Source organism: Hemiscyllium ocellatum, chromosome 1, assembly GCF_020745735.1.
Source record: "Hemiscyllium ocellatum isolate sHemOce1 chromosome 1, sHemOce1.pat.X.cur, whole genome shotgun sequence".
Lineage (NCBI taxonomy): Eukaryota > Metazoa > Chordata > Chondrichthyes > Orectolobiformes > Hemiscylliidae > Hemiscyllium > Hemiscyllium ocellatum.
The window spans coordinates 78,452,344-78,596,522 of NC_083401.1; the positions used below are offsets into that span (position 1 = coordinate 78,452,344).

The 144,179-nt window shown below is 42.6% G+C and overlaps 1 protein-coding gene across 4 annotated transcripts; it reads left to right on the top strand.

The window, feature by feature from the left end:
- Nucleotides 1-1,240: 1,240 nt before the first annotated feature.
- LOC132818988 (uncharacterized) lies at nucleotides 1,241-117,363 on the top strand. Of its 4 annotated transcripts, none has more exons than XM_060830214.1 (7): nucleotides 1,241-1,371; nucleotides 35,879-36,032; nucleotides 68,416-68,528; nucleotides 70,365-70,467; nucleotides 87,330-87,443; nucleotides 96,604-96,704; nucleotides 117,343-117,363. In XM_060830214.1, the coding sequence occupies exons 1-6, from the start codon at nucleotides 1,317-1,319 to the stop codon at nucleotides 96,668-96,670; spliced, it is 606 nt and encodes a 201-aa protein (XP_060686197.1). In that variant the 5' UTR covers nucleotides 1,241-1,316; the 3' UTR covers nucleotides 96,671-96,704; nucleotides 117,343-117,363. The 4 variants fall into 4 exon arrangements, with proteins under 4 accessions (XP_060686197.1, XP_060686188.1, XP_060686178.1 ...); XM_060830205.1 differs by lacking the exon at nucleotides 117,343-117,363 and adding an exon at nucleotides 107,654-108,107; XM_060830195.1 differs by lacking the exon at nucleotides 117,343-117,363 and having other exon boundaries at nucleotides 96,604-99,845.
- The last annotated feature ends 26,816 nt before the right edge of the window (nucleotides 117,364-144,179 follow it).

Genomic DNA, 144,179 nt, shown 5'->3' on the forward strand with positions numbered 1-144,179 from the left:
AGACAAGATCTGAATCAGTAGTGCCCTTTATTTCACACTTGCAAGTGGGTGTGATGTCCACAAGCCAGGGACAAAACACAATGAATTTAACAAATACTTGATATTTATATAATTTGGTTGCTACATGTTTTTTTTCTTATTTCATTGTTTCCCCCCATGTTTACATCCTCCACTTCCCTAAGACCGTACCCATTACTCCTGTTTATCTCGTGTCTTATCTGGTCTTGTCTGTGGAAAAAAATGCTCAATTCCTATTCTCAAGGCCATTTGACCTCATCCTGCTATGGGTACATCCTTGCCTTTTCACAGCATCTTATCACTAAGCCCTTTTAATTGGGGTTTGTTCCTGTGTTTCTGTAAAAGTGGGAAACAGATGTTTATACCTATTGTTTATACAGGCGTATTGAGTTTAACTGTCTGTCTTACAGTCCCATTTCTTTCTTGCATACGCTTTTAGCTAATAATTGAGAATTGCAGAAGTAACGTTAATTTACCATATCCCACAGTAAACAATGAAATATTAGAGTTAATTATAATTATTGTTCAATTACGAGCATGTTAAAGCTGGAAACCAAAGACAGTTAGTGAGGGAGAGCTAAAGGTTGGGGCCCACCTGAAGTACAGAATGTGTGGGGTGCAGATTGTCCTCTTGTTATACTGGAGATTATTCTGTGCAAAGATAAGAAAACAAATATGGGAGTGTAGGTAGACTATGCTCAAGAGGTGGAAATAGGTAGTATGGGTGCTGAAGAAGACACCTCTTCGAGAAGAAAATGTGTTGCTGGAGAAGCGCAGCAGGTCAGGCAGCATCCAAGGAGCAGGAGAATCGACATTTCACCTCAGAGAAGTCGACCTTGTTAAATTTTACACCAAAACACTGCAATAAATACATTTAATATATGTGTGTTAAAACATGCGTTAAAAAAAAAATCAGAAAGCGATTTGAGGGTTACGGGGAGTGCCGTCTTTCGCCATCAAGCGGAATTACAAGTTTTCACACACAATCTCGTAAAAGGTAGGTCACACAGAAATTGTAGGAACGCAGGGATTGCGAGACTAAAAACAAAATCTTCAGTCTTGCTTCATGATGTGGGAATGGTGCAGGAACGTTTGGACACGCTGCCTGTCCTGATAGTTAATACCAAGGAGCTGTAGTGGCAGCTCCATCCAGCTGCAGCTCCGCCTTGTATGATGACAGTAAGCGGTGAGCGCTGCACGTCGCTGGCAAACTGCCCAGAACAGGGCCAACAGTGACTGCACGGAATGGAAGACCAGATCTCAGGAGCAGCAATACTCTGCACCGAGTGCCACACAACATGAGCCTGTGCTTCTTGATCCTGCTCTCCTTAGTAACTATCGCACACGATGAAGGTAAGAGTAGGGCAAATAGGTTCCAGTATCCAATTCACCACGGTATTCATTTCTGTTTCCCCTGAGCACAAAGACGAAGTTTCCATCTAGCGTCAAGTGATTGATGTTTTCAGTGTCTAATTAAATTACTGACTACAATACTATTCCTGACACTGGACGAATGAGAGTCGAAGAGGCGGGTCTTCCTGTAATCAGCAACATCGCTAAACAATTGATAGAAAGTGCCTACTCTTACAGTTACAAGTGACAGATTTTAAATTCTGGTTGTGAACGCAGACGCTTATTTACAGAATATACAGAAAATTACAATTAATTTCGTTCCAAAACTGGAATGGAAGCCCATGACCTCTGTTCATTAGCTGGTACAATACCCAAAGCTCAGTTAGAGCAGTGATTTATATTCACTTCAAATCCACCTCTGATTTTTTTTGGTGCCCTGTTTAAAAACAAATGCAATTCTTGACAGTAATACCGCATAGAACTGGCGAGAGCCTCCCGAACAGTTGTACTACGATTAATATTTATAAACAAAGCTCAATTTTAAACTGTAATCACTTCCAGTTCTATGTCTGATCTACATTGGCTCCAGGTCAGTCAATGGCTCAGTTTTTAACTCCTGGTTCCCTGTCAAAACTATTGGATGAAGATGCTACTAACACTTTACTGCTTATTGGGAGGAGACTGGTAATTGGGTTGAGTTTGTTCTGGCGGGTAAGACATAATTGTAAATGTTTTCCCAGGCTGGAACAACTTGGCCAGAGGTGCAGCTAGTTTGAAAGCACTGTTGTTACCCATAACTCCCTAATTTTTACTGTGTCAATGCACTCAGCCATTTCCTCACATCAGTGGACAGAATCAAACTGATTGGAGACGGGCATCAGTGATGGTGGGGTCCCTGGAGGGCACAGAGAAAGAGCATCTGCTCTGGTCTGATTAAAGATGGATGCAAATTCATATAATCCTATACAATAGGTTCACTAGGTTGGCCAGTCATTTCCAAGTAGGCCTAGAAATGCTGGAAGCAAACTGTCCTTATTACATCAGGTTTGGATTTGCACAGGAGGCCAAAGTTGAAAGAATGTAGAAGTCTCAGAGGGCTTGCAAATGGAGGAAGTTACAGAAATAGTGAGGGGTGAACCATGGATAGATTTAAACACAGAGGATGAGAATCTTAAAGTCTATGTGGTACTGAGTGGCAGCAAATAGATCTTACGATGTGGAGGAAATTAGAATCCTCCAGATGTACAGCACGGAAACAGACCCTTCAGTCCAACTTGTCCATGCCGACCAGATATCCCAACCTAATCTAGTCCCATTTACTAGCACTTAGCCAATATCCCTCCATCCCCTTCCTATTCATATATCCATCCAGATTCCTCTGGCAGCTCATTCCATACACGCACCATCCTCTGTGTCAAAATATTGCCCCTTAGGTCCCTTTCATATCTTCCCCTCCCACTCTAAACCTATGCCATCTAGTTCTGAACTCCCCCACTGCCATTTTTCCTAAATCCCTTCCCTGGCGTATCTTCTAACCTACAGAGCAAGCATCCTCGGTACAGCATACTGTGATCTCTTCACTGAAAGTAAACCTGATTAAAGTTCCATCAACAGTCACTTAAAAGAATGTTATATTTCTTACTGAAAGTTTGACTGCTGTCACACTCATCTCTACTGGCAGAACTCCTCAGCTCTCTTTTGCCTGCCTTTCACTCCAGTAGTCATGTGGCTATTTCCCAAGACTGTCAGGAAGCCTTTCCTGCCTCCTTCGTTTCTCATCTCTCCTCATGCCCGCTCTTCCTCTGAACACTTTCTGTCCTCCCCTCTTCATCATTCTTTCCTCCCTTATCCTACTCTTCTCACATTAGTGCACCACATGCTGTGCAAGTCATTGACTTGGATTGAATGCTTGTCTATGCAATGCACTTGCTAATATGATTTTTAAGGGTGTGATCGATTTCTTATAAATATGTGAAATTAAAGAAAGTTACTTATGTGCATTTGTGTAGCTTAGAGGGAATGTTTAACACATGCCTGCCTGATACTCAGCTACATTGATTTCAATATGATTTAGTATCAAACAAAGCATATAACAGGCAATACGGTTCACTTAATATAGTATTTCTACCTGGCCTTATAATCATATAACTTGGGAAATTCCATTCACCTTTTTTTGATCTTTATTCTAAAGTGAGTAATCTGTTCATGCTGTTGTAATGCAAATTTGATTGGCATAATGTCCGGAGCAATCTTGCTTCCAGATATCTGCACAATTCCATCAATGCCAGTGCTATTCCTAGCTTCTCCAAATCTGCTAGAAACATTTTTGTTGATGAAAAACATTCCATTAATAGCTGTAAACAGGATTTGAAAGCGAGAGGGTACTTGGCGAAATTACAATCACCAGCGAAGTGGTGCTGAGCAAACTGATGGAGCTGTAGGCTGACAGGTCCCAAACTCCTGATTGGCTTCATTCTCGAGTATTGAAAGAAGTGAGGAAATAAATTCCCACACTGGTACTGAAAATGTGTGCTCCAGAATCAGCTATGGCCCTAGCCAATCTGTTTCACTACAGCTGCAACACTGGCACTTACTCTCCTCAGCATAGTGACCGAAGGTGCCATTGTCAGTGCTGTCAAGAAGCACCTGCAAAGAGAGAACCTGCTCACTGATGCACAGTTTGGGTTTTGACAGAACCATTCAAATTCAGTTTAACCTTGGGCTATTTCACAAAATACGGAGGCATGGGATTGAGGGTGATTTACCGGTTTGGGTAAGAAATTGGCTAGCTGGAAGAAGACGGAGGGTAGTGGTTGATGGGAAATTTTCATCCTAGAGTTCAGTTACTAGTTGTGTACTGCAGGGATCTGTTTTGGGGCCATTGCTGTTGTCATTTTTATAAATAACCTGGACAAGGGTGTGGAAGGATAGGTTAGTAAATTTGCAAATGACACGAAGCTCGGTAGAGTTGTGGATAGTGCCGAAGGATGTTTTAGGTTCCAGAGAGACATAGATAAATGCAGAGCTGGGCTGAGAGGTGGAAAATGGAGTTTAATGCAGAAAAGTGTGAGATGGTTCACTTTGGAAGGAGTAACAAGAATGCAGAGCACTAGGCTAATGGTATGATTCTTGGTAGTATGGATGAACAGAGTGATCTGTGTCCAAGTACATGGATCCCTGAAAGTTGCCACCCAGGTTGATAGGGTTGTTAAGAAGGCATACGGTGTGTTAGCTTTTATTAGTAGAGGGATTCAGTTTCGGAGCCATGAGGTCATGCTGCAGCTGGACAAACCTCTGGTGTGCCCGCATCTGGAGTATTGCGTACAGTTCTAGAGTTAAAAATCACACAACCCCAGGTTATAGTCCAATAGGTTTAATTGGAAGCACTAGCTTTCGGAGCGCTGCTCCTTCATCAGGTGGTTGTGGAGGACACAATTGTAAGACACAGAATTTATAGCAAAAGTTTACAGTGTGATGTAACTGAAATTATACATTGAAAACTACCTTGATTGTTTGTTGAGTCTTTCATCTGTTTGAATACCAAGTTAGTTTCACTTCTTTCATATGTAAATCACAAAACTTTTTTTAAAAGTTACTTTCTCAAGTTAACTGTAACAATTGGTGTCAGCCAGATAATATGTTGAAGGTGTTAGCCCCCTGTGTTCCCTGTCTGTGCCATAATGTTTAGACTGAATCTAATGTAAAAAGTGAGTTAACAGAATCTTACATGGATTCATGCAGTTTTTGAGCAATGTACAATGTAACTCAGTAAGTACAAATTCACCCCACAAACGTATATGTGCAAGTGGGTTTTTGTGTGTGCATGTGTGTGTCTATCTGTCTGTCTGGGGTGGGGGGTTGTGAGTGTGTGAGAAAGTTTATATGTGAGTGTATGTGAGTGTGAAGTGTCTAAGTCTGCGGGAGGGTGCATGTGTGAGTGTGGGAGTGTGTGTCTGTAGGAGTGTGTGTGTATACATTTCTATGTATATGTGTGCCTGTGTGTGTGTGTGTGTGTGTGTGTGTGTGTGTGTGTGTGTGTGTGTGTATTGCAATGGTGGTCACCTATAATGTGATATGAACCCAAGGTCCCGGTTGAGGCCCTCCCTACGGGTACAAAACTTAGCTATCAGGCTCTACTTGGCAACTTTTCGCTGCTGCCTGTCCCAAAGTCCGCCTTGGAGGATGGTCACTCGAAGGTCCGAGGTCAAATGTCCTGGACCACTGAAGTGTTCCCCAACTGGGAGGGAACACTCCTGTCTGTTGATTGTTGTGCAGTGCCCATTCATTCGTTGCATAGCCTTTGCTCAGTTTCCCCAATGTACCATGCCTCAGGGCATCTTTGCCTGCAATGTGTAAGATAGACAACGTTGGCTGAATCACATGAGTACCTGCCACGTACAGGGACCACAGGGGGCTAACACCTTCAACATGTTATCTGACTGACACCAATTGTTACAGTTACCCTGAGAATGTTAATGTTTAAAAAAAGTTTTGTGATTTACTTATGAAAGAAGTGAAACTAACATGGTCATTCTAACCGATGAAAGACTCAACAAATAATCAAGATATTTTTCAATGTATAATTTCAGTTACATCACATTGTAAACTTTTGCTATAAATTCTGTGTCTTACAATTGTGTCCTCCACAATCACCTGATGAAGGAGCGTCGCTCCGAAAGCTAGTGCTTCCAATTAAACCTGTTGGACTATAACCTGGTGTTGTGTTATTTTTAACTTTGTACACCCCAGTCCGACACAGGCATCTCCAAACCATGACTACAGTTCTGGATGCTGCATTATAGGAAGGATGTGGAAGCTTTGGAAAGGGTTCAGAGGAGATCTACTAAGATGTTGCCTGGTGTGGAGTGAAGGCCTTACAAGGAAAGGCTGAGGGATCTGAGGTTATTTTCGGTAGAGAGAAGAATTGAGACATATAAAATAATCAGAAGGTTAGCTAGTGTCGACAGTGAGAGCCTTTTTCTTCGGCTAATGATGGCTAGAATGAGGGGACATAGATTTAAATTGAGGTGTGATAGATATAGGACAGATATCAGAGGTAGTTTCTTTACTCAGAGTAGTAGGAACATGGTATGGCCTGCCTGCAACAGTAGTAGACTCGCCAACTTTAAGGGCATTTAAATGGTCATTGGATAGAATATGGATGATAATGGTCGGCACAACATCGAGAGCCAAAAGGCCTGTACTGCACTGTAATGTTCTATGTTCTCTGTTCAAACTAGGGCAAAAGAGCTAATCTCCAGAGGTGGGATGTCGGGGTGACTGGCTGGCAATATTCAATACTGCCTTTGATGCCAAGATAGCATTTGACTGAGTAAAGAATCAGGAGACTTGACTGAAACTGGAGTCAGTGGGAATTAGAGGAAGCAATCTCCACTGGTTGGAGTCATACCTGGCACCTAGGACGATGGTAGTGGTTGTTGGAGTTCAGTCATCTCAGCTCCAGGACATCTCTGCAAGAGTTCCTCGGAGAGTGTCCTAGGCCCAATCATCTTCAGCTGTTTCACTGAGGAAACACTCAGAAATATAGATTTTCACTGAATATTGCGCAATGCTCAACAACATTCATTACTCCTCAAATACTGAGGCAATCCTAATCCATTTGCAGTCACATCCAGTCTGGGGCTGAGAAGTGGCAAGTAACATGAACGTCAGGTTGTGGCCATCTCCAAATTGAGAGAATCTAGCCATTATTCCATGACTTTTAATGGCATTATCATTGCAGAATCTCATGCTATCAACATCGTCAGGTTACCATTGACTAGAAACTGAACCAGATGAGTCATGTAACTTCTGTGGCTACAAGACCAAGTCAGAGGTGAGGAATTTTGAAGTGAATAACTCACCTCTAGTCTTCTTAATGGTGAAAGTGAGAAGTGCAGATGCTGGAAACCGGAGTCTAGATTAGAGTGGTGTTGGAAAAGCACAGCATGTCAGGCAGCACAGCAAGGAGCAGGAACATCGACATATCGGGCAAAAGTCCTTCATCAGGAATGAGAAATGAAGGACTTTTGTCTAAAATGTCGATTTTCCTACTCCTTGGATGCTGCCTAACCTGCTGTGCTATTCCAACACCACTCTAATATAATCTCCTTTAATGTCTGCTTACCATCTACAAGGTACAAGTCAGGAGTGTGGTGGAATACTCCTCATTTGCTTGGATGGATGCAGTTCCTACAATACCATGAAGGGCAAAGCAGTCTGCTTGATTGGTAAGGCATCTACCACTTTTAATATTGCCTCCCTCCAAGACCCTTGCACAATGACACTGTTGTGTACCATCAGCAAAATGCATTACAGTGAGTTCAGGTTTCTTTGATAGCACCTTCCAAACCTGCCACCTTATCAACTAGAAGGACTAGGGCAATAGGCACATGGGAATGCCACAATCTTGATTTTGAAATATATTGCCATTTATCAGAGTGACTCAATCAAAGTATACTGAGGGTGCCCCTATATCCAAGGAGTGCAGCAGTTTAAAAAAAAGCAGCTCACTATTGCCCTCTCCAGGACAGTTAGGTATGGGCAATAAATGCCTAGCCAGTGATGCCCACATCCCAAGTATAAATAAAAGTTAGGTCGGATAAATTTTCCAAAATTCTCTAGATTATGGAATGGTTCCATGTGACTGGAAAATAGCAAGGATTCAAAAAGGGAGGGAAGCAGAAAACTTAAAAGTGTAGGTCATCACTTGGATTCTGTCATGGAACGTTATTAGAAACAATCATGAAGATGACCAAAGCAGGAAAACTCAAGCAAGTCAGAAAGAGTCATCATGAATTTGTAAGGAAAATCATGTTTAATCAATTTATTGAATTTCTTTGAAGGAGTAACTTGTACTGTTGGTAAGGGAAGGCTTGTAGACATACTGTACTTAGCTTTCTAGAAGGTATTTAGCCAGGTGTCACATCAAAGGTTATTGTTCAAAGTAGGTTCTCATGGTTTAAAAGGCAGTATTGATAGAAGATGGGCTGGCTGACAGAAAACAGACAACATACTCAAATGGCTCTTTGATTGGCAGGATGTGATGAGTGGAGTCATGCAGGGACCTGTGCTGGAGCTTAACCTTTTTACAATTTATATCAATGGCATAGATAACAGGAGCCAAGGCATGATAGCTACATTTATAAATAACACACAGGTACATGAGAAAGAATGTTTGAAGAAGACATAGAGGATGTGGATGGATAGATATAGATAGCTTTAATGAGAGTGCAAAAACTCTCAGTTGCAGTATAATGGGGAAAATGTAAACTTGTTTACTTTGACAAGAAGATGAAAGAAAGAGTGTTATTTAAATGGAGAACAACTGCAGAAATCCAATGTGGAGAGGGATCCAGTTGTTCTAGTTTTTTAAATTATTCACTCCTGGGACGTGGATGTCGCTGACTGGCCAGGGTTTATTGCCTGTCCCTAATTGTCCTTGGGAAAGTGGCAGTGAGCTGCCTTCTTAAGCTGCTGCAGTCCATGTGCTGTAGATAGACTAATGAGGCTGTTGTGGAGGGAATTTCAGGATTTTGATCTAATGACACTGAAGGTATGCTGATATATTTCCAAATCAGGATGTTGAGTGACTTGGAGGGGAACTGGCAGATAGTGGTGTTCCTATGCATCTTCTGTCCTTGTCCTTCCAGATGGTAGTGGTTGTGAGTTTGGAAGGTGCTACCGAAGGATCTTTGGCGAATTTCTGCGGTGCATCCTATAGATAGTACACATTGCTGCTACTAAGTCACTGGTAGAGGAAGGATATTTTGGAGGATGTGGTGTCTATCAAGCGGGCATCTTTGTCCTGGATGGTTTCAAGCTTCTTGAGTGTAATTGGAGGTATACCCATCCAGGCAAGTGGGGAGTATTACATCCTGACTTGTGCCTTGTAAATGGTGGACAGACCTTGGGGAGTGAGTTACACACCGCAGTACTCCTAGCCTGTGACCTGCTCTTATTGCCACTGTACTTATATGGCAATTCCAATTCAGTTTCTGCTCCAGGTGTTGGTAGTGGGAGAGACAACTACAGTAACAACATTGAACGGCAAGGGTTGGTAGTTAGATTGTCTTTCATTGGATCTTATTGCTTGGCATTCATGTGGCACAAATATTACCCACCACTTTTCAGCCCAAGCCAGGATATTGTCCAGGTCTTCAGTATTTGGACATAGACTGCTTCAGTACCTGAGGAGGTGCTGAACATTGCACAATCATTGGCAAGCGTCCGAGTTCTAACCTTAGGTTTTAGGGAAGGTCATTGATGAAGCAGCTGAAGATGGTTGGACCTACGACACAGCCCTGAGGAACCCTTACAGAACTGTCTTGGAGCTGAGATAACTGATCTCCAACAACCATAACCATCTTCCTTTGTGCCAGGATGACTCCAACCAGTGGTTTTTTTCTCTCCAGTTGACTCTGGTTTGGTGTATGAATCGCAAAAGGTGAGTATGCAGGTACAGCAAGTAACGAAGAAGGTTACTGGAATGCTGTGTTTTATTGTGAGAGCTGCAAATGTGTTGCTGGTCAAAGCACAGCAGGTTAGGCAGCATCTCAGGAATAGAGAATTCGACGTTTCGAGCATAAGCCCTTCATCAGGAATAAGAGAGAGAGAGCCAAGCCGGCTGAGATAAAAGGTAGGGAGGAGGGACTAGGGGGAGGGGCGATGGAGGTGGGATAGGTGGAAGGAGGTCAAGGTGAGGGTGTTAGGCCGGAGTGGGGTGGGGGCGGAGAGGTCAGGAAGAGGATTGCAGGTTAGGAGGGCGGTGCTGAGTTGAGGGAACCGACTGAGACAAGGTGGGGGGAGGGGAAATGAGGAAGCTGGAGAAATCTGAATTCATACCTTGTGGTTGGAGGGTTCCCAGGCGGAAGATGAGGCGCTCCTCCTCCAGCCGTCGTGTAGTTGTGTTCTGCCGGTGGAGGAGTCCAAGGACCTGCATGTCCTCGGTGGAGTGGGAGGGGGAGTTAAAGTGTTGAGCCACGGGGTGATTGGGTTGGTTGGTTCGGGCGGCCCAGAGGTGTTCTCTGAAGCGTTCCGCAAGTAAGCGGCCTGTCTCACCAATATAGAGGAGGCCACATCGGGTGCAGCGGATGCAATAGATGATGTGTGTGGAGGTACAGGTGAACTTGTGGCGGATATGGAAGGATCCCTTGGGGCCTTGGAGGGAAGTGAGTGTGGAGGTGTGGGCGCAAGTTTTACATTTCCTGCGGTTGCAGGGGAAGGTGCCGGGGGTGGAGGTTGGGTTGGTGGGGGGTGTGGATCTGACAAGGGAGTCACGAAGGGAGTGGTCCTTGCGGAACGCTGATAGGGGAGGGGAGGGAAATATATCCTTGGTGGTGGGGTCCGTTTGGAGGTGGCGGAAATGGCGGCGGATAATACGTTGTATGCGCAGGTTGGTGGGGTGGTAGGTGAGAACCAGTGGGGTTCTGTCTTGGTGGCGGTTGGAGGAGCGGGGCTCAAGGGCGGAGGAGCGGGAAGTGGAGGAGATGCGGTGGAGGGCATCGTCGATCACGTCTGGGGGGAATCTGCGGTCCTTGAAGAAGGAGGCCATCTGGGTTGTGCGGTGTTGGAATTGGTCCTCCTGGGAGCAGATGCGGCGGAGACGAAGGAATTGGGAATATGGGATGGCGTTTTTACAGGGGGCAGGGTGGGAGGAGGTGTAGTCCAGGTAGCTGTGGGAGTCAGTCGGTTTATAATAGATGTCTGTGTTGAGTCGGTCGCCCGAGATAGAAATGGAAAGGTCTAGGAAGGGGAGGGAGGAGTCTGAGACAGTCCAGGTGAATTTCAGGTCGGGATGGAAGGTGTTAGTAAAGTTGATGAACTGTTCAACCTCCTCGTGGGAGCACGAGGCAGCGCCGATACAGTCATCGATGTAGCGGAGGAAAAGGTGGGGGGTGGTGCCAGTGTAGTTGCGGAAGATGGACTGTTCCACATATCCTACGAAGAGGCAGGCATAGCTGGGGCCCATGCGGGTGCCCATGGCAACTCCTTTAGTTTGGAGGAAGTGGGAGGATTGAAAAGAGAAGTTATTCAGGGTGAGGACCAGTTCAGTCAGTCGAAGGAGGGTGTCAGTGGAAGGGTACTGGTTAGTGCGGCGGGAAAGGAAGAAGCGGAGGGCTTTGAGTCCTTCGTGATGGGGGATGGAGGTGTACAGGGACTGGATGTCCATAGTGAAAATAAGGCGTTGGGGACCGGGGAAGCGAAAATCCTGGAGGAGGTGGAGGGCGTGGGTGGTGTCCCGAACGTAGGTGGGGAGTTCTTGGACTAAAGGGGACAGGACCGTGTCGAGGTATTGGGAGATGAGTTCGGTGGGGCAGGAGCAGGCTGAGACAATGGGTCGGCCGGGGCAGGCAGGTTTGTGGATTTTGGGCAGGAGGTAGAAACGGGCGGTGCGGGGTTGTGGGACTATGAGGTTGGAGGCGGTGGATGGGAGATCCCCTGAGGTGATGAGGTCCTGGATGGTCTGGGAGATGATGGTTTGGTGGTGGGAGGTGGGGTCGTGGTCAAGGGGGCGATAAGAGGAGGCGTCCGCGAGCTGGCGTTTGGCTTCAGCGGTGTACAGGTCAGTGCGCCAAACTACCACCGCGCCTCCCTTGTCTGCGGGTTTGATGGTGAGGTTGGGATTGGAGCGGAGGGAGTGGAGGGCTGCACGTTCTGAGGGTGAGAGGTTGGAGTGGGTGAGAGGGGTGGACAGGTTGAGTCGGTTGATGTCACGGCGGCAGTTGGCTATAAAGAGGTCGAGGGCGGGTAGGAGGCCTGCACGGGGTGTCCAGGTGGATGGGGTGTGTTGGAGGCGGGAGAAGGGGTCGTCAGAGGGTGGGCGGGAGTCTTGGTTGTGAAAGTAGGCACGGAGGCGAAGGCGGCGGAAGAATTGTTCAATATCTCGCCGCGTGTTGAACTCATTAATCCGAGGGCGTAGGGGAACGAAGGTGAGGCCCCTGCTGAGGACTGATCTCTCATCCTCAGAGAGGGGGAGATCTGGAGGGATGGTGAAAATCCGGCAGGGCTGGGAGCTAGGACCTGGTGTGGGACTGGAGCTGGAGCTGGAGCTGGGGGCGGGGTTAGGGGCGGGGACAGAGATCGAAGTAGGGGCGGAGTTAGACGTGGTGACGTTGCTCGACGTGGGGGCGGGGTCATGCGTCGTGACGGAAATAAGCGTGGGGGCGGGGTTACGTGAAGCGACGGGAGATGGCGTGGGGGCGGGGTTATGGGCGGGGTTATGCGTAGTGACGAAAGAGAGAACATGATCCTAAAAATAAGTATATTATGCTTCAATTATGCTGGGCATTGGTGAGACCACATCTCAAATACATTTTGCAGTTTTGGTCTCCTAGTTTAAGGAAGGATGCATATCGGTTGGAGTTGGTTCAGGGAGGTCTATTAGATTGGATCATTTGTGTTCTCATATGCTCAAATATTAGACCGATCGGTTTGTTTCTGGTGGAGTTTTTAAGGGCAAGGGGTGACTTGATTGACGTGTGTATAAATCCCTTTGATGGTCTTGATATGGGGGGATTGAAGACATAATCATAAAGTGGGATAGCATTTAAAAACAGTGATCATAATTCCTTAAAATTAGATAGCTATGAATAAGGACAATTCAGGATCTTGTGGGAAGGTACTAAATTGGGTGAGAGCAAAATACAGCAGTATTTGGCAGCAGCTAGAGATTGTTAATTGAGAGAAACTGTTATCAGTTAAGTACACATTTGACATGGAGTCATAGAGATGTACAGCATGGAAACAAACTCTTCGGTCTACAACTTGTCCATGCTGATCAGATATCCTAAATTAATCTAGTCCCATTTGCCAGCACTTATCCGCTATCCCTCTAAATCCTTCCTATTCATATTCCTGTCCAGCTGCCTTTTAAATGCTGTAATTGTACCAGCCTGCCACTTCCTCTGCCAGCTCATTCCATGCCTGCACTACCCTCTGTGTGAAAAAGCTGTCTCTTAGGTCTCTTTTATATCTGTTCTACTCTCACCTAAACCCGTGGGAATTGTTTAAAGGCCCACTAGTAAGAGTTCAGGACTGGCAAGTTCCAGTAAGGAGGAAGGACAAGGATGGCAAGGAAAGTAACCCTTGGATAACAAGGGAGATTGGGAATTTAGTCAGAAGGAAAAAGATGCATATGTAAGGTTTAGGAAACTAAAATCGGACAGGACCCATGAAGAATATTAAGAAAGCAGGAAAGAACTCAAGCAGGGAATTAGGAGAGCGAGAAGGGAATATGAAATGACCTTGGCAAGTAGGATTAAAGAGAATCCCAAGGCAATCAATACATACATTAAATACAAGAGGATAACTAGGGAGAAGGGAGGACCATTCAAGGATAAAGGAGGGGGAGCTTGTGCTTGGAGGAAGAGAATGTGGGTGAGATCCTAAGTGAGTACTTAGTGTTTGTGTTTCCCCAGGAGAAGGATACAGAGGATTGTGAGATTAGTGTGGAACATGCTGATATGCTATGGCATTTTGCAAATAAGAAAGAAGTGATGTTGGTTCTCTTGAAAAGTACCAAGGTAGATGCATCCCCAGGGCCCCATGGTATCTACCCCAGGTTATTGAGAGAGGCAAGAGAGGAGATTGCAGGGCCTTGAGAAGATCTTTGCATCCTTGCTACCCACTGGAGAGATCCCGGGGGACTGGCGAGTAGCTAATGTTGTTCCTGTGTTCAAGAAGGGAAATAGGGATAATCCAGGAAACTATAGACCGGTGAGTCTCACATTGGTGGTTGGGAAGCCATTGGAAAGAAATCTTAGGGGTGGGATTTACATACATTTGGAAATACGTAGCCTAATTAGAACAGTCAGCATGGCTTTCTGCAGGTCGGGTCATGTCTTAATAACTTGATTGAATTTTTCGAGGAGGTGACAAAGATGATCAATGAGGATAGAACAGCAGATGTTGACTACATAGAATTTAGCAAGGCTTTTGGCAAGCTCCCTCATGGTAGGCTCATCAAGAAGGTTAAGATGAATGGGATCCACAGTGACCTGGCTGCTAGGGTTCAGAATTGGTGAGCCCATAAAAGGATAAATGATAGAATGGTGTTTTTCTGGCTGTGGGTTCGTGACCAGTGATGTTCCGCAGGGATCTGTACTGGAAACCATGGTCATTCCTGAAGAAGGGCTTACGCCCAAAACGTCGATTTTCCTGCTCCTCAGATGCCGCCTGGCCTGCTGTGTTTTTCCAGCACCATACTTTTCAACTCTGGAAACCACTGTTATTTGTGATGTACATAAGTGACTTGGATGAAAATGTAGATGGGTGGGTTGGTAAGTTTGTAGATGATAGTTAAGGGTACAGCAGGATATAGATCAGTTGCAGATATGAGTAGAGAAATGGCAGAAGGTTAATTGGATAAGTGTGAGGTGTTGCAACTTGGGAAATCAAATGTTAAGGAAAAGTTTACACTTAATGGCATTGATGTACAGAGGGTTCTTGGGGTTCAAGTCCATATCTCCCTGAAAGTGGTCGCAAAAATAGGGTGGTAAAGAAGGTGTGTTGCATGCTTGCCTTTATTGATTGGGTCAAGAGGTCATGTTGCAGCTTTATAAGACTTTGGTTAGACCATGCTTACAGTATTGTGGTCAATTCTGGTCGCTACATTACAGGAAGGATGTAGAGACTTTGGAGAGGGTGCAGAATAGGTTTACCAGGATGCTGCCTAGATTAGAGGGTATGAGCTATAAAGAGAAGCTAGAAAAACTCGGGTTGTTTTCTCTGGAGTGGCAGAGGCTGAGGGGAGAATTGATCGAAGTATGTAAAATTATGTGCTGCATAGATAGGGTTGACGGTCAGAATCCTTTTCCCAGAGTTGAAATATTTAATACTAAGGGACTTGCACTTAAGGTGAGAGGGAGAAAATTCAAAGGAGATGTGAGTGATGAGTTTTTTAGACAGAGAATGGTTGAAGTCTGGAACATGCTGCCAGGGATGGTGGTGGAGACAGATATGACAAAGGCATTTTAAGGGACTTTTCATAGCACATGAATATGCAAGGAATGGAGGGGTATGGACCAAGGTCAGGCAGAAGGGATTGGTTTAATTTGGCGTCATGTTCGACACAGCATCATGGGCTAAAGGGCCTGTTCCTGTGCTGTACAGTTCTATGTTCTACCTTCTAAGGAATCAGTGGTAATGGAGGTAAAGCTTGAAAGTGGAGTTGTGGATTATCAGACCAATCACAATGTCACTGAATGGTGGAATGGACATGGTGGACCGACTTCTGTTCCTGAGTCGTATGGTCTAATGATCTTGTGAAATCTCCTCTTGTGGTTCAGTCCAGAATATGGGCGCACTGTTTTTAAATGAGGCATCATTCATTCACAACAGAGACAAAGGAAAATATTTTCTCTCAGGATTTTGGCACTAGCATGAGAAGGTGGTGGAGATAAGGTCTTGAATACTTTTTAAACTGGAGGCAGATGGAGGTTTATAAGGTGAGGGAATGAAAGGTTATTGGGGCTAGATGGGAATGTGGCGTTCAAAAGAAACATATCAATGGAGCAGACTTATGAGGTGGAATGGTCCATTCCCCTCATATTTCGTATGTTCATATGGTAGTTTGAGTTTTACCACTGCAATTATAATAGGTTTGAGAGTCTGCAGTAACTATATCTTTTGAGAATAATGCTCAGATATAAAATATGGTACCACAGTCATGTTAAAAGTAGTTCAATCATTGTGTGATTGTTCATTGTATTTTGTATAAATACAGCTCACAGGAAAACGTCACTTGACAGCCCCACCCAACCAAAACATGTACTGATCCAACATTCAAGTTGAACAAATTGTCCCTTTGGATGTTTTTACTATTAGTGTTGGCTTTTAACTTGCTTTTCTGTGACTTTTTGTCAAGAGGATGAGTGATGATTGCAGGATGGATCGTGTGACAGTTTCTTTTCTTCCGTCTCCTAAAATTATAGATTGTTTACAAAGAAATAATGTGCAGAAATGTTCTCGTAAAACATTGTGGCTGATGAGATGTTCTTTGAAGAAAAGGAAATAAATAATCAAACAGGCACAAATTTTTCAAAAGGTTAAAACATTAACATTTTGTTCGCCAGAATTTTGTGAGGTTTTCCTGAACTCCTACCATTTAATTTGTATTTAATTGAAGTTTCTGTTGACGTACTTCTTGAGTAATTGGGGATTTTCTCCAGTCAGTAACACTGTGGTTTATGTTGTTACTTGCATTTTTCTTGATCAGATGGACATTCACAGGGATAACAACGAAATATTCCGTGCAGAGATTCTGACTAATAGAGTTAATCTGCTCAGTGAAATTCTATAAGTGACTTTCAATGTACACCCTGTAAAACAATACAGATGGTAAGAGTTTGAGAAAACTCCTTGGAAACTTTAATTCCAGGGGTTTTGTCTTCTTTTAAATTTTTTAGAGTTCTTACTGGGTGAGAACAACCGACATGGAATTTCACAATCATCCAGTTTTCCTGTCAGTTCAGAATATGATGTGAGGTTTCAGTAAGAACTCACTCCGATGGAAACTTACTGGAGCTGGAGTAACATGGGTTGTACAGGAATTGTGACAATGGAATCCAACTTGACATCAGGAGCAACTCACTGCATCTTTTATGTATTTGCCAAGCAGTGAGGCAAGTTTCTCACTAGGCTGTAATGAGTTGCCAATGAAGAGGGTTGCAGCTTGTTCAGTGTCAGCATCCACCTTACCAATTATGCTGATCAAATTAGATGTTGACAATTCTCCATGAGATTGTAGGACATGGGAACAGAATTAGGCCATTGGCCCGTCTGTCATTCGATCATGGCTGAAATGTTTCTCAACCCCCATTCCCCCGCCTTCTCTCCATAACCCTCGATCCCCTTACTGATAATGAACCTATCTATCTTTGTCTTAGATACACTCAATGACTTGGCCACCACAGCCTTCTGTGGCAACGAGTTCCATGAAGTCACTGTGCTCTAGTTAAAGTTATTCCTCCTCATCTCAGTTCTAAAGAGTTTTGTGTTTTCACTCTGAGGCTGTGCCCTCAGGTCCTCGTCTCTCCTACTGGTAGAAACATTTTCTCCACATCCACTCTCTCCAGGCATCTCATTATTCTGTACGTTTCAATGATATCCTTCCTCATTCTGCTAAATTCCATTCAATTCCAGAGTTCTCAACCACTCCTTCATCCTGGGGATCATTCTTGTAAACCTTCTGTGGGCTCCCCTCCAACACCAGCACATCGTTCCTTTGATACAGAGCCCAAAACTGCTCATAACAATACAAATGTAGTCTTACATAGTTTATCGACAGTGACCACCATTGTGGTCTCCACAGAAAACATAAAGAACCAGAGGGGGCTTTATTAAGGTGTAATATTGGGACTTAGGGGGCAGGGATGATAGTTGAAGAGGAAGTTCATTTGTGGGAATAAGATGTTGAGATAGAGCGAGATAAAAAGGGTCATCTAGGCTCCGGGGATACCTGAATGATCAGGTGGAGCCAGGTGTCGATAGTATCCACTGTGAGCTGTGTTCCCTGCTATCACTTGCTGTTAACTAGATGTAAAATACAACTGAAGAATAGCTGGGACAATGGTCAGGGTGGGCAGAGTCAGTGTCAGGGACCCAGGTTTGATTCCAGCCTCGATTGACTGTGTGGATATTCTCCCTATTTCTGCATGGGTTTCTTCCGGGTACTCCGGTTTCCCCACGCAGTCCAATGATGTGCAGCATAGGTGGACCAGCCATGCCAATAGAGTCCAGGGATGTAAGGTGAGGTGGATTAGTCATGGGAAATGCAGGGTTGCAGGGATAGTATAGGGACTGGATCTTTAGAGGATCAGTGCAGACCTGATGGGCTGATTGGCCTCTTTCCATACTGTAGAGATTCTATAATTGTAATTTAAAAACTCCAGATTAGATTACTTACAGTGTGGAAACAGGCCCTTCGGCCCAACAAGTCCACACCGACCCGCCGAAGCGCAACCCACCCATACCCCTACATTTACCCCTTACCTAACGCTACGGGTAATTTAGCATGGCCAATTCACCTGACCCGCACATCTTTGGATTGTGGGAGGAAACCGGAGCACCCGGAGGAAACCCACGCAGACACGGGGAGAACGTGCAAACTCCACACAGTCAGTCGTTTGAGTCGGGAATTGAACCCGGGTCTCAGGCGCTGTGAGGCAGCAGTGCTAACCACTGTGCCACCGTGCCGCCCACTAATTCCAGTTTGGAATTGTCTGATTGTTTGTCTGTATGGGATTTTCTCCCATTGGATGCAGGTCTGGAGTACGCTTTGGGACACAGTGGGGATCTTGAGAGGGTGTTTAGGTCAGTTGTACCAAAAGACAGATAAAGTGGTGGACATATCCTTGACCAAAGTAAAACAATGGTTGCAGAACACATGGGACCGTACCTTTTGTTGTTTTTGGTAAAGGATGTCAGTGTTTTCTGCAGATATCCACAATGTGGCAAGTTGTTCCAGGAATGGCAAATGTTAAGATGTGATTAGAATCAACATTGAGGGATGCCGTGAGTTGGGGTGGGTAGTTAATGAGGCAGGTTTGGTAAGATATGGTGTGAAATCTCATTTGGCCTTGTGTATAAATATGGCTTTAAGAGGGGATGAGCCAATTAGCAACCAAATGATGTACACATGAAAGCAAAAGGCATTGCTGAGGTAGTAGATAGGTGCTTTGCATCTTGGGAAAATGTCATGGTTGCAGAGGGGTGATGTTGGAAATACTGGAGTTAAAAATGACTAAAATGTAGCTGTTAGAAAGGGGGCGTGTACTTAAAGGTGAAAGGTTGCTAGGACTGGATAGGATGTTTTTATAAGGATACTGGTAGAAAACCAGCAGAGATTTGCAAAAGGTTGCTCAAGTTGAAAACACATAAATTAGATGGTTTGATGCGATAAATAAATTTGTGATACAAGGATTTATGTGAATTTCCAAAAGAGATTTAAGAAGCTTCCACAAGAGATACTGTTTACTGTAGTGATTCACCTAAAAAAAAACCCTTGTCCAGTGTGATGTAATGGTACATGTGGCAAACTTCCAAAGGTACCAGCATGTCATCTGGGAAAATGCCACATGCTTGCAGCAGTTCACGTCTGACCTCTACAAAGAGGAGAAGAAAGCAGAAGATCCAGAAAAAAAGAAAAGAAATTAAACATGTGAGCTTAGCATTTTAAGAGCATGACTGATTTAAGAAGACACAGGATCATTTTTCCAACCATTGTGAATGATGGTGCATATATTTGAATTGTTTTAACTAACACAAGGACTACAAGGTTGATATTGAAAGGAAGACAAAGCTGAAGAATCCCACAAATGTTTGCATTGAACTTCTACTTTTACACCCTCTTTTCATCTATGAATAACTCTCCGTAATTGTAAGTTCCTGTCTACACTATTACTCAGCAACTAATCTTTGTGTCATTGACAAATTTGGATATCTGGCTTACTGTTGTGCTATCAAAGTACAGTTGAGGACCGAGTAAAGATCTTTGTGCAACTCAAATGGTCTCTTCTTTTCATTTCAAGGACATGTCCAATCTCCACATGGCTATTCGACCATCTAAGCATTCTCCGAACTAGGTCAATCACATGCTGTCTATTCCATGAGCTTCCATTCTAGTCAACAATACCATATATGGAAGCTTACTGGATGTTTTTGAGAATCCCACAGAAAATCCCATATTGCAATTTTATTTACTTCCTCAAACCATTTAATTAGGTTCTTTTGACATGAGAAACATTTTACAAATCCATGTTAGTTCCCTGTAATTTGTTTGTGTGCTGAGTCATTCCCAGTTTAATTATAGATTCCAATAACTCTCTACAATAGATGTTTGATTCATAGGTCTTTATGTTCTTGGTTTCTCTTTCTATTCAAGGTCAGTAATAAAGGAGGAGGAAGTGGCTTCAGCAAAACTACTGAGTAAAAGGGTATAATCAGCTCAGAGGAGGAGGAGACATTTCATCACTTTTTGAGAAAAAATAGTAAGGGTCTTTACTGAGAGAACAAATGGGTACAGGGTCTTTACTGAGGACGGACAGGGGAACACAGGCTACGTTGAGCATTTAGTGGGGTACAGGGTCTGTACTGAGCACTGAGTAGGGTTCAGGGCCTATACTGAGCACTGAGTTGGGTACAGGGTCTAAACTGAGCACGGAGTGGGGTACGGGGTCTGTACTGAGATGGAGTGGGGTACAGGGTCTGTACTAGCACTGAGTGGGGTACAGGGTCTGTGCTGGGCACTGATTAGGGTTCAGGGTGTGTACTGAGCACTGAGTGGGGTGCAGGGTCTGTACTGAGCACTGAGTGGGGTACAGGGTCTGTACTGTGCACTGAGTGGGGTACAGAGTCTGTACTGTGCACTGAGTGGGGTACAGGATCTCTATTGATTCACCGAGTGGGGTGCAGGATCTCTACTGATCACTGATTGGGGTACAGGATCAATACTGAGCACCGAGTGGTGTACAGGATATGTTCTGAACACTGAGTGGGGTGTAGGGTCTGTACTGGGCACTGATTAGGGTTCAGGGTGTGTACTGAGCACTGAGTGGGGTACAGGGTCTGTACTGAGCACTGAGTGGGGTACAGGGTCTGTACTGAGCACTGAGTGAGGTACAGGGTCTGTACTGAGCACCGAATGGGGTACAGGGTCTGTACTGAGCACTGAGTGAGGTACAGGGTCTGTACTGAGCACCGAATGGGGTACAGGGTCTGTACTGAGCACTGAGTAGGGTTCAGGGTCTGTACTGAGCACTGAGTGAGGTACAGGGTCTGTACTGAGCACCGAATGGGGTACGAGGTCTGTACTGAGCACTGAGTAGGGTTCAGGGTCTGTACTGAGCACTGAGTGGGGTACAGGGTCTGTGCTGAGCACTGAATGGGGTACAGGGTCTGTACTGAGCACTGAGTGGGGTACAGGGTCTGTGCTGAGCACTGAATGGGGTACAGGGTCTGTAATGAGCACTGAGTGGGGTACAGGGTCTGTACTGAGCACTGAGTGGGGTACAGGATCTGTACTGAGCACCTAGTCAGGTACAAGGTTTGTAATGTGCACTGAGTGAGGTACTGGATCTGTACTGTGCAGTGAGTGGGCTATGGGGTCTGTACTGAACACCGAGTTGGGTGTTCGGTCTGCAATGAGCACTGAGTGGGGTACTGGATCTGTACTGAGCACTGAATGGGGTATGGGGCCTGTACTGAGCACTGAATGGGGTACAGCATCTGTACTGAGCACTGAGTAGGGTTCAGGGTCTATACTGAGCACTGACTGGGGTACAGGGTCTGTGCTGAGCACTGAGTGGGGTATAGGGTTTGTACTGAGCACTGAGTGGGGTATAGGGTTTGTACTGTGCACTGAGTGGGGTACAGGATTAGTACTGAGTACTGAGTTGGGTACGGGATCTGTACTGTGCACTGAGTGGGGTATAGGGTCTGTACTGATTACTGAGTGGTGTTGAGGATCTGTACTGAGCACTGAGTGGGGTGCAGGGTCTGTACTGAGCACTGAGTGGGGTACAGGGTCTGTATTGAGCACTGAGCCAGGGACAGGGTCTGTACTGCGCACTGAGTGGGGTATAGGGTCTGTACTGATTACTGAGTGGTGTTGAGGATCTGTACTGAGCACTGAGTGGGGTGCAGGGTCTGTACTGAGCACTGAGTGGGGTACAGGGTCTGTATTGAGCACTGAGCCAGGGACAGGGTCTGTACTGCGCACTGAGTGGGGTACAGGATCTCTACTGATTCACCGAGTGGGGTACAGGATCTCTACTGATCACTGATTGGGGTACAGGATCAATACTGAGCACCGAGTGGTGTACAGGATCTGTTCTGAACACTGAGTGGGGTGTAGGGTCTGTACTGAGCACTGAGTGGGGTATTCGGTCTGCAATGAGCACTGAGTGGGGTACAGGGTCTGTACTGAGCACTGAGTGGGGTTCAGGGTCTGTACTGAGCACTGAGTGGGGTACAGGATCTGTACTGAGCACTGAGTGGTATTCAGGATCTGTGCTGAGCACTAAGTGGGGTACAGGGTCTGTACTGAGCACCGAGTGAGGTACAGGGTCTGTACTGAGCACTGAGTGGGGTATAGGGTTTGTACTGAGCACTGAGTGAGGTACAGGCTCTGTACTGAGCACCGAATGGGGTACGAGGTCTGTAATGTGCACTGAGTGAGGTACTGGATCTGTACTGTGCAGTGAGTGGGCTATGGGGTCTGTACTGAACACCGAGTTGGGTGTTCGGTCTGCAATGAGCACTGAGTGAGATACAGGGTCTGGACTGAGCATTGAGTGGGGTTGAGGATCTGTACTGAGCACTGAGTGAGGTACAGGATCTGTACTGAGCACCTAGTCAGGTACAAGGTCTGTAATGTGCACTGAGTGGGGTACTAGATCTGTACTGAGCACTGAATGGGGTATGGGGCCTGTACTGAGCACTGAGTGGGGTACAGCGTCTGTACTGAGCACTGAGTAGGGTATAGGGTTTGTACTGAGCACTGAGTGGGGTATAGGGTTTGTACTGAGCACTGAGTGGGGTATAGGGTCTGTACTGAGCACTGAGTGGGGTACGAGGTTTGTACTGAGCACTGAGTCAGGGACATGATCTGTGCTGTGCACTGAGTGGGGTACAGGATTAGTACTGAGTTGGGTACGGGATCTGTACTGTGCACTGAGTGGGGTATAGGGTCTGTACTGATTACTGAGTGGTGTTGAGGATCGGTACTGAGCACTGAGTGTGGTGCAGGGTCTGTACTGAGCACAGAGGGCAGTGCAAGGTCTCTACTGAGCACTGAGTGGGGTACAGGGTCTGTATTGAGCACTGAGCCAGGGACAGGGTCTGTTCTGAGCACAGAGGGCAGTGCAAGGTCTCTACTGAGCACTGAGTGGGGTACAGGGTCTGTATTGAGCACTGAGCCAGGGACAGGGACTGTACTGAGCACTGAGTGGGGTACAGGATCTCTACTGATTCACCGAGTGGGGTGCATGATCTCTACTGATCACTGATTGGGGTACAGGATCAATACTGAGCACTGAGTGGTGTACAGGATCTGTTCTGAACACTGAGTGGGGTGTAGGGTCTGTACTGGGCACTGATTAGGGTTCAGGGTGTGTACTGAGCACCGAATGGGGTACGAGGTCTGTACTGAGCACTGAGTAGGGTTCAGGGTCTGTACTGAGCACTGAGTGGGGTACACGGTCTGTGCTGAGCACTGAATGGGGTACACGGTCTGTGCTGAGCACTGAATGGGGTACAGGGTCTGTGCTGAGCACTGAATGGGGTACAGGGTCTGTACTGAGCACTGAGTGGGGTACAGGATCTGTACTGAGCACCTAGTCAGGTACAAGGTTTGTAATGTGCACTGAGTGAGGTACTGGATCTGTACTGTGCAGTGAGTGGGCTATGGGGTCTGTACTGAGCACTGAGTGGGGTACAGCATCTGTACTGAGCACTGAGTAGGGTTCAGGGTCTATACTGAGCACTGACTGGGGTACAGGGTCTGTGCTGAGCACTGAGTGGGGTATAGGGTTTGTACTGAGCACTGAGTGGGGTACAGGATTAGTACTGAGTACTGAGTTGGGTACGGGATCTGTACTGTGCACTGAGTGGGGTATAGGGTCTGTACTGATTACTGAGTGGTGTTGAGGATCTGTACTGAGCACTGAGTGGGGTGCAGGGTCTGTACTGAGCACTGAGTGGGATACAGGGTCTGTACTGAGCACTGAGTGGGGTACGGGGTCTGTATTGAGCACTGAGCCAGGGACAGGGTCTGTACTGCGCACTGAGTGGGGTACAGGATCTCTACTGATTCACCGAGTGGGGTACAGGATCTCTACTGATCACTGATTGGGGTACAGGATCAATACTGAGCACCGAGTGGTGTACAGGATCTGTTCTGAACACTGAGTGGGGTACAGGGTCTGTACTGAGCACTGAGTGGGGTTCAGGGTCTGTACTGAGCACTGAGTGGGGTACAGGATCTGTACTGAGCACTGAGTGGTATTCAGGATCTGTGCTGAGCACTAAGTGGGGTACAGGGTCTGTACTGAGCACTGAGTGAGGTACAGGGTCTGTACTGAGCAATGAGTGGGATACAGGGTCTGTACTGAGCACAGAGTGCAGTGCAAGGTCTCTACTGAGCACTGAGTGGGGTAAAGAGTCTGTACTGATCACTGAGTGGGGTACAGGATCTGTACTGAGCACCTAGTCAGGTACAAGGTCTGTACTGAGCACTGAGTGAGGTACAGGGTCTGTACTGAGCACCGAATGGGGTACGAGGTTTGTAATGTGCACTGAGTGAGGTACTGGATCTGTACTGTGCAGTGAGTGGGCTATGGGGTCTGTACTGAACACCGAGTTGGGTGTTCGGTCTGCAATGAGCACTGAGTGGGGTACAGGATCTGTACTGAGCACCTAGTCAGGTACAAGGTCTGTACTGAGCACTGAGTGAGGTACAGGGTCTATACTGAGCACTGAATGGGGTATGGGGCCTGTACTGAGCACTGAGTGGGGTACAGCGTCTGTACTGAGCACTGAGTAGGGTACAGAGTCTGTACTGAGCACTGAGTGAGATACAGGGTCTGTACTGAGCACTGAGTGGGGTACAGGGTCTGTGCTGAGCACTGAATGGGGGACAGGGTCTGTACTGAGCACTGAGTGGGGTATAGGGTTTGTACTGAGCACTGAGTGGGGTATAGGGTTTGTACTGAGCACTGAGTGGGATATAGGGTCTGTACTGAGCACTGAGTGGGGTACGAGGTTTGTACTGAGCACTGAGTAAGGGACATGATCTGTGCTGTGCACTGAGTGGGGTACAGGATTAGTACTGAGTACTGAGTTGGGTACGGGATCTGTACTGTGCACTGAGTGGGGTATAGGGTCTGTACTGATTACTGAGTGGTGTTGAGGATCGGTACTGAGCACTGAGTGGGGTGCAGGGTCTGTACTGAGCACTGAGTGTGGTGCAGGGTCTGTACTGAGCACAGAGGGCAGTGCAAGGTCTCTACTGAGCACTGAGTGGGGTACAGGGTCTGTATTGAGCACTGAGCCAGGGACAGGGTCTGTACTGAGCACTGAGTGGGGTACAGGATCTCTACTGATTCACCGAGTGGGGTGCATGATCTCTACTGATCACTGATTGGGGTACAGGATCAATACTGAGCACTGAGTGGTGTACAGGATCTGTTCTGAACACTGAGTGGGGTGTAGGGTCTGTACTGGGCACTGATTAGGGTTCAGGGTGTGTACTGAGCACTGAGTGGGGTACAGGGTCTGGACTGAGCACTGAGTGGGGTACAGGGTCTGTACTGAGCACTGAGTAGGGTTCAGGGTCTGTACTGAGCACTGAGTGGGGTACACGGTCTGTGCTGAGCACTGAATGGGGTACAGGGTCTGTACTGAGCACTGAGTGAGGTACAGGCTCTGTACTGATCACTGAGTGGGGTACAGGGTCTGTGCTGAGCACTGAATGGGGTACAGGGTCTGTACTGAGCACTGAGTGATGTACAGGGTCTGTACTGAGCACTGAGTGGGGGACAGGGTCTGTACTGAGCACTGAGTGGGGTTCAGGGTCTATACTGAGCACTGAGTGGGGTACTGAGTCTGTACTGATCACTGAGTGGGGTACAGGATCTGTACTGAGCACCTAGACAGGTACAAGGTCTGTAATGTGCACTGAGTGGGGTACTGGATCTGTACTGAGCACTGAATGGGGTATGGGGCCTGTACTGAGCACTGAGTGGGGTACAGCGTCTGTACTGAGCACTGAGTAGGGTATAGGGTCTGTACTGAGCACTGAGTGAGGTACAGGGTCTGTACTGAGCACTGAGTGGGGTACAGGGTCTGTGCTGAGCACTGAATGGGGTACAGGGTCTGTCCTGAGCACTGAGTGGGGGACAGGGTCTGTGCTGAGCACTGAATGGGGTACAGGGTCTGTACTGAGCACTGAGTGGGGGACAGGGTCTGTACTGAGCACTGAGTGGGGTTCAGGGTCTGTACTGAGCACTGAGTGGGATACAGAGTCTGTACTGAGCACTGAGTGAGGTACAGAGTCTGTACTGAGCACTGAGTGGGGTACAGAGTCTGTACTGAGCACTGAGTGGGGTACAGGATCTGTACTGAGCACCTAGTCAGGTACAAGGTCTGTAATGTGCACTGAGTGAGGTACTGGATTTGTACTGAGCACTGAATGGGGTATGGGGCCTGTACTGAGCACTGAGTGGGGTACAGCGTCTGTACTGAGCACTGAGTAGGGTCAGGGTCTATACTGAGCACTGAGTGGGATACAGGGTCTGTACTGAGCATTGAGTGGGGTTGAGGATCTGTACTGAGCACTGAGTGGGATATAGGGTCTGTACTGAGCACTGAGTGGGGTACGAGGTTTGTACTGAGCACTGAGTCAGGGACATGATCTGTGCTGTGCACTGAGTGGGGTACAGGATTAGTACTGAGTACTGAGTTGGGTACGGGATCTGTACTGTGCACTGAGTGGGGTATAGGATCTGTACTGATTACTGAGTGGTGTTGAGGATCTGTACTGAGCACTGAGTGGGGTACAGGGTCTGTATTGAGCACTGAGCCAGTGACAGGGTCTGTTCTGAGCACAGAGGGCAGTGCAAGGTCTCTACTGAGCACTGAGTGGGGTACAGGGTCTGTATTGAGCACTGAGCCAGGGACAGGTTCTGTACTGAGCACTCAGTAGGGTACAGAGTCTGTACTGTGCACTGAGTGGGGTACAGGATCTCTACTGATTCACCGAGTGGGGTGCAGGATCTCTACTGATCACTGATTGGGGTACAGGATCAATACTGAGCACCGAGTGGTGTACAGGATCTGTTCTGAACACTGAGTGGGGTGTAGGGTCTGTACTGGGCACTGATTAGGGTTCAGGGTGTGTACTGAGCACTGAGTGGGGTACAGGGTCTGTACTGAGCACTGAGTGAGGTACAGGGGCTGTACTGAGCACCGAATGGGGTACGAGGTCTGTACTGAGCACTGAGTAGAGTTCAGGGTCTGTACTGAGCACTGAGTGGGGTACACGGTCTGTGCTGAGCACTGAATGGGGTACAGGGTCTGTACTGAGCACTGAGTGGGGTACAGGGTCTGTTCTGAGCACTGAATGGGGTACAGGGTCTGTACTGAGCACTGAGTGAGGTACAGGGTCTGTACTGAGCACTGAGTGTGGTACAGGGTCTGTACTGAGCACTGAGTGAGGTACAGGGTCTGTACTGAGCACTGAGTGGGGTACAGGGTCTGTACTGAGCACTGAGTGGGGTTCAGGGTCTGTACTGAGCACTGAGTGGGGTACAGGGTCTGTGCTGAGCACTGAGTGGTGTACAGGGTCTGTGCTGAGCACTGAATGGGGTTCAGGGTCTGTGCTGAGCACTGAATGGGGTTCAGGGTCTGTACTGAGCACTGAGTGGGGTACAGGGTCTGTACTGAGCACTGAGTGGGGTACAGGGTCTGTGCTGAGCACTGAATGGGGTACAGGGTCTGTACTGAGCACTGAGTGGTGGACAGGGTCTGTACTGATCACTGAGTGAGGTACTGGATCTGTACTGTGCAGTGAGTGGGCTATGGGGTCTGTACTGAACACCGAGTTGGGTGTTCGGTCTGCAATGAGCACTGAGTGGGGTACTGGATCTGTACTGAGCACTGAATGGGGTATGGGGCCTGTACTGAGCACTGAGTGGGGTACAGGGTCTGTACTGAGCACTGAGTACGGTACAGGGTCTGTTCTGAGCGCTGAGTAGGGTTCAGGGTCTATACTGAGCACTGAGTGGGGTACAGGGTCTGTACTGAGCACTGAGTGGGTTATAGGGTTTGTACTGAGCACTGAGTCAGGGACATGATCTGTGCTGTGCACTGAGTGGGGTACAGGGTCTGTACTGATTACTGAGTGGTGTTGAGGATCGGTACTGAGCACTGAGTGCAGTGCAGGGTCTGTACTGAGGACTGAGTGGGATACAGGGTCTGTACTGAGCACTGAGTGGGGTGCAGGGTCTGTACTGAGCACTGAGTGGGGTGCAGGGTCTGTACTGAGCACTGAGTGGGGTACAGGGTCTGTATTGAGCACTGATCCAGGGACAGGGTCTGTACTGAGCACTCAGTGGGGTACAGAGTCTGTACTGTGCACTGAGTGGGGTACAGGATCTCTACTGATTCACCGAGTGGTGTACAGGATCTCTACTGATCACTGATTGGTGTATAGGATCAATACTGAGCACCGAGTGGTGTACAGGATCTGTTCTGAACACTGAATGGGGTGTAGGGTCTGTACTGGGCACTGATTAGGGTTCAGGGTGTGTACTGAGCACTGAGTGGGGTACAGGGTCTGTGCTGAGCACTGAATGGTGTACAGGGTCTGTACTGAGCACTGAGTGGGGGACAGGGTCTGTACTGAGCACTGAGTGGGGGACAGGGTCTGTACTGAGCACTGAGTGGGGTTCAGGGTCTGTACTGAGCACTGAGTGGGGTACAGAGTCTGTACTGAGCACTGAGTGGGGTACAGAGTGTGTACTGAAGGCTGAGTGGGGCACAGGGTCTGTACCGAGCACTGAGTGGGGCACAGGGTCTGTGCTGAGCACTGAGTGGGGCACAGGGTCTGTGCTGAGCACTGAGTGGGGCACAGGGTCTGTGCTGAGCACTGAGTGGGGCACAGGGTCTGTACTGAGCACTGAGTGGGGTACAGGGTCTGTGCTGAGCACTGAATGGGGTACAGGGTCTGTACTGAGCACTGAGTGGGTTTCAGGGTCTGTACTGAGCACTGAGTGGGGTACAGAGTCTGTACTGAAGGCTGAGTGGGGCACAGGGTCTGTACTGAGCACTGAGTGGGGTACAGGGTCTGTACTGAGCACAGAGGGCAGTGCAAGGTCTCTACTGAGCACTGAGTGGGGTACAGGGTCTGGACTGAGCACTGAGCCAGGGCCAGGGTCTGTACTGAGCACTGATGCGGTATAGGATCTGTACTGAGGGCTGAGTGGGGTGCAGGGTCTGTACTGAGCACAGAGTGCAGTGCAAGGTCTCTACTGAGCACTGAGTGGGGTACAGAGTCTGTACTGATCACTGAGTGGGGTTGAGGATCTGTACTGAGCACCTAGTCAGGTACAAGGTCTGTAATGTGCACTGAGTGGGGTACTGGATCTGTACTGAGCACTGAGTGGGGTATGGGGCCTGTACTGAGCACTGAGTGGGGTACAGCGTCTGTACTGAGCACTGAGTAGGGTTCAGGGTCTATACTGAGCACTGAGTGGGATACAGGGTTTGTACTGAGCCCTGAGTGTGGTACAGGGTCTGTACTGAGCACTGATGCGGTATAGGATCTGTACTGAGGGCTGAGTGGGGTGCAGGGTCTGTACTGAGCACAGAGGGCAGTGCAAGGTCACTACTGAGCACTGAGTGGGGTACAGAGTCTGTTCTGAACACTGAGTGGGGTGTAGGGTCTGTACTGAGCACTGAGTGGGGTATTCGGTCTGCAATGAGCACTGAGTTGGGTACAGGGTCTGTACTGAGCACTGAGTAGGGTTCAGGGTCTGTACTGAGCACTGAGTGGTATTCAGGCTCTGTGCTGAGCACTGAATGGGGTACAGGGTCTGTACTGAGCACTGAGTGAGGTACAGGGTCTGTACTGAGCACTGAGTGGGGTACAGGGTCTGGACTGAGCACTGAGCCAGGGACAGGTTCTGTACTGATCACTGATGGGGTTTGGGATCTGTACTGAGGGCTGAGTGGGGTGCAGGGTCTGTACTGAGCACAGAGTGCAATGCAAGGTCTCTACTGAGCACTGAGTGGGGTACAGAGTCTGTACTGAGCACCTAGTCAGGTACAAGGTCTGTAATGTGCACTGAGTGAGGTACTGGATCTGTACTGTGCAGTGAGTGGGCTATGGGGTCTGTACTGAACACCGAGTTGGGTGTTCGGTCTGCAATGAGCACTGAGTGGGGTACTGGATCTGTACTGAGCACTGAATGGGGTATGGGGCCTGTACTGAGCACTGAGTGGGGTACAGGATCAATACTGAGCACCGAGTGGTGTACAGGATCTGTTCTGAACACTGAGTGGGGTGTAGGGTCTGTACTGGGCACTGATTAGGGTTCAGGGTGTGTACTGAGCACTGAGTGGGGTACAGGGTCTGTACTGAGCACTGAGTGGTATTCAGGGTTTGTGCTGAGCACCGAGTGGGGTACAGCATCTGTACTGAGCACTGAGTAGGGTTCAGGGTCTGTACTGAGCATTGAGGGGGGTTGAGGATCTGTACTGAGCACTGAATGGGGTATGGGGCCTGTACTGAGCACTGAGTGGGGTACAGCGTCTGTACTGAGCACTGAGTGGTATTCAGGGTCTGTGCTGAGCACCGAGTGGGGTACAGCATCTTTACTGAGCACTGAGTGGGGTTGAGGATCTGTACTGAGCACTGAGTGCAGTGCTGGGTCTGTACTGAGAACTGAGTGGGATACAGGATCTGTACTGAGCCCTGAGTGGGGTGCAGGGTCTGAACTGAGCACTGAGTGGGGTGCATGGTCTGTACTGAGCACTGAGTGGGGTGCAGGGTCTGTACTGAGCACAGAGGGCAGTGCAAGGTCTCTACTGAGCACTGAGTGGGGTACAGGGTCTGTATTGAGCACTGAGCCAGGGACAGGGTCTGTACTGAGCACTGATGGGGTTTGGGATCTGTACTGAGGGCTGAGTGGGGTGCAGGGTCTGTACTGAGCACAGAGTGGGGTACGAGGTTTGTACTGAGCACTGAGTCAGGGACATGATCTGTGCTGTGCACTGAGTTGGGTACAGGATTAGTACTGAGTACTGAGTTGGGTATGGGATCTGTACTGTGCACTGAGTGGGGTATAGGGTCTGTACTGATTACTGAGTGGTGTTGACGATCTTTACTGAGCACTGAGTGCAGTGCAGGGTCTGTACTGAGCCCTGAGTGGGGTGCAGGGTCTGTACTGAGCACTGAGTGCAGTGCATGGTCTGTACTGAGCACTGAGTGTGGTATAGGGTCTGTACTGAGCACAGAGGGCAGTGCAAGGTCTCTACTGAGCACTGAGTGGGGCACAGGGTCTGTATTGAGCACTGAGCCAGGGACAGGGTCTGTACTGAGCACTCAGTGGGGTACAGAGTCTGTACTGTGCACTGAGTGGGGTACAGGATCTCTACTGATTCACCGAGTGGGGTACAGGATCTCTACTGATCACTGATTGGTGTACAGGATCAATACTGAGCACCGAGTGGTGTACAGGATCTGTTCTGAACACTGAATGGGGTGTAGGGTCTGTACTGGGCACTGATTAGGGTTCAGGGTGTGTACTGAGCACTGAGTGGGGTACAGGGTCTGTGCTGAGCACTGAATGGTGTACAGGGTCTGTACTGAGCACTGAGTGGGGGACAGGGTCTGTACTGAGCACTGAGTGGGGTTCAGGGTCTGTACTGAGCACTGAGTGGGGTACAGAGTCTGTACTGAGCACTGAGTGGGGTACAGAGTGTGTACTGAAGGCTGAGTGGGGCACAGGGTCTGTACCGAGCACTGAGTGGGGTACAGGGTCTGTGCTGAGCACTGAGTGGGGTACAGGGTCTGTACTGAGCACTGAATGGGGTACAGGGTCTGTGCTGAGCACTGAATGGGGTACAGGGTCTGTACTGAGCACTGAGTGGGGTTCAGGGTCTGTACTGAGCACTGAGTGGGGTACAGAGTCTGTACTGAAGGCTGAGTGGGGCACAGGGTCTGTACTGAGCACTGAGTGGGGTACAGGGCCTGTACTGAGCACAGAGGGCAGTGCAAGGTCTCTACCGAGCACTGAGTGGGGCACAGGGTCTGTATTGAGCACTGAGCCAGGGACAGGGTCTGTACTGAGCACTCAGTGGGGTACAGAGTCTGTACTGTGCACTGAGTGGGGTACAGGATCTCTACTGATTCACCGAGTGGGGTACAGGATCTCTACTGATCACTGATTGGGGTACAGGATCAATACTGAGCACCGAGTGGTGTACAGGATCTGTTCTGAACACTGAGTGGGGTGTAGCGTCTGTACTGAGCACTGAGTGGGGTATTCGGTCTGCAATGAGCACTGAGTGGGGTTCAGGGTCTGTACTGAGCACTGAGTGGGGTACAGGATCTGTACTGAGCACTGAGTAGAGTACGGTGTCTGCACTGACCACTGAGTGGGGTTCAGGGTCTGTACTGAGCACTGAGTGGGGTACAGGATCTGTACTGAGCACTGAGTAGAGTACGGTGTCTGCACTGACCACTGAGTGGGATTTGGGGTCTGTACTGAGCACTGAGTGTGGCATAGGATCTCTACTGATCACTGAGTGGGGTTGAGGATCTATACTGTGCACTGAGCGGGGTACAGGGTCTGAACCGAGCACTGAGTGGGGTACAGGGTCTGTACTGAGCACTGAGTGGGGTTCAGAGTCTGTGCTGAGCACTGAGTAGGGTTCAGAGTCTGCACTGAGCACTGAGTGGGGTACATGGTCTGTGCTGAGCACTGACTGGGGTTCAGAGTCTGTACTGAGCACTGAGTGGGGTTCAGAATCTGTACTGAGCACTGAGTGAGGTACAGGGTCTATACTGAGCACTGAGTGGGGTGCGGGGTCTGTGCTGCGCACTGAGTGGTGTTCAGGGTCTGTACTGAGCACTGAGTGGGGTACTGGATCTGTACTGAATACTGAACATGGTATAGGTTCTGTACTGAGTCAGGGGTCTGTGAGAGGAAGCACAAAAGGCCAACATTTTGGATGCAAAGTTGTTTCAGAAAAATGTTTCTGAAAAAGTTCACATTAGTGGGAAAGCGAGTTTGTACATGTCAGAGTCGACTAAAAATGTTTTAAGACTCCCTTTAAACATTTGTTTTTAAACTGAATGTGGTCGTCATTCCTAGTAATATACTTGCACTTATTGTTGCACTTATTGCTATCATGCACTCAGCCTTCTTGTGAGGTAAGAGCAGTGCCTGTTCAGTAGATGTGCTTTGGGACTGTTTTCTCAGCCAGTAATCAGTTGACTAGTCCAATAAAGGTCACCAGACTCATAACGGGAACTGATTTTTCTTTCTCTGCAGATGCTGCCAGACCTGCTGAGTCTCTCCTGCACTTTCTGTTTTTGTCAAAGACAAAAGAGGATCCATAAAAGCAAACTATCATTCATATAGCACAGAGACAGGCCCTTTAACTTGGCCATGCTGACCAAGTTTCTGAAACTAAACTAGTCCCATTTGCCTGTGTCTGGCCCATATCTCTCCTATCCATGCACCTGCCCAAATGTTTTTTGAATGCTATAATTATATCCACTCCACCACTTCCTCTAGCAGCTTGTTCTATATATGCACTGCCCACTGTGTGAAAAAGTTGCCCCTCAGCTCCCTTTTAAATCTTTCCCCTCTCTTCATAAAATTAAGACCTTATAGAGGTTTACAAAATTATGAGGGGCAAGGATAGGATAAATAGGCAAAGTCTTTTCCCTGGGGTCGGGGAATCCAGAACTAGAGGGCATAGGTTTAAGGTGAGAGGGGAAAGATATAAAAGAGACCTAAGGGGCAACATTTTCACACAGAGGGTGGTACGTGTATGGAATGAGCTGCCAGAGGATGTGGTGGAGGCTGGTACAATTGCAACATTTTAAGAGGCATTTGGATGGGTATATGAATAGGAAGGGTTTGGAGGGATATGGGCCGGGTGCTGGTAGGTGGGACTAGATTGGGTTGGGATATCTGGTCGGCATGGACTGAAGGGTCTTTTTCCATGCTGTACATCCCGATGACTCTATGACTCTAGTCCCCCAACCTCGGGAAAAGACTTTTGTTATTCACCTTGTTTATGTTCCTCACAATTTCTTAAACCTCTACAAGGTCACCTCTCAGCATCCAATGCTCCAGGCTCTATCCAGCCTCTCCTTGTTAGGTGAATTGTCCATGCTAAATTGTCTGTAGTGTTAGGTGAAGGGGTAAATGTAGGGGAATGGGTTTGGGTGGGTTGCTCTTTGGAGGGTCAGTGTGCACTTGTTGGGCCGAAGGGCCTGTTTCCACACTGTAAGTAATCTCATCTAATCTAATCAGAACCTTCTAATCTCAGTAATACCTTTGTCAGTCATTTTTGCACCCTTTCTAGTTTAACAGCATTCCTTTGGAACGATGACCAGAATGGTATACAGTACACTAAATGTCCTGTACATGAAGTCCAAACTCGTGAACTCAGTGCTTTGACTGATAAAGGCAAGTGTGCCAAGCTCCTTCTTCACCACTCCATCTCCCTGTGATACCACTTTCACGGCACTGTGAACCCTCACTCTGTTCGACAACACCCCACAGGCCCCAGCCTTTAACGGTGTAAGGCCTACTCCAGTTTGCTTTACCAAAATGCAACAACCTTGTATTTATCTAAATTAAATTCTATCTACCATTCCTCAGCCAAAGGCCCAGTTGACCAGAACCTATTGTACTCTTAGATAACTTTCATCACTGTCTGCTATGCCACTAATTTTGGTGTCATTCACAAACTTACGAACCATGCCTCCTATATTCTCATCCAAATGATGAACAAAAGTGGACCCAGCACTGTTCTCTTCAGAACACCACTGGTCACAGGCCTCCAGTCCGAAAAACAACCCTCTCCTGTTTCAGTCCCATTCCACTACCAGACTAGTTTAAACCCTCCTGAGTAGATCTAACAAATCTCCCCCTTCATGACATTGGTTCCCCTCCAGTTCAGGTGCAACCTGTCCCTCTTTTACAGGTCACCTCTGCCCCAGAGGAAACTGCTCAAATCAAACTGCTGTCATGGCAGGTGCTGCCTGGCCTGTTGGGTATTTGCAGAATTTTAAAGATTTTGTTTGGGTTTCGTTCTTGTTGACTTTATAATTCTGGTGGTTTATAGCACCGCCTAGTGGCCAGTATCAGATTTAACCGAAGGAGTATGAAATGATAGGAAGATTGCAAGGCATTTTTATCATATTATCTGCTAAGTGCTGCTTGTTTGACACCAGGGATTTATCACACCGAAGCCATGTAATCAATCATGATGTCAGATAAATATTGGTTGTGATTACACCGGTATATTTTTCATGGACAAATAGTTGCCCAGCAATATGAATGCCACAAAAAAAACAAAAGAACTGCGATTGCTGGAAATTGTGGAACCTTGCTAGTCATTTAAACAGAACGGTACAACACACAAAATGAAGCCATTCTACTCATCTAGATTTCACTATTTTAGGGCATATTTTGGATGTTCTGAGAACATTATCTTGCAAGTCAATTGGAGCAGGGATTAATTGGTACTGTTTGTTGGAGAGGTAAAACAGTTTTCAGACTGTAGGAAGAATTACCTTCGGAGCTCTGGCAAGGTCTTTAAACCTTTTCTTACACTGTCAGGTTCTAGGGGATCTGGAGAGCTGATCACTTATTTAAAATCGGCTGAATATCAAAATTAGGCCCACTACATAAGCCTAATAGATTCTGCATTGAACTTAATTTAAAACATTTAATCTAAGTTCAGTTTTTAATGTGTGTTTCAGATGTCATGGAGCCCCATATTGATGTGCAGGTGGAAGTGGAAAACTCTACTACTATCCATGTTAAGTGGGACTCACATCTTCATTCCGTAATGCAATGTGTTCTGGTCATCTTCGTGAAAGGAAGCAAGGAAGATGAGATATTTTTACTGCCCAGGTAAAACAATGTACAGGGGATCTGAGGAGAAAAAGGAACATTCAAATATTTGCATTGCATACAGATCTTTCCTAAATATTATTCTTTACTGAGGTTTGATTAAGTAAGTCACTCCAAACCTGGCACAGATTACCTAATTATTTTAGACCATTTTAGACATATAAGTTAATTCTGAGATCAAGCGACTTTGGAATATTTTGTCAGGGCATATTCTATAAGATGTACCACAATGAATGCAGTTTGTGATTATACTGATTGCCCTGTGCAATTTAGAATCAGGGTTTCCATCTCACTACAGAGATGGAACCAGAGTAGCTCTGTTAGTGTTCCTGTCTATAAAAACACACAGAGATCAGAGCACAGGCACAAGTAACATGTAGTACCAGTACACTCATGCATTTAGCCTCCAAGTAAGCAAAATCTAAATCACTTTTAATAACCTTATTCCCATATCCCTTCATCACCTTTTCCTCTTCTATCTTCTATCTAATTTAACATAGTTTTTACTCGAAAACATAACTTGGGAAGTGAATTCTGAAGCCTTACATCGCTGTGTTGAAGCATCTTAGTCTCTTTTGTTGTATCATTTTGTACCTTTGATTTCTGCTCCTTGTCCTTCAACCATTGAAGACAGTTTGCTTCTATCTACTGTGTATAATCCTTTGCATCTTTCTGTTGTTCTAAGACGATTAGATGTAGGAGCAGAAGTTGGCCATTCAGCCCATCGAGACTTCTGTAAGATCATGGTTGATCTGATAACCTTCAAGTCCATCTTCCTACCTTTAAGCCATACCCTTGATTCCCTTAGCGATTCAATATATTAAATATTCTAAACTACCCAAGCCTTTAACAAATTCCACTGATTAATCACCCTCTGAGGGAAGCATTTCCAGTAAAGTGTAATGTTGCTGGTGCTGTATTTTGAAAAATACACATAAAATGCTGGAGAAATGCATAATGTAGGATAAAATATTCAGCAAAAAATATTGCGGTGCTTGTGTTAAACAGGTGGCAATAATTGTCATGATTTGGAGATGCCGGTGTTGGACTGGGGTGTACAAAGTTAAAAATCACACAACACCAGGTTATAGTCCAACAGGTTTAATTGGAAGCACACTAGCTTTCGGAGCGCCGCTCCTTCATCCACAACCATCTGATGAAGGAGCAGTGCTCTAAAAGCTAGTGTGCTTACACAAAGTTTGTGAAGGTTTGTAGCTCAGGTTGAGGTTTAGGGTGTAGGTTTGCTCGCTGAGCTGTAGGTTTGATATCCAGACATTTCATTACCTGGCTAGGTACCATCATCAGTGGCGACCTCCAAGTGAAACGAAGCTGTTGTCTCCTGCTTTCTATTTATATCTTTTTCCTGGATGGGGTTCCTGGGGTTTGTGGTGATGTAATTTCCTGTTTGTTTTCTGAGGGGTTGATAGATGGCATCTAGATCTATGCATTTGTTTATGGCGTTGTGGTTGGAGTGCCAGGCCTCTAATTACAATTAAACCTGTTGGACTATAACCTGGTGTTGGGCAATAATTGTGGATGACTTTTAAACTACATGTCAACTGGATAAGTCAAATTGGTTAATGAGGTGTTTACTGAATGCTTTTGAGGTAGTTACTTAGAGCAGCATGTTCTGGAACTGACAGAAAGCAGGCTATATTTGACTTGGTACTGTGTAATGTACCAGGTTTCATTAATGACATCAGGATTAAGGCACTCGTAGGAAGCAGCAACCATAATATAATTGAATTTTACATTGTGTTTGAAAGGGAGAAGAGAGTAGTATTTTAAACTTTATGAAAGGGCAACCTTTTGAGCTAGCTGAAGTGAACTGGGACGTTAAACTAGGAAATAGATCAGTAGTTATTGTCCTATGTTCTATGTTCTATGTAAGGGTACATTTAAGAATATTCACTATAAGTACATTCCTACTATAAGGAAAATTTACAAGAGCAGGACCCACTATCCATAATCAACTAAAGAAGTTAGAGAAAAATCCAGTGGTTATCCTTTGAATGTTGAGATTTTTCTCTTACGATTCCTTTCTAGGATTGCTGTGATGAGACTTTTGGATTTACCATGGCTTCAACTTTTCAGTTGTAGCAACTTGAAGACTTACATTTACATGCTCCAGGCTTCGAAGCTCCGTACTTTGAAACCTTGTTAGGCTGATTTGATTCTTCTGCTAAACTGGACTGTTTTTTCTGACTAAACTTTTAATCTTCCGTTCTGAAGTAAAAACACAACTCATTACCTTTAATGAGTTTACTCTGACTTAAATCTAAACATATAATCACCTTAATTATTAACACCGCAAAGAGTTCTCCCAGGTAGACAGATATTTTCTTGGAATTAATGTATTTAGGTCATAGTCATACAACATGGAAGTAAACATTTCAGTCCAACTTGTCCAGGCCAACCAACTTTACAAGCTAAACTAGTTTCACTTGCCTGCCCATATCCCTCTAAACCGTTCCTATTCATGGACCTATCCAAATGTCTTTTAAATGTTATAACTGTACCTGCATCGGCCACTCCCCCCGGCAGCTCATTTCACAAAGGAACCCCCACTCTGAGTGTGTGAAGGTTGCCCCTCAGGTCCCTCTTAAATCTTTCTCCTCTCACCTTAAAAATATGCCCCTTGATTTGGAACTCCCCAATCTTAAGGAAAAGACCTTTGCTATTTACCCTATCTATGCCCCTCATGATTTTATAAACTTTAATAAAGTCACCCCTCAACCTCCCATGTTTCAGGGGAAAAAGTCCCAACCTTTCCAACCTCACCTTTATAACCCAGACCTTCGAATCCCAGCAACATCCTGGTAAATCTTTTCTTAACCCTCTCCAATTTAGTAACATCCTTCCTACAGCAGGGTGACCAGAACTATACGCAGTACTCCAAACGTGGTCTCACCAGTATCATGTACAACCTCAACATGACCTCCCAACTCCTATACTCAGTGGTCTGAGCAATGAAAGCAAGCATGCTAAACACATTCTTAACCTCTTACAACACAATACCTCTACACAACCGATCCCCATCCATTTGCCTATATTTAAATCCAAATCCAAACATTATAATACACCTTTCATCATAGCACAGGTTAGCTGAATGAATGTGATTTGATTATATAGAGATTTGGCTGCAGGGTGAGATTGGGAACTGAATATCCAAGGGTATTCTGTATTTGGGAAATAGATAAAAAGAAAAGGAAGAGATTTGGTAGCATTCACAGTCAGGAATTACATTAGTAAGTTAGTAAGAAAGAATAATCAATCCAAGGATTAAGATGTAGAATCAGTTTGGGTGGAGTAAGAAGCAGCAAAGGGAAGGAAACATTGATGGATATTGTCCATAGAACATCAAACTGTAAACCTAATAATGGGCATACTACAGGTTAGAAAATTGAAGCTGCATGCAATCTGGGATACAGTAATCATGGTGAGTTTAGTTGCATTTAGATTGGTTTAGCACTATTACTGTGAAGTTTGAATTGTTGATATCTGTGCACGATAAGACTCAGGAACAGGATGTTGAGGAGTTAGGAATCAGGCATTATTAGGTTTGGTTTAATGAGAAAGGATTAACTAAAAAGATGTGCCCTTGGTGTAAAAGACTCTTTAGGAAATAGTGACCATAATAAAACATAGGAAAAAACAACCTGCTTGATTAGTGCCCCATCCATCTCCTTCATTGTTCACATCAAAACTTAGGTGGCAGTGTGTACCATCTATGTAACCAAGATGTAACCCACCATAGCTCCTCCAATATCACCATTGCAATCCCTTGACCCCTATCATGTGCAGCAGATGAATGGAAGCACCACCACTAGCAAGTTCCTCAGTGTTGAATGATATCAGCTTTTATTGAATCACTTACCAGCAGTAAGAAGTGTTTTTTTTTAAATTCATTCATGGGATGTGGGTATTGCTGGCTAGGCTACCTTTTTGTTCCCCACCCCTTAATGCCCAGATAATGGTTAAGAGTCAGCCACATTGCTGTTGGTCTGGAGTCACATGAAGGCCAGACCAGGTTAAGGGCCTTAATGACCCTGATGGATCTTTTCCCACAACAATTGCCAATAGCTTCATGGCCATCAAAGGAATATTGTGTGCAATTCTGGTCTCCCTGCTATAGCAAGGATGTTGTGAAACTTGAAAGGGTTTGGAAAATATTTACAAGGATTTTGCAAGGGTTGGAGGGTTTGAGCTATATAATATATCATGTATAATATATAAAGACTGGGGCTATTTTTACTGGAGTATCAGAGGCTGAGGGATGACTTTATAGAGGTTTATAAAATCATGAGGGACATTCTCCCCAGGGTGGAGAAGTCCAAAACTAGAAGGCATAGGTTTAGGTTAGAGGGGAAAGATTTAAAAGGAACCTAAGGTGCAACCTTTTCAAGCAGAGCATAGTACGTGTATGGAATGAGTTGCCAGAGGAAGTGGTGGAGGCTGGTGCAATTGCAGCATTTAAAAGGCATTTGGATGGGTATATCAACAGGAAGGGTTTAGAGGTATATAGTGGCAAATGGAACTAGATTTATTTAGAATGTGTAGTCAATACGGACGAGCTGGACTGAAGGGCCTGTTTCCATGCTGTATATCTCTATGACTCTTTGAGAAAGAACAAAGAACAAATAACAAAGAAAATTACAGCACAGGAACAGGCTCTTTGGCCCTCCAAGCCTGCACCGATCCAGATCCTCTATCTAAACCTGCCACCTATTTTCCAAGAATCTGTGTCCGTCTGCTCCCTGTCCATTCATGTATCTGTCTAGATGTATCTTAAATGATGCTACCAAGCCCGCCTCTACCACCTTTGCTGACAACATGTTCCATGCACCCACCACCCTCTGTGTAAAGAACTTTCCACACATATCTCCCTTCAACTTTTCACCTCTCATCGTGAGCTTGTGACCCCCAGTAATTGAGACCCCACTTTGGGGAAAAAGCTACTTGCTATCCATTCTATTTGTACCTCTCATGGTTTTGTAGACCTCAATCAGGCCCCCTCTCAGCCTGCGTCTTTCTAATGAAAATAATCCTAATCAACTCAACTCTCTCTCCATAGCTAGCACCCTCCATACTAGGCAACATCCTGCTGAACCTCCTCTGCACCCTCTCCAAACACATATTCCGGACTGTTAATGTCAGATTTGTATTGAATGCAAATTCCACCATCTGTCATGGCAGGATTTGAACCCAGGTCCCCGGAACATGATTTGGGTCATTAGATTAATAGTATTAGTGATAATACCAGTAGGGCAACACCTCCCATGTGGTCTTTCAAACGAGTGTATTCTGGGTCTTCAGGAGAGAAAAATGGAAACAGAAGAGATTGATTAAATTTTATTGCTCTCTTTGCAACCTAGATTTTGAACAGTTAGTTTTTTTTTGCTAGAATCTTTCAGTTAGAGTTAATGGCAATTGTCTTTTCCCGAGGATGGTGGATTTCAAATTTAGGGGGCACATTTTTAAGGTGAGAGGAGAGAGAGGACATGAGGGGCAATTCTTTTACACAGAGGATGTTTCATGTGTGGAATGGACGTCCAGAGGAAGTGATGGATGGGGTTAAAATTACTTTTGGATAAGTGCATGAATAGAAAAGGTTTGGAGAGAAATGAGCCAGGAGCAGACAGATAGGACTAGTTTAGTTTGGGATTATGGACAACCTTGGACTGGTTGGATAGAAGGGGCTGTTTCCATGCTGTATGACCCTATGACTCGAAAGCATCAGTTTTAAGAAAATGTCTATATAATTGTCAGATGTAAAAAATGGCACATAATGTCTAAAAAGTTAATCATAAAAGTAATTAGACTGAGAGGAAGCTAACTAAAAGTGGAAAAACAGGTTGCAAGAGTTTCTATAGATATTTGAAAAAGGGAAGAGTAAAAGAAAGTGAGAGTTGGTCTTCTAGAGAGTGAGAATGAGGAGTTCATTGTAGATAATCACATGATGGCAGAAGTAATGAGTAAATGCTTCTATTTTCAGCATGGTGGAGACTTAAAAACATTCCACTACATCAGGAGGTTTTTTAGATTAGACTTAGTGTGGAAACAGGCCCTTCGGCCCAACAAGTCCACACCGACCCGCCGAAGCGAAACCCACCCATACCCCTACATTACCCCTTACCTAACACTACGGGCAATTTAGCATGGCCAATTCACCTGACCCGCACATCTTTGGACTGTGGGAGGAAACCGGAGCACCCGGAGGAAACCCACGCAGACACGGGGAGAACGTGCAAACTCCACACAGTCAGTCGCCTGAGTCGGGAATTGAACCCGGGTCTTCAGGCGCTGTGAGGCAGCAGTGCTAACCACTGTGCCACCGTGCCGCCCACTAAGTTGAAGGAAGAGAGGCACTTGATGAAATTATAATCACTAGAGACGCAGGCCTGAGCAGTTTAAATTGTAAAGTGGGTTGATAAAGCTCTGGATTCTAATGGACTTCATACTAAAGACAGCTAATGAGGTATTAGATGTGTTGGTGTTAATTTCCCAAAATTTGTTCAATGCTGGGAAGGTTCCATTAATTTGAATAATAGCAAATATAAACCCGCTATTCAAGAAAGGTGCCAGGCAGAAGATAGGCAACGATAAGACAGCTTGATGATTGTCATAGGGAAGCTTTAAGAATCAGTTATTAAGGAAGTTATAACTGGGTACTTGGAAAACTGAAGGCAATTAGTAAGAATCAGCATTGTTTTGTGAAAGGCAATTCAGTTTAACCAATATTTTGGAATCCTTTGAAAGGGTAACATGTGCTGTAGATAAAGGGTAGCTGCTGATATGGTGTATTTGGATTTCCAAAAGGCATTTAACAAGCCTGTACATAAAGGTTATTGTACAAACTATGACCTCATGGTATAGGGATCCATGGCATGGATGGAAGACTGGCTGGCTAACAGAAAACTGAGAATATGCATAAATGAGTCCCTTTCAGATTGGAAGGAGATGATGAGTACTATACCACAGAGATCTGTGCTGGCCTTTGACTTTTTATAATTTATAACCTTTAGATAAGGGGAAAAATGGAGTGGGCCTAAATTTGCAGATGCTGTAAAGATATGCAGGAAAGTATGTTGTGAAGATGACATAATAAAGATGCAGAATGATACAGGCAGGTTAAGTGGATGGGCAAAGATATGGCAAATGAAATATAAAATGGTAAAATCTGAAGTTGTCTATTTTGGCAGCATTAATAAAGATGCAAAGTATTATTTAAACAATGAACGCCGTATTCTGAGGTGCAGGGTGCCTGATATTCCAGTGCGTGACTCTCAAAAGGTTAGGATGCAAACATTTATTATGAGAGGAATTGAACATGAAGGCAACGCTATTATTCTTCAATTATGCAGAGCAATGGTGCACAATTTGATTATTGTGTGGTTTTGGTCACCTTATTTAATGGCAGATGTGAATTCACTGGAGGTGGTTCAGTGGAGATTGTCTAGATTTATAAATCGAATGAGTGTTTTATCTTTTGAAAAAATATTGGACAGGTTTGGGCTTGTTTTCACTAGAGATCAGAAAAGTGATGCTCTGTTTGAAGTTTGTAGGACCCTTGACAGGGTGAACAAGGAAAGGATGTGTCTACTTGTGAATCAGTCCAGAACTAGGGGACACTGTTTTAAAATTAGGGGTTCACCTTTTGGACAGAGAAGACAGAAACTGTTTTCTCACAGTGAATTGTGTAAGTTTGGAACTTTCTGCTTTAGAATTTGATGGAGAGGAGTTATTGAATATTTATAATAAGGAGGTGGATACAAAGGAGTCAGCATTTGATGGGGAACAGACTCAATTATCTTGACTCTCTCCTTCCACTTTAGCTCATCAATCCTTTATCCATACTCATATGTCATCCTATAAGCCATGTGCTCTTTACCTTGTATAGTAACCCTTGATGTAGCACCTTATCAGATACCCTTCTAGAAATAAAGTATAACTGCATCTTCCAGTTTCCCTCTAAGTACAGTAAACCTTGTTTTAACTGGAATTCTCGATAAACTGGCAAAATTTATTGAGCTGAAATATCAGAAGTTTACTGTATTATCACAATGTCTGAGTAGTCAGTTGTGGGTGTGAGTCAGAAGACTCTCTACCAGTAAGTTTTATTTAGGGCAAAGTTGCATTATTATTTATGCAGTAAGTAAAGTTTAACAGTGATGTGTATAGGCCCTGCATTATGTTTCTATTACTTAGTGTGTGTTTTTACATTGATTATGTGGACCTCTTGACCAACTGGAATATTTAATCTAGTCCCACAGGTGCCGGCTAATAAAAAGTTTGTTGTTCTACGAATATTACTTTGTCAAAAAGCTTGAATAGAACAGTTGCACATGATTTTCCTTTCCCCAAATCTTGTTGGCCTTACCTATCATAATGTGATTTTTTGAACATCCTGTTGTAATAATGGATTCTAGCAGCTTCCTACGATAGATGTTAGGCTAACTGGTCCAAGATTTCTTACTTATCTACCTTTATTCTTCCTTGAACAAAGGGATTGCTTTGCTGTTTTCTACATCTGGGTCCACTCCAGAATTGAAGGAATTGTGGAAGATTCTGCCAATGCATCTACAATCTATGCCACCATTTATTTAAAACCCGTTGATGTGGGCCATCTGGTCCTGTAGGTCCAATCATTATCTTAGCATCTTTTTTCTGGTGATGGAGATTGCTTTAAATTCTTCCCTCCCTGATACCTCATGATTACCATTGGGCAGTTCTCTAAGTCTTCTACTGTGAAGGCAGATTTAAAATAGCAGTTGACCTTCTGCACCATGTGATTGTTTTCCATTATCAATTCACCAGACTCACTGTCTGGAGGACCAACACCAATTTCAGTTACTCTTCTGCTATTCAAGTACTTGAAGTAAGGTGCTTGCTAACTGGGTTTTTGAAATCACTTGCTAGCTTACTCTCATAATCTGCTTTCTGTCCCTTTATTACGTTTTTAGTCGTTCTTTGTTCATTCTTAAATTCTACCCAGACCTAACCTTAAAGACCAAGGACATATCAGGTAAGCGTCTCTTCTTTTTTACTTTGTGATAAGGGGACGAGCGGTGATGGCAGTGCAGGGAGAGCAATTTTCCTCCTGCATGATGTTTGAGGTGAGGGACGTCATTAGTATCCCATCCAAGTACATCTACAGGAAGTGCACCCAACTCTCGCTCCTCCAAGACCGTGTTAGGGAACTGGAGCGGGAGCTGGATGAACTTCGGATCATTCAGGAGACAGAGGCTGTGATAGATAAGAGTTACAGGGAAGTAGTTACTCCTAGACACTGAGAAAGCTGGTTGCCTGTTTGACGGGGGAGAAAACAGTCAGTGGAGGGATCCCCAGTGGTCGTTCCCCTGAAAAACATGTATACCATTTTGGATACTGTTGAGGGGGACGACTTACCAGGGATATGCAGTGGGGCCTAGGTCTCTGGCACAGAGTCTGTCCCTGTTGCACAGAAAGGAAGGAGGGAAAGGAGGAGAGTGTTAGTCATTGGGGACTCGATAGAGGCTCAGATAGAAGGCTTGTAGGGAATGAACGAGACTCACGGTTGGTGTGTTGCCTCCCAGGTGCCAGGATCCGTGATGTCTCGGATCATATCTTTGGGGTCCTGAAGGGAGAGGGTGACCAGCCTCTTGTCATTGTCCATATAGGTACCAATGACATAGGTAGAAAGAGGGATAGGGATGTAAGGCAGGATTTCAGGGAGCTAGGGTGGAAGCTGAGAGCTAGAACAAACAGAGTTGTTATCTCTAGTTTGTTACCCATGCCATGTGATAGCGAGGCAAGGAATAGGGAGAGATTTCAGCTGAACACTTGGCTGCAAGGATGGTGCATGTGGGAGGGTTTCAGGTTCTTCGATAATTGGGTCTCATTCTGGGGAAGGTGGGACCTGAACAAACAGGATGATCTTCACTTGAACCAGAGGGGTACTAATATCCTGGGTGGGAAAGTTGCTGGTGCTATTCGGGTGGGTTTAAACTAGCTCAGCAAGGGGATGGGAATCTGAGGTACAGCTGCAGTGCACAGGAGGATGTGTGTAGGAAGGACAGGGACAGGATTTCAGGGTAACAGGAATGTGCTGGCAGACAGCAAAGTGGTTTGAATGTGTCTACTTCAACGCCAGAAGTATCCGAAATAAGGTAGGTGAGCTTGCAGCATGGATAGGTACCTGGGACTTCAATGTTGTGGCCATTTCGGAGACATGGATAGAGCTGGGTGAGGAATGGATGTTGCAGGTTCCAAGGTTTAGATCTTTCATTAAGAATAGGCAAGGTGGTAAAAGAGGGGGAGGTGTGGCCTTGTTAGTCAAGGTGGCTGAGAACTTTTGATGAGGACTCGTCAACTGAGGTAGTGTGGGCTGAGGTTAGAAACAGGAGAGGAGAGGTCACACTGCTTGGAGGTTTTTCTAGGCCTCTGCAAAGTTCCAGAGAGGTGGAAGAGAGGATTGGCAAAATCATTCTGGGTAGGAGTGAAAGGAACAGGGTGGTCATTATAGGGGACTTTAACTTCCCCAACATTGACTAGAAATGCTATAACTCTAGTACATCGGATGGATCAGTTTTTGACCAATGTGTACGGGAGGGGTTTCCTGAGACAGCATGTTGAAGGGCCAACAAGAGTGGAGGCCACACTGGATCTGGTGCTTGGTAATGAACCAGGCCAGGTGTTTGATTTAGTTGTAGGTGAGCACTTTGGAGAGAGTGACTATAATTCAGTTACGTTTAGTTGAGCGATGGAAAGGGATAGGTACATGCCACAGGTCAAGAGATATCGATGGGGCAAGGGCAATTATAAAGCAATTAGGCAAGAATTGGGATGCATAGAATGAGGTAGAAAAATGCAGCGGATGCAGACAATGGAAATGTGGACTTGGTTTAAGGAACAGACATTGCATGTCCTTGATAGGTATGTCCCTGTCAGGGAACCGTGGTTTATAACAGAAATTGCATCTCTTGTTATGAAGAAGAAGGAGGCTTATGTGTTGATGAGGCAAGATGGTTCAGATGAGGTGATGGAAAGTTACAGATCAGCTAGAAAGGATTTAAAGAGAGAGTTAAGAAGAGCAAAGAGAGGACACAAGCAGTCTTTAGAAAATAGAATAAAGGAGAACCCTTAAGCTTTCTATAGGTATATGAGGAATAAAAGGATGATTAGGGTAGGAATAGGGCCAATCAAAGACAGAAGTGGAAAAGTTGAGTGTGGATCCTGTGGAGATCGGAGAGGTGCTACACAAACATTTCTCATTGGTTTTCACTCAGGAAAAGGAGAAAGAGGAGAAGAATAAGGTACGAGATTTTAGACTAGAAAGGATTGAGGTTAGTTACGAAGAGGTGTTATCAATTCTAGAAGGAGTGAAAGTAGACAAGTCCCCTGGGCCGGATGGGATTTATCCAAGGATTCTCTGGGAAGCTAGGGAGGAGATAGCAGAGCCTTTGGCTTTGACATTTAAGTCATCATTGTCTACAGGTTAAGTACCAGAGGACTGGAGAATTGCAAATGTTGTGCCCTTGTTAAAGAAGGGCAGCAGAGATGACGCAGGTAATTATAGACCAGTGAGCCTTACTTCTATTGTAGGAAATGTTTTGGAAAGGATTATATGAGATAAGATTTATAATCATCTAGCAAGCAGCAACTTGATTTCAGATAGTCAACACGGTTTTGTCAAGGGCAGGCCGTGTCTCCCAAACCTCATTGAGTTTTTTGAGGTGACCAAGCATGTGGATGAGGGTAGGACAGTTGATGTGGTATACATGGACTTCAGTTAAGCCTTTGATAAGGTTCCACATGGTAGGCTCTTGGAGAAAATGCAGAGGTATGGAATTGAGGGTGATTTAGTAGTTTGGATTAGAAACTGGCAGTGAGTGGTGGTTGATGGAAAATATTCAGCCTGGAGCCTGGTTACTAGTGGTGTGCCACAAGGATCTATTTTGGGACCACTGCTGTTGTCATTTTTATAAATGACTTAGATGCAGGCATAGGTGGATGGATTAGTAAATTTGCAGACGGCACTGAAGTCGGTGGAGTAGTGTACAGTTTGGAAGAATGTAACAGGTTGCAGGGGGACTTGGATAAACTGCAGAATTGGGCTGAGAGGTGGCAAATGGAGTTCAATGCAGCTAAATGTGAGGTGATACAATTTGGAAAGAATAACAGGAAGGCAGAGTACTGGGTCAATGGAAAGATTCTTGGTAGTGTGGATGTGCAGAGGGATCTTGGAGTCCATGTACATAGATCCCTGAAAGTTGCAACCCTGCTGTTAAGAAGGCATACAGTGTGTTAGGTTTCATTGGTAGAGGGATTGAGTTCCGGAACCGCAATGTCATGCTGCAACTATACAAAGCGCTGGTGCGGCCACACTTGGAATATTGTGTACAGTTCTTGTCCCCATATTTCGGGAAGGATGTGGAAGCATTGGAAAAGGTGCAGAAGAGATTTACCAGGATGTTGCCTGGTCTGGAGGGAAGGCTGAGAGACTTGAACCTGTTCTCATTGGCAAGAAGAAGACTAAGAGGGGATTTGATAGAGACATACAAGATGATGAGAGAGTTAGACAGTGAAAGTCTTTTTCCTAGGATGATGACGTCAGCTTATACGAGTGGGCATAACTACAAATTGAGGGGTGATAGATTTAAGACAGATGTCAGAGGCAGGTTTTTTACGCAGTGAGTGGTAATGACGTGGAATGTCCTACCTGCTAATGTAGTCAACTCAGCCGCATTAGGGAGATTTAAACAATCCTTAGATAAGCACATGGATGATTTTGGGATAGTGTAGGGGGGATGAGCTGAGAATAGTTCACAGGTCGGCGCAACATCAAGGGCCGAAGGGCCTGTTCTGCACTGTAATGTTCTATATTCTACGTTCTAAGTGTGACTATTCAGTTTTGGAAATGTGGTCAGCATGAATGTGTTGGGCCGAAGATCTGTTTCTGTGCTGTATGATTCTATGACTTTATGATTGTATGACACCACAGCTACCATGCTGCTTCCAGGGAGGGTCAGATTTGGTCCTATCCTCATCTCCTCATTATGAAAATTACTTACGGCAGGGTTGCTTATACCTCAGCAGGTTTGTCAAGTCAGGAACATTACTGACTCAAGCTTGAAGTCCAGTCCAATAACTGTGACCCTCCAGAGTATTTGTAGATTGGCAGCTACTATAAAATGGCATCAATAGATCTTCTAGAAATGCAGAAAAAAATAAAGTGTGGGCATATTGAGAAGCTTGTGGATCCTATGGATATGTAATGAATAAGTTGTAGATGGATTTTATCCAATTTGGATGAGATGAAACTGTGAAGAATGTATTATTTTATTTTACTTTATTTTTGATTGATTTCCTAATTCTGTCCACAATGTGTTCGAACAGGATTGAGGAAAGAATTGCCATACTTTAAAAAGTGAGGCATTGAAACTCATTGTGTGCCATGTTTATATTGCTGCTTTGCAAAAAGTGGGGAAAAGTGTAAGAGTAGATGACCTGGCTCTGGGGCTTTGTGTACAATGTGAGATTTGGCCAGCAGCAAGTTGCTGCTTGGTTTGTGGCATTGTGACCAGTTATTGATGCCAAAGGCTATCAGTCTGATGACAACTCTCTGGCTTCTGGGTAGCTGACCAGCTTGTGGGTGTGAATGATATTGGAAGAAGCCTTTGGCTTCCCGCAAGGGCAGAAGGTTTCTCTCTTTCTTTCCACAGTAGAATATGTAAAATCTGAAGAAAATCAGTTTATATTCTCATACTGGTTGCAAGTTGTTGCTTTTAAATCAGAGAAATATAATTTCTGAACCAGTTGCTCTGTGCCTCCTGTGAAAATCCTGTTGGAAAGGATCAGCAAATGGAAAAACTTGGGAAATAAAAGGAACGCTGCATCAAATCCTGAGGTCTAGTGGTGCCATTGATCTTTATGTTAACATTATTTAACATTTTCGAGTAAAAATTATGGCCTATTACCTGCCCTCGATCTATTTATGGCCTCTTACCTGCCCTCGATCTATTTATAGCCAACTGCCACCGCGACATTAACCGACTCGACCTGTCCTCCCCCTCACCCACTCCAACCTCTCACCCTCAGAACGTGCAGCCCTCCACTCCCTCCGCTCCAACCCCAACCTCACCATCAAACCGGCAGACAAGGGAGGCGCGGTAGTAGTTTGGCGCACCGACCTTTATACCAACACCTTCCATCCCGACCTCAAATTCACCTGGACTGTCTCAGACTCCTCCCTCCCCTTCCTAGACCTTTCCATTTCTATCTCGGGAGACCGACTCAACACAGACATCTACTATAAACCGACTGACTCCCACAGCTACCGCATCTGCTCCCAGGAGGACCAGTTCCAATACCGTACAGCCCAGATGGCCTCCTTCTTCAAGGACCGCAGATTCCCCCCAGATGTGATCGACGATACCCTCCACCGCATCTCCTCCACTTCCCGCTCCTCTGCCCTTGAGCCCCGCTCCTCCAACCGCCACCAAGACAGAACCCCACTGGTTCTCACCTACCACCCCACCAACCTCCGTATACAGCGTATCATCCGCCGTCATTTCCGCCAACTCCAAATGGACCCCACCACCAGGGATATATTTCCCTCCCCTCCCCTATCAGCGTTCCGCAAAGACCACTCCCTTTGTGACTCCCTCGTCAGGTCCACACCCCCCACCAACCCAACCTCCACTCCCGGCACCTTCCCCTGCAACCGTAGGAAATGCAAAACTTGCGCCCACACCTCCTCCCTTACTTCTCTCCAAGGCCCCAAGGGATCCTTCCATACCCGCCACAAATTCACCTGCACTTCCACTCACATCATCTATTGCATCCGCTGCACCTGATGTGGCCTCCTCTATATTGGGGAGACAGGCCGCCTACTTGCAGAACGCTTCAGGGAACACCTCTGGAACGCCTGAACCAACCAACCCAACCACCCCGTGGCTCAACACTTTAACTCTCCCTCCCACTCCACCGAAGACATGCAGGTCCTTGGACTCCTCCATTGCCAGAACATAACAACACGACGGTTGGAGGAAGAGCGCCTCATCTTCCGCCTGGGAACCCTCCAGCCACAAGGGATGAACTCGGATTTCTCCAGTTTCCTCATTCCCCCTCCCCCCACCTTGTCTCAGTCGATTCCCTTGAACTCAGCACCGCCCTCCTAACCTGCAATCCTCTTCCTGACCTCTCCGCCCCCACCCCACTCCGGCCTATCACCCTCACCTTGACCTCCTTCCACCTATCACATCTCCATCGCCCCTCCCCCAAGTCCCTCCCCCCTACCTTTTATCTTAGCCTGTCTGGCACCCTCTCCTCATTCCTGATGAAGGGCTCTGGCCCGAAACGTCGAATTTCCTGTTCCTTGGATGCTGCCTGACCTGCTGTGCTTTAACCAGCAACACATTTTCAGCATTATTTAACATTTCTCAACTTTTGTGATGACCCATGACAATAGAGACACATGACTTCCAGTAGTCGAGAGAGTGTGGTGCTGGAAAAGCACAGCAGGTTATGCAGCATCTGAGGAGCAGGAAGATCGAAGTTTCAGACAGGAGCCCTTCATCAGGAATGATTTCTAGCACCCTACCCTGCTGATGCATGAGAATGCATCCTAGGTTGCTGAGGGGAGTATGTGTACAAATTGTGGAGATGCTGGTGCAATCTTCTAAACTCCTTTGATACAGAATGATGGAAAATTGCAAAGTATTGCACCTTAGATCAATAAAGACAGGAGTGATAACTGTTGCAATCATAGGCCTGATACTTTAATATTGATAGGAAAACATTTTGGCAACAATAATCTGGGAAAACATTAGCCACCACTTAGTCAACTATGGACAAAAAGATAATGATTGAAGCAGCTCAGAGTTGATAAGGGCAAATTCTGTTTGAATAATTTGATGGAGGTTTTTGCAAAGAGCAAATTTAATCAGGGCATCATATGGAATTGAGGTTGAAGATCTTGTTGAATGCAGCTCCTACTCCCATTTCTTACATACTTTGATGGTGACTGAAGGTAAATTTTTGCAACTTCCAAAGGCCGTTGGATAAATGACCATATATTAGGCTTGCCAGTGAAATAAAAGCTTGTGAGATAAAAGGGTCTGGAGTAGAGTATATAATATTGGCTGAGAGATAGTAAAACAGATTAGAGGTGAACAGTTGTGAGGGCAGTTCATAGTGGAATTCCCGAAAGGTTCAGTATTTAGGACCACTGCTATTGTAATGCTATTTTAATGACTTGGACAAGGGTACAAGGCAAAATTTTGAAATTTTCAAACATCACAAAACGTGGAAGTAAACAGTAAGTAAAATTATTGTTGTCGCCAAGAGGACTTCAGGTCTGATGAAATGGCCAGATACATGACAAATACAATTTGAATACAGAGATATGTGAGGTTGAGGAAGAATGAAAACAGACTATGTAAACTACTTGGTACAATTTTAAAGGGCTATGAGAAGAAAGAGAGAGGTCTAGGAGTGTATTATTTTAATTAACTTGTTTGACATCTCATGATATGCCTCCATAACTATCACTACCTGAGATAGGACTTGAACCTCAACCTTTTGGCCCAGAGGTAGGAACACTACAATCTTCTCCCCATGGGTCTCGGAGTGTCTGTGCACCAATCTGTGAGTACTGCAGGACAGGATAACAAAGCAGTTAATGCAGCATTTGGGATACTGGTTTTTATAAACAGTGCTGTAGAATTCAAAACAGGGAAATTAATATCAAACCTATCGAAGCACATTTTCAGCCCCAGATGGACTATGATGTCCAATCCTGGGCACTAGATTTTAGCAAAGACAAGGATCAGGGATCACAGTTACATGAACATTCCAGAGAAACTGAGATTCTGCTCATCAGAGCAATAAAAGTGGTTCAATTGGAGCATTTAAAGTCATGTATAGTTTAGATAAAGGAAATAAATAAAACTGTTTCCAGTGGCTGAGAGTTGATAGCCAGAGAGTGCAGATTAAATGGGACTGTCAAAAGAACAGGGATATATGAGGAAAAACCTTATTATCAGATTACTTACAGTGTGGAAACAGGCCCTTCGGCCCAACAAGTCCACACTGACCTGCCGAAGCGCAACCCACCCATACCCCTACATTTACCCCTTACCTAACATTACGGGCAATTTAGCATGGCCAATTCACCTGACCCACACATCTTTGGACTGCGGGAGGAAACCGGAGCACCCGGAGGAAACCCACGCAGACACGGGGAGAACGTGCAAACTCCACACAGTCAGTCACCTGAGTCGGGAATTGAACCCGGGTCTCAGGTGCTGTGAGGCAGCAGTGCTAACCACTGTGCCACCGTTATTATGTGGGCGATGGTTAAGATTTGAGACGCATAATCTAATAGGGTGGTGGACACATTCAATGATAGTCTTCAAAGGGAATTGGATAAATACTTGCAGCTGAAAAACTTGCAGGGGTAATTTGGAAAATGCAGTTTCATAATATTATTTGGATTACTATTTTAAAGAGGTGTCACAGACTTGATGGGCCTTTTACTGAATGTACTGTTATATACTTAGAGAAATATATGGCTTTGTGAGGGACAAGTCATGCCTCACAAGCCTTATTGAATTCTTTGAGGATGTGACAAAATGCATTCGATTTTTATAAATGACTTAGATGAGGAAGTGGAAAGGTGGGTGAGTAAGTTTGCCAATCTCAGAAAGGTTGGTGGAGTTATGGATAGTGTGGAGGACTGTTGTAGGTTGCAACAGGACATTGACCGGATGCACACCTGGCCTGAGAAGCGGCAGATGGAGTTCAACCTGGAAGAGTGTGAACTGATCCATTTGGAAGGTCGAATTAATGCAGATTACAGGATTAAAGGCAGGATTCTTGGCAGTTGGAGGAACAGAGGGATCTTTGGGTCTACATCCACAGATTCCTCAAAGTTGATACCCAAGTTGATAGGATTGTTAAGAAGGTGTACGGTGTGTTGGCTTTCATTAGCAGCGAGATTGAGTTTTGGAGCCACAAGGTTATGCTGCAGCTCTATAAAGTCCTAATTCGACCACACTTGAAATATTGTGTTCAGTTCTGGTCACCTCATTATAGGAAGCTTTAGAGAGGGTGCAGAGGAGATTTACCAGAATGCTGCCTGGACTGGAGGGCATATCTAATGAAGGTTGAGGGAGCTAGAAATTTTCTCATTGGAGTGAAGAAGGACAACAGGTGTCTTGTTAGAGGTGTACAAGATGATGAGAGGCATAGATAGAGTGGACAGCCAGAGATTATTTCCCATGGCAGAAATGTGTATCACAAGGGGGCATAATTTTAAGGTGATTAAAGGGAAGTTTAGGGGAGATGTCAGAGGTAGGTTCTTTACATAGAGAGTGGTGGGTATGTGGAATGCACTGCCGGCAGTGATAATAGAGTCAGATTGATTAGGAACATTTAAGTAACTCTTGGATAGGCATATAGATGATTGTAAAATGTAGGATATGTAGATTAGTTTGATCTTACAGAAAGATAAAGGGTCAGCACAACATTGAAGGCCGAAGTACTGTATTGTACTATTCTTTGTTCTATGTTCTAAATACGTACTTCAAACCTTAGGTATTGCAGTTTATCCACACCCTTTGATTAGTTCTGTTCAATGTACACTATTGATCCTGGTTTTCTTTCACCTTAAATGTATTACACGTTTATCCATTTTTAAATAGTATTTTATCTGTCTATCCATTCTATTAACCTGTGTCTTCCTGTAGTATTTAATAGGCTGGCCAATATTTGCCAAACCATCTTCTCTTGCCAAACTACTTCCTCTTACCCAGTTAGCAGATATCATGATCATGTTCCCTGAATCCAAGCCCAAGTCATCCATATGCGAATAAAAGTGGCTCCTGCATTGACTGCTGGGTGTGTCAAACAGAATGCTTTCCTTCACAAAGCAGCACTCATTAACTGCAAATTAGTCTCCTTTCCATTAAACAACTTGTATCCATGCTAATGCGATTCATCTTTTATCCAGTTCCTGAATTTTTATAACAAGCCTCTTGTGAGCCACCGTATTTTGGAAAATCTGTATGTAGTACACATTCTGCATTCACCTTTATCCATCAAATTATTTATTTTATCAAAAAACTGCATTAAATCTATCAAACGTGGCTGTCTTTAACACATGATTGCTGCCTGACACTGAAGTAGTGTGTTTCTCAATATTTCATAATTCTATTTGCCTAAAACTGTTTTCGAATTGGTCTGTAGCTGTCCATGTGTCTTCAATGAGGCAAATGGCAATGATCTATATAAAGAATAACTTGAATAACCTTTAACGAGATAAAGGATTACTTCATATTTATTGAAATACGTATTTTGAGTTAGTATACTTTTGAGATTGGTTTGAAATCATTTTGAGATTTGGTTTTTCACTCTGACGTCTCTCCACCACTTGAGGTGCAATCAAATGAAACTGAAATTACAGAAGCACCTGAGGCAGGGTTTCCATTTTATATAGTTCATTCAAAGCATTGAGGCAATTGCTGCTCCTCTCTCGTCCTTGAACCTTCAAAAGTGAAATGATGCATTAGAATTTTCACAATCATTTCCATTTAGGTTTTAATCTTATGATAAATCCCTGTATTTCATTTAGGTTTGGAGAACATTATTTTCCTCATTCGATCTTTTAAGACCCAAATTAAAGAAATAAGTTTTCAATTTTGTGTTCAATTGAAAAAACAAACAAACTGCAATTTAATTTAACATCAGGAACAAATACTTTGTCTTGTAGCCTTGAGAATGTGCTTGCATCTATTTTCCATGGAAAATGGTTGGATGAAAGCTATTTCTTCAATCTCAGAGTTCAGATAAGATTTTAATTTTAAACCTGTAAATAATAAATCTATTTACTTTTAAACCTAATTTTGTAGTTCCGGACTTTCAGCTCAAGTCAGATAACTTCTTCGTATATAGATCATCTGTGCCTCTCAACATTCTGTTTTTGTCTTTCTGCAAATTTTGCCTGGGTACACTCTTTTGGAATTTTGTAACTCATACGAAAGCAAAATTCTGTGTATGCTAGAAATCTGAAACAAAGACAGAGAGTGCTGGATCTATGGTGAGGGAAACAGAGTTAACACTTTGAGTCTGATTCTATAGGATCACTCCCCCAGCCTCTGATGCTCCAAGGAAAAAAGTCTCAGCCTCTCCCCCCATATCTCAAACCCTCCAGTTGGGGCAACATCCTGGTAAATCTTTTCTGCACCTTTTCCAATTTAATGCTATCCTTTCAACAGCTGGGCAACCAGAACTGTACATTGTACTCCACAAGAGCCTCACCAACTTCCTGTACAACCAAAACATGATGACCCAGCTCCTATATTCAGTGTCAAGATAAGAGTGGTGCTGGAAAAGCACAGCAGGTCAGGCACCATCCGAGGAGCAGGGTCTGAACAATGGAGGCAAGCGTGCCAAATGCTGCCTTTAACACCCTATCTACCTGTGATGCCACTTTCTGTTTTCCATGGATGGCCCCACAGAATTGTGAGAATTCTTTGTCCCCTTATTAAGGACTGCTGGCCATGCTGCATCATGGCATGATCATTAGTTTGGGTTTATGTCAGAGCTGAAAATGTGTTGCTGGAAAAGCGCAGCAGGTCAGGCAGCATCCAAGGAGCTGGAGAATCGACGTTCGGGCATGAACCCTTCTTCAGGAATGAGGAGAGTGTGCCAAGTGGGCTAAGATAAAAGGTAGGGAGGAGGGACTTGGGGGAGGGGCGTTGGAAATGCGATAGGTGGAAGGAGGTTAAGGTGAAGGTGATAGGCCGGAGGGGGGTGGGGCGGAGAGGTCAGGAAGAAGATTGCAGGTTAGGAAGGTGGTGCTGAGTTCGAGGGTTGGGACTGAGACAAGGTGGGGGGAGGGGAAATGAGGAAACTAGAGAAATCTGAGTACACATTGATTATTTTTAACTAAATTTGCATTGGGGCATCTGATAATAAATGTTAGAACTTGATTTAAATATTTAAATAAGGCTCCTGTCTGTTTAAGATGCAAATCCTGGATGCTTATTGTGAGGCTTGTTAATTGCTTACACTAGGTAGGCCATTTGCAAGGTTTCATCGGATTTGGGTCCTGATAATCTTTGTACTATTGCTATCTGTTTCAATTTGGGTTAAGACTTAAGATACAAATCAGCCCCCATTTCTTCTCTCAATCTTCTGTTCTCCAATAAAAATAGGTTTGTCTCTCAGACTCTCTGTCATATTCTGAACACCCAATCCTGAAATCATTGCTCCGTGCTAAACTTCCCTAAACAAAGCAAGTATTATTGATAGCCTTTCTAAGGCAATCAGAGTTCATAAAATAATTCATGTATGGTCCAGTTATTATACCTTACAATGCGAATTCTTCCAAAATATTGTTTCTAAAATAATTTTTTTAAACTTAAGTTTAAATAACCATCCCTCAAAATGAGTATTTTCCTTTCTTGAATTTAATTTGAAGATCACTAGATGGCAGTGTTGCTCTTTCTACTGCTGCCGGCTGAAGGCCATGAGAAATTCATTGATTCATTTTCAGCTGGGGCAAGTCAGAGACAGTCAATTAAGGATTCTGCATCATGCTTTGACCCCACTGAGAGGGGCAAAGTTCCAGTCACAGGCTTGCAAGACAGAGAATAATTAGCGTTTATGGAAACCTGTTAAAATTTCTGTGGAAGTTAAATTAACCAGAACATCCTTACACAAAATAACTTTAAACTTAGAGACATTAAGATACAGAAAGAGACCATTTGGTCCATATGATAAAGAATCAACTACTAGGTCCAGAGGTGTGGATGCTCAGATTTTCAAAGCTCTTGTTCAGCATTTGGATTTGCTCTATGTCATCTGCTTTAGCCATTGCTATCAACTGGCACCACTCCATCAGAAAGAACAACCAAGACTGAGAGAAGAAGCAATGAACAAAATTGGAAATGTTCAAGCAGATTGCACTCAAAGTTGTTCATATGGACTTACAACACAGAAACCAAGATGAATACAAGGCAGGAATTGTGAGGGGTTCACAGAATGGAATAAACAAAGATTTAATATAGACAAGAATTAAAATGTTGAATCCCTTGAGTGTAAAAAGACTATTTCAGTGTGAAATATAACTGTGGACAGGGACACCATTAACTAGACTGATATGAAAGAATCTATGAAAGTGTAACAATCAAGTACATTATAGATGGGCATCTGAGTCATGGCATCCCTGTGCCATGGGTGAATGTCAGGACACTCTACATGGGCTTGGTGACTATCGCTAGCTGCTTCAACTCCAAGCTCAGGATCTTTGGATTTGAGGGGAAGCTGAAGCATCAGGGAGGATTGTTTCCTTGGTAATTTGTCACCCCATAGGCAGTGAGGGGTCCAGATATTAGTTGGGAGACAATACAGAAGGGTAGGGATGCAATTAGTTGAGGCATGTTTCATGTTGAAGCAGCCACTCAGTATTAGGATCTGCTTGCAGTGATTGTGCCTTGAAGGAGTGCAGCCCAAACCACTGGAACCAATGGACCATGGATTGTGCAAAAGGAAAACAGTAAAACATAAGAATGCAGTTATTATAGAAAGACAGATGGACATTTCTGCACTTGCAATTTTGAGCCCTGTATGATATGTGACCTTCCTGGTGTAAGGGTAATGGATATCAAAGAGAGGATGCAGAGTTTTCTTTGGGGAGGAGAGAGTTAGATACAAGTTGTCACAGAGTCATAGAGAGGCACAGCACGGAAACAGACCCTTCAGTCCAACACACCCATGCTGACCAGATATCCTCAGCTGATCTAATCCCATTTGCCAGCACTTAGCCCATATCCCTCTAATCTCTTCCAATTCACATACCCATCCAGATGCATTTTAAATGTTGTAACTGTACCAGCCTCCACCACTTCCTTTTGAGGCTCATTCCATACCCTCTGTGTGAAAAAGTTGCCCCTTAGGTCCCTTTTAAATGATGCACATATTGCCAATGACCAAGGGAGGTCATTGAGATTTTCAGGAGCTAGGGAGGAAGTTAAAAGGTAAGCCTTTGAGAGTAGTAATCTCTGCATTAGTCCCAGTGTCACATGCTGCCCAGAGGAGAAATAGGAAAATAAATAGGATCAATAGATGCCTTGAAACATGGTGCCACAGAGAGGCTTCAGATTCTCAGGTTGTTTAATCAAGGATACAAGAATGAGGAAGGGAAAAGAATACGGGAGGTGGGTTTGCTGTTAAGAACAGGGAAGGCATTTGAAGTCAACATACAGGAGAATTCCAAAGAATTGCCTAACACTAAAATCATAATGGTGTAGAAAATAGTGGAGTGGGTCCTACTGGTGACAAAAAGGATGATGTATGGTTAGAAATGCTGGGTAAGGCTAGAATAGATACTGAGTCAGTTGCACTAGTATTTACTTAGAAAGAGAAATCAAGTAAATTATCAGTAGAAGCAGAGATCATGGCGGCACTGTAGGTTGTGGTAATGTCATTGAACAAGTAATGAGGAGGGCCAGGTGAATGCTATGGAGACACAAGTTTGAATCCCACCAAGGCAACTAGTGAGATTTAAAAATGTAGTTAGTACAAATCTGCAACGTGAACTCGCCTCAGTAATGGGGACCATGAAGCTACTGTTGATTATCATAAAAATCCATTTGGTCTTTAATGCCCATTAGGGAAAGAAACTGCCATCATTACCTGCTCTGGTCTACATGTGATGCCAGATTCATAGCAATGTGGTTGACCCTTGACAGCCCTCCGAATTGGCCTAGCAAGCCATTTACTTCAAGAGCAGTAATGCCTGGGCAATACATGCCAGCCTTGCCAGTGATGCTCACATCTATTGAAAGAATATTTGAATGGGTGAAGGTACTGGAAAGACTAGCTATGCTTAGGGTAAATAAGTCACCTGGTTTGGAAGATTGCATCCCAGATTGGTAAAGGAAGTGGGAGTGGAGAAGGTGGAAGGACTGACCTTAATATTTCAGACTTCCCTAGATGTGGGGGATGTCCCAGAGAACTGAACAGCAAATGTGACACCATTAACCAAGAAAGAGTCCAAGGACGGTCCTAACAATACAGACCAGTTAGTTGAACATTGTTGGGGGGTATGTTTTTGGAATTAATCTGGGAAATCAAATCAAGAGATGATAGAGAATTGAGTTAATTGAAGACACCAGTATGGAGTGTTAAAGGGGAGATTGTCTTGATTAATTCAATTTTCTGATGAAGGAACAGTGACATTGATGAAGGTAATGCAGTGAATATAGTGTTCAATAAGGTACAACCTAAAAATCTGGTAAATAAAACTGAGGCTTATACAATAGGAAGGTCAGTGTATAATTGGACTAAAAAATTGGCTTAAGGATGAAAAACTGAGAGTCATGATAGATGTGTGGAGGATGATGGACGGTGGTGTTCCTCAAGGTCAGTGCTAGGATCCACAGTTTTGCTAAATGCAACCAATCGGGATCTTGAAATACAAAGTAAAATTTCAAATTTGCTGATGGGTCCCGACTTGGAGGAGGGGTAAACCGTGACGATGGTACAAATTGCCTTCAAATTAACGTAGAAGAATGTGAGGACTGCAGATGCTAGAGATCAGAGTCGAGAATGTGGTGCTGGAAAAGTGCAGCAGGTCAGGCAACATCCAAGGAGCAGGAGAATCGACAAAGGGCTTATGCCAGAGACGTCGATTCTCCTGCTCCTTGGATGCTGCCTGACCTGCTGCACTTTTCCAGCAACACATTTTTCAAATTAACGTAGTTAGGTAAGCAGAATGGGCAGGGAGAAAGTGAGGACTGCAGATGCTGTAGATCAGAGTGGAAGGTGTGGTGCTGGGAAAGCTTTACCAGCACCATACTCTCAAGCAGAATGGGCAGGCAAGTGGCAGGTAGCATTTCTTAGAGGGAAGGGAAAAAGAAAAAAAATCAGGGCCGGAATTATACACATAATGGCAGGGCCCTGGGGGACGTTGCTGAACAAAGAGACCTTGGAGTGCAGGTTCATAGTTCCTTGAAAGTGGAGTTGCAGGTAGACGGGTAGTGAAGAAGGTGTTTCGTATAGTTGCCTTTATTGGTCAGTGCATTGAGTACAGGAGTTGGGAGGTCATGTTGCAGCTGTTTATGACATCGGTTAGGCTACTTTTGGAATACTGCGTTCAATTCTGGTCTTCCTGCTACAGGAAAGGATGTTGTGAAACTTGAAAGGATTCAGATAAAGGAAATGGAGGCAGACCATGCAACTTTTTTGAATTAAACAAAAACTTAAGGGGACAATCATTTCCTGGTGCATTTCCCTTGGTCAAATGCCAGCCGATCAGAACGGACTTGCCAACCAATTAACATCCTTTTCTCCTGTTGCTTGCTTTGAAATGTGACATTCTTGTATCTGTGCTGATGTGTGTAAGGTGAAAAGCTCCAACAGCATGTTCCATTTTTCAGCAATTCTCAAATAACTGTTTCGGGTTTATGAGAGAGTCTCCAAAACAAACATTGCTTGTGGCTTTCACTCAGAGTTAGTAGACATCACTGTTTTCATGGGGAATATTTACTGCTGGATGCTAAAGAAATTGACAGACTCATTCCAAGATGTCAGCATGTTGCCACGACTCAATTAGGAACAATGTGCCAACAATTGAGACTCGTTGTTCCACAACCTTTACAGTTATGTAACGACTCACTTAAACCACCAAGATGAACAATTAACAAGACTGACAGCTATTCAAGCCAAAAGTAATTTATATCAGGTTTTGTCATTAACAAGAAAATAATTCATTATTCCAAATAAACTTAATCTTTAACAAATAGCCAAACAAAATTGAATTGCTCTTCACTGATATGCAACTAAAGGTGTACTCCTTTAAAACAAGAAGCATATACACTGTCATTTAGGAGTAAGACCGAGAACACACAGACAACATAATATAAATATTATGGTTGGAAAAGATAGCCAAGGAGAAAAGAATTCCCTGGTTCAAGAGTCAAGGTCACTGTTTCTCACAATTCTTTTGATATTCAGTGACCTTTTTGTTTCTTTTGAAAGAGAAAGTGGAAGATAAAAGTCACACTGCTGTTCTATACGAAAATGGAAAATATTCTACCTGGGTGCATCATCGTTTGCCTGGGAAACTGCTCTGCCTAGGTCTGTAAGAAATTACAGAGAGTTGTGAGCACAGCCCAGTCCAACGTGCAAGCCAACCTCCCATCCACTGACTCCATCTAAATGTTCCTGCGCAAAACCAGCCAACACGATCAAAGACCCCTCCTACCCCAGTTATAATCTCTTCCAACCTCTTCCATCAGGCAGAAGATACAAAAGCTTAAACACGGATACCAACACGTTCAAGAACAGCCTCTTCCCCACTGTCATTAGACTTCTGAATGGATCTCTCAAATTTAAAATGTAATGTTGATCTTGTTTTTTGTGCACCTTGTTTGCAGATGTAACTTTGTATTGCTTGATCTGTTTTATCACCTAATGATCTTTGTTTCATGTGATCTGCCTGTACTGCCCAAAAACACCACATTTCACTGTACCTTGGTACATGTGGCAATAATAAATCAAAATCTAATCAAATCAAAAATGTCAGATCACCCATGAGTTATCATAATCAAATCATGGAACTGCTGCTCATTGGTAGATGACTGGATGTGAGCCTTCTGCAGCATCACAAAGAGGATTTAATTGGCAGGAATAATGTTTTCTTACTTTTGAGTTGACATTCGGGCAAGGGTTGGGTGTGCTCGGTTAATTCAGGTGACTTTGTGGCTGGTTTGTGACACCGAGTGACACCGTACTGTACTGGCTAACGTCACCATGAGTATCCCACCTTCTCATCTTTACCCTTTACCTGAAGCCTAGTGAGCTTCAGGTTAAACTCAGTATATTTTGATTCTCTCCAAGGGACTATGATGACTTTTACATTTTCTTTTATCTAGAGATTTGCAATTCTCTGCATTTTTTTTCTCACCACCAAATCACCCCCATGTTTCTAATCACAATTGATATTAATTGACTGCTTTGATGTGCCTTAGATATTTCAGAGTCATGAGCAGTAGGCACCTGAAACCACTGGGCATGCTCTAGAGTCATAGAGTCACAGAGATGTACAGCATGGAAACAGACCCTTCAGTCCAACCCGTCCATGCCGATCAGATATCCCAACCCAATCTAGTCCCACCTGCCAGCACCCAGCCCATATCCCTCCAAACCCTTCCTATTCATATACCCATCCAAATGCCTCTTAAATGTTGCAATTGTACTAGCCTCCACCACATCCTCTGGCAGCTCATTCCATACATATACCACCCTCTGTGTGAAAAAGTTGCCCCATAGGTCTCTTTTATATCTTTCCCCTCTCACCCTAAACCTATGCCCTCTAGTTCTGGACTCCCTGACCCAGGGAAAAGATTTTGCCTATTTACCCTATCCATGCCCCTCATAATTTTGTAAACCTTTATAAGTTCACCCCTCAGCCTCTGACACTTTAGATCAAGTTGGACATGATGGAGAGAGAAATGCTATTTGGATACAGAACTAGCTCAAAAGTAGAAGGTGGTAGAGGGTTGCTTTTCAGACTGGAGGCCTATGACTCGTGGTATACCACAAGGATCGGTGCTGGGTCCACTGCTTTTCATCATTTATGCAAATGATTTGGATGTGAGCGTAAGAGGTACAGTCTGTAAGTTTACAGATGACACCAAAATTGGTGGTGCAGTAGACAGCAAAGTAGGTTACTTCAGAGTAAAACGGGATCATGATCAGATGGGCCAATGGGCTGAGATAAATGTAAGGTGCTGCATTTTGGAAAGGAAAGTCAGAGCAGGACTTATACACTTAATGATAAGGTCCTGGGGAGTGTTGCTGAACAAAGAGACCTTGCAGTGCAGGTTCATAATTCTTTGAAAGTGGAGTCACAGGTAGACCGGCTGGTGAAGTAGGTGTTTGGTATGCTTGCCTTTATTGTCAGTGCATTAAGTACAGGAGTTGGGAGGTCATGTTGTGGCTGTACTGGATATTGATTTGGCCACTATTGGAATACTGTGTGCAATTCTGGTCTCCCTGCTATAGGAAGGATGTTGTCAAAGTCGAAAGGGTTCAGAAAAGATTTACAAGGATGTTGCCAGGGTTGAAGGGTTTGAGCTATGAGGAGAGGCAGAATAGGCTGGGGCTGTTTTTCCTGGAGCATCGAAAGCTGAGGGGTGACCTTATAGAGGTTTTTAAAAACATGAGGGGCATGGATAAAATAAATAGGCAAAGTCTTTTCCCTAGGTAGGGGAGTCCAAAACCAAAGGATATTGGTTTAAGGTGAGAGGTGAAAGATTTAAAAGTGACCTAAAGGGTCACTAGAGGGTGGTGTGTGTATGAAATGAAGTGCCATTCCATACAATATTACCAGATTTAAAAGGCATCTGTATGAGTACATAAGTAAGAAGGGTCTAGAGGGATATGGGCCAAATGCTGGCAACTGGGAGTAGATTAACTTAGGATATCTGGTCGGCATGGACAAGTTGGACCAAAGGGTCTGTTTCGAAGCTGTACATGTCTCTGACTCTCTGTCTCTGTGACTCTCTGTCTCTGTGACTCTGTAACCCTATGACTCTCTGTCTCTGTGACTTCATCACTCTGTGACTCTATGACTCCGTGTCTCTGTGACTCTATGACTTTATAATTCTGTAACTGTATGACTCCGTGACTCTGTGACTCTGTCTCTGTGACTCTATGACGCTGTGACTCTGTGACTCTATGATTCTGAGACTCTGTGAATCTGTGACTCTGAGAATCTGTGATTCTATAACTCTGTGACTCTATAACTCTGTTTATGCGACTGTATGACTCTGAGACTCTGACTCTGTGACTTTATGAATCTGTGACTCCTCGACTCTGACTCTGGAACTCTGTGCCTCTGACTCTGACGGTGTGACACTGTGTGACTCCATGACTCTGTGACTCTCTGACTCTATGATTCTGAGACTTTGAGTCTATGAATATGTCACTCTATGAATCTGTCACTCTGAGAGTCTGTAACTCTGTGACTGTCTAACTCTGATTCTGTGGCTCTTTGAATCTATGACTCTATAACTCGATGACTCTGTAACCCAATTATTCTATTCTCTATTATTCTATGACTCTCTGACTGCGACTGTGACTATGACTCTGTGACTCTGTGACGCTATGACTTTGTGACTCTGTGACTGTATGACTCTATAACTGACTCTGTCACTCTGTGACTATAAATCTGTGACTCTGAGAATCTGTGACTATATGACTGTGACTCTGACTTGGTGACTCTGACTCCATGACTCTGTGACTGTAAGACTCTATGACTCTATGACAATGATTCTGTGAGTCTATGAGGTATTAAATTGAAACCCTGTCTGTAAGGCCTCAATGATCTCCTTACACCTTTTGAAGAAGAGCGGAAAGTTCTCTGCAAATTAAAACTCCTCTGTCAACAAATGCATACATAAATGGTGCTATCAACTATCGATATATCATTAAATGATATCTTTGACCCCTTGTTTAATTGACAATAGACAATAGACAATAGGTGCAGGAGTAGGCCATTCAGCCCTTCGAGCCTGCACCGCCATTCAATATGATCATGGCTGATCATTCCTAATTAGTATCCTCTTCCTACCTTATCTCCATAACCCTTGATTCCACTATCTTTGAGAGCTCTATCCAACTCTTTCTTAAATGAATCCAGAGATTGGGCCTCCACTGCCTTCTGGGGCAGAGCATTCCACACAGCCATCACTCTCTGGGTGAAGAGGTTTCTCCTCATCTCTGTCCTAAATGGTCTACCCCATATTTTTAAGCTGTGTCCTCTGGTCCGGCACTCACCCATCAGCCGAAACATGTTTCTGCCTCCAGAGTGTCCAACCCTTTAATAATCTTATATGTCTCAATCAGACCCCCTCTCAGTCTTCTAAACTCAAGGGTATACAAGCCCAGTCGCTCCAGTCTTTCAGTGTAAGGTAATCCCTCCATTCCAGGAATTGACCTCGTGAACCTACGTTGCACTCCCTCAATAGCCAGAATATCTTTACTCAAATTTGGAGACCAGAACTGCACACAGTACTCCAGGTGTGGTCTCACCAGGGCCCTGTACAGCTGCAGAAGCACCTCTTTGCTTCTATATTCAATTCCTCTTGTTATGAAGGCCAGCATGCTATTAGCCTTCTTTACTACCTGCTGTACCTGCATGCTTGCCTTCACTGACTGGTGTACAAGAACACCCAGATCTCTCTGTACTGCCCCTTTACCTAAATTGATTCCATTGAGGTAGTAATCTGCCTTCCTGTTCTTGCCACCAAAGAGGATAACCATACATTTATCCACATTAAACTGCATCTGCCATGCATCTGCCCACTCACCTAACTTGTCCAGGTCACCCTGTAATCTCCTAACATCCTCATCACATTTCACCCTGCCACCCAACTTTGTATCATCAGCAAATTTGCTCATGTTATTGCTGATACCATCTTCTATATCATTAACATATATTGTAAAAAGCTGCGGTTCCAGTACTGATTCCTGCGGTACCCCACTGGTCACTGCCTGCCATTCCAAAATGGAGCCGTTTATCACTACCCTTTGTTTCCTATCAGCCAACCAATTTTCAATCCAATCTAATACTTTGCCCCCAATACCATGCGCCCTAATTTAACTCACTAACCTCCTGTGTGGGACTTTATCAAAAGCTTTCTGAAAGTCCAGGTACACTACATCTACTGGATCTCCCTCGTCCATCTTCAGAGTTACATCCTCAAAAAATTCGAGAAGATTAGTCAAGCATGATTTCCCCTTCATAAATCCATGCTGCCTCTGTCCTATCCTGTTACTACTATCCAGATATGCCGTAATTTCATCCTTTATAATAGACTCCAGCATCTTTCCCACCATTGAGGTCAGACTAACTGGTCTATAATTTCCTGCTTTCTCTCTCCCATCTTTCTTAAAAAATGGTATAACATCAGCCACCCTCTAATCCTCAGGAACTGACCCCGAATCTATCGAACTCTGGAAAATAATCACCAACGCGTCCACGATTTACTGAGCCACCTCCTTCAGTACCCTGGGATGTAGACCATCAGGCTCCGGAGAGTTATCAACCTTCAGACCTAACAGTCTCTCCAACACCAAACCCTGGCAAATATAGATTCCCTTAAATTCAGGTCCTTCAGCCACTGCTACCTCAGGGAGATTGCTTGTGTCTTCCCCAGTGAACACAGATCTGAAGTACCCATTTACTTCTTCTGCCATTTCTTTGTTCCCCATAATATGTTCCCCTGTTTCTGTCTTCAAGGGCCCAGTTTTACTTCTAACCATTTTTTTGCCTTTCACATACTTAAAAAAGCTTTTACTATCCTCCTTTATATTATTGGCCAGTTTACCTTCGTACCTCATTTTTCCTCTGCGTATTTCCTTCTTAGTAATCCTCTGTTGCTCTTTAAAAGCTTCCCAGTCCTCAGTTTTCCCACTTATCTTTGCTATGTTATACATTTTCTCTTTTAACTTTATATGTTTCTTAACTTCCCTCGTCAGCCACGGCCACCCATGCCTCCTCCTTGGATCTTTCTTCCTTTTAGGAATGAACTGATCCTGCAACTTCTGCATTATACACAGAAATATCCGCCATTGTTCCTCCACGGTCATCCCTGCTAAGGTATTGCACCATTGAACTTTGGCCAGCTCCTCCCTCATAGCTCCATAGTTCCCTTTATTCAATAGAAGTATTGTCACTTCTAACTCCCTCTCAAATTGCAGATTGAAGCTTAATGTATTATGGTCACTACTTCCCAATGGCTCCTTCACTTCAAGGTCTCTGACCAATTCTGGTTCATTACACAATACCTGATCCAGAATTGCCTTCTCCCTGGTCGGCTCCAGCACCAGCTGCTCTAAGAATCCATCTCTGAGGCACTCCACAAAGTCTCTTTCTTGAGGTCCAATACCATCTTGATTCTTCCAGTCTACTTGCATGTTAAAATCCCCCATAACAACTGTAGTAACATCTTTGCGACAGGCCAATTTCAGCGCCTGATTCATCTTACATCCGACATCCAGACTACTGTTTGGGGGCCTGTAGATAACTCCCAAGAGGGTCTTTTTACCCTTAGTATTTTGCAGGAAATATTTGTTGGGATTTGTGGATGCTGGACACCAGTTCATGTTTCAGAGGGAAACAGGATTTATTAGCATTTCTGAATTGTAATAAATTATCTGTAATATAAATAAGTTGTTGAGGTATACTGATGCTTTTACCTTTACATGGGAAGTTGTAGAACACCATACTGTGGTCCTTCATGTTCCACCTTAACATCTATTGCTTATAGTGTTTTACAGATGCTCAAAATCATGTTGATATATTTAATGTCTATTATATGTTTAGAAATGGAAGTTTGAAGCTAACAGATCGCAAGACTGGAACTCTTTACACTATCAATGTCAACTGTTTCAATGGAGAAACGATCCTCAAGTCTTCAAATATCAGCATTGATACAGGTATGTTTGTGTCTTTTAATATTACTTCAGAAAGAAGGCATGATTAGAAAATGTTGGAAATAATTAGCAGGTCTGACAGCAAAGCTAACAGGCTGAATTTTCACCGCCCCATTGTGGAGGGTTTGGTGGTAAAGGTGGGGTGTCCAGGGTAACATGGGGGTGTTGTGTCGGGACAGCTTGTTGCTGCAGTCCTGGCATCAGGAACTTTCCCAGGGTTGTGTGGAAATAGGGCAGGCTCCCCACTGCACAGAACAGCAGCCAGTCTGCTGATTAGTTTTCAGATAGGAGTGATTTTATAGCGTCATCAGCATTTTGGCTGCAGTGTTGTGACAGAGTCACTGTTCAAGAAGATAGCTTACCACCCCCTTCTCAGGGGCAATTAAGAATGGGCAATAAATGCTGGCTCATTCCATGGGTGCTTATGCCCGAAACGTCGAATTTCCTGTTCCTTGGATGCTGCCTAACCTGCTGTGCTTTAACCAGCAACACATTTTCAGCTGGCTCATTCCATGAACAAATACAAATATAAATGCTTTTCAAGACCTCAAGCTTTATACATTGTGAAGTACTTTAAAACAGTTCCCACACCATTTGAGGTTACCATGATGGTCTCTCCCGTCACATGACTTTTTGTCACTACACTGCGCTTTTTGTGCAGAATCAATCAGCTCAGTATAACATTATGAGAATCGCTCGAGATTCTGTTGTAGGAGAGGAGAATGTCTGGATAACAAGGAGGAACGACCTTCAGAGAAGTTAGCTCAGACCTCTGTTATGGCAGTAAGGAGGAATCACCGCCCTCCTCTTGGTGAGTCACACCAAATGTACCTTTTTAATTTTATTATCTTTTTTAGCAGGTAGCTACCACATTTCAATTAAATTTAGATAACCAAATCAAAAATGAAGGAGAACCAATTCTAAGCTTTTTGAATGGGAGAGAGGGGAGCTTTATTACCAATGGCCCCAAAATGAAATAATAATATACAATAACCTGCTTGGTGTAGCTGCACCAGTGGACTGCAGTGGGTCAAGAAGGCAGCTCACCACCACCACCTTCTCAAGGACAATTAGTGATGGGCGCTGTGAAGTACACATCCTCTAAAGGAATTCAAAGCAGAGGGCAGATCATAGGTGGGAATTTTGCAGCAATTTTGCAACCCACTTCCTAACCGCTTCAAAGCCTATCACCTATCTACAAGGGTAAAATCAGGAGTGTGATGGAATATTCTCCACTTGCTCACATTAGTGTAGCTCCTGAAACACTTAAGAAGCTCAAAACCATCTAGGACAAAGCAGCCCACTTGCCACCCAACTCCATCTTAACCATCTATTCAGTCCAGCATTGACATATCGGCAGTGTGCACCCATCTGCACATGTGCTGCAACAACTCACAAGGTTCCTTCAACAGTACCTTCATATACACTGCAACTTCTATTACATGCAGCAGTTACCTAGGAACACCACAACCTTCAAATTTCCCTCACAGCTCTGTACCATTCTGACTTGAAAATATCTCACTGTTCCTTTAATGATGCTGGATTGATGGTGTATGCACATCACACAGACTGTAGCTGTTCAGGAAGGCAGCTCACTACCATTTTCTCAAGGTTAATTAGGAATGACTATTAAATGCTGGCCTAGATAGTGATTCCCACTCTTTCCTTTGAGTCAAGTCTTCCTGATTATGTATTTCACAATTTTGATAATGAATTTGAAGCTGTTCTGAGATGTGTTAATTAGAGTAGAATTGAACTCTCTGTTCCTCAAGTTGCAGCAAGTAATTTTCATCTCTTTTGTTTGTCTTGCATTGAAATATCTCTTGTTTTGCATTCCAGGTGTTGCACCAAGTACTCACCCTGCGACATCACTGTACACATCAGGACCACAAACCCAGTCGACTTCAGGCAACCACCTGAACCATGCCAAGTTACTCAGTTCGTACGTACATCTTACATACTAGTTCCAAAGTAGAGTTTATCTACAACAAAGTTAAAAATCACACAACATCAGGTTATAGTCCAACAGGTTTAATTGGAAGCACACTAGCTTTCGGAGCAACGCTCCTTCATCAGGTGATAGTGGAGGGCTCGATCATAACACAGAATGTGTAGCAAAAATTTGCAGTGTGATGTAACTGAAATTATACATTGAAAAATTGATTGTCTGTTAAGCCTTTCATCTGTTAGAATACAGTGATAGTTTCACTTCTTTCATGTGTAAATCACAAAACCTTTTTTAAAAAGTTGCATTCTTGGGTTAGCTGTTAACAATGATGATAGCTAGACAATATGTTGAAGGTGTTAGCCCCCTGTGTTCTCTGTCTATGACCTGATGTTTAGATTGATTCTAATCTAAAAAGTGAGCTAACAGAGTTTTACATAAATTCATGCAGTTTTTGAGCTCAGAGTTCTACATGAATATATGCAGTTTTTGAGCAAGTGCAATGTAACTCTGCAAGTACAAATTCACCCCACAAAATATACATGTGCATGTAGGTCTTTGTCTGTCTGTGTGTGTCTGTCTGTCTGGGGTGGGGGTTGTGAGTGTGAGAAAGTGTGTGTAGTGGGTGCAGAGTGTCTTAAGTCTGTGACGGGGTGTATGTGTGAGTGTGTGTGTCTATAATGGTGTGTGTGGGTGTCTGTGTGTGCGTCTGTATGTACCTTTGTCCGTGTGTATGTGAGTGTGTGTGTGTGTAGTGCAATGGTGATCATCTGTAATATGACATGAACCCAAGGTTATTTATCTACAACAGTTGTTTTCAGTCAATGCATGTTGAATTTTTTCCAAACTCACTCAAAACCCACATTGGTGTGAGCATTTTCCAGTAGCAGAGTCAAATTTAAAATCTGGAGCCGCAAGATGGGCACCACTGCAGGGTCCAAATTCCAGATCTGCCTTCTCCAAAGCCTGAGGGGTGTCTCTACTCCCCAAGGACTGCAGCTGTTCAAGAAGATAGCTCACCACCACCTTCTCAGGGGCAATTAAGAATGGGCAATAAATGCTAGCCTATTCCATGAACAAATACAAATATAAATGCTTTTCAAGACCTCAAGCTTTATACATTGTGAAGTACTTTAAAACAGTTCCCACACCATTTGTGGTTACCATGATGGTCTTTCCCGTCACATGACGCATGGTGACCCTCAGGTAAAATCACTACTAGTTGTCTTTGTGAAATGGCAAGGCAGCCCTATGGTCTGGAAAGACTATGGCAACTTTGCTTTAGAAGTACTGTTGAAACGATGCCAATGTGGCACATAGTCTACACACAGCAAGCTCCCATCAGCAATGTGATGATAATCTCACAAGCTCTTTTTTTAGTGAGTTCTGAGGAAGGGTCACTCGATCCGAAACGTTAACGCTGATTTCTCTCCATGGATGCTGCCAGACCTGCTGAGCTTTTCCAGCAATTTCTGTTTTTGTTTCTGATTCACAGCATCTGCCGCTTTTTGTTTTTTCTCCCCTTTCTTTAATGATCTTGATTGTGGGATAAGTTTAAAAGAATGCCATGGGATTTTTTTTACATCTACCAGAGAGGTCTTTAGTTAAGTGCCTCTTCTGAAAGATGATACTTCCAGCTGTGCAGCACTTCCTCAACACTACACCAATAAAAATACTGTGAACTTCTATCTTTTCGAAGAACCTTTTTATGTGGCACCTATCAAGTGCCTGAAGGAAATCCACATACACTGAATCTACCAGTTCCCCTCAATCACCTCTCCTTGTTATATCCTTAAAGAACTCGAGTAAATTTGTCAAAAATGTTGACTGTGTTTCATTGTGTTAAGTCTTTCCAAATATCCTGATATTCCTATTTTAATAAATTACTCTAGCATTTTCCCATGGTGTAAGTTGTGTTAACTGGCCCATGGTTTCCTGCTTTCTGTCTTTCTCCAACAACATTACCTCCAGAGCCCTGCTTCCACAGCATTGTCATGCCAGTTTTCATGCTGCATTTTCCCTGTGGTGAGACTGTCAATGACCTCACCTCCTCAGTAGCTCATATCCTCCAACTTTCATTTGCATCTCTTACATGTTTACCACCTTCACAATTATTGTCGCCTCTGCTTCGCAGCACACCACCACCCCTACAATTGTATTCCTTCACGTTCCTACCATAGCTGCCGGTCCTATTAAACCCCCTGTTGATTTTCATTGAGTTGAACTCCATGACTGATTGTGGACTATTCCCTGACCAACTTGGATGCACCCCCCAATTTGTGTGAGACTAGGCCCCTGCCTGATTGCGGTGTAGCTCCCCAACTACGTTCCCGTGCACCCGCGCCCCCAACCTAGTAGTAGCACTGGAGCTACAGGACTGACTATGACCAGTTCCTCAGACTTTGATGACATGAACTGCTTGATTGTGACTGCCCAAGCAGTTACTGAATGTGCCCAAGTCCCTGGACTGATATTGGACACTGCTGTAGATTTACAATCCCAGGTCACCTTGACTGAAAACCTTCTCCCTCCATCCATGGAGGTTGGTATGGACAAAGCACCAAACTCAACACTTCATCATGGCAAAACACAGATTAACTTATAACAAAGTTCAGTATTTCAATACTGTACTTTGTAGCTCACCGATAGGTTATATTGTGGTGTTGCTGTGAATGCTTTGCACACAGGAACAGACACCCACTTCAGTTATTGCGACTAGTTTGCTTTATTGATGCTTATTCTCTTTCCACTTACCTGGATACTCACACCATTTCTGTCTTGTCTTGTATTGCCTTTTACCACAGGCAGAAAACCAGCAGCTTATCAGCAATGAACAGGCAAGGAGTGACCATGTTGATGTACAGCACCATGCTACATAACTGTCTCATGTACAGCAGGCAGTAACAACTTATGTAGCAAACTCTCTGCATGTGCTTAACCAAATGGTCATGTCTAAATGTCATAAGGGAGTGGTCCTTTGTCCTGTTAAAGGGGACCATGGATCGTCAGTGGGCCGATCTGTCCTCAGTCAGAAAAATTGGTGAGGTATTTTGAGTGAATAATTGAAAGCACAGAAGAGAAGAAAGGTTGGCAGTTTGAGGGGGAATATGGTGGATGAGGGTCACTTAGAAAAGATGCCACAAATAACATAGAGATTAGTAGTACTTGAGTCTTGGAGGGAGGTAGGTGCAATGGCAGAGACCGTGTGAGGTAGCAGAGAGAAGATGTACTTGTCTTTGATGAATGCAGAAGGTAATTGCAGCATTTCAATGTGCTCCTCCAGACCATGATTACTGTGCTGAGCTGGGTGACCACTTCAGACCAGGCCTGACAGTGTTTAATAAGGTGAGCTGGGGTTTAAGTGATTGTTGTACGCTCCTGGCACCAGTGAGCATTTCTGCCACTGCTGGGTGCAAAATTCAATGAGAGTTGCCCCTTGGAGACAGAGTACATAATTTATGTAGAGAACAACATGTGAGAAAGGTTGTTAGGGTTCGCAGCAAGAAACCTTCCATAAAACCCCTTGAAATTAACAGTTTAGCCAAATTTCAAGAAAACTTAGCCCATTGTGATAGTTGCATTTCAGTCAAAGCTAAGAAGTAATTTCTGTTTGGAAGTAGTTATATATTGATGGCCTCATGTTCCTTTATGTTGTACCAATAGGGGTCAGCAAATCTTTAATTTTGAACTATGCCACCCACATGAAGACCACAAAGCAAAAGATGGCTTCTGTTTCTAGGCATTTTGTTGAACCAACGAATGGTACACCACAGAGGAGGCCATTTGACTCATCAGTAGTCACCTATTCCAACTTCTCTATCTTTTCCCCCATAGCCCTGCATAGACTTTTGTCCTCAGATAATTATTCTGAGGCATTGAATGAGTTTTGCATTTGTACTATTACCCACCAGTTCCAAGTCTAGCTGGAGTTAAAATTGGAGCTGACAAATGAAAGTTAAGTCAGGTAGAAAATTGCAAATCCGAGACCACTGTGGCCATATGAAATTATATGCTGAACGATAGTCTGGAAACCACCAAAAAATCACACACTTGGAAATGGAACAAAGTTAATTTTTCAAAGTTCATAGAAAATTTCATGTACTTTCTCTTTCAGCAACTGGTACTAATTGACCAAAACATGGAGAGAGACAGCAGAGCAAACACAGATACTGCCTGGGCCAGAATGCAAGCACAATGTACTCACAACCTAATTGGTTAGCTTAAGGCATGTGGGGGAGAGAATACACGAGTAGCATATACTGCCCACTGAGGTGGCTGGGCCCAGCCAACACCTTTGATGGAATTGCTAACAATTTGATATGGACTCAATACAAAGTGCTAATAGCCAGGGCTGCAGTAATCATCCTTCTCAGGAAGAGTGGTTAGCACCCATTAGTATAGTAATGGACTTCTGCGCAGATATTGAAATTGACAATGTCTGCACTGAAACTGACAATGACCGCGCTGAAATTAACAAAGACCGTGTTGGAACTGACAATGACTGCACCAAAACTATCAATGATTTTGCAATGTTTACAATAAACAAACTATATAACAGAGGCAATAACCTCATCACCGACCTATTATATTACAAAATGTATAAAAGTATCTTTACATGTACTCCGGATTGAGAGAAGACTCACAGCTGACCACTGTTTTGTTGGTGTATTTCTCTCTCCCTGGAGCTCCAGTATTTCCTTGTACAATAAACTCTGTCGTTGAACCCCAACTCTGACTCCAAGGCTTGCGATTTTCCCCACAACAGTGTCAAGCTTCTTGTATGTTGTTGGAGCTGCACTCATCCAGGCCAGTGGGGAGTATTCCATCGCACTCCTGACTTATGCCTTTATAAATGGTGGACTTCATTAGGGTGTTAGGAGTTGAGTTACTGGCTGCAGGATTCCTAACCTCTGACTTGCTCTTGTAGCCACTGTATTTATATGGCCGAATCCCGTTCAGTTTCTGATCAATGGTAACCCCCTCCGGAAGTTGATAGTGGGGATTCAGTGATAGTAATAACATGGAATGTCAAGGAGCAGTGGTTTGATTGTCTGTTATTGGAGAGAATCATTGCTTGGCATTTGTGTGGTACAAATGTTAGCTGCTAATTGTTAATTTGATATGGTCTGTGCCAGTCAAAGCAAGTTTGTAAACAACGTCACTGACCTGAAATCTTAACTCTGTTTCTCTTGCATAGATGCTGCCAAACTGACAGTATTTATACAAACTGCAGCATTTTCTGTTTTACTTAAGTTACATCTCCTGACTAAAAAAATCAAAGGTAAAAACAAATTCTCTTCTGTATTATTTTGAAACCTTAGGCGATTATTTGAATATTTCAAAATTTGGAAACTGAATGAATAATCAAACTTTGAATTGATATGGTATAGTTTTGATAATTATGAAAATTTAAGTTTATTAAAATCTGGAGATTGACAGACTCACTAATTGTTAAAGAGCATATAAAGCAGAAATGCAAAGATAGAACTCATCCAATGATGGAGAAATCATTAAAAGGTGGTGCCTGTCAACACAAGTCTGAACAGTTTGGGAGAGGTGGCTGACTTGTGGGAATATGTTGCAATTCAGTTCTAATCCATTAAAAGAACAAAGTGCAGTTTGGTTCTGATTGTTAAAGATTGAGGGCAAGCTGTCCCAATATGAATGGATTTCTGAATTTCCAAATGTGTTTTGGTGCACTTGGTGCATACTATCCCTTCCATGGATATAAATAATAACTTTATTATGTAAAATACCTATATACAGCTTTATATAAGTATATTTACTGTGCTATAGCCATGATCAAACTCTCTTAAGTCTTTTCAGTCATGTGTTCTCTTTCATTATTAATATGGTTCTAGTCACATCCTCAGATGTTAACCCTTTCAAAATTTCACTACAATTTTGATGGTCACAAGGGCTACTGTTCCCTCTGCAAGACGCTTTGTAATGCCCACATTCCCTGGACTACATTCTCAGTGCTCTCGGATCCCCAAAACATCTCCAATGTCCTGGGATACCCCAAAATTCTGTAACAGACCTTGGTAAATATTCAACACTCTCCCAGAATTTGCAACTGCTGATGCTGCAAAATGAATCGCTCACCATACAACAATAGCAGAATAACTCTTATCCAGGGAGAACTGAATGTAATGAAGGACCTTTTGTGACCATTAGTTTTGCTGGAAAATATTAATTTGGCCTGAACCCAAAGTGCTCCTGAAAACTGCCAATAGCCAATATCGGACCCAATTGATAACCATATGAAAGTCTGTTTAGCAGGATTCAATGTGAACAGCATCATGGGAGACCTGCTGATATATGAATGATATATATCTCGTGGCAACGCTGTTGTTGGAAAATGTAGCCTCTGTGTTCAAGTTAACCATAGAATTCAGTTATAGAGTGAAAACCCTGACATGTAGCCTGATGACTAAGTTGAAGGAATGTGACGCCACAGTAAACTGAGTCACTTTAACTCTAAGGAGGAGAAAGTGAGGTCTGCAGATGCTGGAGATCAGAGCTGAAAATGTGTTGCTGGAAAAGCGCAGCAGGTCAGGCAGCATCCAAGGAGCAGGAGATTCGACGTTTTGGGCATAAGCCCTTCTTCATGTCTCCCATGATGCTGTTCACATTGAATCCTGCTAAATAGACTTTCATATGGTTGTCAATTGGGTCTGATTCCTGAAGAAGGGCATATGCCCGAAACGTCGAATCTCCTGTTCCTTGGATGCTGCCTGACCTGCTGCACGTTTCCAGCAACACATTTTCAGCTCACTTTAACTCTAATTTTACATCTAATTTGGACACTCTACGAAGTCCTTTACGAGTGGATATGATTGAATGCTCAAAATATTTGGCCAGCGATTTTTTTTTACCACTTATTTAAAGGGAAAATGATATTGCATATTTACTTCTGAAACTTTGTGTGAAAATCATGGGTGTGGACTGCTTCCCCCCAACCATCCTCCCCCCACAGTAACCCTCACCTGATTAGAAATTAGATTACAGACCGACCGTGAAGTAAAATTTGATATTGTTGTGGGCAGTACTAACAGGATGAAAATGGGGGTTGATACCCATCCTGAGTATCCTGAAATGAGGTATGTCAAAGGAATAGTTTTGCCCACTTTAGGAAAGGGGATAAGGGAATGTGTGGGGCATTGGTTTTGAAGTATAGGCAGGTAGGGAGAAAGGGATACTGTCTCCTCAGATATGCCCCAACGGGCAGAGTGCATCCTCCAAAGATATTTCCTGTTTTCCTTGTGTTGTTTTAAAAGAAAGTTTTGACAGAGAAACATTATGCTTGGCATTGTGAATGTTATATTCGGGTCGATTGAGCTTTTAGCAAGCTCAATTAACCCTTAACAAAAACAGAAATTGCTGGTGAAACTCAGCATGTCTGGCAGCATCTGTGGGAAGAAAGCAGAGTTAACATTTCATGTGCAGTGACTCTTCATCAGAACTAATTAACAATTAACCCATAATTATTTATTTACATGTGGCTGGTGGGCTTTCTATTCCAATGTCTATCCATCTCTCCCAACCCCCATATTATGGGGTGAGTTGGGAGATGGCTAGGAATGTGGTTTGCTGGGCACCTGCCCAATCTTACCCATTCCTTCCCCATGTCAGAAACATGGCAGGAACTTGAAATATTCAGCCTAATATTTGTTTTTGGTAACTGCCTCAATACTCATATTGTAAAAAAAATAACAAACTTGGCAAATAAACAGAGGTGTAGAGAGAAAGAGAGGCACAGAAAAGAAATATATAAATTAGAAGTCAGAGGCAGATGGCTCCAAAATAGTAGTTAGAATAACATATTGCAAACTAAAATTAATATAGAGGGGATATTATTACTGGTAGTGACGGTTGAATTTCTTTTAGATTTGCATCCAATTTGTTTATTTACAAATACTCCTTTTGGTAGATGGATGCTGCCTGAACTGCTGTGCTCTTCCAGCACCACTGATCCAGAATGGAATTAGTGTCATATTTGGTGCATGAGTTACATTTCTCAGGATTAATACAACAGAACCTTATTGATTATTTTAAAAGACATTTGTTTTATTGCTAGCTCATCTGATATCACACAAAATATCCTTTCTTCGTGATTTTAATGTGATAATCTTGATATTGTATATCTATTGACATTGTACACTAATATATCTTGGAATATCACTAAGAGAGAGTGAATAAAATGAACTAGAATTCTTGACTACAAGAATTTCCATCCTTGAAGAAAAGCGACATTGTTCGCAAGTATATTTAAACAAAATAAAAATATTATTCAGAATAGCTCTGCTTGATTTTATTATCATCGTCTAACAGATTTCTTTTTGCATGAGGGATTCTTTTTAGTACACTTAATTGAAAAAGTGACATCAACATTTCACAATTTGGTATCAATTTCTGAATGTCTACATTGATTTGTTTCATTAGTAAATTTAAGGACATTTCTGTTCTAAGAGTTGGATTATATGTCATTGCAAACACTGAGTCAAAGCAAGTTACAAAAGTATTGATTTTACTTGGAAGTCTTTTTGGATAGTTAGTTGCAGATCGCATCTAAAAGTTGAGAAATTAAGGTCTCTTACATAAAACTTTCTGAAACATTCTGTGAATCATGAGTTTGTTCGCAAAGCATGTTTGATTCCAGATATGCTTCAGTTTAGATTAAATGTGACGCAAGATTCAGCAGTGAGTGGGTGTTGACATTTTTAGATTGTGGAGTTTGTATTTACAACAGTCGAGTGAAAATGTGATTTTGGCCAGTATTTCATCGGCTTTGAAATCAACTGTGTTTTACTATGTAGACTACAGTCCAAAAGTTGGACCGTTTTGGAGAGTTGATTCAATAATAAGTGCCTTGAGTTTGAAAGATATTTATAAAATATACTTTCTTAGACATGAAAATGCAGCCAGTTATTGATTGTACATTGATATGCAATAAAAATGTTTGATGATTTGATGATCTCAAAGAGTCACAGTATAAAATTTTGCAAATATTTTAAAACAGTGAACATTCTTATATCCTCACTTTAATCCAATCTGCAAATTATCTATTACCAATCCTTCCCCAGCCAGTTTGAGATGTATTAGCAAACTCCAATAATCATCATAGAACATAGAACATAGAAAGATACAGTGCAGTACAGGCCCTTCGGCCCTCGATGTTGCGCCGACCGAATCCTACCTAACCTACACTAGCCCAATAACTTCCAAATGCCTATCCAATGCCCGCTTAAATGACCATAAAGAAGGAGAGTTCACCACTGCTACTGGCAGGGCATTCCATGAACTCACAACCCGCTGTGTGAAGAATCATCTATCATTCTGTTTTATTCCTCACCTTGTCTCATGTCTGTTGTTGTATTAGTTTAGAATAAAGGATTGCATTGGTTAAAGGAAATAGGGGAACATATTGTAGATGTCCTAACTATAATCTTTAGGAGTTCCCTCAATATAGGTGTCGTAACCTCTGGATTGGACACTTGCACATGTCACTCCATTTTTTAAGGGGGAAAGAGGAAATCCAGTTAGCCTAATATCTGTGGTGGGGATATTGTCAGAATCTATAATTAAGGATTGAAAATGTTCAGTTAATCGGGGGAGCCAACATGGATTCATGAAAAGGAGGTTATGCCTGACAACCCTCATTTAATTTTTGTAGTGGATAGGGAAATGTCTTTTGAAGTTCTTTACATGGACTTTGAGAGTCAATGGATAAAGTCCCACATAAAAGACTGTTAACTAAAGTAGAAGCCCATGGATTTGAGGGGAATTACTGACATGGTTGGGAAAATGGTTGAGTGGCAGTTGACAGAAAATAGGAATAATGGCTGGGTACTCAACTTGGCAGGATGTGAGCAGTGATGTCCCAAAGGGATCTGTGTTAACACTTTAATTATTCACAATATTCATTAATGACTTGGATAATGACATAAAAAGTCATATGTCTAAATCTGCTGATGAAACAAAATTAGGTGCCATGGTAGACAGTGTAGATGATAGCATAAAATTACAAAGGGATATTGCTAGACTAAATGAATGAGCAGATTGTGGCAAATTGTGAGGTTATCCATTTGGACCAAAAGAGGATTGATCAAGGTACTTTCGAGATGCTATGAAGTGGAATAGTTAAATGTACAAAGAAATTTGGGGTTCAGTTGTGTAGATCTTTAAAATGTCACCAACAGCTACAGAAAGTTATCAAGAAAACTAATGTAATGCTGGCCTTCATTTCTAGAGGACTGGAGTACGAGGATGCCAAAGCTATGCTGCAGCTGTACAAAACTCTGGTTAGACCCCACTTGGGGCACTGAGAGCAGATTGGGAACTGTATCTTAGGAAGGATATATTGGCCTTGGAGGGAGTACAATGTAAGTTTACAAGAATGATACCTGGACTTCAGGGGTTAAGTTATGAGGAGTGACTATACAAATTAGGCTGTTTTCTGTAGAATTGAGAAGATTAGGGGGTGATCTGATCCGTCTTCAAGATTTTAACAGGAAAAGACAGGATAGATAAAAATCAACTATTTTCACTGGCTTAGGATTCTAGAATGAGAGGGCCATTCAGGAGCAATGTAAGGAAGCACTTCGATACACATAGGATGTAGATGTTTGGAATTCTTTTCCATAAGTGGTAGTGGATGCTGGATCAGTTGTTCATTTAAAATCTGAGACAGATAAGCCCTTTTAATCAAAGGAATTAAGAGATATAGGCCAAAGCAGGTATATAGTGTAGGCCCCAGATCTTCTAGGATCTCATTGAATGGTGGAACAGGATAGAGGGGCTAAATGGCCTACTCCTGTTCCGATGTTCCTGTGGTTTCAACAAAATTCAATCTGATTTGTTCTCCACCTATCAGAATATAATTCTGGTGAAAAAGGCCATTCAGATTCATTGGCAGCAATTGAATGCCTTGTGTGGCATAATGGTATTGTCCTGAGGAGGCTCGGGCTTGAGGCCCACATGCTCCAGAGGTATGTAGTAACATTTCTGTACATTGATTAGAAAATATTTAGGAGAAAGTGAGGACTGCACTTGCCGGAGGACAGAGCTGAGAGTGCGGTGCTGGAAAAGTACAGCAGGTCAGGCACCGTCTTGCTCCTCGGATGCTTTACTGTCCTGAGATTGAGGTTGAACTGAAACAACCACAAGTGTCTTAATTGTGCTAGGTATGACCCCAACCAGCAGAGATCCTCCCCCCAGTTCCCATTGACTCTAGTTTCAGTAAGATATTGCTTTGATACCAAGGTGAATCATTCTCATCTCACCTGTTCTGTTTAGCTCTTTTGTTCATGCTTGGACTGAGGCTGTAGTCAATTAGGACCTATGAACATCAGTGAAACATTTGTTACTGCAGACGTTCCTTGTGAAAGTGCTTTGCTGATAATTTGGAAAACACTCTTTAATGTATACAGAGGAACCTCGATTATCCGAATGAGATGGGCGGGCACTATTTCATTCAGATAATTGATTATTCGGGTTAATTGATTTTCTCAGGGGCTCAGAGTTTTCTGTTCAGTCTGCTCCCCATTCAAGAGATTAGGCAGCAGCACACAGCGCGCGAGCCCCCGAACCCCGCTCCCCAACTCCACTCCCCCCCCACTTTCTGCCCCCAATCCCACCCACCCCACAACCCCATCCACTCCCACCCCACTCCCCAACCCCGTCCCCTACCCACTGCCCACCCCCAACCCCACCCACCAGTCAATGCCATCCACCCAATCCCATCTGCCCAACCCCATCCACCTCCACTCCACCAGTCAACGCCATCCACCCAATCCCATCCGCCCAACCCCGTCCACCCCCACCTCACTCCTCAACCCCGTCCCCCACCCACCAGTCAACACCGTCCGCCTAATCCCATCCGCCCAACCCTGTCCACCCCCACCCCACTCCCCAACCCCGTCCCCCACCCACTGCCCGCTCCCAACCCCATCCGTCCCACCCCGTCTGCCCCCACCCTGCCCCCCAACATCACCCGCCTCCCCATTTCGTCCTCCAACCCCATCTGCCTCCATCCTCCCAAACCCAGCTATCCCCACCACGACCGACCCCCCCCAACCTTGTCTGCCACCACCCACCCCAGTCCACCCCCACCCACCGTCCGACCCCTGTGTGCGTCCCCATCCTCCAGGGCAGGCGAACTGGACACCAACAGTAAGACTGCTGCTGCCTTTTTGTGGTAAGTCTCCAAATAGGGCACACACACACCTTCTTACTGCAACTTTTTGACAGTTTCCACCTCTGCCCTGTACAGGACAATGTTGGAGAAATTATCTGGCGAAGAGGGGTTCAGGGTTCACACCTATGTAGAACTCCAGGGAAAGTGTTGGGGGAGAGAGAGAGAGGGCGGGAGTTCAGTCATTTAGAGACGCTACCTTGACTGTTCAGGACTGTTCTCTGTAGCATTTCAGTGAACTGAGTTCGTTTTCAATCATTGTACCTGTAAACAAAAGACGCTATCAGGGTTGAAACAGCTCTTTGACATAATGTTTCTATCAGGACCTTGAGATCCCCTTCGGATAATCCGAAATTCAGATAACTGATATTCGGATAATCAAAGTTCCTTTGTACTTCTTATCCTTGTCCCTACTTCTCAAATTTAGTGCATCACACGTCCTAGCTGTAAATTTCATTTGACACCTCACAGCACAAACAGTTAATTTGCATGTCACCTTGAGGTTGGTTGTATTAGTCTGCATGATTAACCATGCTCTTTATTTTTGCATTGTCTGTAAGTTTCAGTATTGTCTTTCCTATCTGAGTCTGTATCACTTTTACAGAGATACCAGTAGTGATCTTAACAGGAAATGCTGGGTTAGCATCTCTGCAGTCCAAAATAACCTCTTTTTAGCACAATCTTCTTTTTGTTTTTTAGTCAACCTCACCCTGTAAAACTGTGATCCTCAATTTTAACGACATACTTCTTATCTATATCCAATATTTCTCCATCATCAACTCCTTCAATCATTTCTTTGAATGGTGCTTTCTGCAATTTAAGCAAAATGGAATACGTTAGCCATCTTTAATTCTGAATCCTATTTCATATTTTGAAGGATTTCAATATCAATGGCCCTGTGAAGAACTTTACATTTGGCATTGAAACATGATTTCTTTTTTGTAACCATTGTACAGTCTTAAAGATCAAACTTTATTCCCTTAACTTTTCAAAAAAGTTTTTGAATTTACATGTGTATCTACAGCATTACAGCTGCCAGATCATTATTTATACATAACGCATAAACTAATGGATTAATATTTGGAATCTGCAAGTTCATGGAATGATGATCTTGGAATGCAAGTATATGTTCTAAGTAATTTTTGAATATTTTTAATACTCATAAAATATCATTCATGAATACCGTTTAACTGTACTGAGAACTGAGATTGAATTGGGGTAGTATTGTAATGACTTTTAAAAAAAAAGTAAACAAAAAACATGTAATTAAGAAGCGTTGACCTGAAAGCAACTGTATAATTTATCCACAAGCTTCCCTTCTGGTGACTCAGTATACAGATCTGTTGCCACATAATGTTTGAGGCATTGAATAGTTCATTTCTGTAAAATCTTTCCATCTTGCCTGATAGTATAGTTCCAGTGTGGAATTTCATTCTTCAGAAGTGCACATCTTCAATTGCAGACACTTGGCTCATTATTTTTCAAACATTAAAATCTAAGGATTGAAAGTCAAGAGTTGTATGTGCGTAGTCTGTTGATCTAAATATTTAGCAGGTGAAGGTATCCACACAGGGGTGTGCAAACAGCAAATACTTCTTAAAATACTTTTCTTGCCAGAATATCTCAACTAGATTCTTTATCTTTTACGTGGGTGCTAACTTGTCCTCCCTTTGACACCTGACTGTTACCCAGATATATCACAGCCGCGGAAATAGTGGATGTGTTGGTTGTCATCTTACAAAATTTAATTTAAGTTCAATGCCCTGCAATATGTTCTGGAACTGTCCCAGTAGATTGGAGCGTGGTGAATGTAATCACACTGTTTACAAATGGTGGGAGGGAGAATTACAGACTGGTGAGCCCAACATCATACAATAATATAGTCTATAATAAAGAATATAATAACAGGACCTTTGGAAAATATCAAGAGGGGTTAGACAAAATCAGTGTGGAACTATTAAAGGGAAAACATGTTTGACAAACCAATTGGAGATGTTTGAGGATGTAACTACTGGAATAGATGAGGAAGAACCAGTGAATGTGGTTTATCTGGATCATCAATACCACATAAGAGGTGAGTGTGCACAGTCAAAGCACATGGGATTGTGGTTAAATGATGGCATGAATTGAGACTTGGTTAGCAGACAGGAAACTGAGAAGAAATTAGTTTTTTTTGGGAAGGAAAGCAGTGATTAATAGGATAACAGAGTGATTAATGTTATTTCAATATCTATCAACAATTTGGAAAGGACTTAAATGTGAAATTTTGAAGTTCGCTGACAGTGCAAAATTAGGAGGAATTGTGAGTGGTGAGAAGAAAGTAAAAAGGCTTCAAGGCGATTTGTACAAGTTGGGTGTGTGAGTAAATGCAAGGCAGATGTGGTATTATGGGGATAAGTGTGAAGTTATCTACGGTAATCGGAAAAACAGAATAGCAGAGTGTTATTTAGATGGTGAGAGATTGGGAAATGCTGACGTCCAAAGGGTACTCTGACTGAAAGCAAATGTGCAGGTGCAGCAAGTAGTGAACCAGGCCATTGGTGTGTTAGCCTTCATCCCAAAAGGGTTGAGTACAGCAATAAGGATATCTTGCCACAGCTGGAGGAATCTGATCAAGTGTAGTCTCTTTGTCTAAGAAACGATAGACCATAGATGGGTGTCAGCAAAGCTTCACCAGACTGTTCCCCAGGGATGGCAGGTTTGTTGTATTAGGAGAGATTGTGTCGACTTGGCCTGTACCCAGTGGAGTTCAGAGAAATGAGTTCAGAGGGATCTCACTGAAATGTACAAGATTCTGCCTGGGCTGGGCAGTCTGGATGCCAGGATGATGTTTCTCTTGACTTGGGGAACTAGAACAAGGGCTCACAATCTCAAAATACTGGGGAGACCATTTAGGGCTGAGGTGAGGAGAGATTCGTTCACTCTGATGGTGATGATCCTGTGGAATACTGTACATCAGAAGGCTGTGGAGACCTAATAGATTTAAGAAAGAAATAGATAGATTTCTAGACCCTAAATGCACGAAAGAATATGGCATTGAGATAACCTTCCATCCATTATAAGGGAAGAAGTGTGGATGTTTGCTGATGATTGCACAGCACCTATTGTAACTCATTGGATACTGAAGCAGTCCATATCCAAAAGCAGTGAGTCCTGACCAGGCTTGGGCTGACAGAAAGCAAGTGACATCCATGTCACACAAGTGCCACGTGATATACATCTTCAATACGACAGGATCGAACCATTTACTGAATATATGCAATGGGATCACTATCACTGAACCCCCCAATTATCAACATTGTATAAGACCATAAAAAACTGAACAAGAATAGATCATTTGACCACTTAAAGCTGCTCTGCCATTCATTAAGATCATGTCTGATCTAATATTCCTCACATCCACTTTTCTGTCTTTTCCTTGTGACCTGTTGATTCTCCTATTGATCAAGAATCTTTCTACCTCAGCCTTTAAAATACACAAGGACTCTACCTCCACAGCTCTCTATGGCAAGCAGTGCCAAAGATTTCACTACCCTCTGAGAGACGAAACTTCTCCTCATCTCAGTATTAAATTAGAACCCATTTAGGCTGAGACTATACCCTCTGGTCCTAGATTCTCCCATGAGAGGAAACATCCTCTTGGCATTTGCCCTGTCAAACTTTTTAGGAATCCTATATGTTTCCACAAGATGACCTCTGATTCTTCTAACCTCCAGTGTTAGGCCTTCGCTCATTAGACAGTGCCTGCATGCTGGGGATCATTGTAGCAAATCTGCTCTGAACTGCCTTTAATGAAACAATATCTTCTCTTAAATAAGGAGACCAAATTTGCTCACCGTATTCCAGGTGTGATCTCATCTGCACCTTGTATTGTTGCAATAAGACTTCCTGATTCTTATACTCCAAACCCCTTGAAATAAGGTCCAATATTTCATGAGCCTTCCTGATTACCTGCTGCACCTGTGTGCTAGTTTTCTGTGTTCCTGGGATTGTGACTGACCAGATACTGAACTGGACTAGCAATAAACAAACTGTGGCTACAAGAACAGGTTAGAGGCTAGGAATTTTGCAATGAGTAATGAACGTTTGACTTCCCAAAGCAATGTGGGCAAAATGGATATTTGTGCTCCAGTATTCTCTGTACATTATCTACCAGGCATAAATCAGAAGTGTGACTGAATATTGCCTGCTTGCTAACATGGATGAAGCTATAACAACAATGAATAATCCAAGACAAAGCAGCCCATCTGATCAGAACCACATCCTTAAACATCCACTCCCTCCACCACCAAAGCTCAGTAGCAGCAGCGTGAACCATCTATAAGATGCACTTCAGAAATCCGCCAAAACTCCATCAATGTCACTTTACAAACATATGACCACTACCATCCAGAAGGACAAGGGCAGCAAATACATGGGAACACCACCACCTGATAGTTATTTTGAAATAATTTATCCAGGTGTATCTTTATGGCAATACAATCTTCAAAATACTGGAGTACCAGTGTTCCCTTTAGGAACTCTTTATTTTCATATGGTTTTAAGTACAAATGCACAGTCTAACTCAATATATGGAGTGCAACATATAACACTGTGCTTCTGAATGTGTGATTTGAGCAAATTTTCACATCTTTAAGATTATTTTGTTTCTTTTCTTCGTAAGGGATGTACTGACGGGAGCTGTGTTTGGTTGCATTGGGGGCGTAATCCTGATATACATGTCCTATTCATTTTATAAAAAATGGAGAATGGATGAAAGACTCCGAGCATTCTTAAGGTACAAAAATCAATAGATTGTTGGTATCTTTTTTAAGTTGGAAAATTAAAGATCGTGTTTTCTTCAATTTAAGAATTGATAGGGTCACTGTAAATGTAACTGTCCTTTATTTTCAAAATTTAAGTAGATTTTTATATAGTAATGATATCCCCAAATTTTATTCCAGTCCTGTGCTTTCACGTAAAACAAATCTGAATTTGTAACTTCTAACAGCAATTACTCATTAAATAAATATATTCAAGATTTTTGTTTAACTTATACATTTCAACTCATTGGTTCTATTAATGTGAAAGTATTATTACAGTTAGAAAGATACTGCTAGGATTCCAATAAATATTCTGGACCTTTCGCTTCTTGCACTTTAATCTCATGTAACGGAAAGGTATGAATGTATACTCAATCTATGGGATGTGAAGTTAATTACAAAGTAGGAACATAGTTAAGACTTACAGTATAATCCTGAACCATAACAGATAAATCTGAGTGTTTTGTCAGTACTTTAAATTTAAAGATGTACTGTTACCTTGAAACAACGTTAAAATCTCTATCCAACAGAGGCCAAGAAATAATCAATATCAGATAAAGAAAAATTGACACCTCTTTTTCTGATATTACAAAAGGTGACATTTTCACTTGAGAAGGCGGAAGCTTGAGTAGGGAGATCTCCTGAGTCATAGCGTGGAAGAGTAATAGTGCAGAGAAACAGACTTTTCAGTCCAATTGGGCAGACCTCAGTCCTGATTATTGAAGGGAATGGAAACGATGTGTGAGTGAAGCCCAGATTGATTGTCTAGGAAACTAAAGTAGGTCAAGCAGTAGAGAATGTTTAAAAATGACATGGATAGGGTGCATTTTAACAATGAGTAAAGATGTGCATCCAAAGCAGTGCCTAAGCAACGGGCAAAAAAGTTAGAACCAAAATGCAACTTAAGGAGAAATGTATGATATGGCTTCGGATATAAGTGAGGACGCTATGCCTAATACTTAAAATGGAAGCAAAAAAATGAGATCAGAAACATTGAGAAGCAAGTCTGAATAAAGATTGACATCAGAACTAATGAAAATAAGGGCTTTTCGAAGCTCAGACATAAAAGGCCAGTTTAAAGGAGGGGTCAGCAAACTTGGAATAGAAGCAGACCCCTATAATGACAGCAAGAAAATAGTGGGTATACTTCCATGTTTTCCCATGTTTTTATCTTAGAAGATAAAAATGTGATTGTGGGGAACTCTAAAGAAGAGTAGAACAGTGATTGCTGGAGATAAACTTTCAAAAGGTAACATGAAAACATACTAGAAATAGTAAATAAATAAATAAGCCTTCTATATCTGGATACTATACACCCCAGATTAAATTGAACAGAAGATAATGGAAGCACAAAATATAAATTCACAAGAGTCTTTTGAAATGGGAATTGTGCCAAAGAAATGGGAGATGGGAACATTAAGGTCAGTTAAAGTCGTCATAGTCTTACGAGATCAGAGGACTGCAGTCTCAGAGAGAAAGGACTGGTGGTGATTTAACCTGAGGGTCACCTCCCCTCAGGTAAGGGTAGAGTTTGGAAAGGAGAGTCCTTCATGATGAGTGGATACAGGAACTGAACCCATGCTGTTGGTGTCACTCTACATTGCAAAGTGGCCATCCAGGCAATTGAACTCATCAATCTCTACTCAGAATGAAGAAAAGTGTATCAGGAAATTATGTCTTAAATTTACTTCCATAGAGTTAATATATATAGGTGACACTAATGTTGACTTAGCAAGGCATCTGGGGTGTCCAGTTTATGGAAAGGGCAGGTTGGGGTTAATTTATTTAAAGGAATCAAAGCATGTGGAGAAGGAGAATGCCATGAATGTGAAATGTATATAATCAGGTGACATTGAAAAGGTACCACATGTCAGAAAGATCATGAGAGTGAATGGATATGGTATTAAGCCCAATGTAATTTTACACATGTGGTGACAACTTAAGGACAGAATAGTAGAAGAAAAGGTATTTTCCAATTGGCAGGATTTGAGTAACACTACATTCATTGTTAAAATTATTTTTAAGGGATGTGAGCATTACAAGGCCAGCATTTGTTACTCATCCCTAATTATTTTCGAACTTAATGGCTTACTGCCATTTTATAGGATAGCTGTGAGTCATCCACATTGCAATGGGCTTGACATCAAAGCAGACAGGATTCAGATTCCCTTTGTTCCCCCAAAAAATCATAGTTACTATTCCTGAGACGAGCTTTCAATTCCAGATTTTTCTTTATTAAATTAACTGAATTTGAATTCATGACCCCAGAGCAGAGCCTAGATAATTGAGATGGTTAATCTCATAACCTTATACTGTACATGTTACAGGAACAAAGGATTGCCATCAGAGTTAGCTGTATGAGAAACTTTATAGGAGACATTGTTAATGGAGTGAAAGAAAGTTTGAAGATGATGTTCAATGGTGGAAAATATAAAATTGTATTTTTGTAGGGGACTGGAGAGGTGAAGAACATGAAATTTAAATATACTCCCACATAGTAAAGATTGTGAGCTGAGAGGTGTCCAAGTAAAGAGATATGGGGGTAAACTGATGGTGTCTGATTGGTTATTGGCTAGACAAATAATGGAGCTCAATTGAATGTAAAATTGGGTGAGATATAAAAATGGCTGGATGATCCCATCGCACCAGTTTTCCACTGACAGGAAAAAGCTACATTTACCACCAACACACACACACACACACACACACACACACACACACACACCTCGCTGGGCATTTTCCCCAGTTTTGCACCTTTAAAAGGAACAAAGCAGATTCTGATTTCTGTGTATGAGACAACAAAATGTAAAAGCAAGAATCATGAATTTGTGCAAACACTTATTTTTGCTGATTGTCAAATTAATAACAAGGGGGAGAAGCTAAATATTACCAACAAAAGACAGTGAATGTTGTTAGAAAAAATTTCCAATGGGTTTTCATGAAATTGGAGTAATGTGGTCTGTGATACATGGAATATGTAATTTAAAGAGATTGAATAAGAAAACGTATAAAATCATATGGGAAAGGCCAGGAGATTGGGATTAGTTGAGCTAGTTTCAGTTAAACATCTGCACTATAGTTTTTATGGTCTGGCCTATACTCAAACATCTTACAATGATCACTTTAAAATTGCATATGTATTTATGTAAAGAAGCTTGAGAAACCTTTAACTGGTTGTGTACATTTCTCAGTTACCATTTCAATCGTAATTTAATGAAAAGGATATATAAACATGATTTTTGTGTACTTTAGAAGATGATATGATTGCTCTAAGTTTATAATTTCCTGTTATTTGTTTGTGTAGTAACACACAGCATTACTAATAGTTTGGTTTGGACACTTGTATATGGTGATGGGTTTCCGGTTGACCAAAAAAATATGGATTATCAACAGAGATGTGTCACAGATGTGCGTTTCAAGTAATGTGTGGGTGTACATTTCAAACACTGGTTTACTTTACCAACTTGTGTTTTACTGTCATCCCAGTCATTGTTATTGGCAAGCACAGATCTTTTTTTTTAAACGTTTATGCCTCAAACTACAGTGCCACCAGTAGTGAATTTGCCAAGAATTATTAGGTCTTGGATTCAACTTGTATGCTGGGCGTCAAGAAAAGCAAATACAGCAACGGTGCCGTAAAACAGGCTTGTGCTTTTCATCTCTGCAATAAACCTGAAACCTTGTATTTTATATTTGAAAGCAATTAGGATATTTTAGTAAATTTGCTAATGTGCTAATAATGAAAAATGAATTTTGCTCGATTGAATTAACTGTTTATAAACTGATATTTGAAGAGACTAATTTCATGATAATAATATTGAAAAGTTATTAGATTTTCTTGACGTTTCAGTATAAATTAGAATAAGGTTACTTTGCTTGACTTCCTGGACAAAGACATGATTTTATCCTCAGAGGTTGTCAGGTTGGGGGGGTGTGGGGGTGATCTTTCAGTTCTGGAGGCAGGTAGGCAACTGAAGTAGGTGAGCTTGTGGCACCCCTGAATGCTGTCACCTTCTTGCCTCCACTTGAGGTAAGTTCTAGGTGGAGAGGTCCAAGCCTTCTGCCGTGCCACCAGCTGAGGCATTAAAATCGTCAAGTATTGACCACTTTGGGGCCTTCCCCAGCCTGAACTACGATGACCTCAGCTCCGCGCACGACAGAAAAGAAATGACCCACTCAGTGACAAACCGGTGTGAGTAGACTGTCAATTTGGATCCATAGATCTGTGCATAATAAAGGGGCTAAACATGGGCAGGCGTTACCTACTGAGATCCACATCCGTGCTCTTGTTTATTATATTGAATAACATTGAATTTAATTAGCTTTATTGTCACAAGTCCTCAAATGAGTATAGTAAAAAGTTTATTAGTCGCCACTTACAGTGCCACCTCAAGTACAAAGGTACTTAGGTACAATCCTTAGTTACAGCATAGAGAAAATTAAGAAAAATTGTATTAGCTACACACGGTATGACCATAGGTCAGAAAAAAAACAAGAAGCAAAGTTAAAAAGACAAACGTCATAATATCTCTCCAAAGACTCTCTGCAGCAGACCTACACAGTGGGCCTCCATGTGGTCGGACCACTGTCTGCTGATACACTCCGCACTGGGCTGCTATTCCCAGGAAAAAAACAAAGAAAAGGAATAGGCGGCATGGACAAGCTCCGGCTGGAGCATCCTTCCCCCCCCTCCCCCGCCACCTTACCAGACAAATGTACATCCAAGCACCTCCCTGAACCTAGAAACCATGCTGCTGAGCATGAATGCTACTGGTCTCTGATAGATTGACAGCTCTTAGTAGGTGGGGATTCCTAGTGCCTCCTAGTTCTGGGCTCACCATTAATAGAGAGAAACCACATGCACCTTCTCAAGACCATTCAGGATCTTGTACACTTCAATTAAATCATCCTTCTCTCCTCTAGACTCCAGTAGAACCCAGTCCTGCTTGTTTATATTTCCTCCAAAGACAAGCAGCTCATTCCAGATATGAAGCTAGCAACTTCCTCCGATACCCCTCCTATACATTTCTTGAATAAGAAGACCAAAACTACACCGAGTGGAAAAACATCTGTTAGGGATCTGAGCAAAGTGGGTTTTGGTGAAGTTGTGGAAGAATCAGATGAGGAGTCTGATGAGGCCGACCTTAACATGAGGAGGAGAAAATGAGGACTGCAGATGCTGGAGATCAGTGTCGAGAGTGAAGAGCTGATGAAGGGCTTTTGCTCGAAACGTTGATTCTCCTTCTCCTCTGATGCTACCTGACCTGCTGTGCTTTTCCAGCACCATACTCTCGACACTTAACATCAGGAGTATCTCACTGCATCTTTTTTGTGCTCGACCAGTAGCGAGGAGAATTGCCTGTTTGGGGTGATTATTGCTTGTTAAGCTCCTCGTCAGTGGTCAAACTCACATCAACAGCCAAACAAGCTAAACATTGAACTGAACAAACCAACATGGAAATTAAACAGGCCTTCTGCTCTGAAGGATCTCCATGTTGGACACCAGACACCAACATCTCAATGTATCAGCTACATGTGGCTCAAGGATATTGGCATCGAATATATCTCTGTTATAGAACACCTCCGACCCACTTAGTGGTCCTTTTGCATTTCAATGCTGAACTTGGGATGAACCAGTAACTGTCATTGTAATGCTGCAGCAACAACATTGTGTACTCAGGGACATACTGAAAATGTGTTGCTGGGAAAGCGAAGGGCTTATGCCCGAAATGTTGAATCTCCTGTTCCTTGGATGCTGCCTGACCTGCTGCGCTTTTCCAGCAACACATTTTCAGCTCTGATCTCCAGCATCTGCAGACCTCACTTTCTCCTACTCAGGGACATACGTATGGGTTGGATCAGGCTGCTAATCTGGCCTCTTCATTTGCTGTCATTGTGCTCACTGGGTCTGAACCTTCCTGGATGTGCACAGCAGCCCTGCCTTGCATTGCCTTGCCTTGGCTTTTTGAGTATTGTCTCTCAGCCAGAGATACCATACTGAGATTACTTCTGTCTTGCCTTACCATTTAGTGCACACGCAAAGGAAGTAGGTTTGTCACAGTTGTCAGCATGCCTCGGGCAAGAGAGACAGCCTTCACTCAGGGGGTCCCAGCACAGCCAGTCAAGAGGAGCCTTCGATCCCAGTCTCGGGAGTTAGGAAATAGTTGAAGTGATGGCTAGAGTCAGGATACTCTCCACATAAGGGCTGAGGGGCAGAAAGACACGCTGTCTGCCATACTTCCTGAATTTGGACTTATCTCCTCCTGGAATGAGAGAGGAACCCATGTTACAAAGATGAAAGTGGTTAGCACAGCTGTTACTTGTAGTGCAGGTGGGCAGGTGTCCTGAGTGAGTGAATAGGCAGCACAGAAGGCACACAGGGGGAGTGGTGTCAGGGATTTGGAGTTGGTAGTGTAGCTGAGGGAAGATGTCGCAGGCAATATTGAGAGTGGTGGAACATGACTCCTGGCGGGAGGTGGGTGCGGTAGCAGAGATGGAGAAGATTAGAGAGAAGATAGTGGCACTTTTGCAGATGGAATGGAGAATGTCTACCTCTTACCATACTTGGTATTCCTCTAGATGGCTATGACTGTTTTAGCCTGGTGGCAGCTTCAGACCAGGTTGGCATGGTATGGTGTCATGGTCTCCAGTGCTAGACCTGGGGTAAGAGTAAATCACACCCTGTCTGCCTTCTTTGGGGCACGAACTGTGCAGAGCAGAACTGTACTGTCAGTGCTTAATAGGGTGTACAGTGAGATTTTAATGATGGTGGGGGCACAAAGAATGTGAATTCCAGGATATCCATCATGCAGCCTGCTGTTCTGGGAATGATGGTGGTAAGATATGGCCAGAATCTCTTTGGTGGACACCAAAACTCCTGTTTATATCTGTTAGTCACAGATCCCTGATTCGACCAATCAGGGAACTCATATTCTATGCGGTCCATCTGGCTGACCCCATTACAATCATTATACCATCCTCATCAAATCACTTGGCCAACTCTGAAAAAGTCCATTAGAATTGTTAGGCATAACATCCCTCTGACAAAGCCATTTAACTATCTCTGATCAAACCTTGCCTCTTTAAATGTAGATTCATTTTCTCATTCACTATTTTCCCAATAACTGATTGAATGTTAGATGTTAGAATCACTGGCCTACACTTTCTTGTTATACCTTCATCACCCTTCTTTTAAAGTGGAACCACATTAGCAGTTCTCCAGTCCTCTAGAACCTCTCTTGTGGCCACAGACATTTTGAAAATTTGATTCAGGGAATCTATTTTCATCCCTCTTCATCCATAACAGTCTGGATTGCAGCTCATCCAGACCTGGGGATTTGTCCACTTTTAAATCTGCCAAAATCTCCAATACTTCCCATATCAATCTGCTCAAGAGCTTCACACTGCACAGGTTTTAACCCTCCTTCTCCAAAGTAAAGATAGATGGGAAGTATTTAACACTCGACCAATGTCCCCCAACTTCAAGCACAAAACCAAGCAGCCCAACCCTCTGCACGATTGGCAGGATTTGAACCTAGGTCCTCAGAGCTTTACCTGGGTTGCTGGAGTAATAGATTAGAGTAGTGCTGGAAAAGCGCATCAGGTCAGGCAGCATCCGAGAAGGAGGAAAATCAAGCTTTTACCAGGAACATTGATTTTCCTGCAACTCAGATGCTGCCTAACCTGCTGTGCTTTTCCAGCACTACTCTAATCTTGACTCTAATCTCCGATATCTGCAGTACCCACTTTCGCCTTGCTGGAATAATGGTCAAGCAGTAATACCACTAGATCATCACCTCTCAGTCTAGTCAAAATTACAAGATTCTATTGATTGTAATGGGTTAGCAAGATTTTACAAATAGTGCTCACATTATGCTTCTTTGCTGCCCTGTAAGGGAGAACATAATGTTCATTTCAAGTTCTAGTGTCTATTTGATGTCATAGGTGAAGTTACTGAAATAAATTAGATTATCTCTCATCTGTCAAATATATTGGAGTAGAGTTTCCACTTTGTTCTATTAGTTTTGCACCACATTACATTTAAATCGATCAGAGCAGCATAAACATTATGGTGCTTGCTGACCTTTCACATCGCTTCAATGTTCAATTCAACTGAATGAGACCCCATCTACAAAAGTGGCTATGCCTTGAGGTCAAAATGAGAATATTCTATTGATTTTGATGGTTTAGGAAAGCTTTTCAAATCTTGCTCGTTTTCTTAGGCACACAGGTGCTACTGGGATGAATTGTATTTAAGAAAGTGACTGGTGTACATCAATTAATGATTAATTCAATAAGGTTTTTAAAATCAAATTTCTATTTGATTTTAAATCAAGTTATTCTTGCTAAAAATAATTCCTTTTGGTGAAAAGCAATTCTCAGCTGTATAAATCAAGCTGCACCATATTATTGCTCCTAAGTACATCAAGATACATGTTTTCATTGGAGAATATAAACAGTTGTATTTAATATGTCACTGGTCCGTGGCTGACTTTACAGTTGTGATTACACCATGAATGCCAATGGAAACCAAGTGGATGAAATTTTGAATCAAATTTTCAATTGAACTCAAAGAGAAAATTCTACCTCAATATTTTCATATAAGTCCATAAGACCATAAGACATAGCCAGAAGTTAGGCCATTCAGCCCATCGAGTCTGCTTCTCCATTCAATCATGGTTGATAAATCTCTCATTCCCATACTCCTGCCTTCATTCTGTAACCCTTGATCGGCTTGGAAATTAAGAACTTGTCTATCTCAGTCTGAAATATACTCAATGACCTGGCCTCCCACAGACTTCCGTGGCAATGAATTTTATAGATTCACCGATCTCTGGCTTAAAAGATTTCTCTTTAACTCCCTTCGAAAAGGTCTTCCCTTTACTCCAAGGCAATGTCCTAGGGTCTTAAAGTCTCCTACCAATGGAAACATCTTCCCAACATCCACTCTGTCCAGGTTAATCAGTATTCTCATATGGTGTCCTTGATGCAAACTGAATAAGCATAAAATAAAAAGTGAAAAGTAGTTGACAAGACTTAGATTCTATTTTGGGAGATATAGATCTTTGTTGCAATTATGAAGGATACATAAAAAGCCAGAAAGTGTTACCTGTCTTATCTCTCTTTCCTAAACAGACTTCGTCGCAATGTAGAAGTGGCACCTTATTTCATTTTTGGAGAGAATGAAGAGAATGCTGGGTGACCTATTCATCATCCTGAAGAGACTTATGCACAATGTAATTTTAATGCCTTATTTGCACATTCTACAATTTGGATTGTTAACGTCATTTATCCAGTTAAGCCTGTTTCACAGAACTCGACTGGGCTTTAAAACAGGATTACAGAATCACGGAATACTTTCAGCACAGAAGGAGGACATTTGTATCTGTGTTGTTCTCTAAAGAAGTGTTTCAGCAGTGTCACTGTTCCTGTATTCTCCCCATAACCCTGCATTTTCTTCCTTCACAGATAATAATCCAGTTCCCTGTTGAAAGCCATGATTGGATCTTCCCCTACCATGTTCTCAAGCAATGTATTTCAGAACCTAAACCCATGCTCTATGAGGAAGCTTTCTCCCATTGGTTCTTTTGCCAGTTTTTAAAAACAAGTCTGTGCCCTCTGCTTCTTGATATATTCCAGTGGGAACGGTTTCTTCTGATTCTGTCCAAACTCATGATTTTGAACCACTATAAAGTCTTCTCTGAAATTTTTCTTCCCCAAGAAGAACAGTCCCAATTTTTCCATTTATTTCTATAACTGAAGTTTCTCACCCTGGAACTGTTATTATGAAACCCTCTTTAATGCCTTCACTTCATTCCTAAATATATCACCCAGAGCTGGACACAATATTCCAGCATATGCAGGTTCAGCATAGTTTCCTCGCATTTCAACTCTATACCTGTATTAACAAAACCAAGGTTGCTGAATGCTTTATTAACTTTCTTAACTTGTCCTGTCAGCTTCAATAATTCCTGCACATAAGCTGTCAGGAGTGTCTGCTCCTGCATCCTCTTTAGATTTGTAGACTTTACCTTAGTTTGTCTTTTTATATTCATATGACCACAATGCCTTACTTCAAACTTCTCTGTATTAAGTTTCATCTGCCATTTATGGACCCATTCCCCAACCTGTGTAGTCATGATTTGGAGATGCCGGTGTTGGACTGGGGTGTACAAAGTCAAAAATCACACAACACCAGGTTATAGTCCAACAGGTTTAATTGGAAGCACACTAGCTTTTGGAGCAACACTCCTTCATCAGGTGATAGTCAACCTGTGTATGTCTTTTTGATGTTCTACACTATCCTCTTCATGGTTAAAAAGACTGTCAAGTTTTCTATCAGCTGCAAGTTTTGAAATAGTGCTCTATATTCTGATCAAGGTCTTAAATCAGGAACCATGAGTCCTCGGCAACTCAACTATAAACCTTCCTAGAGTCCAAAAGTACCCAAGAAAACAACTTTCTGTTTCCTGGCACTAAGCTAATTTCCTATTTGTGTTGTTCCTGTCCCTTTTATTCCATGATTTCAAACTTTCCTCAGAGACCTGTTGTACAGCACTTACTCAAAAGCTGACATCAATAGAAATACCTTCATCAAACATCTCTCTTATCTCCCCCAAATCACAAGCAAACTAGCTAGCCACTATTTCTCCCCCACAAATCCATGTTGGCATTCTTATATTCATCCCTATTTGCCGAATTTACTATTGATTTTGTCTCAAATGATAGCTTCTTCACCACTGAAGTCAAACTGACTGCCCTATAATCCCTTGACTTATCTTTATACCCAGTCTGAAGAAAGGTGTAACATTTGCAATTTTCCAGTCCTCTGGCACCACTTGCAGAATCTAAGTATGATTAGAAAATTGTGGCCTCTGCAATTCCTGCTGTCACTTCCCTCAGTATCCAGAGATGCATTTTAGCTAGACCTGGTGCTTATCAACTTTACAGGTAGTACACCCAATATCACTCCAATATTAGCATGATCTGCAGAGCTTCTTCCTTGGTAAGGATAGATAAACAGTTAATACCTTAGCTGTATCCCTTGCTGCCATTTGTAAATCTCTTTTTTTGTTTCCAAACTGGCCCTGCTGCTTTTTCTTAACCAAGTTTTCTTCATTATATACCAGGAGAGACTTCTGAATTCCCCTTTATTTAGCTGCCCCTCTTTTATTTTACTGTCTCTTTGCTTCTATTTTTTTTTAACTTCCCTTCTGAAACATCTACACTCAGCCTGGGTCTTGGCTCTGTTATCCATCCGAATTTGACATAACACACTTCTTTATCTTCACCTTACTTTCTATCTCATTTGTCACAAGGAAACTGCATTGATTTGGACTACCTTTCCCTTAATATGCCTTAATTGTGCCTGAATGATGTCTTCTATAAAGGGAGCTAGTTGTTTAGTGACAGAGTCTGCCATTCTTTGATTCCAATTTATCTGGGTCATAATGAAACACCACTTTTGTCAGAGTTCAGGGTGAATATTGGTTTGAGAGTGGGATTCCTTCTTTCACTCAGGACACTACTGTGTCCTTTCTCTGCATAGTCCTAAACTATAGGGTAGTCACATTCATTAACATGCGATGCATAAAGTTCTAAGCCTCGTGGATATGCTGCATTGACACCATCTGCTTATTTTCATTTTCATTTCTTTCGAGCTCTGATGTATGTCTAGTCCAGTTCCTGATTCTCTCCTCAGATAAACAATGGACCCCAAGCCTAGCCTTCACTTTATCTTCTCCCTGGTCCTTCCAATTTCTCCCTGTTCCATTCCAGCACGAGATTCTCTCCTTCAGAAACAAATCAATTTATTTGGTTGCAAAAGAAACAATTGGAAATATTCATGTTGGGTTTTTGATAGCCATCAATAGCCTCTTTAGATCTGTATTTGCTCGCTACAATGCTCACAATCCTTCTGTTTGCAGTTGCTTTCAGTCCTTTTGTGAATCAAGACATTCTTCGTACTGAGGGTTTTAACTTCTTCACATTTTATTGAAAGAGGATTCTTTCTATTGTGCTCTTGAGATTGATAAGTGACATTTTCTAACTTGTCTACTTCTGTAACTTTGTAAAATCAAGCTAAATAATATTATCTACTATGATATGGAATTTCTAATAGACTAATTGTAATGTTTCAAGTGCTATTGTCTTAAAAATGTGTTCATTGAATGTGGGCATTGCTAGTTAGACAAAAGTTTGTTTTCTATCACTAATTGCCCTCAAGAAGAGGGTGGTAAGCTGTCTTTCTGAACTGTTGCAGTCCGTATAATATAGGCACGATTTGGAGATGCCGATGTTGAACTGGCGTGTAAAAAATTAAAAAGCACACAACACCAGGACATAGTCCAACAAGTTTAATGGGAACCACTAGCTTTCGGAGCGCTACTCCTTCATCAGATAGTTGTGGAGTATATACAAGTTGGAGTATACTCCACAGCCACCTGATGAAGGAGCAACACTCCGAAAGCTGGTGCTTCCAATTAAACCTGTTGGACTACAACATGGTGTCGTGTGATTTTTAGCTTCATGTGATATCGTTATACCACATTATGGTAGCGAAGAAGTTCCAGGATTTTGATTGAAGGAATTGCAATACAGTTCTGAGTCAAGATAGTCTATGGCTTGGAGGGGACTGTATATTAGGAAGGTTTCAAGTTCAACTACTAACCCACTACATTAGATTTCATCTCGGGCAATACACAAGAGCCAGGTAAGAGGAATTAACTAGGGTTTTGCTCCAGATTTTTACTTCATGTTCCTGTTTTTTTGCAAAAAGAAGCACAGCCAGGTATGGTGACAATTGGGCACTAAACTTGTGCTTGAAAATGGGTAATTGAGGAAATGGTGGGGGAGTGAGTTTGATCCTCTTAACTTCACGGAAGTTTCAGGGACTGATGAGTCTTGTGGGAGTTTTCTTGAGGCCCAGGTAGGAACCTCTTTCCCATGTGAAAATTAAGATGATTAAAGTGGAGGCTAGTTTGACATTTTTAGCCTACAAACAGTATATGCCTAGAGGAACCTGTCATAAAGGACGCCCAAATTGAATCTGTAGGTGGAGGCCATTAATGCGCTGCAGATTCAAAGGTTTAAGAGCCTAATTTTCAAAAACAAGCACAAGAGCAATTGGTAAGGTTACAGCATGTACCAAAACTTAAAACTGCAAACAGTTAAGCTTGACATCCGTGGGTGAACGATTCTTTCTTAACATAGTCCTATATTGGAGGAAGTACTTCACAGCTGAAAGCTGATGGATATCAATAATCAATATTGATATACTGGGATTGTCAGCAGAGCTAAACATTGGTGTCTTGTAAGTGTTGCAATTTATGTCATCAAAAGACTTCATTTTTGAAGTAATTATTATTAGCTTGCTATTATGCTAGGCTTTGGAATACCTTACCAAACTTTGATTGGAATCTATCCACAAATAGATATCCGTGTGGGTGGCACGGTGGCACAGTGGTTAGCACTGCTGCCTCGCAGCGCCTGAGACCCGGGTTCAATTCCCGACTCAGGCGACAGACTGTGTGGAGTTTGCACGTTCTCCCCATGTCTGCGTGGGTTTGCTCCGGTTTCCTCCCACAGTCCAAAAGATGTGCGGGTCAGGTGAATTGGCCATGCTAAATTGCCCGTAGTGTTAGGTAAGGGGTAAATGTAGAGGTATGGGTGGGTTGTGCTTCGGTGGGTCGGTGTGAACTTGTTGGGCCGAAGGGCCTGTTTCCACATTGTAAGTAATCTAAAAAATATGTAACACCTCTCATTGTTGCAAAATTCCGATGTCTGGGGTGAAGGCTGAATATTTTGGTGAAAAACTTGCAGGACAGCAGTGACCACTTATAGAGGTAATATCTTCATCCCAGTTAGTGAATTAATAAATTACCCAGCATGCATTGGCTAAGCATGTGAAAATTGCTTCATCATTGAAAAGTATTTCACTATATGCTGTTTTCACATTTCCAATGAAAGTACAGATCTGGAGAGAATGTGAATGATGTGAGGTAGTGCAGTGTCTTCATGCTGTTTTCAGACTGGCTCATAACTGTTTGCAGGTTGAGAGCTGAACGAGATCACTTTCAATCACTAGCAAAAAACATGGTCAATAAGGTTAAGAAAATTGCTGACAAAATCACAAGAATGCACATTCGGAAAAGTGTGATCTGTAAGAATTCTATTTAATTAGTGACAATGAAATAGTGCAAAAAGTGGCTGCAATTATGATCTTTTGACACTTCTCAAAAAGCAAATGAATCATTTGATCTCAGTAATTATCACAGCTTAGTCAGCTCACTGTAGAGTACAGAGATGTTGGAAAAAAACGTTTAACAGGTAGCAAAGATAAATTTAGCAACAGTCCCTGCAATTACCTGAGAAGGGAGGGGGAGGTTAAACATTGGTGAGGTGCAGTCAATCATTGAAGAGTGGGTCAATGGGTTGTACAGGGGAAGGGCATTGGGTAAGGGTGGGGATTAGGTGGGCAGAGATCCTTGAGCTGGATAAAGAATCGTTGTAGGGGGTTAGGGAAGGTGTGTGATTGGATGTCTCAGGTACAGAGGTGGTACAATACAATATCCTTTTTATTGTCATATGTACTCCATCGTAGTCTTTTACAATGTCTGCCTTCTTCTGGTGACATCTAAAATACAAGTACTTAGGTACCTTTCTTTGATACAGTAAAGGCATAACAATAATTGCATTACTTACAGAGTTGAATAATAAATTAAAAATAGAACATCATTGAAGGGTTGACATTACAGAAAGGTCGGAAAATTCAAATAGATATTACAGTGTGACAGCTTAGCGCATGGCCTCCACTCATGGTCTGACTGCCAGTGCCAGACCCCAGCCCATTCCGTACTAGCACTCAGCTGCTCCCAGGTAAGTGCCAGGACTGCCTCTCCCACACCGGGCTCTGCCCGGGACTTGCTCCAGGGCTGTTTCCCCGCTCCCTGCTCCGGGCTGTTTCCCCACTCCCTGCTCCGGGCTGTTTCCTCACTCCCTGCTCCAGGGCTGTTTTCCCGCTCCCTGCTCCAGGGCTGTTTCCCCACTCCCTGCCCCGGGCTGTTTCCTCACTCCCTGCTCTGGGGCTGTTTCCCCACTCCCTGCCCCGGGGCTGTTTCCCCACTCAGTTCTCCGGGACTGTTTCCTCACTCTCTGCTCCGGGGCTGTTTCCCCACTCCCTGCTCCGGGGCTGTTTCCCCACTCCCTGCTCCGGGACTGTTTCCCCACTCCCTGCTCCGGGGCTGTTTCCCCACTCCCTGCTCCGGGGCTGTTTCCCCACTCCCTGCTCCGGGGCTGTTTCCCCACTCCCTGCTCCGGGACTGTTTCCCCACTCCCTGCTCCGGGGCTGTTTCCCCACTCCCTGCTCCGGGGCTGTTTCCCCACTCCCTGCTCCGGGGCTGTTTCCCCACTCCCTGCTCCGGGGCTGTTTCCCCACTCCGTGCTCCGGGGCTGTTTCCCCACTCCGTGCTCCGGGACTGTTTCCCCACTCCGTGCTCCGGGGCTGTTTTCCCCACTCCCTGCTCCGGGGCTGTTTTCCCATGTACTGTACCCAGGCTTGCTGCCTATGCGGTTCTCCATGGCTCACTGCTCACAGCAGATAGCTCAGAGAGAAGAAAGGAGTCAAGATTTAAAGTCTGGAAGCCAGAGTGGGGCAGAGATTGGAAGCTTTGTGGTGAAATCTTAAGCATTAGGGGAAATCCTGTTAGAGGGCTACCTTTTTTAGGAGGATCCTCAGGCAGGTGCATGGTTCCTGGAGGGAGGTATTCGCTCCCAGGTACAATGGAGCACATGTGACGATAAAAGGACATTGTATTATATATATATCTCCCATCTCCCACTTCTATACCTGAGACATCCAATCCTACACCTTCCCTAACCCTCTACAAGGATTCTTCATCCTGCTGCAGGATCTCTGCCCACCTAATCCCCACCCTTACCCAATGCCTTTCCTCTGTACAACCCATTGACCTACTCTTCAATGATTGACTGCACCTCACCAACATTTAGTTCCACTTTTGTATATTGTTTAGATGTCTCTTTGGGTAACTGTGACTTGTCTCTCTCTCTCTCTCTCTCTCTGGGGGTAACTATGGACTAACTCTGGTAGGTTTCTGCAAAACTCCTTTTATTTATACAGGAATACATACTGCACAGCAAGGTAAGTGGCTGTCATTATGGTACACACTGTTACTTCTCCCTTTGTCTCTAGAACAGATCTGTTATTATCATCATAGACATCACTATCCCAATAGCTCTATAACTCTTTAGACACTTAGCTCCGGAACCAACCAAGTCTTCAGTTCAATGAAGGAGCTAGGTTTCTCCAGTGTCAACAAAAATCTGAATGACAGTGAGGCTCAGCATCTTGATATTTTTTAAGTACAACAAGATAGATTAATAGCCTGATAGCCCCCGCCAAACAGGATTTATAGAGTATTTTATTATACACGTGTGCTTGGATAATGTCGTTTCTGACCAGTGGACTTACTTATGAATACAAGAAGCAAAACTGATCCAGTCACACACACAACACAACGTTTTAGATTGGCCAATGGAAAGTTGAGCTCTTGTTGCCTGCTTTTCAACGATCCTGGTTCACTATGCAGTTTAGTGCCACATGGTCTTTGTCTGACGACTGGTATGGTAAAGGAACAAGAATGGGTAATTTGTTTGAAAGCAGACCTAACTACTCCTGGATTCCACTTTTTCCATTGAATTTCTTGTAACCTACACATTTCATCAGTTGCTTTCTTGAATGCAATTCAGATGAGATTTGAAATATAATGGCAACACTTTATGATTTTAATTAAATTCAAGAAATTGTTGTACAATAAAATTAGAATTGACCTGAGAAGGAAAAGATCAGATATATCACATATTTAATAGATGCTGACCTGACTGAAGTGCAGTTAGACATAATGTGAATATGGAAAAGTGATGGCATAGAACAGAGAACAGCATAGCACAGTTCAGGCCCTTCGGCCCTCAATGTTGTGCCAACCTTTTATCCTCCTCTAAGATCAAACTAACCTAATACCCTTCATTTTGCTATCATCCATGTGCTTATCCAAGAGTTGCTTAAATGTCCCTAACGTATCTCACTCTACTATCAGCTCCACTACTCTGCGTAAAAAACCTACCCTTGACATCTCCCCTAAACTTTCCTCTAATCACTTTAAAATTATGCCCCCTCATGATTGCCATTTCCATCCTGGAAATGTCTCTGACTATCCACTCTATCTATGCCTCTCATCATCACATATATCTCTATCAAGTCACCTCTCATTCTTCTTTTCTCCAATGAGAAAATCTCTAGTTCCTTCAACCTTTTTTTGTAAGACATGTCCTCCAGTCCAGGCAGCATCCTGGTAAATCTCCTCTGCACCCTCTGTAAAGCTTTCACATCCTTTCTATAATGAGGTGACCAGAACTGCACACAACATTCCAAGTTTGGCCTAACCAGGGCTTAAAAGAGCTGAAGCATAACCTCGCGACTCTTAAACTCAGTCTCCCTACTAATGAAAGCCAACACACCATACACCTTCTTAACAACCCTATCAACTTGGGTGGCAACTTTGAGGGATCTAAAGGCATGGATCCCAAGACCCTCTGTTCCTCCACACTGAGAATAATCCTGCCTTTAACTTTGTAATCTGCATTCAATTTCGACCTTCCAAAGTGAATCACTTCACACTTTTCCAGGTTGAACTCCATCTGCCACTTCTCATCCCAGCTTGCATTCAACCAATGTCCCGTCTCAACCTATCACAGCCCTCCACACTATCCACAACTCTGCCAATCTCCATATCATTGGTAAACTTATTAACCGAGCTTTCCACTTCCTCATCGAAGTCATTTATAAAATTCACAAAGAGCAGGGGTCCAAGAACAGATCCCTACGGAACACCACTGGTCACCAAGCTCCAGGCTGAATACTTTGCATCTACTACCACACTCTGTTTTCTATGCCTCAGCCAATTCTGTATCCAGACACCCAAATTTCTCTGTATCCCATGTCTCCTTATTTTCTAAATGAGCCTACCATGGGGAACCTTATCAAACATTTTACTAAAATCAATATACACCACATCCACTGCTCTACCTTCATCAACGTGTTTTGTCACATCCTCAAATAATTCATTAAGGCTTGTGAGGCATGATCTGCCCCTCACAAAGCCATGCTGATGATCTCTAATCAAACTATGCTTTTCCAAATAATCATAAATTCTGTCTCTCAGAATCCTTTCTAATAACTTGCCCACCAATAATTTGTCCTCTGACTCCAGGCACAAGTTCCATCCACTATCCCCACTCAACTCTACCCTCACTCTGGCCATCCTCTTGTTCCTCATATAAGTGGAGAATGCCTTGGGTTTTGCTTAGTATTACCTGCCATGCGTTTTCATGCCCTCTTCTAGCTCTCCTGAGTCCATTCTTCAGTTCCTTCCTAGCTACCTTGTATTCCTATGGAGCCCTGTTTGATCCTTGCTCCCCAACCTTAGGTAAGCTTCCTTCTTCCTCTTGACTAGAAGTTCCACATCCCTTGTCATCCAAGGTTCCTTTGCCCTACCATCCTTCCCTTGCCTCAGTGGGACAGTGGGCTTTGTGATAATATCCCTGGACTATTAACCAGAGGCCTGGGGTAATGCTCTGGGGTCACAGGTTTGATGCACCATAGAAGGTAGTGAAATTTGAATCAAATTAGAAAAAAATCTGGAATTAAAAGCTAGTGCAATGGTGACCTTAGTTGACTGCCATTAAAACCCATCTCGTTTGCTAATATCCATTAAGAAAGGTTATTCTAGCCTGGTCTAATTTACATATGATTCCAAACCCACAGCAATGTGGTTCACTCTTAACTGTCCTTTGGGCAATTTATGATGGGAAGTAAATGCTGGCCTCATCTCAGAATTAATTTAAAATATCTGATATGTGCCTTCAAACATCGCAGCTCAAGTTTATTTGATATTTTAAATTTATTTATTCATGAGATGTAAGGGTCAGTAACAAGGCCAGTGTTCATTGCTATGGAGAAGTTGGTGGGCAATTATGATGGGCAATTATTGCTGGCAATCTTCACAAACCAGGAATGAACTTTTAAAATATAATTATTGGGAATGTGTTAGTTTTTTTGTAGTAAAACTAATGTTTCATTATGATTGAGACTTAGGTCCTTTAAGATCTTATTCAGAATTACAGAAATTAGAACATTGTTATTGTTCTATGCAGAAACTGTGCTCAAAACCACATTTGTACATCTTTCCAAAATATTAAGATTTTAACATTTACTTTCCAGAACATGTAAATTCCACATGAACTTTCAATGTAGGTTAGACTGAACTCCCACTTACACAGCATGTTATGACTCACAGGATGTTGAAAAGTGCTTCACATCTAATTAGTTTGAAAAACGGTTACTTTATTGATTGGGTGAACTTAAAACATAAAAACGTTTTGTTGAGATTGATTTTGCTAACAATTATATCTGATAATTACATATAAATATTTTGTTTTTGTGTAAATCTTTCTGTTCAGGGATGAGGCTATTGCTGGCTAGAGGGCAGTTATGAGTCATCCACATTGTTGAAGGTCTGGAGTCATATGTAGGCCAGAGCAGGTGAGGAATAGCAGTTTCCTTTCTTCAAAGACATTATGAAACAGATTTGTTTTTTCCAACAAACGACAATGGTTTCATGGCCATCATTAAACCTTTACTTCCCATACTTTTGTTGGATTCAAGTTGCACCATCTGCCACGGTGGGATTTAAGCCTGGATCTCCAGAACATTACTAGTGTTTCCGAATTAATAGTCTAGTAATAATAACAAAAGACTCTTTTTAACTTATGCCCCTTTAGTACCCAATTTAATTTTCCAGTGAGATTTTCAAGCAGTGTCAACAATTTGTCAGTCAGAAATTAAAATGAAGTTCCATTCATGTGGTTTAGAAATTCATCCACTTTCCTACAGCTTCCTTGAACATAGCACTGTCATCAACCCATCCTTGCAAAATGAGTGTCCAGTTTGCTAGAGATTGTGATTTTTGATTTCTTAGTATGATCTGAAGTGATATTCTAATATTATTTCACAACTTTTTTTGTTTGCCTGAATGATTTTACACTCCCAGTTATTTGCAACCTTCACTACATTGGTACATAGGGTCTTAACTCCTTTATGCGTTTGAAGGAAGAAGATGCTAAGCAGGACAGGCTGCTCCCAAAACAGAACGTACTCACCCGTCGCTAACATTCACTTTAGAGATGGACAGTCAACGCTGGCCCAGCTAGTGATGCCCACATCCCGTGAAGAAATAAAAAAAACTTTACAAGCAACCTCTGAATCATCAGGGAGGCAATGACGGAGGCGGGCTAGTTCCTGCAGGAGAAGCTGCAACTAATGTGTACTTTAGGGTCGGAACCGCCTTTGGAAGAAATTTCAACTGTGGTCTCTGCCTTTACTTGCTTCCTGGTATATTAAGATGTTGTCTTATGGGGATTGAGGTTGGTGTTCTGATATAACAAACAGGGCTACTTCTTGCTAGTATTATGTTCACTATATCAACTTTTAAACAAGTGATTCAAGTATCCTGTTGCTTCATTTCTGAGTGCAAGGTTCTGCTTCCTGTCTCCATGTTTATTTTGCCAGCCACTATATTTTGGCAGTCAAGTAGCCTTTATAAAGACTGAAATCTATATGAAAAATATTAGAAGCCTTGAAGATTACCAAACATTTCCCTCTGTGTATGTAATCATTCTCATGAGGTGCCTATATTCTTTTAAGTGAGTCTGTTAGCGATGTTTCTGCAAAGTTTCATGGTTGCTCTCACCATGCAATCACTGGAAGGTCCCATGAAGGATTCTGTGATAAACGTTGCACAAATTAAATTAAAAGGGATCACACAGTCAAAATACAGCCATGCATAGCAACTACACTTTAAATGGACCATTACATAATACCCCTGTGAGTCCTTCACAGACCATTTCACTCATCCAGTACTCCCATTAAAGTTTTTGAATTGCTACTTAATTTATATAAGAATTTTGGGATTTGTTTTCCTCCTGGGAAGTATTGATCATTCCTTTCGTGATATGGTGCTTCTTAAAACGTTCAATCCAATCAGCTTGATGCACCACAATAGATGTTTAGTGGACTCTTGAATGTTTCCACAACCTCAGTGCTGAGCTTGCCTTTTATTAGTTTGTACCAATACCTTCTCATTTCTCCTGGTTTCACGAGAATAAAATATGCTGAAGATGAACATTTTTTATTCCCTTTTTTATAACTTTACTGGTTCACTAAATTTTTGAAACCTCATTTTAAAAAAAAGTGTAATTAATGCATTGCACTGTTTTGCTGCAGTGTATATTCCAGACAATACATTGACAAACCAACATTACAGATATAGGTGAGTTATCTATTACATGATTAGATAGAAAATGAAGAATACACATTAAAGCTTTCTAAATTAATTCACAAACTCAATCGAAAAGAGTGAGACAAGTTACAATTTGAAATGTTGGAATGTATGATCTAAGGATAAAGGAATATGAACATTTAAAATGGGACAAGAAAATAGTTACTGATTCATCAAGCTTACTGCATTATAACATGATGAGGCCCAAGGTACCATGAACCCACCCTTCACACAGAACAAAAACTTTTGGTAAAAGCACCAGGAATTTCCTGTGGATCATCTGAAAGTGACCAAACAATTTCCTGATGACCACAACAAATGATGTCAATTGCCCTAATTACCCTAACACCACCTCATACAGAATGTCTTTGAGTCTTAGCAACTTTTGAACCTTTACTCCAGAGACTTAAAAACTTTCTGTGAAAGTCTTTAAATGGGTGTTTAACTTAATTCTATCTCAGGAACATAAGAAATAAGGGTGGGAGTATGCCACTTGGCCCCTCAACTCTACCCTATCAGTCAACAAGTTCATGGCTGATCAGAACCAGCCTTAATTCCTTGGTCTTTCACAATTCTTACTGATACTCCCACATCTTCTGTGTCAATCAATTTTAAATAATCTAATGACTTAGAATCTACTCCTTTATTTTAGAATATTGCATTTTTGACATTCATACTTTGCTGGAGAAATTAAACTTTTTTATTGTTGGTCAAGTTAAATTTTTACATTTTCAAGATGTTGACATTTTTACACTTACCATCTGTAATCTGTCAATGTCATGCTGAATTCTGTAAGTTTCTGTTTTCTTTTGCAATATAAGCTGGGAAGAATAGAGGTTTGGACATTGCAATGATGCAGAGAATGTATCAGTTTTGTTTTTTTTTCACAACCAAAGGGTCAAAAGTGAAACTGTATGGTGTTTACTTATCATTTACAGTATTTCATGTAACATTTGGAGAAGCTGGATTTGACGTGTTTTGAAACCAGATGCTTTGTGTTATAAAGCTGACTAGAAACAGTTGCAGATTGTCACAGTCCTTAGACAGGGTATTCAGACCTCCAGGAAGACTGCAAGGACTGGCAGATCTCTTTTTTGCTCACTTCATGGGGGTGAACCAAATGTTCAAAGACTCTGAAAAGAAGAGTTTATAACTTAGGCAAAGACCTAGGCCCAACTGACCAGTTACAGAATTGAGGAAATTCTATCTCCCTGTGATTGGCAATAATGTGATATCATCAAAAAATCAAAGGAACTGTGCAAAGACATTTCAATCCATCATTATGGTTTGGACTCTTTATTTCTTTTTGCCTATGATTTACACCTATGATATTTCTGCATCCAATGTCGAAATGCATGTGTGAGAGTTTGGGTTTAAAGATGGCATAGTTTAAGTTGATAGATAATAATTCATTTTGTCATTTGTTCAATAGTAAATTTGTTTATAATTTTTCATTGTTTATGAATGAAATCTGGTACAGTATGAGTTTATTTTGTCCTACACAACAGCGAAATTCAGGCAAATTAACCATTTTAGTGATTCAATTATACATTTATACTTTTGTGATGGCTGGTGGAATAATGGGGCTTAATTACCAGAGCAGTCTTCCTATCTAAGATGTATCATTTATAATAGCATGTCTTGTAGAGTGTTGCAAAATGTTTCAAGGTTAATGGAGCAAATTTAAACCAAACGATTTGTGTCCTGCCATTGCAACTCCTTCCCCAAGAAAACATTACCTGCCCACTCCTCCACCAACAATGTGGAAATGACATGCCTACCCATCTCCCGACCTCCTGCCAGCCTGGCATCTTCCTGACCCAACACCTCTCCCACTCCCAGCGGGCTGAAAAGTGTCCAGACCTGACTCCCCCTCCAATGGCCTGACTTGCCCAACACTGACACATCCAGCCTACCTTCATTAGTCTGAGGCCTCTGAACCCATCAAGACCTTCTACATGTCGGATCTGACACTGTCACTCAGACTCCAAATCCCTGATATATCCCTCCTTTGGCTCCTCTTCCCACATTAGGTGACCCCTCCAAAGGTTTGTCTACTCTGGGTATTCCTCCTGCTTTGGCCTCTCAAACAAGGTCCCCATCTGTACTCTCCATCCACCCATGCCTTATCACCCTGCTGTAAGACCCCTTGTACTTACCTGGCCCTCAACCCTTGGATGTTGAATTTTTGGGGTTGCTTTTGTCATAGAATCCCTACAGTGTGATTGCAGGTCATTCATTCTCATCAAGTCCACACTGACCCACCGAAAAGCATCCCACCCAGACCCACCCCATCCCTGCAACCCTTGCATTTACCACGGCTAACCCAGCTACTCTGTACTTCCTCGCACATTGTGGGCAATCCTCCATAACCAATCCACCGAATCTGCACATCTTTGGATAGTGGGAGGAAACCAGAACACCAGGAGGAAACCGACATAGGCAGGGGGAGAATGTTCAAATTCCAAACAGACAGTTACCCGAGGGTGGAATTGAACTGAATCCCTGGGGCTGTGAGGCAGCAGTGCTAACCACTGAGCCACTGTACCGCCCTCTGATTTGGCCACAGTTGGTGCTGCTGGGACTGCACAGCTATTGGCTCATGTGAATGGTGGGTTGCTCTCTGAGGCGGGGCTTCCACCTAAGTGAGGGACAGAAGACTGTGTCTTGCCGCCTAACACCACCTACTATGCTTGGCTGGAGATATATTCCCCACTGGCTGTTCCGCTGTTGAGATGGGAAATCCCACCATTTGAAAAAATCCTGCTGAGCCTTGTTAAACAAATTTACCACGAAAACATTGAGAATCTGAATTCAGTTAAAAGAAATAGTCTCAATAAGGGAAACTGTCAGATTTCTGTAAGAAACCAATTGGTTCACTTTGGGGAAGTAGAGCTGTTTCTTTTCCTGGCTGGCTAACCTGCCACTTATGACCCACACCATTGTGATTAGGGCTTAACTACACTTCTCTCAAACTTATTGCAAAATGATTTAAGTAAAATGCAGTCAGCAAGTTTTGAGACAATTTGTAGCTCAGGTTGAGGTTCTGCATGTAGGTTTGTTCGCTGAGCTGGAAGGTTTGTTTTCAGACATTTCATCACCATATGAGGTAACATCTTCAATGAGCCTCCGAATGAAGCACTGGTGGTGTAGCTCACTTTCTATTTATATGTTTGGGTTTCCTTGTGTTTGTGATGTCATTTCCTGTAGTGACATCATTTCCTGTGCTGATGTCATTTCCTGTTCTTTTTTCTTGGGGTGGTAAATGGGATCCAAGTCAATGTGTTTGTTGAAAGAGTGCCGGTTGGAATGACATACTTCCAGGAATTCTTGTGCGTGTCTCTGTTTGGCTTGTCCTAGGATGGATATGTTGACCACATCCACCCAAGAATTCCTGAAGACCATCAAAGACATCAAGATAGAAGATGAAATAATGGTCTCCTTTGATGTAACAGCCCTGTTGTCACCCATCAACATCAACCTGGCCAAGAAAATACTGACTACCTTATTAGAAGAACCAAAGACACATACACCAAACACCACCAACTTCATCAGCAAGGACAGTATCATCAAGCTAGTAGACCTATGCCTTACCATCCACTTCACCTTCAACAACAAAACTACAGACAAACCAACAGAACAGCCATGGGATCTCCAATATCAGGATTCTTAGCAGAGGCAGTACCTCTGCCAACCATCCAACTCAAACTTTGGGCCCACTATGTGGATGACACCTTTGCCATCCCTAAATGAACCAAATTACAGGAAACCTTCAAGACCATCAATAATAATCTTACTGCCATAAAATTCACTAAAGAGGAGAAAAGCAACAACAAACTACCATTCCTGGATGTCACAGATGAGCGAACAGCCAATGGGAAACTTCAAACAAGCATCTATAGTAAAACAGCACATACAAACCAAATATTGAACTACAGACGCAATCATCCGAACATCCACAAACGAAACTGCATTAGACCATTATTTCAATGAGCTACCACATACTGCAGCACAGAGGAACTACACAGAGCAGAGGAAAATCACCTACACAGTGTATTCAAAAAGAATGGGTACGCAATGAACACAGTCTGCCGATTTCTGAGCAATAAACCTAAACAAGCAGACAAAACATGTCCAGAAACCCTAGCCACTCTCCCCTATATCAAAGACATCTCAAAAATGACTACCAGACTACTCAGACCCCTTGGCATCATGATAGCCCACAAACCCACCAATACACTAAAACAGCAGCTAATGACCTTGAAAGACCCTATACAGATAACAAGCAAAACTAATGTCATTTACAAAATACCTTGCAAGAACTGTAACAAAATTACATTGGACAAAAGGGCAGAAAACTAGCTACCAGCATGCATGAACATCAACTAGCCACAAAACGACATGACCCACTCTCAGACCACTAATATCTTTACATACAGATGAGGAAGGACACGACTTTGACTGGGACAACACATCCATTGTAGGACAAGCCCAACAGAGACATGCACAAGAATTCCTCGAAGCATGGCATTCCAACTGGAACTCTATCAACAAACACATTGACTTGGATCCCATTTGCCATTCCCTGAAAAAAGAACAGGAAATGACATTACCTTAGGAAATGATGTCACTACAAGAAATGACATCACCAAACCAAGGAAACCCAAACATATAAATAGTAAGTGGGCTACACCACCAGTACTTCATTCAGAGGCTCACTGAATATGTTACCTAGTATAGTGACAAAATGTCTGAAAAAAAACCTTCCAGATCAGCAAACAAACCTACATCTAGAATGCAGTCACTTCTAACTCAGGGTAACCAAACAAACAATAAGTATCAGCATTGCGAACAATGCCTACATCTAAAAATGAATTCAAAATCAGAAGAAACAACCATTTTGTTTTATAATTTAATTCATCCCAATGACCTTGAAAGACCCTATACAGATAACAAGCAAAACTCATGTCATTTACAGAATACCTTGCAAGAACTGTCACACAATTACATTGGACATGTCTTTTCTGGAGGGAATTTTAAAGATGGCCTGTGAATATGCTTGACCTGTCTGAGCATAATTCAAGCCATGCTGCTATAAATAATTTAACTCCTTCAATTACAGTATTTACTTTGCTCAAGAACATGTGTTAAATGAGTTGCCAAAGCAGACAGAATCTTCTGTAGTTACAACAATAAATCCTGCTGAAGATGCTCTTACTATGACTTCATTAACTGGGATATTTGGGAATGACACTGGTTTGGAGGTTCATGTGCAATTGGTATTAAAATGTGCTCCCTGACACCCACAAGTGTCTTACCTAGTGCTGGCAGAAAGTTCCACTCATGCACATTTTGCGAAATGCTTTGTCCAAATAAGCACAAAAAATCTGAGCAAATGGGACAGAATGACATCATAAGCAAGAATACTGCACATGTGAGCTTTGCACATGTGTACTGAGAGCATTTTAGGGCTGTCAGCAGACTTTCTCAATGTAATATTTGACCTCCATTGCATCTTCACTAGTCGCTCAAATTATATCAGAACAACTGCAGAATATTTGATTCTTTAAAATAAGGCCTTGGTGATTAAAAGCCAACTTATTATTTTACTCAATCTCAAAGTAACTGACCAATCTAAATAATAATTTAAGTACAAAAGAATGAGGAGTAGATCACACAACTCTTTCAGCCTCCTACATCCATATTCCCCACCTGCCTCTCTTCAGTTTGAGCTGGATCTTACCAGAAATTGGCTTAGTCCCAATTTTATTGGGTTTCATGGAATGTTTCTCTCTGTGAGACCCCCAGCATGTTTTCTCATGCTATCATCCAAAACTCACTTTATTACCTGTGCCTCTATGGCACCTCATTTGTTGAATTCTGCCACTTGCTGTCAGCTGGAGTAGGATTCCTGGCACAAACACTATATGTAAGAGACAGTACTGTACCACGTCAAGCACAGTCAGTCTAGAGCTTCCCTGGTATGGTTTGCCAAGCATGCGGTAGATAAGGGAAAGTTTGTTCCCCACTTTGTGGAGAATGGGAGGTGCGGAGGGGGACAGTCTGCATTCCCTAGGGCAACCATATGACTATGATAACTTTTACAGCTAAGAAGCATATTTGCTTCCTAAATTTAAAAAAAACTTTACTTATGGTAAATAGAGTAGGACTTATTTATTCCTGGAGTATAGCTAAATTCATCCCTCTGCCTAACAAACTTACACATCTGTTCCACATTTCTGTCAAAGGATGTGTTCTTTGTTGAGTTTATTGGACAGTTACCTACAATTTGATTTAGCCTCAAGACTCCATTGAGGTTAGTTAACCACAGGAGAAAAGAAATGCTATCTACATGTACAACGTCATAATATCACCAACAAAATGAAACAAGACAATGAAATATGCACAAATTAAATAGATTCTGCCCACAAGAGTAAATGTTTTATTGTTATTGAAGTATCAATATGATTTAGAAACATTTGAGCTGCTGTGTGTATCTTGAATACTTCCCAGATATTGTTGTCTCACCCATGGCAAAGGTTACATGTCGATTAATGTGGATGGAAAATGTTGTCAGTTTGAATTAATGCCTTTTTATATTGGTGATGAATGGAAAGCTCAATAGTTGCCTTTGTATATCAGCTATAGCTCATTCAGTGTGTATTCACTCAGAAAGACATGGAATTCCTGACAGTTCGCTTTCTGACATTTGAATGCATGAATCTAGGTCGGTGATACAGTACTGAGGAAATGGAAGAAACGTTAAACAAGGGTTGGTTTTCCCTCTCACATCTGCATAAAACTTTCAAATGCACTAAATTAGTCATAGAATAGTTTCAGCACAGAAGAAGCCCATTCACCTGTCAGGTCTGTTTTATCACTTTGCAATTTCAACTCAGCTAGTTTTCATACTTCCCCTTTTCCCTGCAGTCTGCAAATCTTGATAGTTTGGATAATTATCCAATTACCTTTTGTAAGGCACACAATAGAACTGCCTCCACCACCTAACATGAAGGCCTCAAGATGCCATCAAAGAGGCTGAGTCAGCACCTTACTGCCAACCTCTTAGCCTGCAGCAACCGAGAGCTCTGTGTGTCCACAGAGGCTGATAGATCCTACAGATTCACAAGAAGAAGCCCCTGGAAAGAAGCCTTTCTGCCAACTATTTTTAATAGTTTGATGAAAATGGCAAGAGATAAAACACCCAATCATGTGTAAGCATAAAGCTTTTGCTGCCTGGAAACTTTGCCACACTCCAATAGCAAATTCCTATTGGTGGCTGAAACCTGCAGGACAGATTCGGATTTAGATTTAGATTTTAGATTGTAACAAACCATGCAAATGGTGACTAGGAAAAGATACGTTGGACAGAAACATGGTGACAGAACTACTCTTGATTACATTTCCTCACATCCTGCTGGGACTCTTCTGTTTTTCAGTTTTTCCGTCTCTATCACAGCTGTTCTAATGATGTCACTTATCACCACCAGGCTGCCTCTGACATGACTCCCTTTGACCTCAACCAAGGATACCTTCCCCTCCATGGTAAATGAAAGGCCCTCAGTCAGATCCAACCCATTTCCCACATTTCTACCCCAACACTTCCACTTGCTCCCAAAACAACAATAGGATTGCCCTTATCCTCATTTTCCAATCCACCAGTTTCTGCATTCAAAGCATCATCCTCCAACTTTCCACCACCAAACACATCCTCCTCGCCCCTCCCTGGTCAGCATTCCACAGGGATGGATCCATACATCCACTGATTCTGTAACACCATCCATTTGGCATCAAAGTCCAATTCATTGGCAAAACATTCTTTTTACAAGAATGAATATTAAAATTATAGCCTCAAGCAATCTTGACCATTAGATAGTTTGCACTGATTGCCTTGTTATATCTGTTATGCAAACCTGACCTAAAAGTCTCACCTGGATTTGCCATTACTCAGGTAGGTAAAAACAATGACTGCAGATGCTGGAAACCAGATTCTGGATTAGTGGTGCTGGAAGAGCATAGCAGTTCTGGCAGCATCCGAGGAGCAGTAAAATCGACGTTTCAGGCAAAAGCCCTGATGAAACGTCAATTTTACTGCTCCTCGGATGCTGCCTGAACTGCTGTGCTCTTCCAGCACCACTAATACAGATTTTGTCATTACTCAGTTACATTTCCAGATATTTCCACTGAACTGTAAATTTGCACATGGTTTGTAATGTTCTTTTGAGAGGTGGGTTTTTTGAGAGGGGTACTGTAGCAGTAAACAAGTGAATCTCACTTCTCCGATGTAGTTTTAATGACTTTGTTCTGCAACATATATTTGGGTAAGGTTACATAGCTGAGAATGCATTATCAAAGCATGATATTGGCTTCCTTGTAAAGTCTCGCAATATTTTGGGCATATGATGGTTCATTGTGATAGATTTGTGGGCTTTCTGGAGTACTGTTTGTGTAATGCCCACAGATTATCCATTCACATACCTGTATAGACATCACAACTGGTGGATTGCTTGTGGCCTTGGTGCACAGGAACAGTGTCGAAAGAGAGGGCAATTACAATATTATCAGCTAAAAACAGCAACGTCCAGCAGCTGACCAACAGCCTCCAGAGGGAGAAGCAGAAGCTAAACATTTTACCAAGGAGGTGAAAGAGAAGGAGAAGACTTGGCTGTCATTATCTCCAGCTCTTAGAAACAAAGTGTAGCCACACACCAAGGATATGCTGGTCCACCATTGCCGCATGGTGTCATCTTCTGGAGGATAAATGGACGGCCATCCCATCTCAGCTGTTGTCAAGGTTACAGATGGATTGAGGTTTTATGCCAGCAGCTCATTTCAAGAAGAAACTAGGGTCCTGTGTGGCATTGTCCAACTCTCTGTATGCACATACATCCAGGGCGGCACTGATTCCAAGTTTTTCAGTTTACTTTTGGTTTATATTCTTGCCTCATGATGAAGACAGTCCAGTAACTTGAGCAGTAGAATTCTCCAACGATGTTAGCAGGGCATTACAGACTGCACCCATGTTGCTTTAAGCATGCTCTACCATTGAATTGCAGAGTTTAACAACTGAAAAGGCTTCCATTCCATCAGTGCTCAATGTATCTGTGACCATCGATGCCAGGTTTTGGAGGTCTGTTCTAGAAATCCTGGAAGCTGTGATGATTTGTGCATACTGGAGAACTTAGAGATTCCTGAGTCATTCCAAGATTCCTGAGTCATTCCTGCATGGATGACTGCTGGGGAAAGGACTGTCCCATCCAAATACTGCTGATGACACCTTTATGAAACCCTCACACATATACAGAGATACAATATGGCCCTTTCTTCCACCAAGGCCATGATGCAACAGACTATGGCCCTCCTTAAGATGAGATTTTTGACACCTGACCACTTTAATGGGACCTTACAGTATAAATCAGTAAGTGTGTACCGCATTATCATGGCATGCTGTGCCTTTTAAAACTGGAGTCAAATGGAGTATGTCATGGATGTAAATGACAGCACCCTTTTGAAGACAATTACTCTCATTTAAGCTTAATAAAGTAGTCTTGGACCCACTTCTGTCTCTCTAAAACTTCATGTAAAGTTTAGTCATGTTATTATTGCTCTGACTTAATAATGCCTTCATTATGAGATCATTAGTTAACCTTCTCATGTTGCAAAATGGAGTACAACCTCCTCTATGGTTGATTCCAGAACATGGTGTTCAAAAAACTACCTCAAAAACATGAATTCACTATCCAGATTCCCTTGCCTATTTGACATTGCAACTCTCTATGTAGATCAAAATATTCTCTCATTAACACCAAGCCTTCCTGACAACCTCGAAGCATTCTCCTTTAATGGTCCACATGACTCTCTGGTTATTGTTGGGGAGCCTATGCGCTGCTGGGACCGCTTGGCTTTATCATGTCTTAACTCTATCCAAAGTGTTTCAACATTCTGGACCCAGGTCATCTTTCACTTTTATGCAAATAACATCATTAACAAACATTAAATGAACCTCTCCACCTTTTCCTAGCTTTGTGTCCCAGGATTATAGAAGTGTTACAGTGCAATGTGCACTGGCTCTCCAAATGAGTACACCTTTCACAACCCTCAGTGAAGCGCGCAGAAATAACAAGAATGGATATCGATTCCCTAACAGCATGACTAAATAGAACATAGAACAGTACAGCACAGAACAGGCCCTTCAGCCCACAATGTTGTGCCGACCACTGATCCTCATGTATGCACTCTCAAATTTCTGTGACCATATGCATGTCCAGGAGTCTCTTAAATGTCCCCAATGACCCTGCCTCCACAACTGCTGCTGGCAACACATTCCATGCTCTCACAACTCTCTGTGTAAAGAACCCGCCTCTGACATCCCCTCTATACTTTCCTCCAACCAGCTTAAAACTATGACCCCTCATGTTAGTCATTTCTGCCCTGGGAAATAGTCGCTGGCTATCGACTCTATCTATGCCTCTCATTATCTTGTATACTTCAATTAGGTCCCCTCTTCTCCTCCTTTTCTCCAATGAAAAAAGTCCTAGCTCAGTCAACCTCTCCTCATAAGATAAGCCCTCCAGTCCAGGCAGCATCCTGATAATCCTCCTCTGAACCCTCTCCAAAGCATCTACATCTTTCTTATAATAGGGCGACCAGAACTGGACGCAGTATTCCAAGTGCGGTCTAACCAAAGTTTTATAGAGCTGAAACAAGATCTCACGACTTTTAAACTCAATCCCCCTGTTAATGAAAGCCCAAACACCATACGCTTTCTTAACAACCCTGTCCACTTGGGTGGCCATTTTAAGGGATCTATGTATCTGCACCCCAAGATCCCTCTGTTCCTCCACACTGCCAAGAATCCTATCCTTAATCCTGTACTCAGCTTTCAAATTCGACCTTCTAAAATGCATCACCTCGCATTTATCCAGGTTGAACTCCATCTGCCACCTCTCAGCCCATGTCTGCATCCTGTCAATGTCCTGCTGCAGCCTACAACAGCCCTCTATACTGTCAACGACACCTCCAACCTTTGTGTCATCTGCAAACTTGCCGACCAATCCTTTAATCCCCTCATCTAAATCATTAATAAAAATTACAAACAGTAGATGCCCAAGGACAGAGCCCTGTGGAACACCACTCACCACTGACTTCCAGGCAGAATATTTTCCTTCGCTGTCTTCTGTTGGTCAGCCAATTCTGTATCCAGACAATAAGTTCCCCTGAATCCCATTCCTCCTGACCTTCTGAATGAGCCTACCATGGGGAACCTTATCAAATGCCCTGCTGAAATCCATATGCACCACATCCACAGCTCGACCCTCATCAACTTTTCTAGTCAGATCCTCAAAGAACTCGATAAGGTTTGTGAGGCATGACCAGCCCCTCACAAAGCCGTGTTGACTGCATTTAATCAAGCCATGCTCTTCCAGATGGTCATAAATCCTATCCCTCAGAATCCTTTCTAACATCTTGCAGACGACAGACGTGAGACTTACTGGTCTGTAATTGCTGGGGATTTCCCTATTTCCTTTCTTGAAGAGAGGAATTACAATTGCCACTCTCCAATTCTCAGGTACGACTCCAGTGGAGAGCGAGGATGAAAAGATCATCGCAAGTGGCGAAGCAATTGCATTTCTCATTTCCCAAAGCAGCCGAGGACAAATCTGGTCCAGGCCTGGTGACTTTTCAATCTTAATGTTTGAAAAATTTTCAGCACATCAGCTTCCTCTATCTCTATCCATTTCAGCATGCACACCTGCTCTTCAAAGGTTTCATTCACTACAAAGTTCGTTTTGTTCGTAAAGACAGAAGCAAAAATCTCACTTAGGGCTTCCCCTACCTCCTCAGACTCCACACACAAATTCCCTATGCTATCCCTGATCGGCCCTACTCTTTCTTTGACCGTTCTCTTATTCCTCACATAAGTGTAAAATGCCTTTGTGTTCTCCCTAATCCGTTCTGCCAAGCCTTCCTTGTGCCCCCTCCTGGCTCTCCTCAGATCATTTTTAACCTCCTTCCTCGCTTGCCTGTAATCCTGTAGTGCTGAGCTTGACCCTAACTTCCTCCACCTTATGTAAGCTACCTATTTCCTTTTGACTAGAAGCTCCACTGCTCTCGTCATCCAAGGTTCCTTTATCTTACCTCTTCTTGCCTGTCTCAGAGGGACATATTTATTCATCACTTGCAACATTTGTTCCTTAAACAGTCTCCACATGTCTATAGTGCCTTTACTATAGAACTATTGCTCCCAATTCATGCTTCCTAACTCATGTCTAATCGCATCATAGTTTCCTCTTCCCCAATTAAATATCCTCCTATTTTGCCTAATCCTCTCCTTCTCCATAGCTATGTAGAATGTGAGGCAGTTGTGGTCACTATCACCAAAATGCTCTCCCACCACAACATCTGATACCTGCCCCGGCTCATTTCCGAGCACTAAGTGTAGAATGGTCTCTCCCCTTGTCGGCCTGTCAATGTACTGAGTTAGGAAACCCTCCTGAACACACCTTACAAAAACAGCTCCATTCAAATCTTCTGCTCGAAGGAGGTTCCAATCAATATTGGGAAAGTTAAAATCATCCATTACAACAACCCGACTACGTCCACCCTTTTCCAAAATCTGCCGACCTATGCTTTCTTCCATCTCCCTGCTGCTATTGGGGAGCCTGTAGTAAACCCCTAATGAGGTGACTGCTCCCTTGCTGTTCCTAATTTCCACTCATACTGACTCGGTAGGCAGATCTTCCTCAACAATGGAAGCTTCTGTAGCTGTGATACCCTCTCTGATTAGTAGTGCTATACCCCCTTCTCTTTTACCCCCTCCCTATTCTTTTTAAATGCTCTAAACCCTGGAACATCCAGCAACTATTCCTGCCCCTGAGAAACCCATGTCTCTGTTATGGCCACAACATCATGGCACCAGGTACTGATCCATGCTCTAAGTTTGTCACTTTTATTCCTGATACTCCTTGCGTTAAAGCAAACACACTTTAACTTATACCTTGGTTCCTTCCCAGGAAAATCCTTCCCACTAGCTGGTCTACCTCTTGCTATTGCCTCATCTGCATAACTCTCACCTCCGGTATACAGCTTGGCTTCCCACCCCCCTGCCATACTCGTTTAAACCCTCTTGAACTACTCGAGCAAACCTTCCACCCAGGACATTGGTCCCCTTCCAGTACAGGTCCCACCTTCCCCAGAAGGCATCCCAGTTATCTACATATCTGAAGCCCTCCCTCCAACACCAGCTGCGCAGCCACGTGTTAAACTGTGCCCGCTCCCTGTTCCTCCCCTCGCTATCTCGTGGCACCGGTAGTAAACTAGAGAACACTACTCTGTTCGTCCTGCTTTGCAACTTCCATCCTAACTCCCTGAAATCACTTTTTATATCTTTGATCCTTTTCCTGGCTATATCATTAGTGCCAATATGTAACAAGATTTCTGGCTGTTCGCCCTCCCCTTTTAGAACCTCATACTCCCGATCGGAGACGTCCCGGACCCTGGCACCAGGGAGGCTACAAACTTTCCGGGAATCCCGATCCTGACCACAAAATCTCCTGTCGATTCCCCTAACTATCGAGTCCCCTACCACGAGTACTTTCCTATTCTGCCCCCTTCCCTTCTTTGCCTCAGTGCCAGAGAACTGACTGCTATGGCTTTCCTCTCGTAGGTCATCCCCCCCCAGCAGAATCCAAAATGATATACTTATTGCTGAGGGGAATGTCCATAGGGGATCTCTGCACTGTCTGACTGTCCCCTTTCCTCCCCCTAACTGTAACCCATTTATCCTTGTCCTGAGCCTTAGGAGTGACCAACTCCCGGTAACTCCTCTCAATTACCCCCTCAGCCTCCCGAGTGATCTGTAGTTCATCCAGCTCCAGCTCCAATTCCCTAACACGGTTTTCAAGGAGCTGGAGTTGGGTGCACTTCCCACAGATGTAGCCAGCGGAGATGTGTGCCATGTCTTCCACTTGCCACATTCTGCAGGAGGAGCAAGCAACTGCCCTAGCATCCATACCTGACTTATGTGAACATGTACTCAGTACTAAAGTAGAAAGCTTAGTTCAAGTTGCTATAAAATCAATAACAAACTTATATTCAATAGAGGAAGTTTAGAATGAACCTTACCTTATTAACTAGGTTAGAGGAGGAGGGCGGGTGGGAGACTCTACAGTTGTAGAGTCTCAGGTTTAGCCGCCTTGCTGATATGTATGGTCACTGCTTTCCTTCCCGGCTGCCCCGGGAATGAATCATGTTTAGGCATGGTACACTGTACCCAAGGCTGACTATAAGATTAAAGACTATAAGATGATGGGGTAGTGGTAAAGGACATTATATGTACAAATATATTATCAATGAATCAGAGGCTTTGGGAAAAAAGTTGTATATGAGTCAGAATAGCTGAGGACCTTAAAAGGACGGAGACTTAACCCTCGTCCTCCTCAAAGTCTTTATAGCAATGTTAATAATAGCTGTGCAGCATGTGACTAGTTGCTAATGTGCAATAAACTGTTTTTGTTAACTAGAAGAGGCCCTTTTAGTTAGATTGGGAAGTAGTTTTCTCTACCATACTATCTCTGTGGTTTCCTACACTTGTAAAGGCTGGTAGCAGGTGCCTTCATCTTGTGTAGCAGCTCATAGAGAATAGTAAGCTGGCAAGTCCATACAACACTGAGCACCCTCCGGTAAGATATAACATGATGAGATAAAGATCAAAGTTCTCTTGACTTTTTTCCAGTTTTACAGTCTAACATTGGACAGAGATCACAAAACATCACATGATACTGATAGATGAGGAAGGATGTTAATCTAATTAAGTTATCTATGCAGAACAAGTCTACATTTCCCTCATTACTGAAATAATTGTTCCTTAAATGATTGCAAAGTTTCTCTTCTACTATATCTAGAATTCTATTTCAAATGTTGATCTATAGAACATTACAGCGCAATACAGGCCCTTTGACCTTCAATGTTGCATCAACCTGTGAAATCGATCTGAAGCCCATCTAACCTACACTATTCCATTATCATCCATATATTTATCCAATGACCATTTAAATACCCTAAAAGTTAGCGAGTTTACTAGTGTTGCAGGCAGGGCATTCCATACCCTTACTACTCTCTGAGTAAAGAACCTACATCTGACATCTGTCCTACATCTATCACCTTTCAGCTTAAAACTATGTCCCCTTGTGCTAGCCATCACTATCTGAGGAAAAATGCTGTTACTGCCCGTGCTATCTAAGCTTCTGATCATCTTGTATGCCTATATTAAGCCACCTCTTAACCTTCTCTCTCACAAAAACATCCTCAAGTCCCTCAGCCTTTCCTCATAAGACCTTCCCTCCATACCAGGCAACATCCTGGTAAATCTCCTCTGCACCCTTTCCAAAGCTTTCATGTCTTTCCTGTAATGTGTGACCAGAACTGTACGCAATATTCCAAGTGCGACCGCACCAGAGTTTTGTACAGCTACAACATGACATCATGGTTCCAAAACTCAATCCCTCTATCAATAAAAGCTAACACACTGTCTGTTATCTCAGGTTACCTTTACTATTTAAATTTGTGCCCACTTGTCCTACTCCCATGGTTTAATTTAAGGTCATTGTCAAATTAATTTAGTGCAGTGATTTTTCTCTCACACAAATTTGGACTGAGATTTTCAAATACACTTATATGTTGGATGGGACCTTTTAAGCCAATAGATTTTTGAACTATGAGAATTTGAACCAGGGCCTCAGATGTGAAATTTCGGATATCTAACCCATTGGGCATCTTATCCAATCACATTTGGATGAAGGAACCAAATGTATGTTCGATAAATTTGCTGATGTTACAACAATAGGAAGGAAAGTAAGTGAAGAGTACATAAGGAATTTGAAAACAGACAAGGATAGGTAAATGCTGAAAATGTGTTGCTGGTTAAAGCACAGCAGGTTAGGCAGCATCCAAGGGACAGGAAATTCGACGTTTCGGGCCAGAGCCCTTCATCAGGAAAGGATAAGTAAATGCATGCACAGAGAAATGGCAGATGGAATATGCTGTTGGAAAATATGAACTTTAGCAGGAAAGCAGTAAGTTACTTAAATGGAGAAAGATTGCATGAGGTACAAAGGGTCTCAAAGAAACATTTGCACGTGCAGCAAGTGATGAGGAAGATACATGGAATGCTGTCATTTATTGAAGGGAAATAAAATGTTTTAAAATGTTGCTTTGCTACAATTGTATAGGATGTTGGTGAGACCACATGTAAAGTATTACTTCAAAAATGCCTAAAATTAAAGCTTCATTAAGTCTTGTAATCATCAGGACTATTCACACACAAAAAAAGAAACTTGGTAAAGGAATACCAATTTACACAGCATGATAAGGATATGCTGACTGGTCACACCATGTTTGTAAAGAGATGGCAGCTAACTGTTCCTGCTACAATCTAATTTGGCTGGAATACTTTGGATTTGGGTTTATCAGGGTGCTGTAATGAAAATTGCAGTAGGGATTCGCAGTCTCTAAGACATATTCCTCAAAGAAAAAGGAGTAATATATGAATAAATTCCTTTAAGCCACAAAGAATAGAGTGTTAATTTATGTAATCTCTAGCAAACACAAGTTAATCATATTGTGAGCCTAACTGATAATCTGAAATGATTTCCATTGTAATTCTTAGTGCAGTTAGATTATTTAGTAAAAATTGTCTAACAGCAGAATTACATCCAATATGGATGTGGTTTTCTGAGGTTTGCAACCATTGTTAGTGGAGAGCAGTTCATACATTTTCCATAGCAAGTGGTCAAAAGGATATATTATTTGATATAACCTACTAGTCATTGGGTTGAACAGTCATCACACCAGTACCACAACCACCAAATCACAGCAAACCTCAGAGGATCTGTCCAGCATTAGATGCGATTCCATTATTGGACTATACTTCATGGAGACTGTCAATCCCTGCTGCATTCCCCATGGCACCATCCTGGCCAATCATAATCTACCAGCCTGAGTTGAGTTTTGTCAGCTATCTAAGATTGAGAGTTAACAGTCCCTGCTGCATCTCCATGCCAATCATAATCCAACCAATCAGCAGCCTATCTCAGGGTGCTTACATGGGTGCTGCTTTTCCAGGTTGTGTGTGTCCTAATGAATGCAAGTCAAGAAACTTTGACCTTGCACCTCGTTTGAACAATATCGACATTCTGTATTTTGCACAGTTTGGCCTGCTTATTTTGGAAAGGACAAAATTGCATTATAAGCAGTTTGGAAAAGGTTCACGTGACTGATATCAGGGATGAGGTAATACACATGAGGAAAGGTCATGCAGGTTAAGCTTATATCCATTGGCATTTTGAAGAATGAGAGATGATCTTCTTGAAATGCATAAGATCCTTGGGGGGACAGGGAGGTAGGGGACTTGACTCCCCTTGAGTGGAAGCTAAAAAGATGTTTCCACTTCTGGGAGAGTCTAGAACTAGGCAATACAGTTTTAAAAATAAAGTATGTCCCTGTGGAGATGAAGCAAAAAAATTCTCTGAGAAGTTTCTTCCCCAGAGAGTGTAGAGGTTTTACATTGAATATTTTTAAGGCCAAGATAGATAGATTCTTGACAAGTAAATCAAAGGATAATCAGGACAGGTCAGAAGTGGAAGTTGAGGCCACATTTAGATTTATCATGATCTTATCCAATGGTGGAGCAGGTGTTAAGGGTGAAATAGCTTAGCTTTGATCCCAATTTACATACTGCAAATGTGTTGCTGGTCAAAGCACAGCAGGCCAGGCAGCATCTCAGGAATAGAGAATTCGACGTTTCGAGCATAAGCCCTTCATCAGGAAAGGGCTTATCCTGATGAAGGGCTTATGCTCGAAACGTCGAATTCTCTATTCCTGAGATGCTGCCTGGCCTGCTGTGCTTTGACCAGCAACACATTTGCAGCTGTGATCTCCAGCATCTGCAGACCTCATTTTTTACTCCCAATTTACATACCTAATTGCAAACTGAATGATCCCTTTGTTCTACTTATCAGACTTATCATCTTGATGGAATTATTGGGTACAATGGATCTCAGTTTTCTACTGTGCATACTCCCTGCCCCAAAGAAATGGCCAATGCAGTTATTTCATACATTAGACTGGTCCCCAGTCATATCGACTGTTGAGATTAGGTGCTCCAGTTTATTTCACATGAGCTGACAGCAAAACCCTCCAGTAGGCCTTCCCATCTGTACCAGATGTGCTCCAAACACTGAGATCTTTGTGTATGTTGTGTGGGAGAACTTTGAAAGCAGGGTCCTATGGAGCAGAACTGTTAATGAGTTCTTGTGTTCTTTGACGAATCTTAAACACATTGGGAAATTCATGAATCCTATATCCACAACAACATTTAGTATACTGAATTTCTTTCATATCTTGAAGTTTATTTTACTTTTGATTAAACTGTATATTTTCTGAGTAAATAAAAATTGAAACATATAGCAGAGCTAGTGAGATGTCAAAAAAATGTAGTGAAATGTTCTTACTTGAGTTGTGCTTAAACAGGAACAGCAATTATCCCATTAACCCATCAGCTTTCAATTAGATCAGGAGCAATTTGCACCTCAACATTATTCTCATGCCTTTGTTTCATTTACTTACCACACTAACCTAATAAAGATGACGATTTTAAGAATTTCAGTTGAGTCATTGCTTAGTCTTTTGTGTGAGTGTGTTCCAGGTCTTCGCTGTCCTTATATGATAAAGTGCTTCCTGCTTTCATTCCTAAACGGCCTAAATCTAATTTTAAAGTTATGCCCCGGTTTCCCTCACTCTTGAAATTTATAACATCGTTTTTAAAAGTTCCACAGATGCTGCCAGACTTGCTGAGTTTCTCCAGAATTTTCTGATTTATTTAGTAATTTTTAATGACTGATTTGAGGAGACCATATTGAGGATGTAGCTTTGATATTGGTCAGTTGACGACAATGAATAATTTTAAGCATGCCCTACAGAAAGGTAACTCTGCACAACAGGAGAGCAGATGATTTGTTTTGTCACTTGTGTCTGAACTTCCTGTTCTACTCATGACATATAATGCTGTCAATGATAAAAGATATCAAGCAAAGACAGACACCATCCCCCACTCTCCTTTCTGTCCTATCATCCCCATCCCCACCCCCATTTACCGATTGTACTCTATGCTACTTTCTCCCCACGCCCATCTCTCTCTCATTTATCTCTCCACTCTGCAGGCACCCTGCCTCTATTCCTGATGAAGGGCTTTTGCCCAAAGCGTCAATTTTCCTGCTCCTCGGATGCTGCTGACCTGCTGTGCTTTTCCAGCACCACTCTAATCTAGACTCTGGTTTCCAGCATCTGCAGTGCTTGTTTTTACCTAGTCTCTAGATAATAGCAAGATAATCACCAATGACTCGAGTTTAGGCTAAATAAAGCCATCGACAAATTAATTCACTAAATTCCTATTTATGAATTACACAGGTTTGATAAACAGTTGAGAGTGTGTTGCTAGAAAAGCACAGCAGGTCAGGCAGCATCTGAGGAGCAGAAGAATCGATCTGCATGGTACCTTTTTATGTTTGTATGTAAAGGCACCCAAATCCCTCTAAGCACCAACATTCAATCATTTCTCACTTCTGGTATTTACTATTTGTGTTATCATTCCTGATGAAGGGCTCCTGCCTGAAACATCAGTTTTCCTGCTGTGCTTTTCCAGCAAAACACACTCAACTCTGATCTTCAGCATCTGCAGACCTCACTGTCTACAGATTTGGTAAAGTTGATCACTTATAATTTTTGGTAATTTATTAACTTTAAATTGCTTTAGTTATATGTGAGTATATACTGTGCACAAATTCAATATGTGGTAACACGTTTTATACCTTATGGAAGGTCATTGTAAAATTGTTTGTTCAAAGAATGTGCCAGACAATTTGAAACTTAAGATCATAAGATGACATTATGAGCAATGTAGCATGGCTAATCCATCTAAACTGCACATCTTTGGACTGTGGGAGGAAAACCACCCCATGGTGAGAATGCACAAACTCCACACAGGCAATTGCCTATGGCTGGAATCAAACTCAAGTCCCTGCCACTGTGAGGCAGCAGTACTGACTACTGTGCCACTCCTAGTGGATGTGAATTTTTATGCTGCTTCACTTTTTACACAGCTATGGAAGACTCTATTATTACAACCAGTTGCTATGGTCATCATTTTAATAGCAGTCCTTTTCTGAAGACCTGTTTACTACCGCTGCCATGCATAGCACTTGAAAAGCCAAGTGAGACAATGGGAATTTCATCAAATATTCAAATACTGAAAAATGTAAATAAGAAGGATGTGGGAACACAAGCCACAAATAGAAAGACAGTTCTGGAACTCTGTGCCTTCTCATTGGTTATTCTAGGACTGGACACAAAAGACTTTGCCAGCAATACTAGTTTTAATGTAGAATTCTCATTGGTTCAACAAAAAATTGAGTAATAAACATATTGCTTATTCTTTGAGCAGTAATATCTACCATTCACTTCAATAACATATGTATTGAAGAAAAAGTCACAATGACAGTTCACTGAGTCTTGTGAGGAGAGAACTGTTTTATAAATGCTAAGCTTATAGAACAGGTCACATGATCCTCTTCATTCTTCTACCTTATCCTAAATTAAAGAGGCAGTCTCAAAACATAACCACCTTATTAATTTAGTATTTAAGCACAGTGTTCTCATCTAATGAATTAATGAACTCCTGTTGTGCTCATTGTAAGAAAACTATGTTCTTCCTTCAGGAAGGAGACAAAACCACACAACAGTTCAGGTATGGTCTTATCAATTGCAACAAGGTGTCCTCTCCATTGCAATAAAGGCCAATATACCATTTGGCTTTCTAATTGCTTTCTGTACCTGCATGGTACCTTATTACATTTGTATGTAAAGGCACCCAAATCCCTATAAGCACCAACATTCAATAGTTTCTCACATCTGGTATTTACTATTTTGTGTTATCATACAAGAATTAAAATAAATTGCTCATCTCCAATAAATTCCTTTTGATTCTATTCATGCTACCCTACAATAGGAGTTGATATACAAAGCATAAGAGTTCAGTTGATATTATTCTTTGTTTCAAGGCAATTTTGTGAATTTAATTTCGCTCAAGAAACCTGAGGCTAAAAATCTTAAAGCAGGACTAAGAGAGAAGTGCCACCTTTTGTCTGTTAAACCAAGGCCCAGCCTGTTCTTTAGGTTGAACATAAATAATTCCATGCAAGTACTTTGATGACAAGTAGGGGATTTTCCCCTGGTATCTTGATCAATGTTCATCTGTCATTTTGCAAAATTGTGAAGAAGATTATTTGGTAATGATGACATTGCTGCTTGTAGAGTTTGTTGTTTCCAAATTGGATGTGAATTTCCCTACGTTACAATACTGCAAGGCTTCTTCAGTAAAAATCTTGGGGTTGTGAGTCCTGAGACAGCTTTGCCTTAGTCTCAACTCAGAGACTCGGAGCGAGTCCCAACAGCTGTATGGTCCCTCTTGTTTCTCATAGTATTTGTTATTAGTGGATGTAGCAGATGACCCAAAGGTGAGAGAGATAGTGTACTGTGAGGAGGATGCAGAGAAGCTTGGACAAGTTATGTAAGTGGGCAAATACATGGCAGATACAGTCTAATGAGGATAAAAAAGGCAGATTATCATCTGAATGGTGACAGCTAGGGAAGTGGGAGGAGCAATGAGATTTGGGTGTCCCTTGTGCCCTAGTTGCTGGGAATAAGTCTACAAATGGGCGGCACGGTGGCACAGTGGGCGGCACGGTGGCACAGTGGTTAGCACTGCTGCCTCACAGCGCCTGTAGACCCGGGTTCAATTCCCGACTCAGGCGACTGACTGTGTGGAGTTTGCATGTTCTCCCCGTGTCTGCGTGGGTTTCCTCCGGGTGCTCCGGTTTCCTCCCACAGTCACAAAGATGTGCGGGTCAGGTGAATTGGCCAAGCTAAATTGCCCGTAGTGTTAGGTAAGGGGTAAATGTAGGGGTATGGGTGGGTTGCGCTTCGGCGGGTCGGTGTGGACTTGTTGGGCCGAAGGGCCTGTTTCCACACTGTAAGTCTAATCTAAAAAAAAAATGCAGCCAGTGATGAAGAAGGCAAATGCTATGCTGGCCTTCATAGCGAGAGGATTCAAGTAGTGGAGCAGGAATGTCTTGCTGCAATTATACCGGACCTCAGAAAGACCACTTCTCAAGTTGTACATGAAGTTTTGATCTCCTTTTGTGAGGAAGGATGTTCTGGTTATTGTGGGAGTGCAAAGAACATTTACTAGACTGATTCCTGTGGGATTGATGTATAGAGACATTGGAATGTAGAATTATATTCACAAGAGTTCAGAAGAATGAGGGAGGATCACAGAAACCTGTAAGATTCAAACAGAACTAGACAGGGTGGATGCAGGAAGGATGTTCCCAAAGGCAGGAGAGTCCAGAAACAGGGATCACAGTCTAAGGATGTGGGGTAAACCATTTAGGACTCAGAGAAGGGTCTGAGTGGAATTTGCTGCCACAGAAAGCAATCAAGGCCAAAGCATTGTATGATTTCAAGAAGGGGTTAGATATAGCACATACGGGCTAACACTACCAAAGGATATGGGAGAAACCAGGAACAGTGAACTGAGTTGGATGATCAGCCATTTTAAAAAATTCTCTTGTGGAACAGGGGCTTTGCTGACTGAGCCAGCATTTATTTCTTATCCCTAGTTGCTTCTGAGAAGATGGTGATGAATTGCCTTCTTGAAAGACTTAATCCACAATGCCGTGAATGAGGGAATTCCAGGATTTTGACCTTGCCAAAGTGAAGGAACAGTAATATATTTCCAAGTCAGGATGGCGAATGGCATGGAGGGGAACTTGAAGGTAGTGGCATTTCCATCTATTTGTTGCTCTTGTCCTTCTAGAGGGAAGTGATTGTGGGTTTGGAAGGTGCTATCTGAAGTGAATTTCTGCATCTTATAGATAGCGCATACCGCTGCTATTGAGCATCAACGGTGGAGGGAGTGGATGATTATAGATATGGTGCTAATCAAGTGGGCTGCTTTGTCCTGGATGGTGTCAGGCTTCTTGACTGTTGTTGGTGTTGTGCCAATCTGGGCATATGTGGAGCATCCCATCACACTCCTGGCTTGTATTTTGTAGATGACAGTCATATTCTTGGTAGCCCAATTCAAAAGGCTGAATGGCCAGCTCTTACTCCTATATTCCCTTTTTTAATGTCTATGTTCCTATTCGATTGAGGCCTGAATACCCTCCTGAAATGACCAGTGGAGAGATAAATGCTTTTTAGTTAAAAGTGCTGTACATTAAACAGCAGCATTCCTTCCCTCCTCTCATAGGTTAATGTCCTATTACCCTACCACAGGTACCTCAATCACTCTCCTAACCATCTGCCCCTTCCCCTCTCTGTTACAGGTCTCTCAAACCCTGTCCATCACAAATCCCTCACTAGTAACTTCACCAACCCCCATCCCTCCCCATTCCCACAGGCCCTACCCCTTCTTGGCAAGCTCCAAGCACCACAATGAGGTCACTACGGGAACCATTTATGCTTCGGAGGTACTCCATTGGCTGTAAAGCTTAGGCATGTTTTGAAGTCATGAACAGGGCTTTGTGAATGCGACATTTTCTCATTTTTCTTTCCTTTCACTTTCCATCCACTCTCTTTTAAAATTTCTTTATTACTGTGCTGAGGTACATTAATGACACATTATTCATTTTTGACCTTGATTTGAATAGTTATGCAATCTTCAAAACTTCTATTTATAAGCCTTCAATAAAAAACAGCAAATCATAGTACACAGATTCAAACTGCCCAGTGTTAAACAGTTCCTGAAAGTTTTCTGGCTTTGGCAAGTTTGCCTGCTCTAGGGGTTTTTGACAAAGATGCTCTTAATAATCTTGATTGTTTGGGGAGGGAACTAGAAGCATTAAGACAAGATAATTCAGTCCTTTGCAGTGTTCAGTAAATTACGACACTTCTGCTTTTGGGCTGTTACCAGTACATGTTCATCTAATGTCTAAAACATATTTTTGTGTACCATCAATACATATTTTTTATATGGATATCTTTTTAGTGAAACATTGCAAATCCATTCAGTGAAAAACATTGTCCAGATGCCAAACATTAACACTAATCTTTCTCATTCAATGTGGTGTGTGGGTAAAGGATTCACTTTGCCTTGTATCTGAATCTGAATCCATTCAATGTCCTTTGCAATTCCAAATGTGTTCCATGCTCTGCTGTAGATCAGATCTTTGACATCCTTATTCAGTATGTTGAGGTTTTCTAATGCTATTAAAACAAATGTAATTGACAATTCCTTGGTGTAGGTGAATCATTTAATAGTAAACTTCCAGACAGAGCTAATCAAATCACAAAATGACTTTAACACAGACATCAATATTTTGAAAATCACACTCAGCTTTATTTTTGTAATATTTAAAATGTGTGATATTTCATGAACTTTATGAATTCTTCATGGATTTTCATTTAATGTAATGAGGAAGAAAAGCTATTCCATTCTTGTTAATCGTTGTGATTAGCGAAGACTAAGCTGGGGTTAGTGCACTCAGTTGGCGAGCTTGCACAGAATAACATAGTTATGAGAAGCAGAATTTGGCACTCTGCATAATCAAACTTGCAACGTCACTATGTTTACCTTCCCTGGAGTAACATATTTTTCATGGTATTGTAATAGCATACAAAAATTCAGTTCTCAGTTGGATGCCTATAATCAATACTGGCTGAATGTAGGATACTTTGTTATAATTTTGTTATTAGTTCTTATCAGAGTCGGACTTTACTCTGATTAAGCCGAATGCTACCGATGTCTCTTGTCAGTTAACATTCTTTCTGGGTAAACTGACAAACAGACTGTCTCTCGCTGACAGTGTGTTTATCCATTTATCTGATTGGTTGGCATCAAAGCAATATCCATCACCCCTCCCCCAAGTCCCTCCTCCCTACCTTTTATCTTAGCCTGCTGGATTCTTCCTGACCTCTCCGCCCCCACCCCACTCCGGCCTATCACCCTCCCCTTGACCTCTTTCCACCTATCACATCTCCATCGCCCCTCCCCCAAGTCCCTCCTCCCTACCTTTTATCTTAGCCTGCTGGACACACTTTCCTCATTCCTGATGAAGGGCTTATGCCCGAAATGTCGAATTTCCTGTTCCTTGGATGCTGCCTGACCTGCTGCGCTTTTCCAGCAACACATTTTCAGATAAAAGCAATATTAGACAGGTATTACAGAAATGATCATGTTTTCCTTAATGGGCTAGTGGAACATATACTATCCCATTGTATCATCTAGAACTTTGCAATGTAACAATGTCACAGAATCGTAAATGGTTCTAATCAATGGATAGAGGTTATTCACTCCTATTCAGTCTGTGCTGGCTTGATAAAAATGCAATTCTTCTTGCCCCACTCCTCCACTTTCACCCTGAAGCCCGCATGTTTTCCCATGTGTTTAAGTTTATTTAGCAACAGATCCCCATATCTCAGCCTAATGCATGGAAAGGAAAATTAATTGTTGTTTGAAATTAAACTTTACATGACAGCTATACACCACACCTGGACCATCCCTCTCCAACTTCTAAACAGTCCTGCTTAAATCAATTCACTAAACCTCCAGAAGAACAAAATGCTCACTTTGTGATTTAACTAGACACAGCTGATCATTCAGGTTCTAGCCCAGAAAGTCCAACAGCAGAATGTCGCATGTATTTCTCACTTGTGACCTTAAAAAAGACTTATCAAGCAAACTCAGATTTTTATTGGTTGCTTCTAAAATTGACTAATTCACTTTTGAAGGAATGAATACATTTAGCAAAAGACATTCTATTCAGCTTTTCCCAAATTATGGTTATTAAATATTGATAGGCTTTGATCAACTTCCTGCTGTAAAGGAAGCAGAAGAAACTCTGTTCAAATGGAGTGCCTCTTATGAAAAGTTGTTTTTCTGAGGTTCCATTGGAAAAGGACTGACGGAAGTTCAAGTTAGTGTATCTGAATTATGAGCAGTAATACTGGTGACTGTTTACAAACAGAAATCTTTTTCTCTGAACTGAATGACTAGTGGCGGCTTGCAATGTAGAGACCAGCATGTGTATATAAACACTGAGCTGAGATTTGGACTCTGTCACTGATATGTGTTTACCAAAAATGATTATTTGAAGAGGAGGATAGCCAGGATGTCTGGTAGTGTTTACAAATATAAAGATCACATACGCTCACAGATGCAAATGTAAATAAAATTAATGTTTTTGGTAATCATATCACAGAAAAACAGCTTTGATCAACATTTTCTGAGTTACACTGTCATAAATATTTGCTGAAGACATTGGTTTTAATTATTGGACTATAATGCGGGGTTCTGCCATACCAAAGAAACAAGAAAAGTCACCCCTTGGGAGTTTCCAACAGGGAGATGGTGATGGGTGTGGAAATGGGGGAGGCGATGGGTTTATTAGAAAAGAGAAGAGGCTGCCTATAACTGGCAGTATTGAAATACTATTCCCTGATCTTCCACTTTGACTAGTTACAAATTAGGTATATCTAGCAAGATCAGGCACATGTTTTTCTGAGTTCTAATTGGAGCTGCAGAGACAGTAACTCTTGATCTGCATTCCTGATGAAGGGCTTATGCTCGAAACGTCGAATTCCCTATTCCTGAGATGCTGCCTGGCCTGCTGTGCTTTGACCAGCAACACATTTTCAGCTGTGATCTCCAGCATCTGCAGACCTCATTTTTTACTCCTTGATTACCTCCACCCTTCTTTATGCTGATGGCTTGTCAGGGCTGAGATTCTGTCCAAGAAAGTCCAAACAGGAAATCAATTCAATGCAGGGATCTGGAATATTTGAGTCTCAGCTGGGTTAACAGCTACGTTCCTACAATAACCTTGTGGATTCTGAGGACAAGTTATTGTTCCTCTGCTGAGCAAACTTACATCAGCCAATCAAAGGTGGAGGTGGAGTAATCAACTTAAATTTCTCAACTATTTTCTGTCAGCCACTAGTTTGATTGGTATGGGAAATGAGATTTGTCATCACATGATATGCACTTTTGAAGTTAATTTGGTTTTAATCTTTACATGTCTGTTGTAAATTTTGAATATCGCTGTGTTAAGATCTTTAGTGAGGTAGGTGGGTTCCTGAAGCCTGTGTGGAACTTATCAGGTCAAATTATTTATTGGTGAAGCATGTTTTGGAGTTAGAAACATTTTAACAAATACATTTAAAAGGTATTACTAACTTCAAAGTCATGATTCAATACTCTATGATAACTTAAGTATGTTTATTGCTGTGACTAATGATAGACTCCAGTCATTAAAAAAAAGGGACCATTAAAATGATCAATATTGTGAAAGTGCTCAGATGCATTTGAATCCTTATTTCAATTGAAAAATAGCTATTACATATTCAATAATATTGAAAATTACATACTAATATATTATCTGGATCCTATTTTTACCTTTGTCAAGTCTAGACATCCATTGAATCTTTGAAAATCTGAAGAATTTCTGGATTTTTTGATAGTCTATCTATTGAGCCTTTGGAAAAAAAACTAACCAGATGGCCAAACATCTGTTTAGTCAACTTCAAAAGTTTTATTGTATTAAATTTTGCATGATTTATTTCTATAACTGTGCAAATAAATCTCATTATAAATGCTGGGCTGTGTTTACATGACTATTGAGGAAATTGTGAGTTTTGTTTGATTGATTGTTCACAGCGTCACAAAGGTTACAGCACAGAAGGAGGTCATTTCTCTTATCATATCTGTGCTGGCTCTCCAGTGGAGCAACTTACCCAGTTTTTATCCTTCTTCCCATAGTTGTACAGGTTCTTCTTTTTCAGGTAATAATCCAAGTTCCTCTTGAATGTCTCCTGTAAGCCCACATTGCCCATACTCTCAGACAGTGCATTCCAGACCTCCAAATACTTACTGCATGAAGATGACTCCTCCTTGTATCTCAATTACTGATTTGCCAATTGTCTTATAGCTGTGTCCTATTGCTCTCAATCCTTTCCCAATGGAAACAATTTTTCCCCTGTCTCCTCTGTCCAGCCTCTCCATGATAATGAATATTTCTATCACATTCCATGTAAAATGTTCTCTTCTCCAAGCAAAACAGTATCACCATCTCCAATTTATCTACATAACTACTTTCATATCTGTGGAGCAATTTTTATGACTTTTTTTACACACTCTGATATGTTCATATCTTTCTTAAAGTGTGGTGACAAGAAATGAACAAGTATTTTGTGTTCTAAAAATTTCAGTGACCATTAAACGGCATTACATTGCTTCGAAACTACTTTTGAATAGTTGTTTATTTTAATAGATTTTTAAGTCCTTATGTGGATTAAGTTTCTATTTCATGTAGAATTTGAATGTCTATCGTTGACTGATAGATTGGTGAGTTGCTAAAGAAAGCATTTTTTTTAAGCAGAATCAGAGTCATAGACTGTCTAGCACAGGAAAAAACATTTGGTCCAATTCAACCATGTCCTATAATATCCTAAATTAATCTAGCATTTGGCCCATATCCCTCTAAATCCTTCCTATTCATAGACTCATCCAGATGCCTTTTAAATGTTGTAATTGTACCAGCCTCCAACACTTCCTGTGGCAACTCATTCCATATATGCACCACTCTCTGCATGAAAACTTGCACCTTAGGTCCATTTTAAATCTTTCCCCTCTCACGCTAAATTAATGCCCTCTAGTTTTGGACTCCCCCAGCCAGGGGAAAAGATATTATCTATTTACCCTATCCATGCCCCTCATGATTTTATAAACCTCTATAAGGTCACTCCTCAGCCTCAGAATAGATGGTTGTTTATTTTAGTTGCTTTATGAGCATTTAAAAGATTTCCCCGTGTTATGGGATTTCTGAGTTCTGTTCATAATAGATAATAGTTAAGTGGATATGGAGGATATATGGGAGTGGGTGTGGGAGAGGTCATAGGAAACACAAGGGGTTATGGGGGGGAATTGAGGACATAAGGAGAAATGGAGGATAGAGAGGTTGTATTGGCACATGGGTGAGACATGGCCATGGGTCAATGGTGAGGGATAGGGGTCGAACAATTATGAATCGAACTGTGCTGATGTCCCAGCAAATGGATTCAAGACTTTTAACCTGCGGCCCTGGCATCCACCCACCTTGCATGTCCTTGACTCCAGACTGCCCCTGATTCCCTGACAGGAAACTAACCCGTGGGCTTGGTTCTTTACAGGAGGTGGGATCGTGATGTCGGGACACGGATTAGCTCACAATTCCTGACTCGAGCATCAAATTATGGCCCCTTGATTTTCGGGTGGAATCTCACTGAAAGTTACAATAATTGGGAGAATAGTGAATTTCAGTTCCATTGTCTGATGCTAAGTGAGCTTTATCTTGAGTCAATTTACTGTCTCATCCAAAAACCAGTGCCTCTGCCAATGCAGCACTCTCTTGGTATAGATGGTCATGTTCATACCCTTGAGTGGACCTTGAACCAAGAATGTTCTGACTTAGACCTGAATGGGCTATCAATTGATCCATGTCCCAGTGTTGAAGTAATTCTTCCATTTTAAAAATCTAGATAGGATTACGCAGAAATGGCAATAGTGAACCAATTGAAACAGCTTAAAAAGTTTGAATTGCTGTTTGTCCTTAAACCAGCAACCCATGCATCTATCTTATTATCATATCTTTTCAACCACTTTCCACAGTCACATTTCTATCTATTCTTGAATGTTAATAAGTGAGGAATTTACCCGTTTTAACAACTTCACTTATAATTTCGTTCAAATTGGATGGAAAACCTTTTCAGTAGGTTATTAAGTTTTTTTTTAAATTAGGTTCGATCACTAGAATATCCTGAGTCTGTCACATTGCTTTGGAGGTTTTCAATTTGAATTTACTTGCTCTTTTGTTTTATTTGTCTCACCAAACATTTCACCAGCTTGGAAACAGCTTTAAACCAAGCACTGAAGTTTGGGTTAGGAGCTGCATGGAAGCTGAGGACTGGGTGCACAGGGCTGTCAGAAATCAGAGATATTTCTAAGTTGGAGTTACTACACAAGAATGCAGTGATGGTACTGCTTGAGCTGTGGCATTTATAATCATGAGGTGCTTAAGGAGGGTTGGAGGATCACTTAGCCAGATGCTGGTGGAAGGACCCAAAGAAATCTTCTATCTCATGTAATACTTGGTCCCTGAGGAGAATATAAGTGGAATACTGAAATCTGTGGAACTGCTTGGTCACAGGAATGAAAGAATGCTCAAGATTCTGTGAAGTATCAGCGAAACTGTTATGTAGAACAGGAAGTGGTCGTTGAACCTTTTGGTTAGAAAGACAAGTGTAAGAACTGTAGTATTAAGTGAGTAGTACTTGCTTTGCTTAATTCTTGAACATTGAAAGTTTTTGTTTAAACCATGAAATCTTGAGTTGTGAGTCTTTCAGTTAAGAAATGGGTGACCAAATTTCATTCTGAATGTTTTTGGTCTTCACTTAGATCATAGCAATAATGATGCCCATTTTTCCTGTTCATTCAAAAAAGGAGAATGCATCAGTGAGAGATATTTCAAAGCCAGCTCCTGGTAATATTATGAACTGAAAGAGCCTGAAATAGGCATCTTCCTTTGCCTGTTGCAAACAATTTTGAAGTAATCTTTCATAATATTTTAATGACAATTGCGATTACTGTATAATTACATTAAAAAATTAATTTGTTACATTGGATAAGAACATCAAAGTCAAACAACTTCTGGATTTACAGTGAATTCTCTCACTTTACACGAACAGTTCAAAACCAAAACTTTGTGAAGTGGAGTGTTCTAATATGGGGAATGTAACCACTATTCTATTCTATGCCATTATATGATGCTTTCAAGGGTGATATAGCATGGTTAGATGCTCCATGTAAGCTGTAAAATGCCTCTGCCCATTGCCTCAAAACAGCACTCCTCTTGGGTGATACCTTCCATCCCATTTCCTACACTGGCCAATTTGTAGTCCCTCTGAGTTGGACTGCCAATTTATGTTAGAATCGTTTTGTAAAAAAACCTGAGGTAGGCTTCAAATTATGGGAAATATGTTCTTATTTGAAAGAAGCAAAGAAATTTAGGATAAGTTTTGATTAAGGAAATGAGCAGCACATGGAAAATTTCAAAATCAGTTTTGAAACATATACTGTTTCCTTTACTTAGACATCAAAATGACTTCCTTTCTAATCTATTCTACTATCTATTTTTTTTATTTGTTAACGGAGTGTCGGTATTGCTGTATTATCTTTCCCATTGAGAAGGTGGGTTAACTTGCATGCTGCAGTGAACTTGCAGCAACAAGCAAGTCAATTTTTTCTCATATTGTGTAGATTGTGAAATTATTTAATTACTGCTGTATCTCCTGTTGTGCAGGTATGCTCACAGCATTGTTAAGGAGAGAATTCCTGGATTTTGACTCAATGATAGTGAAGGAATGATATAGTTTGCAATCAGAATGATGTGAAGTTTGGTGGTAAATTGTAGTTTGTGATTTTCACATGTATCTGCTGCCCTTGTCCTTCTTGGGTGGGAGGGGTAATGAGTTTGAAAGGTTGTGTCACATCAACCTTGGTGAGTTACTACAGTGTATCTTGTAAACGGTGCATACTGCTGCTGCGGGTCTTTCGTAGTGCAGGTGTGATTATTGAATGTATTGGGTGGGATGTCAATCACATGTGGTCTGCTTTGTCTTGTGTTGAGCTTCTGGATCATTGGTGGAGTGAGGGATATTCCACCACCCTCCTCTCTTGTGCCTGGTGGATTGGATTTTGATGAGACAGGAAGTGGTTTACCTGCATGCAACAATGAACGTACAGCAACAAACAAATCCGTTTTTTTCTCATATTATCTCTTAGTGCTAAAGATTTTTCCCACTAGATAAGACTGAGTCTTAGCATTTGTCCAAATTTCTGACTGAATGACCTTTAAAGTAAGAGCTGGATAGTGTTAAAATGAATCTTGAAGTTTGTTATCTTTGCCTTATAGAAACATTTAGAAGTGTGATCATTAGTTCGAATTAGACATTGTCAGTCTATCTAACTTCATTATAATTTACTTTTCTTGACTCACAAAGTCAAAATCATTTTCTGACTATGGCACATAAATGTTGAAAAGGAAAGAAAATTGACTTCAACCTCATAATTTTTTAAAAACAGATTGCTGACTTTTACCTTTAGTGCAGCCAAGTTTGTGCTGTGCAATGACTTCCACGTCAGGTTTGCATAATAATTTATAACTGAATGACAAATTGCTATTTTCCTCACGAAGTCCATTTTCAGAGTCACAATCTGAAATATAACTCTTCCAAATTTTTGATGAATGACCCGAGGTACAATTGATGCCAAAAAAAGTTGCCATTACAATACCTTTATTGCAGCTTTCACATTTCAAAGACCTTCACCTGATGAAGTACATTATCAAATTCAGTGTAAGCTTCTTTGAGTCAATACAGTATAGATAGAGATAAAAGTTCTGACGCAGGCTTTTGACGCAAAATACAAAGAGAACAAAGAAAATGACAGCACAGGAACAGGCCATTCGGCCCTTCAAGCCTGCTGATCCAGATCCTCTATCTAAACCTGTCACCTATTTTCTAAGGATCTGTATCCCTTTGCTCCCTGCCCATTCATGTATCTGTCTAGATGCATCTTAAATGACGCTATCGTTCCTGACCTTACCATCTCCGCTGGCAACATGTTCCAGGTACCCGCCACCCTCTACATGAAGAATTTTCCATGCATATCACCCCTAAACATTTCTCCTCTCACTTTGAACACGTGTCCCTAGTAATTGAGTCCTCCACTACGGTAAAAGGTTTCTTGCTATCCACTCTGTCTACACCTCTCATAATTTTGTAGGCCTCAATCAGGTCCCCCTCAACCTCTGTCTTTCCATTAAAAATAATCTGAATCTACTCAACCTCTCCTCATACCTAACACCCTCCATACTGGGCAACATCCTGGTGAACCTCCTCTGCACCCTCTCCAAAGCATCCACATTCTTTTGGTAATGTGGCAACAAGAACTGTATGTAGTATTCCAAATGTGGCCAAATCAAAGTCTGATACAACTGTAACATGACCTGCCAACCTGTAACATGAAAGCATGCCATATGCTTTCTTGACCACTCTACTGACCTGCGTTGCCGCCTTCAGGGAACTATGGACCTGAACAGCTAGATCTCTCTGTACATCAGTTTTCCCCAGGGTTTTTCCATTTACTGTGTAGTTCGCTCTGGAATTGCAACTTCAAAAATGCATTATCTCGCATTTGTCTGGATTGAACTCCATCTGCTATTTTTCTTCCCAACTCTCCAATATATCTATATTCTGCTGCATTCTCTGATAGTCCCCTTCACTGTCTGCTACTCCATCAGTCTTAGTATCATCTGCAAACTTGCTATTGAGGCAACTACGCCTTCGTCCAAATCATTTATGTATATCACAAACAACAGTGGTCCCAGCACAGATCCCTGTGGAACACCACTGATCACAGGTCTCCATTTTGAGAAGGTCCCTTTCACTACTACTCTCTGTTTCCTGTTGCCTAGCCAGTTCTCTATCTGTCTGGCTAGAAAACCCTGGAACCTATGCAACTTCACCTTCTCCATTAGCCTACCGTAGGGAACCTGAGCAAATGCCTTGCTAAAGTCCATCTGACGTCTACATCCTTTCCTTCATCAATTAACTTGATCACATCTTCAAGGATTTCTATTAGTTTGTAAGATATGACCTTCCCTGTACAAAACCATACTTCTTATCACTGATAAACCATTTTCTTCTAAATGGGAATAGATCCCATCCCTCAGTATCTTCTCCAGCAGCTTCCCTACCACTGACATCAGGCTCTCAGGTCTGTAACTACCTGGATTATCCCTCCTACCTTTCTTAAATCCATGTTCAAGGATGCTTCAAAGTTAGCTGTTAAAGTCCCAGCTATTTCCTCTCTCGCTTCCCTTAGTAACCTGGGATAGATCCCATCCAGACCTGGGGACTTGTCCATTTTAATGCCTTTTAGAATACCCAACACTTCCTCCCTCCTTGTGCCGACTTGACCAACAGTAATCAAAAGATCTATCCCTATCCTCAACATCCACCATGTCCCTCTCCTTGGTGAATACCGATGCAAAGTATTCATTAAGATTCTCACCAATTTTCTCTGACTCCACGCATGTCTTTTCTCCTTTATCGTTGAGTGGGCTAACCCTTTCCCAAGTTACCTTTTTGCTCATTATATGTGGGGGTTCCTTAACCCTGCTCGCTAAGAATATCTCATGACTCCTTTTAGCCCTTTTAATTTGTCTCCGATTGATCCTACATTCCCAATATTCTTCCAAAGCTTCATCTGTCTTCAGTCACCTAGACATCATGTACACCCTTTTCCTCTTAGCTAGTCTCACAATTTCACCTGTCATCCATGGTTTCCTAATCTTGCCATTTTTATCATGCATTTTCACAGGAACATATCTCTCCTAAACTCTAATCAACCTCTCTTCAAAAGCTTCCCACGTATTGAATGTGGATTTCCCTTCAAATAGCTGTTCCCAATCTACATACTCCAGCTCCTGCCAAATTATGATATGGTTGGCCTTCCCCCAATTTAGCACTCTTCCTTTAGAACCACTCTTGTTTTTGTCCATGGGTATTGTAAAACTTATGGAATTGTGATTAGTATTCCCAAAGTAATAGAACATAGAATGTTATAATGTAGTATAAACCCTTTGGCCCTCAATATCGCGCTGACCTGTGGAATTAATCTAATGCCCACCTAACCTACAACCTACAAAATAATATATCCATACATTATTATCCATATGTATGTCCAATGCCCATTTAAAAGCTGTTAACATCAGTGAGTCTACTACTATTACAGGCAGGCTGTCCCTCTCCCCTACTACTCTCTGTGTCAAGAAACTATCCCAATATCTGTCCTAAATCTATCACTCTTCAACTTAAAGCTGTATCCCTCGTGTTAGCCTTCACCATCCGAGGAAAAAGGCTGCCACTGTCCACCTCTTATTATCTTATATGTCTGGATTAAGTCATCTCTCAACCTTCTTCTCTCCAACGAAAACAGCCTCAGTTCCCTCAGCCTTTCCTTGTTAGATCTTCCTTCTTGGCAAATCTCCTCTGAACCATTTCCAAAGCTTCCACATCCTTGCAATAATGTGGTGACCAGAACTGCACACAATACACCAGGTAAGGCCTTACCAGTGTCTTGTACAG

Excerpts from the sequence above, each read along its gene's own strand:
- LOC132818988 (XM_060830214.1), top strand. The coding sequence starts at position 1,317 with ATGAGCCTGTGCTTCTTGATCCTGCTCTCCTTAGTAACTATCGCACAC. Across the intron at positions 70,468-87,329 it reads CATGCCAAGTTACTCAGTTC|GGATGTACTGACGGGAGCTG; the intron begins GTACGTACATCT and ends TTTCTTCGTAAG. Across the intron at positions 87,444-96,603 it reads AGACTCCGAGCATTCTTAAG|ACTTCGTCGCAATGTAGAAG; the intron begins GTACAAAAATCA and ends TTTCCTAAACAG.